The sequence below is a fragment of the Coptis chinensis genome, chromosome 2 (genome assembly GCF_015680905.1).
Source record: "Coptis chinensis isolate HL-2020 chromosome 2, ASM1568090v1, whole genome shotgun sequence".
NCBI classification, from domain to species: domain Eukaryota; kingdom Viridiplantae; phylum Streptophyta; class Magnoliopsida; order Ranunculales; family Ranunculaceae; genus Coptis; species Coptis chinensis.
In genome coordinates this window covers 13,385,727-13,529,905 of record NC_141457.1, presented here as the reverse complement: position 1 = coordinate 13,529,905, position 144,179 = coordinate 13,385,727, and the positions used below count along the sequence as shown (strand labels likewise).

Here is a 144,179-nt window from a genome sequence, read left to right as displayed (position 1 = left end):
TATTTCGGATGAGAACAAACAAAAAGAGAACTCACTTTCAGGTTCGAGAGAAAACTCGAGGAAACCATAACCCAATACCGATCTCTTATTATTCTCATTCACTATAATTTCTACAAGAGAGAACAATTGAAAGAAGACTCAGTCCTTGGTTATTTAAACTAGATCACTTATAAATTCAACACAAAAGAAGAAGAAATGGGTGAGAAATCAGTTTTGAATCAGATTTGGTGCCTATCACGAAAACAACTATACCTTTCTCCCTAGTGATCGGTTTTTGATTCCGTTTGGTTCTTTAGAACCTAGATTCAAAGAGCTTTCTAAAGGTATATGGGTTAGTGAGTAATTCTTCTAGGGTTGCTTCAGAATTTTGGTTCTTTTTTAAGTAAAAATTTGCCACCCCCATGGGATAATGAAGAGTTGGAATTTGAGGGTGTTCAATCAGGTTTTGGAGGGGTGATATCACTTGTTTCTTGTTGTTTTTCTCATAAAGCTCTGGCAAGTATCTCAACTGCCTCTTCTTTTGATCTTAAATACGTTATGTCTTTATTTCTATTGATGTTTAATATGTATGTTCAGTTTGGTTTTGGGTTCAAGGTAATTGTCGATTATTTTGTGCAAAGTTTGTGTTAGTCTTGACTACCTAAGTTATGTGAATTGGTGCATTAACTGTGTACTTGATCTTGTTACTGATTTCTTGAACAAATAATGTTTGAACTGAAATTGTGATTGGTTGAATTGGTATTCATTATTGAGTTTACGGTTTCATTTGGGTTTTGTGCGTGTAACTATGACTCAGTTAATTGATATATCTTGCGGTGTTATGTGCTAACTATTTAGAAGTGTATTAGTTGAAATATATTCCTGGTGGTATTTAAAATAAGCGATCCAGTTTTAATATTATAATAAAGTGTAATTGCTTTGAAGGAAATATGAAATATATGAACGTAATCGTTTCGGTTTAATTGCAGTATTTTCATATGTGGATTGACTGTTATTATTAAATGGGAAGTTTGATTGCTTAGTGATTTGGAGATTTTAAAGGTAGTCACCTGTTCGATGTTTTCTCCTCTTATTTAAGTAAAAATATTTGTTAGTAGATGATGCTTGCTGGGCGAGTGGTTTTTACGCCTTTATAGATTTTGTAGGTGTGATATTATATGGAGAGACGAGTAAAAGCTTGAGATATTTTTTGGTTAGAGCTTGAACTCTTTGTTTTTATTTTATATTTATTAGTTATCTATCACCTGTATTTGACTTATTGGAATGGTTTCATTTTGTAAACCGGTTACTTGAATGCTCTTGCATTTGTCGAGATGATTAAGTAGCTGGGTTCTCCAACTCATTATATCTTGGGCTGGTCAGCTAGGATATAATGGGTTTGGGGCATTACAGAGTGGTATCAGAGCTTTAGGTTCAAGTTTCCTCACAAGCAGGGTACCCCTAAAAGGTTTTCAAAACCACGCTTAGGTTTCATTTTGAGGTGTACTAGCTGAGTGAGAGGCGCTTGTTTAATGTTTATAATGTTTGTTTGAATGTTATTAGACATGTGTATGTATATGCAAATCTTTGTCGTGCTCGTGTTTTAAATTGGGTTTTGATAGGTGTTGTTACCAACTTAGGCTTGGTGAAATGAGTTTGCCTTTTTGAATTGTTATTGTCTGTAGGTTATGATAAATTCATGCCTTGTTGATTTATTATAATGAAATGGTTTGTTTTTATGCCGAGTGATTAAAATGCATTATTATTTTGTCGAGTGAATTGGAGTTTTGAAAAAGAATTTTGTCGAGTGAATTGGTGTTTTGAAAACGAATTTGGTAGTATGTATTGTAATGTGAATGATGACTGCAGTGATTGTACTGTGTTTGTGTTTTGTTGCGCATTGAATCCCAAGCTGTTCATAACAATTGTTTTTGAGATATTGATTTTCGTGTTAGTCATTTGTGTAATTGGAACTTGATTGAAAAATATATTTGTTTTTGGGTGACCGTTTTATACTTTTTGTTATTGTAGTGAATTTGATAGTAGTGGATACTTGGTGTTGGTATGATTGATGTGTTGTTGGGTGTGTAGTGGCAACCATGTGGCAGTTGTTAAATGGAAGGATTTGGGTGAACTCTTTCTTATGTATCGGTTATGTGAATATATGATAAGTTTAAGTGATGATACTTTGATTATATATGATTAGTGGTTAGTGGGAGGTATGTGTATGCGCCTTTAGGGCCCTTACCTCTCAAACTTTTAGGGGGAAGATGACCGCTTGTGAGGCCATAGGGCATAAGTGACCCTGAAAGCTTTGTAGTTGTTATATATGCATGTTTAGTAGGAGGTATGTGTGCGCATGGTGCCTCTCAACTTTCAGGGGGAAGATGACCACTTGTGGGGCCATAGGGCGCAAGTGACCCTGAAAGCTTTGTAATATTTCCAGGAGGGTGTATATTATGTTTGGCCACTTGCGAGGCGTCATAAGGTTTTACCTCATTGGAGGGTTGCAAGTGTGGTCCCTGGAAATATCTATATATATGGTTTGATATGGATGTTGACAATAGGTGACTGATTTCTGATATATATATATATATATATATATATATATATATAATTTTGTGGCTAGTTAGGAGGAAGATCTATCACTTGTGACTGAGGTCTTTGTGTTAGTCCTCCTGAACAAGAGGGAGTTTTACTGCTTGTGAGGCCTTCGTTGGAAGGTGTTTACCACAAGGGAGGTCCTACCGGGATGGTACCTTTTGTGAAAGATTATTAAGTTATTACTTTATTAATCTTTTAAAAGATTTTTAAGTGCAAAATTATTATTTCGGAATTATATTTTATTAGATACTCTCCAATTTCAGTACGTATGTTGTTTTGAAAATTTTGTAGTTAAATTTTCTTTTATTATGTACTTACGTCATTATTTATTTTTTGTGTGGGTGCACTTGCCATATAATGTTACGAACTATGTGTATATAATGTCTGTGATATCGTTGGTTATCTTCTACATAAAACCTTAACAACATGTATGATGGAACCCCATATATGGTTGATTCTTACACGGGATTAAGGGGGGAGGGAGAACTTGGAGATCAAACACTTTGGCAGTGAAAATGAGCTTACTAAAGATTTTGTGAATGTTAGTTTGTGGTTGAAATTAAACTTTACTTACAAGATTCACCTGAGAAGTTTTGTTTCATTCCATATCGCGGTAAATTATCACTTTTGGATTCAAGTTAATATAATTTCTGATTATTGATGATTATGAGATCCATTAGTGGTAAAAGCAACTATTGGGTAATCTAGTGGAGAATCGTGGAGTTGCTATGATTGGACTAATACAGGTTAATATTTTAGTTTACATATTTGGATTTGGCTTTGGATATCTAATGTGAACTTTAAAGTTGGAGACTTCAACTATTCTTATTGTCCCCTGATCCTTTTAAGATGGTGATTGCCTTGTTGATTCCTTTCTCAGTAATTTTGAGCTTTGGGAAGTGCTTGTCCATAATACATGCATCTTTTGTATATCGAGATATGATATGGTTTTCTTAGTTTGAAATTTTAAGAGTTCTTATTAATTGCAGCCGGTCTAGGGATTTGATTATGTATTATTAACTATCCATAGGAATTTGTGGTTTTATAATCTTTGAAAGTAAGTTAACTTATCTAATTGAGTAGCGTGACTCCTCACCACACCACGATGGTTTATTTGGTTTTGGGTAACAACTTTAAGATTTGTAGAACTAGATGATGTTTTTTGAATAATGAGATATTTGTTTTGTCGAAGATTATGCAATGGAATTTCGAGGACGAAATTCATTTTCGAGTGAGCAGAGCGAACGTTCTGGGCCAAGGGGGGTATGTGGACAAAATGTCACTTGGTTGGTTTCTGTCTGTCTGTCCTCATTCCTCATCTCTTCTCTTCGTCCCTCTCCCTCTCCCTAGCCTCTCAATCTCTCCTCTCCACTCCTCCCTCTCCCTCTCCGCTCACGCCCCCTCTGCATAGCAATATACTTGTTAAGGTTGGAAGTATGTGAAACCTCATATTTCTAGAAAAATAATTAGAGTTTGGGCTTACTATGGGTGATCATATTTAGTGGGTTTTTATTTTGGGGTGGGCTTTTTGGTTGGTGAACCATAGCCCATTGTTGACAATCCAACACTCATTTAGTCGGTTCTCACATATCTATTTCGGATGAGAACGAACAAAAAGAGAACTCACTTTCAGGTTCGAGAGAAAACTCGAGGAAACCATAATCTAATATCGGTCTCTTATTATTCTCATTCACTATAATTTCTACAAGAGAGAACAATTGAGAGGAGGCTCAGTCCTTGGCTGTTTAAACTATATCAATTATGAATTCAACACAAAAGAAGAAGAAATGGGTGAGAAATCAGTTTTGCATCAGATTTGGTACCTGTCATGAAAACAACTATATATTTCTCCCTAGTGATCGGTTTTTTATTCCGTTTGGTTCTTTAGAACCTAGATTCAAAGAGCTTTCTAAAGGTATATGGGTCAGCAAGTGATTCTACTAGGGTTGCTTCATAATTTTGGTTCTTTTTTAGGTAAAAATCTGTCGCCCCCATGGGATAAGGAAAAATTGGAATTTGGGGGTGTTCTATTAGGTTTTGGAGGGGTGATATCACTTGTTTCTTGTTGTTTTTCTCATATAACTCAGACAAGTATCTCTACTGCCTCTTCTTTAGATCTTACATAAGTTATGTCTTTATTTCTATTGATGTTTAATATGTATGTTCAGTTTGGTTTTGGGTTCAACGTTATTGTGGATTATTTTGTGCAAAGTTTGTGTTAGTCTTGACTGCCTAAGTTATGTGAATTGGTGCATTAACTGTGTGCTTGGTCTTGTTACTGATTTCTTGAACAACTCATGTTTGAATTGAAATTGTGATTGGTTAAATTGGTATTCATTGTTGAGTTTACGGTCTCATTTGGGTTTTGTGTGTGTAACTATGACTTAATTAATTGATTTATCTTGCGGTGTTATGTGCTAACTATTTAGAAGTGTATTAGTTGACATGTATTCGTGGTGGTATTTAAAATAAGCAATCCAGTTTTAAGATTATAATAAAGTGTAATTGCTTTGAAGGAAATATGAAATATATGAACGTAATCGTTTCGGTTTAATTGCAGTATTTTCATATGTGGATTGATTGTTATTATTAAATAGGAAGTTTGATTGTTTAGTGATTTAGATATTTTAAAGGTTTAAGTTACATGCTAGTCACTTGTTCGATACTTTCTCATCTTATTTAAATAAAAGATTTGTTAGTTGATGATGTTTGTTGGGCGCGTGGTTTTTACGCCCTTACAAATTTTGTAGGTGTGATATTATATGGAGAGATGAGTAAAGGCTTGAGAAATTTTTTGGTTAGAGTTTGAACTCTTTGTTTTTATTTTATATTTATTAGTTATCACCTGTATTTGACTTATTGTAATGGTTTCATTTTGTAAACCAGTTACTTGACTGCTCTGGCATTTGTCAAGACGGTTAAGTAGTTAGGTTCTCTAACTCATTATATCTTGGGCTGGTCAGCTAGGATATAGTGGGTTTGGGGCGTTACATATGCCCTAGATTCCAAGTATCATGGATTTTGTTAGCTTATTGCATAGCTTCTTCCTCTAGGGGAATGTATTACAAATTCATAGATTCGGAGAATCCATACAAGCCAACCCGTTAGTATTTTGCCACACGAATCTGGCGCAAGTAATTCCAAGACCGAATGGATATCTCAAGATGTCATTTTGTCTTGAAAGAGACATGAGTGTTGGGCAGAAGGTTCTATCGCTTTTTTAATAGTCTTTTGGTAGGGTGGTTAGAAATTCTCTTGTTTTATACTTTGACGTTCAGAGAGTTGCTCTTTTTTGGGTGGGGTTCTTTTGTTTGTTGTCATTTTTAACTGATTCTCAACAACTTCAATAGCATAGTTTTGGGTTGGTGTGGCATAAGGTTGTAAGCTAAGTGGAATTTGATTATCTGGGAACCAGTAATTAGTGTTGATGCTAAGAAGTGTGGTCAAAAGAATACTATATAAAGATATCTTCCCTCTGTAAAGAAAACTCCTCGCATAACAGTTCCCTTTCCATCAAACTGGATTTTTTATTTTGCTAATTTATCCTCACTACTATTTTCTATTTATGAGTTTCTATACCGCTTCTAAGATGTAAATTCCTATATTTGTTAGGGGTAATACTGTCATTCAAAATATAATTCTTTATGTAAATCTGCAAATCCTGTCGGTCTTTATGATTCCCCACTACTCTAGACTCTTCCAGCTCCAACTTCCCATCTCTAATCACACATTTTGGATATGAATTTGATTGTTATCATTGAAATCTTTCTTCTCACACAATCATTCATCATCTTATCCATTGTTATCTAATAAAACTACTGAAGAGATCAACCAATTATTGTATCTAAACAGATTTGTAGTTATGTACTTTTTGGTTAGTACTATCTTCTGCCTTCATTTCTCTGCTAAGCCTTGACGCTAAATTTGTTGGAACTGCATGAAGGGCAAACTAAACAATCTGATGATTCAACTTAGGAAGAATTGCAACCATCCAGACCTATTGGAGTCAGCTTTTGATCATGAATGCACTTTGGAACCTTCTGTTTTGTTTTAGTTAGACATTCAGCTGGCCGGTAACATTGTCTTCCTTCTTTTGTCTACAGACCTTTATCCACATGTAGAACAGTTAGTTGAACAATGTGGAAAATTTCACTTGCTAGACATACTACTAGCAAAACATTTTGCCAGAAAGCACAAAGTAAGTTAAAAATCTCAGGTTAATTTTTTATACTTAGATTTAGAGTTGTCAAGTCTTTCTTCTGAAGTTGTTTTCTATATCAGGTCCTGATATTCTCTCAGTGGACCAAGATTTTGGACTTAATTGAGTACTATTTTAGTGAGAAAGGGTTAGAGGTATGTTGAATTGACGGTAGTGTGAAGCTGGATGAAAGAAAAAGACAAGTATGTATTGCTAATTAAATTACTCTCTTAGTGGTAAATTAGTTTATGGGTATAATAATGCAAATCATGGTTAAGCTGTGTTATTGGTAAAAGATAATGACATTGTGCACCCCACTGTATTAGTAAGTCTCGACAGTTGTTTCAAAATCCAAGTAAAGTCTGTAGTGGCTACTTGAAAGTAATTTGTGCAAGTTACATGTTTGGTTCCTAATTTCCTACCAGTCAATTATTTTTGGAGCTTCTAATAGTCAGAAAGTATATTCCATCAGATGGAAATCAGTTGACTTTTGTACTTCAGAACTTAATTGGTTTTCTTGGTAGTGAGGTGAGATTTTTTACTTTAAGCTTCTCAATACAGTTTATATTTTTAACTATTTATACGAGTTTTTGACAGTTTAATTATTGTTTGGCATATAAAAAAGGAATTATGGTTTTAGCTCGCCATGTCATTCATTTTTTTAGTTTGTATCATCCGCGCAATGGAAGCTTTCATTAATGGCATTGGAAATAAACAAATGGAAAGCAAAGGTGCAAAGATGCAAAGCTTTTCTTTGAATTGAGTTCTCATCTACTCATAAATCTATTGGGTCATGGAAGCATTCAAGAAACGCACGCATGCTACAATGAGTGTGCGTCGTTTATGATGGAAAAGGTCTTCACAGGCATTGGGGTTGTAGTACTTGCCACACATAACCTTGAGTCTGGTAAAATTCAAAGACCTTCAAGGATTTTGTATCCTTTTGTATTACGTTAGATTTTTGTGTACGCTGATATATATGTGGATTATGTAGGGAAAGTTGAAGCAGCCAAGGCATAAGGTTTGTGTATAGGAAAAGGGAACCCGAAGCTCCAATTTGCTCAGCTTAAGGGAATGGTAGATAGGTTATTGTTTGGTTTGAGAAATGCAAGGTTCCAAGTGAGCAAGTAGTTCCCTTATGGTCCAGTAGAGATGGTAATGCCCATACCATCTTTGAAGGGCTGAAGAAAATAGAAGACTGTTATCTGCCTCAACCTTGGATGTAGGCATGAGGTATGTTCTATGTAGGCAATTCCGTGATATGCGTCAGTTTACATGTATATATGTACTATGTTTTAAAATTTTCAAATAAATAAAAAAAATGTAATATGTCGAAAAGTTACCTGACCCCACCATGTTTGCTACATAAAATTTCAATTAAAAACATCATGTCCGCTCTAATATTTTTTATAATGAATCTAGACACAGTAGTAAACACAATGATGTTATTTGTGCATTTGATTCCTAACTAAACGAATTTGAGGTTATTTATGTGGTTTGCTGGAAGGAATTATTGAGGAGACTCAAAGTTGCAGTTTGGTGAGGTGATCTCGACACGATCATGGGTTTGGACCTCAGGTTGCCAACGCAACAAGTCAGCGGTCAGCCATGGCTAGATCTTTTTTATCTATATTCTGTTCATAGGACTTTAGGTTGTATGTAAATATGCAAAATATTCCTTAATTCACAACTGAATACGTAAGCCTCATAGTGCACCTTCAGAGCATCAAGTTTCTTTGCTTTTTTAAGGTCCTAACCTGTTAATTATTTTCATGTTGTTAAGAACAATTCAAAAATTAATATTTTTTTCTTCTAAAAAAAGTGCCCCATTTTGTGTTGTTAAAAAAGCTCATTTGTAGTAAGAGGCGGAAATTGGGAGGTTTATTTGCTTTCTTTGTTGAACTGTTCCTCGGTAATCTTCAATTGTGATGTATGTTGCATCTACACATTTGTTAACCTCTAGCTAAACAATAAACAAATAGTGTTTAGGACTATTTTGAGGCCTTTTGTTGGTGTTTCAGTACAAGGTTTTCTCTACGCACAGGCTTGATAGTAGCTAACAGACGAAAAGGTAGCATCTTTATTTAGCAATTTAGTTAGAAAAACCTCAGGCACACACTACACCTATTTACTATTCAACTTACTATTCAAATTTCAAATTCAACTAGAATACCTATAACTCTCAGTTCTACTCTACTATCAAGACAATTTCATTTCTCTGCAGTACCAGCTCAAAGTAAATTTTTGTTGCGAGAGCCTCCTCAAGCACCACCAGGAATCACTCCACAAATGTCGTCCCAAAATAGAAAATAAAACACCATCAAATGTAATTGCGTCAGCTAATGATGCTTCATCACAGGTATGTTATTGAAGATATATTAATATACAGTTTTCATTTCTTACCTATTCCATGTCCCATTTAACAAACCATCATATTTACAACAAAACCATTTCACCTGTGAGGCAATTATTTCCAAAATACTTCATGATAAGGGATGGACTTATAATGCATGTCCACATCCAGATTGCCTATAAGCAGTTAATAACACCAGTAATGGTTACAATTGCACGAACCACGACATCGTATAATCTATTTATCAGATTGTACCAGTGAGTTCTTACTGAAAGAGTGTTTGAGTCCATGCTGTATCTTTTGCATTAATTTACCATTAACTCATTCTTTCGTTCTATTCAGTCTTATATAGTTATATGTATCTATTAAATACTTATTATTGTTTAGGTATCTAATTAGTATGAACTATTCAAAATTGTACTATAAACTTATGTGCATGAATAGTTGAATACATATTTGACAAGCTTCCAAATCTCAAGATCTTTTGTCTTGCAGGTCCTATATAGTTATGTAGTTGCACTGTTGCAGCCAAGGATCTCAACCAAGTACCCACTCTTTAAGTACGTATTTCTTATTTTGTAGAGGCTTTAGTTATTATATATATTTTATCCTATTCTCATGACTATATTTCCCAACGTTAAGTAGGGGTTTCAATTCAAACTTATAATGAACTTAGTGGGAGAGATTTGTTTTTGGCAGTTTAAAGAGATTCATGGACATATCGATGGAGTTTTGATCATCTTACATTTGCACCTGTTTGACCTACTAATATATAAATGTAAGAATACCAGCCACTACCTTCTTCGGCTTTCTCCAAATCCTCATTGCTCTTCTTTTTCCTTGAAGTTGAACATTGTCTTCCAAGGTTTGCATGTAATTCCATGAGCTTTATGATGAAATTTCAGTTGATCAAACCAGTTAAACCACCAACGATAATCAGGGGTGAGCTAAGCTTTTGAATTTCAGAGTCATTAGTTATCTCTGTCACTTTATGAATTACCTTTTTTTGGAATATGTTTGTGGTCTTTTAATTAAGTTCCTTGTTGTTGAATGACTTTTGTTGAAGCTAATTGTAAGTGAATCAAGTTGTCTCATCCTTCAATTATTTTGATAAGGTTGATATTTGTTGTAATTATTACTTTGTCACCACAGGGAGGAGTGTGGTTGTTTGTGATACCTTGACACAAATGAACGTGTAGTTGCTCAAATAAATTGTGGCGCTGGAAGAGGGGGGCCAACAAGCTAAGAAGTTGTGTTTGGGTCTTCAAGGGGTTTGATTGAGCTATGTATGCTCTTATTAACCATGCCCAATTGTATGAGAGAAGTGGTTTAATCATTCATAAGTCATAACTGTAAAGATGTACTAATGTCAAACCAGATTATATGCTCTCCATTAGATTTCATTTCTCACCAAAGTGCATAGCACGTGCATTTGGCTAGTCAAATTAAACCCTTTGGCTAAGAACGGAAAATAAAAAAGTACTTGGACTCATCCACATTCTCTTTCAGTTAAAATTATCTTTGAAAATTTTGGTAATGTAAATTTACTGTAGAGATCGATGCTTGGAACTACACCATGAAATTTTGAGTTTGGTAATGTTAATTTTCTTAGAAAAACTTGACACCATAATAAGAGGACTGAATGCAACATCCATAGCAAGAGTAGTTTTTGTTGGAATTAGTAATTTTAGATCTAGCTATTTTAGTTAAATTAGAGTTGCAGGTTAATTAATTAGAAAATGGTGTGATTAGCAAGTATGAGTTGCTATTAGGAACCAAGTTGATATTGGCAATACAAGTAAGATTAGAATTGGGTTGGTATTAGAATTTTCTAATTAGTAGTTTAGTAGAAATTAGTAGTTGGAGAAGCCATATATATGTGTGAGTGCCTATACATTAGCATAAGAAGAAGTAAGAGAATAATAAGAGAGATGCATTGTTAAAAAGAGATGCACTGGTATAAAGGGGCAAGTTCTTTTGTTTATCAAGTTTAATATAAGTGGTTGAATTGATATAATAAAGTTTATTTAGTTCAAATTTGTCTTCTACGTGTATTATTCGATTTTTTGTGTTTGAATCAAAGTATTAGATCATACATATGGTATCAGAGCTTTACGGTTAAAGATCCAAAATTAATCAATGGAAAATGATATATGGATGGTTCCAAAGTGGGAAAAGATCATGAATGTTTGGGCATTGGAGTTTTCAGATGGAGATCGTCTTTAAGTATCTGAATATATGGGAAGTCATTGATCAAGGAATTGAAGAACTTGAAGATGAAGCATTGTTGACTAAAGAAGAAAGAGGTACACTTAAAGAAAACAAAACAAAAGATGATATAACATTATGTTGTATTCACAGATGACTAGGTATATATTAATTTCTAATTATAAGAAAATCGCTTCTGCTCAAACTTCAAAAGATCCATGGGAGATTTTGCATGTTTGTTACGATGGTAATGGTAAAAGTACAAGGGTTGACAAATCAAAAGTTCGGTGTTACAAGTGTAAAGAACTTGGTCATTGCAAATATGGGTGCAAATACATAAAAGATAGGGTTGCTGAAAAACAAAACGTTATAATTGAGAATAGAGAAGGTGCTCAAAGTTTGTCATTGAATTATTGCAATATATATTGTGAAGATCAAGACAAGTTATGCCTAGAAATTGGGTGTAGTAGTCAAAAGTGTGAAGAAGAAGAGTTGGCTTCATAAAAAGAAATTTAGAAAAACACAGAAGTGTTAGACTCAGAAGTAGTGATTGTTAGTCTTGATTTTGATGTTGAAGAGCATAAAGTACGTGATAAGGTTTACTGGGAATGTGATACAAAATTGTTACTTGTTGATGATTTAGAGTTTTTTGTTGCAACTGAAAATGAAGATTTTGTGTATGCACCAATATCAGAAGAAAAAGAAAAAGAGAGCCAACGACAGAAGAAGAAGAAGAAGAAGAAACCATTGACATGAAAAAGAAAATATGATCGTAGATATGATGAAGAAAATCTATGGAGATGAGAAAATTGAGACAATGAAGTTTACTGAGTTTCTTTGTGACAAGACGGTATTTGATGTCAAACAGGTGCAAAAAGAAAAATACAAGCAAAACAGGAAGGCGAATGATTTGAAATCAAGAGTGGTAGAATAACAACACAAACAACATTATTACAAGCCAAAAAAGATGGGTAATAATGGAGTCTCAAGGATTACATGGATTGGTGATGTTCATGTGGAAACTAGTGTCGGTTATACCTTGACACTCAAGGATGTAAGACATGTCCCTAATCTTCGACTAAGCCTAATTTTCACTAGGAAGTTAGATGATGATGGTTTATAGAGCTCGTTTGATAATAGGGTATGGAAACTAAGCAGAGGTTCCTTTGTGGTAGCCAAAGGGAAAAAGTGTTGTTCATTTTATAAGACACAAGCTAGTTTGTATAAAGCTAAGTTAAATATGGCACAAGATCGAAGAAGCTTCCACTGATCTATGACATAAGAGATTGTGTTATATGGGCGAGAAAGGCATGAAAGTTCTTGCCAAGCAAAAAGGTGTTGTCAAACATCAAAGGTACGTATTTAAATAAATGTACTCATTGTTTGGTTGGAAAGCAATAGAGGGTATATTTCCAAAGATCCCCCTCTCACCGCAAGGAGAATGTTCATGAGCTAGTACACTCAGATTTATGTGGTCCCATGAAAGTGAAGTCCCACGGGAGAACTTTGTACTTTTTGACTTTCATTGATGATGCTTAAAGAAAGGTATGGGCATATGGTTTGAAGACCAAGCATGAGGTTCTCAATGTGTTCAAGACTTTCCATAGTATGGTGGAGAGAAAGACCGGGAAGCCTTTGAAGTGTATCCGTTCAGATAATGGGGAAAAGTACATTGTGCCATTTAAAGAGTAATACAAGTGTCATGTAATTTGTCATGAGCAGATAATGCCCAATACACTGCATTATAATGGTATAACTGAGATGATGGGGAAGAGTACATTGGGCCGTTTGAAGAATGTTGCAAGAGTCATGAGATTCATCATGAGCAGACAATGCCTAAGACACCACAACACAATGGTATAACCGAGATGAAGAATTGTACTATTGTAGAGAGGATGAAATGCATGTTGTCTCATTCTAAGTTACCAAAGAGTTACTGGGTAAAAGCAATGCACACATCCATACATGTGATCAAGTAATCGCCTTCAAAGCCTCTAAATAGTGATTATCCAGAGAGATTATGGTCAGGCAAAAATGTTGATTATGGATACTTGAGGGTATTTGGGTGAATAACATTTGTTCATATTCCCAAGGATGAGAGGTCCAAGCTTGATGACAAAGCCAAGCAATGCATTTTTCTTGGTTATGGGGATGAGAAGTTCAGTTACAAGCTTTATGATCCGATTAACAAGAAAGTAATCCGAAGTCAAGATGTCGTGTTCTTGGAAGATCAGACAATAGAGGACTTTGAGAATGGGGAAAACCTAGAAGCATTTGTTGATGACATCGTTAATTTAGAACTGGAAGTTCCGACAGTGAAACAAGCAACAGATGGCATTGAGAATACAGAAAACCATAGGTTTGAGGCTCATAATGATGATCTTATTGTTCATGATGGGATTGAACCTACTGAGATAGAAGATGTAGATGAAATGTACGAACCACCACCAGAACAAGAAGAACTGCATCCTCCTGAGCCACAAAAAGATAAGGTGAGGAGACCGGAGAGAGAAAGACAAGCTTCAACCAGGTACCCACTACATACGCATGTATTGCTATCCGATGGTGGAGAACCTATGTACTATCAAGAGGCTCTTGAAGGTACAAATGGAGCGAAATGGTTGAAGGCCATGCAAGATGAGATGGGTTCTTTGCATAAGAATCACACCTATGACTAAGTTGAGAAACCGAAAGGAAGAAAAGTTCTCAAAAACAAGTGGGTGTTCAAAGTTAAGCATGAAGAAAGTAATCCACATTCAAGGCACAAAGCTCATTTTATTGTGAAGGGATTCGGTCAGAGGAAATGTATTGACTTTGAAGAAATTTTCTCTCCAGTGGTTAAAATGACTTCTATTAGGGTAGTATTGGATTTGGCCGAAAGTATGAACCTAGAGGTTGAGCAACTTGATATCAAGATAACTTTTCTTCACGGTGATCTTGAGGAAGGTGTCTACATGGTATGCAAGCTGAGAAAGAGTTTGTATGGGTTGAAGCAGACACCGAGACAATGGTACATGAAGTTTGAGTCTTTTATGGTGGGCTATAAGGAGTCTACTTCCCATCATTGTGTGTTTGTTCAGAAGTTTCCAGATTGGGATTTCATAGTGCTCTTGTTGTATGTGGATGATATGTTGATAGTTAGCCAAAACATCAACAAGATATCTAAGTTGAAGAAAGACTTGAGTATGTCCTTTGAGATGAAGGATTTGGGTCAAGCAAAATAGATACTTGGTATGTGGATCACTCGTGACAGAAAAAGTGGAAAGTTGTGGCTTTCTCAAGAAAACTATATTGAGAAGGTGTTGAAGAGATTCAACATGCATCAAGTGAAGCCGGTGAGTTATCCACTTGGTAGCCAATTCCGCATGACCAAAGGTAAGTGCCCGTGAGCATGAGAAGAAAGAAATTCAAAAGATTCTTTATGCATCCGTAGTAGGTAGCTTGATGTATGCAATGGTGTGTACAAGATCGGATATTGCTTTCGCCGATGGTGTTGTAAGCCGATTTCTGTCAAATCCAGGTAAAAAATATTGGGAAGGTGTTAAGTGGATATTAAGATATCTTAAGGGCACTTCCAAGGCGTGTTTGTGTTTTGGTGAGAGTAAGACCTTACTTGAAGGCTACACAGATGTAAACATGGCAAGATGTCAACTCGATGAAGTCCACTTTCGGCTATCTGTTTACATTTGCAGGGGGGGGGGGGCAGTTTCTTGGCAATCGATGTTGCAAAAGTGTGTTGCCCTTTACACTACATAAGCCGAATATATATATTGCAACCACTGAGTGTTGCAAAGAGATGCTATGGATGAAAAGGTTCTTTAATGAACTAGGGCTAAAACATAAACAATTAAAAGTTCTTTGCGATAGTCAGAGCGCCATCCATTTGAGCAAGAATCCAAGTTTTTATTCTAGATCCAAGCATATGCATGTGTGTTATCATTGGATTAGAGAAGTTCTCGAAAAAAAAAAAGCAAATGTGTATTGAGAAGATATATACCGACAAGAATGGATCGGATATGATGACCAAAGTTTTGCTGAAAGGCAAGTTTGATGTTTGTTATGTTATCGCCGGAATGGTAGCACACTCCTCCTATTGATTTGGGAATTTGTGGATGTATCCCCCCTCATGGATCAGGAGGGGGAGATTGTTGGGTGTCCCTCACCATGTGAGAGGAAGAGCAAAGTTCCGATTTTTTGTTGTTGAACCGAGATGAACCAAAATTTCATGGCTTACCGAAATTTCAGCATAGTACATAAAAGAAGTTAAGGTTTCATACCCAAAAAAAAAAAAACACAATTTTGAGAGTCACCAAAATTGAGAGGAAACTCTTTCAAAGAGATAAGCTTGTAAGGAGAGAGACACAAGAAGAGAGATCTAATAAGTATTAGAGAGACTTGAGAGGAGTGATTGTAATCATCCTTTCCAATCTTATAAAAGATTTGCTCTTCTGGAAGTAGGTATTATTGGCTGAACCACGTTACATCTTGTGTTATGGTTTTACTCTACATTGTTATTGCTTGTTGTGGTTATTGATTCCATAGCTTAGGGTTGTGGTTGTTGGTTGTTATGAAAACTTAGATTTGATTAGAGTTTGGAGTGTCCATAGACAAGCTATCTTAGCAGGGATCGATTGGTATCATTTTCTCCAACACGCCATTGTTTGACACTTCGACAAAAGCATCAATCGTAACTCCATCATCCAGTTCATACTGTTACCAAAACCAAAAAAAAAAATATATATATCAATTAGAAGCTTTAATTTAGAGCATTCTTGTTGTACTTAAATATAATTTGAGACAAAAGATAATAAGGAGACATATATAAAAGAGATGTACGTCATCAGTATACTGGTGTCCCTGAAGTTGTTTACCATCAACAATGAAGCATAGTGACCGTTCCTTACTGTACACATCCATGAGCTTCTACGACGGAACATTACTCTTGATCGTAAAGGACACTTCAATCTGATCATATAGACAATAACAACATTGTCCAAATATTTAGCCAAGATTCAAGACTCTTTTACCACATCTACAAAAGTTTAGAAACGTATGGAATGTTTCTTTCTTTTCCTTTCCACACATGTCCACTGAGGAAGACTGCCTTTCTTATAAATATCAACAGTGGTTCCTCTTACTACAAAATTCAAAAAAAAAATAGATGCCGAATGAACAAAAAATGGAACTGAATTTCCTTCACAAATATATATTTTTTTTTCCCAAGCACATGTCATTTTGAATTAACTTAGTTGTGTTTCCACTCCTCAAGAAAATGGAGTTGTGGAATGGAAACACATCCATGTTCTGGAAGTTTCTTGGGGTTTAAGGTTTCAATCCAGTCTCCCTCTCTGTTTTTGGGGTGAATGTGTTTTCCCAACTTATTTAATTAGTCCCATGCCTACCTGTCTTATCTGGCAAGACGACTCATGAATTGTTGTTTGGTTGAAAACTATCATATATGCACCTATGGGTATAAAATAAAAGCAAATGTATAATGTGTGTCCAGTATATAGGATTTGGATTGAATGGAATGCTAGAAGTTTTAGAAGCAAATATAAGTCTGCACTTGAGGTGCAGCAGAAAATTTTGAAAAATATGAAGTACTACTTCCAATGCCAGAATAAGGAAGCACAGGACATCGTGATATAGTAGGGTGTTCTTGTACAACTTTGGTATTCATGTTGTATTCATAGGCAAGGAAGGGACTAAATGTAAATGGTTTAAGCCACCTAAAGGTTCTATAAAGTTGAACACTAGCAGGGTGGTGGATCTCTGTCTGCTGAAGGAGGTGGGTTTTGTGCCATTATAAGGGATCATGAAGGCAAAGTTCTACTAGCATATAATGTTAACATCAAACATCTCTCTATCATGTACCAGGAAGTAAGAGCTATAAAAGCTAGTCTTGAAGGATGCTTGAAGATGCTCTGATCTAGCACAAATCGAGCGTGCCCGCGCCCTCTCTCCTATCAATCTTCCACCTCAGCTAGCTCCGTCACCTGCAATTTTGGAACCCCCTCAGCCACCACAACTCAACCCTCGTACCTCACCTCGATCTACTAGAGTGCGAAACCCCCACCACTTCTCATCAAAGATTATCACTGTTCTACTCTCACCAAGGCACCTACAGTCCCTCGTTTGACCAACCTCATCTAATTGGACTCTAAGGTAACACAGTCTTCCACTCCATATCCTATGGCTTTTTATGTTTCTGACACTAATTTTTCTACTTGTCATAAAGCGTTTTTGTCTAAAGTGTCTTATTTAGTTGTTCCTACATCTTTTTCTCAAGCTGTCAAAATTCCAGAATGGAGAGTTGTTATGGCTGCTGAAATTACAGCTTTGGAACAGAATAACACATGAACTCTTGTTCAGTTATCCCCTCATCATAAGACTATTAGTTGTAAATGGGTTTTCAAGATTAAATATCATGCAGATAGCTTTATTGAACATTACCAAGCTTGTCTTGTTGCCAAGGGTTACAATCAGATTATAGAACAAGAGTATCATGAAACTTTTGCACCCGTTACTAAATTAGTCACTATTCGATTACTTCTCTCCATTGCTGCTATCAGACATTGGTCCCTTCATTAGCTGGATGTCCACAATACCTTTCTCCAAGGCGATTTGGATGAAACTGTCTACATGACCTTACCTCCTGACTTCGCCAAACACGGGGAGCATAGGATATGTCTCCTCAATAAGTCTTTATATAGACTTAAGCAGGCTTCTCGACAATGGTTTGCCAAACTATCTACCACTCTTGTCAATGCCAACTTCACTAAGTCTAAGTCTGATTATTCTCTGTTCACTAATATTCGTGGTTCTAATTCTACATTTGTTCTTGTTTATGTGGACGACATTCTAATCACAGGTAACAATCTATCTCTCATTCAGAACTTGAAGCAATTTTTAGAAGCAACATTCTATATCAAGGACTTGGGACGTCTTAAATATTTCTTGAGTATTGAGGTAGCTCGATCCAAAGAAGGATTATTTCTTACACAACGCAAATGTCTTTTGAACATTCTGTCTGATTGTGGTACCACTAGTGGTCATATTTCTGAGTTCCTTATGGAACAAAACATCAACCTCAATACCAATGATGGCACGTTACTTCAGGATCCTACTGTCTATCGTCACTTGATTGGGTGTCTCATATATCTCACAATTACACGACCAAATATCACTTATTATGTTAATTATCTCAGCCATTTCATGCAGTCCCTACGGACTCCACATCTAGATGTTGCTCATCGTATACTCCGCTACCTTAAAGGTTCGATCAATAAAGGGATTCTCTTATCCCCTACTAGTTCTCTATACATCTCAGGCTTCTGTGACTCTGATTGGGCTAGCTGCCCTATCACTTATCGTTCTACTAGTGGTTCTTGCACTTTTCTTGGTTCTAGCCCTATCTCCTGAAAAACAAAGAAACAGAGAACTGTATCCCGTTCTTCTGCTGAAGCCGAATATCGATCTATGGCTGCATGTGAACTTCAATGGTTGAAGTATCTTCTGCATGACTTAGGCAACTCTCACCCCTCTTCGATGACCATGTTCTGCGACAATCAAGCCGCCCTCTATATCTCTCAGAATCCAGTTTTCCATGAACGAACAAAGCATATTGAATTGGACTGTCATTTTTTACGCGACAAGATACAGACCAAGTTACTCTTTCCTAAGTTCGTTCCTTCCTCAGCTCAAGTTGCTGACACCTTCATTAAACCTCTCGGCAAGGACACCTTCCTCAGGTTAATTCGCAAGTTGGGTGTTCTTGACATTCACTCTCCAACTTGAGGGGGAGTATTAGAAGTAGCTTCGTGCATGTCAGAGCATAGAGCGCACACGCCCTCTATTTGAGTATAATTAGAGCGCGCCTGCGCCTTCTCTTCTAGTAAACTGCTCTCGCCACTTGTACAGTTTGTTTCCTATTTATTTTTGGATTTCTATTAACGTAGATAGCAACAATATGTACAGATTAGGAACTTGTAAACTCTATATAAACAAGTATGTAAACAATTGAAAATCAATCAAGTAAATATTCTCTCAAATCTATCTCTCTCTAATTTATCAATATGCCATGCCAACTTCATAAAGAGTGCCAAGTTTAATTCCTTCAATCTTTTGATCCCTAGACCACCCTCTTCATAAGGTTTGCAACATTTATCCCAAGCAATTGTCATGGATTTTCTGACGGTAGGGTTTCCTGACCATAAGAAATTTCTCATAATCTTCTCCACTTTTTTGACGACACTTGTAGGCCACTTGTAAACTCCCATATTATAGACAGGTATGCTAGCAAGCATAGACTTGATCAACATACATCTACCCTAAAAATTTAAAAGTTTGCCTTTCTAACCTGCTATTTTCTTCCTAATTTTATCAATAAGAGGACTAATAGATGTCTTAGTCACTCTTCCTTGGATCAATGGTACACCAAGATACTTCTCTAGGAGAGCACCTATTTGTATACCAAGGATCTACTGCAGAGCGTGTCTTCTTGTATCATTCATTCCTCCCACAAACATCCTACCTTTATCCTTGTTCATCACTTGCCCAGAAGCTTCCTGATAATTCTCGACCAAATCTGCAATTGCTCCCACACTTATACTATCTCCTTTACTAAAAATGATAATATCATCTGCATAAAGTAAATGTGTAGGGCTATCTTTACCTTTTGCTGAAGTGAGAGATTTGGTGATACCCACCTCCCTTAATCTGTTTAATCCTCTACTAAGAACATCTTCTTCAAGTGCAAAGAGTAAAGGAGATAATGGGTCTCCTTGCCTAAGCCCTCTTTCCACTGATATAAACCCTTTCGGCCCTCCATTAATGAGAATAGACAGCTTCATTGATTTGAGAAGCGAGTGCACCATGTTAATCCATTTGTCTGGAAACCCAAATTTGTGTAGCACTGCAAACAAAAACTCCCAGCTCATTGTGTCATATGCTTGAGAGATGTCCACTTTAATAGCTATGCTTCTGCCATATGTCATTTTTCCCAACTCATTTACCATCTCTGAAGCAAGACCTATATTGGTTTGTGATAAGAGCCCAAAACTGTAGTTTAAACCCTTTAATATTATTTATATTTAGCCAATTATATGTTATTAATAATATAGGTTTATCACTAAATGCGTGCTTTTGAGTATTTCAAGTTTCGGAGTTGAATAAATGTCAATTCGTTACTAATTAGGCGCTAAAAGGATTAAAAAGCCCAAGTCAACACTGTTAAGTGAAAGTCAAACTGGATTAGAGAGCTGAAGAAAAGTCAGAGGAGTTTTAATTCTAGTATAATCAGGTTTTTTTTTGTAAACGCAATACCACACGCCTATCTAGAAATTTATAGTTAGAGTTTCGTTTGCATATTAATTGTCCTAGAATATATTTAAAAAAAAACCAATATGGCATATCAATATGTAGACCAACAATCATGTGGTTATTATGCAAACCCTTCACCATGTTCATACTGTGGTAGTCCTTAGCATTGGGTTTCTCAGTGCTCATCATACCAAGAGTTTGGACCTACTATAGGATATAATAATAATTATGAGCCTCAATTTTCAAATTTTCATAGTAACCAATACAATCAAGAGTTTTCTAGTCAACTTAACCCATCACAGTACGAGATCAACCAGAGTCACTCAAACGCCAATAACTATGACTATTAAACACCATACCAACCAGAACCACACCACCAAGCTTCCCCTCCGCTAACGACATTTGACAAAATAATGGCCCAAAACAAAATCATACTTCAGAACCTAGAACGGACAAGATTGATGCTAACCTCACCTACGCCAGAACTTTCCACCATGCCAGAAATCACCCACCCATCTAGCTCGCCACCCTTTCCAGACCAAATTTCCCAACAAATAGCCAACAATAGAAAAACGGTTAGAGAACAAAATGTCAAAACCTTGCCAGAGAACTTTCAACCTTGCCAGAGATCGACACATCAGTAGAACAACCTATTCCCATTAACCATTATATTAACTCCACACACTACCTTGATGAGGAAATTTTTGAAGACGACTCTGTAGGACTTGTTTCGGATGACCATGATGCCATTGAGGAAACTTATATTGTTTTAGAGGATGAGAGTGAGGAAATAGAAATCAACAATTCTAATCTAAGGCATGAACAAGGTAATGTGCAGGAATTAAAGGAAGTAACTTCTTTATCGCAATGTGAATCTCAATTTAGTTTGGCAGCTGAGGAAATAACAATGGAAGAAATAGATGAAATTCTTAAAGATAAAGCCACGAACCATAACTTTATTGATTCAACTAAGCTAGATGAAGAATTCTATGATTTCTTAAGAACGTGTGAGGATCCCACCCCAGCCAACCACCTTCCACCTGAGTTACAACCTGCTGAAATCCAACCATCTATCATAACTAAGTCATCTATTCCTCCACCATTTCAAAGGAACCTAGAATTTGCACTTGAGCCAATTGCCTCATAGACCCTCTATAATTTTTTCAACCCTCATGAGAAAGAGTTTTTGCCTAGCACACAATCACATGAGTACACCATTCCTGTAGTTGAGAGCCAAGCTTTGACCGAGTGTAGTAAGAAACCTAGTTTGTCTTATTTTTTCTCATCTGAGCCTCATGAAAGACATTAGGATCCATACTTCATTCCTTTCTCACCTAATGTATCACTAATTCATCTTTTGGGTCATTCTAACTCTTTAAAACAGCTACAACATGATGGTTTGCATATGTTCTTTGATGGGTTGCATAAGTTTTCATTCATTCTTCTACATGTTTGCTTCCAATTATACAACTTCTTTCTGTTTGGGGGTGCTTTTAGTATCATGTTTTTATGGCTAGACCCCCAACTCTTTTGACAATTAGTTTATAGTTGACCACGCATCATCCATTTTGTGCCACCCCAGTTTCTTACTTGTTTGGAAGTGCGCATAGTCTAGGGAATCTGACTTTAAAAGACCTAAGTTTTTTGTCAAATACCACCTTAATGGAGTATATGCCACAAAAAAATTTTCAAACTTAAAAAGAGTTTTCAAATTTTGTTTGGGGGTGGCGTATTTTGGTATTTCATTTCAAATCTTTTTGCCACCCTTTGCCTGTCATGTTTACTCTAGTAGAGTCCATGTTAGTTCTTATGTAACATTTTAATTGTGTTTCATGTTATCATCTCTTCTTCACAATATTTATGTTACAGGTACTGCCAATTTTTGCCACGTTTCTATGGTAAATTCTTTCCTTATCTCTTTACACTTTGAGGACAAAGCGTTCAATTGTTTGGGGGTGGGATAGAAACATTTGCAAATATTAGGCACTTTTAGGATGTAAATTACGCAATTTTCTTTATAAAAAATTAAAAATCATAAATATTGTTTATACTAGGCACTTAGTCATAATAGTATTGTTCCCTTCTCCATGATGATATTAGTCTAGAAATATCACGTAGTACTTGAATTAGGATTTAATTTTTGAAACATAGATTAATACATAGGTAATAGTCATTCCATCTTTTCACGAACATCTTGCATTAGCATCTTTGATTGTACTTGGCAGTATTATTTTGAGACTTAGGTTAGAGTACTTAATACATATCCTATGAGCATCTACCCTAAAAGCCTCATAAGAGTGAAATATCTGAGTGATGACACAAGGGAGAATTCAAATCAGAGTAGAGAAATCACACATCCACTTGTTTGAACACCACACCATATCTTAAGCGAGAATTTAGGTCATCTTTGGATCGATATAGCTAGAAATTCATACCTATATGAAATTTATTATCCGCTAGTCGCCCCACTGAGCCTTTCATTAGCCTTTTCACAAACCACAAATCCTTTACCGAATAAAACAAAATAAAAAATAAAATCAACCTACCTATCTGGATAAGTCTGAGAAATAAGATGAGTGAAGAAAAGAGAAGAGAAAAACCTATTTAAACAAAAATTAGTTAGTTGCTTCAGAAAAGAAAAGAAAAAGAAGTTTTCATCCAAAGAAAAGAAAAGAAAAGAAAAATAAAATAAAAACTCCAAAAATAGAATAAAATGAGTCAAAACAATGTGTAGAAGAAAAATAAGAACAAGGTTTTCTCTAGTTACATAATATGAAGACCTTATTTTCTCAGACTTGTCTTTTTGAATATTCATTTCCTTCCTTTTTTAACCAACACCTACTCCCCGTATCACCTAATAAAGACCTCTAGCTCAATTAGGAATAGGTTGGTGTGATAGTAAATAGTAGATATGTTTGATCGACCTCGGCTTCTTTGGATTGTCATTGAGATTTTGAGGAAACGTGTGCCCACTACACACTGGAGTTAGCAAACTTGAGTGGAAAAATCAGAGTTTTATGTGTTTTGACACATTCCTTGTGAAAACCTACTTAGGCACACTACCCAAAAGTTTCAGAAATGGATATGCCATTACATTTCATATCATAGTTCATTGTATAGTTGTTTATCTTAAGATGATTTGATTATTATGCATGTATTAATTTAGGAGCTAGATTGATTATCTTTATTTAAATGCTAGGTAGATGTATAGATATATGAGATAAATTAGGAGACAATTACTTTTATTTCTTAGTCGTTGTAGTATAAATAAAGTTTGTGAGTACCTTCTTTAGAAAACTCTAACGAGGCTATAACTCATCCACTAGGAAATTCCTAGTGGTTTAAGGCCTTATTGTATATGGTTAATGCAGTCGCACTCAGTGAAATGAGACTAGTTAAAAATACATTTTTGGCCACTTATTTTAATTTCACATATTTGCTTGAGGACAAGTAAAATGCTGTTTGGGGGTAGTTTGATAAGAGCCAAAAACTGTAGTTTAAACCCTTTAATAGTATTTCTATTTAGTCAATTATGTTATTAATAATATAGGTTTATCACTAATTATGTGCTTTTGAGTATTTCAGGCTTCAGAGTTAAATAAATGTCAATTCGTTACTAATTAGGCGCTAAAAGGATTAAAAAACTCAAGTCAACACTGTTAAGTGAAAGTCAAACCGGATTAGAAAGTTAAAGAAAAGTCAATAAAACTTCAAAATGTCATATCTTTGGACTCAGGCCTTAGAATTAAGCCTATTTTATATCAAAATGACCGGCTCAGAAAGCTCTTTCCAATGGTCTAGGCCTTGACTCGATCAGAGTAGCATAAGTTGGTAAAATCGTGTGCGCTACAGTAACATTATCAGAATTGGAAGTCTTCGATTTAACCAATTGGGTTATGGACTTGATTTATGGGTCAATAATCTAACCTAAAATCCCATACACCAAATTGTAATCTAACCCTCTCCTATATAAAGAGGGTTAAGACTAAAACAAAGATTGGCTACTCCCACTTTAGTTTAATATAGTTTAGGGTTCTCTTTCTCTCTCTCTCCTTTTGTTGTTTAGTTTTGGTTAGAATAATTTAGTTTCTAGCCTCCATTAAATTCTTCAATAAAAACCCTTAGTTTAATATTCAATTCTTGTCTCTTTAATTTAATGTCTTCATCTTATTATTTTGATATTGTTTATCCAATAAAACAAGGCTAAAATCTCCATTAGAGGAGGTTAAAGAAGCCATGTGAGGATGATTGCTTGTTAGAATAGTTGTTATTTAGAATAGAATTTCAAGTTCATTATTATGAGTGTTTAGAGATAAACCTCATAATGATGAACTAGAGTTTAGAGCCACCATCAAAGAGATTTGTAGTGGAGCTAAACTCTCATGCTAGTAGAACCTTGATTCGAGAGGACTTGGTATTCACTAGGGATCAATATTCGATTCGATAACTAACTAATAACCAACCGAATTGCATGGTGGAATTTCCCCTCTCTAATTATTCTTCTCATCATTATAAACACTGTTTTAGCTTCTCAAAATTACTGTTTTCATATTATTATAATTACTCTCATCATTGTTCCTTTTGTTTGATTATTTGAATTCTATTTATGTCTTGATAGTTTATGAGTGGAACGAATCCATACTCTTTATATATTGCATAATGAATTGAGAGTAGGAATATTGATTAAGCACTTATTTAGTTAATTGATTATTTGTGTTTACGCATAAATAGTTAGTTAACGTAAATTTGCTTTCTTCAGTTTGTGAGGACATTCCTTTGATGAATCTGCTTTGTTCCTTGCAGACCAAATCTTCAATGAACCCATTCAACCTATTTTGAATTATCTTAGAAAAGATTTAGATCAAGAAGTTACTCATGCAAATAGGCCTATATTGGGATAATTTCAAAGCACTCGCTCTTATCTTTAGGGGTGAGAGTGATAAAGCTAGCATTAGCTCCATTCGGTATGATACCCTCCTTAAAGAAAGATTTAACTGCTGCGCGCACATCTTTCTGAACAATTTCCCAACACTTCATGTAAAAATGTCCATTATAACCATCCGGACTAGGTGAAGTCTCAGCATTCATTCCCATCACTGTTGCGGCAATTTCTTGATTTGTAGGAACTTCACAGAGCATCCTGTTATTGTCATCAATTACTTTGTATGGGATAAGTTCTAGCAGTTCCTCATCTATATCTACTTCCCTGTGCTGAAATTTAGCAGTGTAATATTGTACAATATACTGTGATATATGTTCTTTACTGTGCAAAGCCATCCCCTCCTCCATGTGTAATTCTATGATAAGGCTTTTGACTTGTCTAATCTGGCAAATTCTATGAAAAAAGGCTGAGTTTCTTTCACTATCCTTCAACCAAGAAGATTTACTTTTTTATTTTCCAGAAGATGCTTTTATTTTTCATAGCTAGCTCAAGATTATGCTCCATATTACTCATCGAATCTTGTAGGACTTGGTTTTGAGGATCTTCATCTGCAGCTGTCTGCGCTTGCTCAAATTCCACTTTTGCTAGATGAACTTGTTGCTCAATGTTGCCGAAAACTACCACATTCCAGTGCTTTAACACCTCTTTAAGCATCTTTAGCTTTTTTGACATTCTAAAAATAGGAGTTCCTTGAATATACTACGGCCAACTGCTCCTTATCAATTTCACCAAGTTCCCATGCTCATTCTATGCATTGTTAAATCTGAACGGTACATTAGTTGGTCTAGGGATGTTCACAATGGCACCAAGCAACGGTGCATGGTCTTACCATTCTCTAATGCCCACCTTGTATCTCCATCCTGCAAACTTTTGTATCCATGCTTCATTAAAAAAAGCTCTGTCCAATCTAGCTAAAATTCTTCTTTGACCAATCTGATTATTGCACCAAGAGTACCTCAAATCCACATAATCACTTTGTTGTAGCTCACACACATTGTACCAATTGAAAAAAAATCTGTAATGGCAGTTCTTCTGGGAGGATTACCACATTTCTTTTCATCCGAGTGGAGCACTATGTTGAAATCACCTAACACAAGCTAGGGGAGGCTTGGCTTTAAGGTTACTAATTCGTCTCATAGTTTCTTCCAGTTCAAAATGAGGGATGCAGCGTGCACAACTGTAACTACACAATCTTCGACTAGAACTGATACTTGTTGTGGGGAAGTATAAATAAGACTAACATCTAGACTCTTTCTCCATAGTACCCAGATATTTCCTTTCCTCAAATCAGTATCATTGTGAAAGAAATATTAATCTAAATAGGTAAGACCCAAATAGATAATAGTATTAGAGCCAGGTCTGAGCTTTGGTTCTGCTAAACATAAGATATCCGACTTAAAATAAACTAAAAAATCTTTAACTCTTGCTAGAGAAATTTCTTTCTTGAAGCCCCTCACATTCCAATAAATAATCTTCATAGAGAATGATGGGGGTTGAGTACCTAAATTCTCGCTCTTGTGCCAGGCGGTGAACCCAGTACTACAATCTTCTTTTTGTTCTTCTTTTGAGTAACCATCCATACTTGTAGCTTCAATATCTATAGTTTCTTCATCAACCAATCTCGTATGAATCTGTTCTGCCTCTCTAACTACTAGTGCGTGCATATTTGTCTCTGGTTCAGAATCTTTTTCATTAGTTAACAACTCAAAAGCATTCTGCACCACTAATCTCTACTCGAGTGCCACTCGATTCCGTTATATCCACATGATCCACTAACCCATGATACTCCACATTTTGTTCCACATCAAAGAATTGTACAGTCTCATCTGGGCTCTTTCCACCAATCAATTCAATATAAAAGTTTGCACTTGACTCAGTGCTCACTTCATTAGCTTTTGGTATAACTGTTTCATCCTCTACAACATTCACTGCTAATGTCCATGTTACTGTTGATGTAATCCTTACTTCATCTATAGCATTTGTTGTTGTTCCTACACTAGTGGTTGCTAATGTATTGGTCATTGTAGCCATATTCACCTCAAGTACTTGCAGATCAACTCCATCAACTATGCCCAGTGTAGTCTCTTGATTCGGCTGAGTACTATCTAGTAGCGTTTCTGCCCCTTGTGTATCCTCGATCACAGTAATCACCTCATTGGAAGTTCCTGCATGATCATTGTCACCACCACTTCCCATTTGCTTGTTCTTTTGCCTCCATCATTTCTTTCGGCGCTTTGACATGTCCGTTTGTTCCACAATTTCAGTTGCCATCTCTTTCCCTTTTGGGTGTTCTGCAGTAGGAATTGCGCTCAAATCCTTCTATAGCTGTCTACATTCAGTTACGAGATGGCCTACAATTTTGCAATGATTGCAAAATTTTGGCAATTTTCCCATTCGAATTTCTTGCGAGAATTTATAATTATCCCCCACTTTAACCAAGATCTTATCCGGAATTGGTTTGGAGAGATCGATATCGACTAACACACTTGTATAGTACCCATTATCTCTGACCAATGAATTTTTATCAACTCTATGTGGGTGTCCCAGAGTACGCTCCATAGCCATTAAACTCTCTACTTCCCAATACTCAAAATTGAGACCTGGAAATTTAACCCAAACAAGTGTAATAGAATATCTATGTGTTTCAGTGCAGAAATTTGGTGACCAATTAGACAATCTCAGTAACTGCTTCCCTAGGTACCAAGGGCCACCAAAGCTAACTCTTTTAAAATCACCTTCGTTTGAGAATCGAAGAATGATGTAACCTTCACCTAAAGGCGAGATTTTGACTTGTTCTTTAAAACCCCAAACGGAGTTTGCTTCTTGTCGGATGTTCTATATATCCATTCTTGCCACCAACACATGTTTACAAGCTTCTAAACCTTTCTTAACGGCTTTTGCAGGTAGTCGGATTGAAGGTGATTCACCTCGCTGAAAAATCACGTAACATGTATTATTTATATCCTTGTTGTTTGTGTTACGTATCTTTTACAAATCTTACTTAGCCTATTAAATATTGATTAGTATAGTGGCTAGCAAGGTATCAATCCTACTCTAAATAATTAGTTGATTATAATAGAAATTTCTAATCTAAATTACTCTAATAGATGCAAGTAAAAGATGTGGCTAAGTAATAATAAATATATGGTTGATTTGATTTGAGATTTAAACTATGCATAAACTAAACTAAATTAAATACATAATTCTGAACGAAGAAAGAGAATATCTTGGGAGAGATGAATCCACCAAAATCATATAATTAGTTTAATAATTAATCAATCATGCATAGTATAAATCACCAATAGAAACTCACCATACCTATAAACCTTATGCTCATAACCATGATGTTAGTATTTGGATTTCAACGTGCTTTCTACCTTACCACCAAGTACTTCTTCAATCTCCAATGATATTTTCTATCTAACCAAATTGTGCTTTAAGTGGCATTCAATATACAACTCTAGGTGTCATGGAAAATCCACATGTGGCATTAATCATACAACTAATTGAGGTGCCATAAAGAATCCAATCATCACACTAGAACACTAAAAACTAAAAGAAAAGAATCTAGGGTTTGTGGTACTTGGCTCTACATAATCTTGAATTACCCTAAGACCTCCTAACCTCCACAAGGAACATTAGATCAATGGACGAATAAGAAGAAACACAATGAGGGATTTATATTAGAACATGATAAAAGAAAAACTAAACTAAAACATAAGAAAAATGCTTCATCTCCCCTCCCAAGAAAACGGAGATTAGCTCCTCATACTATGCTATGAACACAATATGAAAATGAATAATCTTTATTGATGTAATGGTGAAAAAGGTCTGAACTTTCTTCTCTCTTAATTCTAGATCTAAGATGCAAAAACTAAATTTCCTAGATGATGTAAATTGAGGTTTTTGTGCCTTATATATATGCTTACATGTTCATCTAGATAGATATGAGAATCATATATTTATTTGGTGTCAAACTCTCTGGAATCTTTCTAAAAGCAATCTTGAAAAAGTTGGATTCATTTGCACAAAAGTTAGACGTGGCCTGATAAGAACCCAAAATTGTAGTTTTAACCACTTAATAATATTACATTTAGACCAATTATGCTTATAATAAATAAGAGTTAGTATTGTTTACGTACGTTTGTGTATTTCAGGTATTGGAGTTAAATATGTGAAAAAATAGGTCACTTTTGCAAGAGAAATAAGCAAAGGTTGGTTACTAAGAAGTTCTATGGTTAAAGCCTCGGTTTCAAGGAGAAAAAAATATTTTTAAAGCCCAGTCAAAGCTGAAAAGTCAAAGTCAACGCGGGGATAAATAGAGCAGAAAAGTCAATAGAACTTTCGTAAGCCGTATCGTTGGACTCAAAACTCATAATTTGGCTGACTATATGTCAAAACGACTGGCTCGGAAAGCGCTTTCTAATGGTCTAGACCTTGATCCAATAAGAGGAGTAAAAGTGGATGAAAAAGCTATTGCAGTAATTTCTAACAGAGAAACCCTTTTTGGACTTAAGTAATTAGGTTTTGGGCTTGATTTAATGGCCCAAAATATAGCTCCAAAGCCCATGAACAAAACTGTAAACCTAGCCCTCTCCTATATATAGAGGACTAAGGCAAAACTCTAAATATAACCCTAATTAGTTTAATTTTAATAAGCTATCTTTCTTCTCTTTAGTTTAAACCTAATTATTGTTTTCTAGCCTAACCACCATTAATAAAAGCCAAGTTATGGTTATTGCTTCTATAATGTCTTATTCTTATTCTTTTAATTATGATAGTATAATGAATCATAGCTAAACCTTTATTAGAGGGGTTTGATTAAAGCTTTGATGAAGACTTGATGTGTTAGTATAAAATAGTTGTAAATAAGATATTCCACTTTAGAGGGTAGTTAATTCACCATGAGAATGGATTTCAATTGCCTCACATGCTAATTATTAGTTTGTAGGGATGCCATGAATAATTAGGGATAAAAAGACCTAACCTTTATGTGAAAACATAAAGATTAGGGTTGCAACAAATCCATACTAGCATATTAGGAATTAATCAAGGTGGAATCAAATCCCCCTTATCTCTTCTTCTCATTCACATATTCTCGTTAAATTGCCATAGTATAATTTAGAATATCTTAATTAGTTCTTTTCGCCATATTAGTATAATTAAATTATTGCTCTCATTGATATTGTAGAATTGTTTAAGTTAGAGAAATTATTACGTCTAAGCAACTAGGAATGGAACGAATTCTGACTCCAGTTTTATTATAAGATAATCGAGAGTTAAACTTTGATAAATAGAGTTTAATCCATGTTTTTACTTCTGCAGAGTTTAATTAGTTAAGTAGGAGTAAAAGCATAGTTTTTACAATTATTAAATGGCGCCGCTGCCATCTTAGTTGTGTTTAGATTCGTTTCCCTTCGTGTTTTCAATTCTACCAATATCCAACTTCACCCATCCACCCGATTGTTTGTGTTCTCACTGTGTTTAATTTTTTTCAAAAAAAGCGGGATTTTTGCTCCTGGAAGTCAACTAGAATTTTTTTTTGAAATAGTACCTTGAGTGCCCCCACGCCCTAATAATTATATTTCTGAGCGCGTGCGCCCTCTTGTTACTGGAATTTTTTTTTTGAATCAGTACATTGAGCTCGCCCGCGCCCTTGTTTACTCTATAGTTGAGCGCACCTCCACCCCTTCTGAAGAAATCCCGATTTGCACAGGTTAGTCACAAGCTCTCTCTTTGTTCAAGTTATTTATTATTCAGTGTTCCGAACTTCTTCAATACACTGAGATTGCGTATCAAAGACGCTATTCATACGCGTAGCAAGGAGGCATTATGGTACTCCTTCCACTCCTCGCCTCTTCTGTCAGAGGAGTTTCAATTCTAGCATATCAAGGTTATTTGACTGTTGTTAGTGTTTCTTTCATATTGGACTTAGCCTTATATGAGGTTAAGGTCTGGTAAGAAAAAACTATCTAACGTGCTCTATCGTAAACATCAATGCACACGCCTATCTAGAATACCACACAATACACCTGCATCAATGGATGAAGAGACAGAGACTCGTCTCTCTGATTTTTACAAAGCCCTAAACAATAACCCTAAGTCATGCATCGTTCTTACAGACCCAGTCGGGGATTTTTGAATTCCCCCGAATATATTTAATTTGTTACCGGTTTTTCATCGGTTAGACCACGAGAAGCTTTATCAGCATATGCATAGGATAGAACAAGTTCTTAGCACATTTCATCATCCTACCGTAGGTTCGGAACAAATTAAACTGAGGGTGTTTCCTTTCACCTTAGCCGATAAGGAGACATCTTGGTTAACTGCCCAAACGCCTAATTCTGTGGACTCATGGGCCAAACTTGTTCAATTGTGCATGGAACAGTTTTGCCCACTACTGAAGACAGATGAAATTCTTCAAAAGATTCATTTCTTCCGATCTGCCAGAATCCTCATGAATCATTTTGAGAGACCTGGAATCATTTCACTGATCTTCTCATTGAATGCCCGCATCATAACCTTGAGAAAGACACGCTTGTTCGTGCCTTTTTCAAATAGCGTTTACATCATCATAAAGAGGTTCTTGATATAATGACTGGGGGTAGTTTCCTTAGTAAAGGAGCCTCAGAGGTTTTTAGGTTTTTAGAAGATCAATCTAAGCATAATAATAACTGGAGGGTAATGACATCCCCCGCTCTGCTAATTCTTCTTCCACAGCTAAGACTGCTAGTATGTTTGAGGTTAAATCTGATCCCGAGCTTAGAACTCTAATCGAATCTCTCACAAAAAAGGTAGAAACCATTTCTATTCAACAAAAGCCTACTCTTGTCATGAACGTCAACTCTATTCCATGTAATTTCTGTTTGAGTCCTGAGCATCCCGACTCTTATTGTCCTCTCGTCTATGAATAACCACCCGCACAGCCGAATAATGTTTACTCCGTAAATAGCCTTCCTATTCCTAATGCCCCTTGGAGACAAAATCCTAACTTCAGTTGGAGAAATAATCAACAAGTTACACCTCCAGGGTTTAATAATCAAAATATTAGGCCAGCGAACAACTATAACCAAGCTTTACTGAGACAAGGACAAGGACAAGGTAATTATAATAATTATAATAATATAGGTATCGTTTCGGTTAATAATAACTATCATAACCCACCCGTTAATAATTAACGTGAGATAGTTCCTATCACAGCACCTGTGACCACTACACATCCACAACCGGATCATTTCGACGCCTACATGCAAGCTCAACAATAGATTTTACAATCTATACAACAATCATTACAATAGTTAACACAAGATAAAGCTCAACCAAAAGGTGTGTTTCTAGGTCAAGCTATACCTAATCCTAAAATGCCAAACACAGTTTTTTTTTTTTTTTTTTTTTTTTTTTTTTTTTTTTTTTTTTTTAAGATAAGCTAGGGTTAGGCTGACCCTCACCTGTATTAATTAACCAAATCTTACATAGATTGTACCTATAGCATCCTCCTCTATGAGTCTATACAAATCTCTATCTAGAGGAGGAATAAACACTACTAAGTCATTATAAATAGAAGCCTTAAGCACTGCAAGTAAGTCTGCCGGCTTATTAGCTTCCCTAAAAACATGCGCAAAAGAACAATAGCTGAATTTCGCAGCTAGCTTTGATATCAAGGCCTCCAAATTCGAACAAGTCCATGGTGGTTTTGCAATTTTAGTGATGATATTCACTGCTGTAAGGGAGTAAGTTTCAACTTCCACCTTATTATATCCTAGTTCATAGCATAGCCCGAGTCCGATCGCGATTGCTTTCAGCTCCTGATAGATTACAATTTGCATTTCACCACTACCCGTATAGGCTGCTAACACCTCTCCAAGACAGTTTCTGATAATACCTCCATGGCCAGACCCCTCATCCGTCAATGCTCCATCTGCATTTAGCTTTACCTTTCCTTCCTCCGGTGGGAACCAATTGCACTCTCGCCTCTTCCTTTCTCTAAACTTGAGCTGAATTCCCAGTGACTGACAAAGCTTTCTAGCTTCCAGCGAATCTTCAATCTTAGATGCTTGCGTCTGGATATACATCTTTGTATCTCTGATGAATTTCCTCAAGACCACTATTGCTGGTCTAACCTTACTCTTAAATCGTCTCTCATTTCTTTCTTTCCATATCCCATCAACTGTTGTGCAAATGTAGACCTTGTAAATTTCTACCACTAAACTGAATCCTCTACATAATCGCAGCAGTGATGACCATTCCCTATTTGAGCTTCTGCCATCAGTCATAATTCCTAGAGCTATTTTTATACCATTGATAATCTCTCGCGAGTAAATGCAGTCGAAGTAAAGATGATTTGAAAATTCTCTACTTTGATTGCACAAGCAGCAGCAGGAGAAAGAGAGGAATTTTTTGTGCACCAGCCTATCTTGCGTTCATAAACTATTAGAGAACAGCTGGTAGGTCATAAAGGAGTGTCTTGGTATAACCAATCTGCCCCACACAAGTCTCTGCCATCTTACTTTTTCTTCTTTTCTCCTCAGAGCTTCATATGCACTTCTCGATGTGAATTTCCCACTCTGGTGAGGCCTCCACACCACTCGATCTTGAACTAGACGCTTGTTGATTCTTGTATTCAAGATATCCTTTCGTAGCCTGTTACAATGGATGTTCTGTACCACTTCATTCCAATCACCTTCTGATAAGAGTTGATCTACTGTGGCATTGATTGGAAGCTGAATTTCTGCAACTTCCTGTGCATTGAACAAGAGAGGGCTACTATTACACCATAGATCGTGCCATACAAACATGTCTCTTCCATTAGAGATCGAGTACAGAATAAGATCTCTCGCTTCTTTTCTGCTCTGTAGTATGTTCCTCCATGACCATGAGCAATCTTGCAGGATTGTCATAGTCCACAAGTATTTGTGGACCAAAAGATTCTTCCATACCCATTCAACCCAAATACTACTTTCCTTCACTGCTACTTTGAATACCAATCCGCAATAAGCTCCTTTATTCCATACTTCCATATTCATGATCCTTAGACCACCTTCTTCCTTTGTCTTGCATATGGTTCTTAGACTCGCTTGATGCACATATCTCTTTATATCAGTTCCACTCCACAGAAAAGTCGCACATATTTTTTCCACATGTTCTAGAACTATTTTTGGTAGGATGAATGTTCTAGCCCAATAAACATGTAGTGAGCTAAGCACTGATAATATGAGTTGCAATCTACCTGCATGAGATAGCAGTTTAGCTTTCCAATCCTTGATTCTGCTTGTAACCTTATCTATCAGCGGTTGACATTCTCTGATTCCAAGCCTAGCTGAGATGAGGGGAAGTCCTAGGTATCGCATTGGAGGGGTTACGAGTTCAATACCTAGAATCTAAGCCAAAACCAAACCATCTTGTTGTCCCATGGCACCAGTCATAATAGTAATCTTCTGCGAATTTATTTGTAGCCCAGTAGCTGTGCTAAATTCCACCAAACATTGTCTGAGAGCATATATAGAGTACACTTCCCCTTTACAGAAAATTAAAACATCGTCCGCAAAAGCCAGATGCGCGAGTTGATTCCTTTTGCATTTAGAATGGAATTGGATTAGTTTATTTTCCACACTCTCTGTGATTAGGTAGCCAAGAACTTCCATTATAAGCACAAACAAATATGGAGACATGGGGTCCCCCTGCCTTAAACCTCTACCTCCGGGGAAAAAAACCTTCAGGCGAGCCATTTATGACGACAGAATAAGAAGGTGAGCTAATGCATAACTGAATCCACTTTTTCAGCTTGGGCAGGAGCTGGAATCTATCCATCATGTAAAAGATGGTCTGCCAACTCACCATATCATAGGCCTTCCTTATATCCAGTTTTATTGAGCATCTTGGGGTTCCATGTCTTCTATCATATCCTCTTAGAACTTCATTGGACAAAAGGATATTATCCTGTATAGATCTCTCTGGGATGAACGTTGACTGATTGTCATGTACTAGCACCGGTAACACCATCTTCAACCTATTGGTGATGACTTTGGAAACACATTTGTAAATCGTGTTACACAAAGCAATAGGTCTGAAATCTTCAACTTTAGCTGGCGAAGCCACTTTTGGAATCAGACATAGAAATGTAGCATTTGTTCCCTGAAGCATTTTGTTTGTTCTAAAGACATTTTTTATGGAATTCACAACATCCACCCCTACTGTATCCCAGCAAAATTTGAAAAAGAACGGGTTGTACCCATCTGGTCCTGGCACCTTATTGTTTTCCATCTCAAATAAGGCTTCCCTTATTTCTATGTCAGTCACCTCAGCTTCCACCATCACACTCATTTATGAATCAACAGTATTTCTGATATTCAGCTCCATGAAAAAATTTCTATCACTCACTGGTGGTGCTGTAATACCCAACATCTGAGTGAAGTATTTCACTATGCTCTGTGTTATTTCTGCCTGTCCATACACTGTTTCATCACTATCATTCGCTATTGCCCATATACCTTTCCTGGCTGCCTTTTCCTTCAAGGAGTTGAAGAAAAAACTCGAACATCTATCCCATTATGTCATCCATTGAGCTTCAGACTTTTGGGCCAAATCTATTACTTCAGCTCTTACTAGATCAATATATTTCTGCATAGCCTGTTTTTCACATAATCCCAAACCCACATCAGATGGATTATTTTGAAGGTGAATCTATGCGTCACTTAACTGCTACCTTGCAGCTATAACTCTCTCATGTAAATTTGAGAAGTTTTTCATGGCTCAAAGTCTGATCCTCTCCTTAAGCATCTTGAGTTTTTGGATTAGAACATACATAGGATTAGCATATATCCTTGTATTCCAAACTTCTTCTAGGATGTTTTTGAACTCCGGTTGATAAACCCAAAAGTTACAAAATCTAAAAGGAATAGGGGACCGACTAAGAACATTCCATGTTAGAAGCATGGGGGAATGGTTGGAAACTCCCTAAGGTAAGAATTCAGCCCCTGAATTTGGATATTTATTCATCCACAAACTATTTACTAGGCATCTATCTATTCTTCACATAATGTTTGCAGCACCCACAGATTTATTCCACCATGTGTAAAAGAATCCACTAGAATTGATTTCCGTTAACCCAGCATTCTGAAGACAGAGTATAAAGTCATGGGCTTCTTTTGGATGCATAGGCTCACCACTTGTTCTTTCATTCGCTGTCTTGATATTATTAAAATCTCCCGCTACACACCAAGGTTTTGTGATTAAGCTATGCAGTCTTATCACATCTTTCCACAATGCTAACCTTTCTTGAAAAGAATTGCTCGCATACACCACTGTAAGAAAAAACTCTTCCGCCTTTGGTAGGTATTCAACCCTACAATGAATGAATTGCTCAATCATATCTATTTTCTTTACCTTCACCACAAAAGGATCCCAGCATACCCAAATTCTGCCTGATGAAGATTTCTCCTAATTATTTTGAAGCACAGCCTTTGAAGCAACTGGTAATACTAGTAATGAAAATTTAAACGTAGGTGAGTTAAATGCCATCACCACTATCCGTTCTGGCAAAGTGGTTGATAACGTCGTAACTATGTCTGCTGTTACACCACCAGTGGTCAATGAAAATGAAAATTTACTAGATACTGAAATAGAAACTGAAGATCCTACCCCTGTAGAGGTACCAATTAAACCACAACCCAAGAAAAAAATGACCAAGATTAGAACTCCTATTGATCCATATGTAAAATATAGAGAGAAACCACCGTTTCCCCAGAGACTAGCCATGTTAAACAAGGATAAATTTTTTGATGAGATTAGGGAAGTTTTTAAAAATCTAACAATAAACCTACCTTTTCTTGAAACTATTAAAAAATTACCACAACATGCTAAGTTTCTAAAAGAGTTGTGTACTACTAGGAGAAAAATGAATATACCAAAAGACGCCTTTTTAACTAAACAGTTACCCACCCTATCTGAACATAATGGAATCGTTAAGTACAAAGACCCTGGTCGTCCTACTGTACAATGCACCTTAGGGGATACACACACAATGGTTGTGCTATTAGACCTGGGGCTAAGTGTTAACTTACTCCCTTATTATCTATATAAACAAATAGGTCTACAAGAGATTCAACCAACTAAAATGACGTTGCAATTAGCTGATCATTCTATTAAGTATCCTAAGGGTATAGTTGAAAACGTGCTGGTTAAGGTTCAAGATTTTTACTACGCAGCTGACTTTGTTATCCTCGACACAGAAGTCGCTAACGACTTTGTTCCAAACATCTTAGGGCGTTCTTTCTTGGCGCAACTGCCAACGCGCTCATAAACTGCCGCGATGGTTCAATGTCCATGTCCTTAGGCCATCTTTCTGTTGAGGTAAATATTTTCAAAATGATGCAACAGTTACCCGATACGACTATCGATGGAGAAGTTAGCATGATCGAGAGCTTAACTCAAGATTATTTCAAGAGTTTATGACTATTTAGTACCACGAACTTTTGTTTTTTTTTCTAAATGGTACCCGAACTTTGTTTCTCGCCTATTTGTACCACGAAGTTTCAATTTGTTTCAATTTAGTACATCAGTTAATTTTCCATCTAATTCCGTCCAATTTCACTAATGGCATTAGCACTATTCACATTAGCATATTCACACAGCACTATTTACATTAGTACTATTCATGTGAACATTGTTTTTACTATTCACGTGAACAATGTTTTTTCAAAAATTCAAATTTAAAAAAACACTATTCACATGAACAATGTTTTTTTTAAGAATCTTTAATCAATCTTAAAAATTAATTCTTTAATGAAAAATAATAATAAAAAAAAAACTATTCACGTGAATAGTGTTTTTACGATTCACATGAACAGTGTATTTTTTTTTTATAATAATCTTTAATCAATCTTAAAAATTAGCTTAGTACACCATAAAAAAAACACTGTTCATGTGAATAGTGTTTTTTTATTACTTTTCATTAAAGAATTAATTTTTAAGATTGATTAAAGATTCTTTAAAAAAAAATTGTTCACGTGAATAGTGGTTTTTTGTTTTTCAAAATTTGAATTTTTGAAAAAACATTGTTCACGTGAATAGTGATGTGTGAATAGTACTAATGTGAATAGTGTTATGTGAATAGTGCTAACGCCGTTAGTTAAATTGGACGGAATTGGATGGAAAATTAATTGAGGTACTAAACTAAAACAAATTGAAACTTCGTGGTACGAATAGGCGAGAAACAAAGTTCGGGTACCATTTAGGAAAAAATGTAAAAGTTCGTGGTACTAAATAGTTATTAACTCTTATTTCAACAACACGTTTCCAGAAAATCAGATGCACCAATTCCTTTCCTTCAGAACTTCCAACTTCGACGATGACTCCTACATAGAGGAAGTCAACACCCTTTTCAAGTCTACTCATACCGTATATCCTTCTGTAGGTCCATCTTTCGAGTTTGAAGACCTCTTACCTAAACAAGTATTCACTACTCAAGACAAGGACCCTCCAGAAGCCTTTTTACCCATTCCTCCCACCCCTGTGCTTAAACCTCTTCCTACTGAGTTGAAATATATCCAGCTTGATCCGGATGGTAGTCATCCGGTGATCATATCTTCTCAGTTTTCTACTGATGAAGAGGCACATTTGATTAGGGTGATTAGGAAACATTGTTCCACGATCGGTTGGTCCCTAGACAACATTAAGGAGATTGACCCTAACGTATGCACACATCGCATACACTTAGAAGATAATGTGAAGACTTCACGCGAACCTCAGCGTCGCTTGAACCCTTCCATGAAAGAGGTGGTCAGGGAATAAGTCTTACGGTTACTCGATGTGGGTATCATATATCCCATCTCCGATAGCAAATGGGTAAGCCCCATTCACGTAGTTCCTAAAAAATTGGGGGTTACCATTGTGCGTAATGTTGTGGGTGAATATGTTTCCACACGAGTTCCTATGAAATGGAGGATTTGTATTGACTACAGACGCTTAAACACCATGACACGAAAGGATCACTTTCTTTTACCTTTTATAGATCAGATGCTCGAACATCTAGCTGCTCATGCTTATTATTGTTTTTTAGATGGTTGCTCTGGCTATTTTCAGATCATTATCGATCTTGATGACCAAGACAAGACTACCTTCACATGTCCTTTTGGAACATATGCCTATAAACGAATGTCTTTCGGCCTTTGTAATGCTCCTGGTACCTTCCAGCGGTGTATGCTTCATATCTTTAGTGACATGGTGGAGCACTTCATGGAAGTTTTCATGGATGATTTTTCTCTCTATGGAGACTGTTTCAATGAATGCCTGTCTAATATTTCCAAAGTGTTGACACGGTGTGAGGAGAAGAATATGGTTTTAAATTGGAAAAAATGTCATTTTATGGTAAAAAGAGAAATAATGCTAGGTCATATTGTATCTAGCGTCGACATAGAAGTAGATAAGGCCAAATTAGATAAAATAGCGTCTCTACCTAGACCACGGACTATCCATGATATTAGAACCTTTTTAGGCCATGTAGGATTCTATAGGCGTTTTATCAAGGATTTTTCAAAATTAGCTAGGCCTTTAACTAATCTGCTTTTAAAAGATGCCTTCTTTTATTTCAATTATGACAGCAAACAGGCTTTTGAATCTTTGAAAGCCGCTTTAACATCTGCACCAATTATACAGCCTCCCGATTGGTCTAAACCTTTTGAGCTTATGTGTGACGCTAGCGATTATGCTATTGGTGTTGTGTTAGGCCAAAAACTAGATGATAAGTCCACCGTTATTTATTATGCTAGTAAAATTTTAAATGATGCTCAACGAAATTACACTACTACGAAAAAGGAATTTTTAGCTGTGGTTATGCTTTAGATAAATTCCGTCCTTATTTGGTTGGTTCAAAGACCTTAGTATACACTGACTATGCAGCTCTTAGGTACCTTCTCACCAAGAAGGATGCTAAACAGAGATTGATCCGATGGATTCTTCACCTGCAAGAGCTTACCCTAGAAATTAAAGATAAACGAGGGGTCAAAAATGTAGTTATTGATCACTCCCTTTAGACTTGTGTTTGGAAAACCATGTCACTTGCACGTTGAATTGGAGCACCATGCTATGCCGGCTATAAAAATCCTGAACTTCAATATTGATGAGGCAGGTGTCAAGCGCAAATTACAATTAAATGAGCTTGAAGATATCCGTAGCGATTCTTATGATCTCGCAAAGGATTATAAAGCTAACATGGAACGTGTTCATAATAAATAGATTTTTCTTAAAGAGTTTGTAGTTGGTCAAAAGGTTTTGCTTTACAACTCCCATTTGTATATTTTCCTAGGAAAATTAAAAACCCGTTGTTCTGGTCCCTTTCTGGTTACTGAAGTCACCCCTTATGGGGCAATCACCTTGGTAAATCCTAAGAACAACAGTACCTTTCAAGTTAATGGCCAACGATTAAAACATTTTCACGAGTTAATGTCCCCAGATGTGGAGGATGTCCTTTTACAAAACCCTGTCTATGAGAACTGACCTTTGATGTTTGGTGTACTTCCTCTCATTTCCATATATTGGTAAGTGCACTATAAAGGTAACCGGACCCTCCCTTTGGAGTGTGTGGCTATAAGTATCAGATCCTAAGTCCACCGTTAATGTAATTCACGCTTTCCACTCTTGCATGTTTTCTCATTTTTTACTTTAAAAGACCCACATTTTTAAACAAATTTTCTAAACCCTATTTTTAAAATTTTGTTTGGGGGCTGGGGTGTTTGGTATTTCCTATTCTTGTTGGTTATGCCATTTAGTCGCACTTTGATTCGAGTTAACACTATGAATTTAGATTTCTTTTGATTATATAACTTATGTCATTCACGTGTTCCAAGGCATTTTTCATCTTCTTATATGTCAACCACGGTTAGATTTGAGTTTTTTTTTTTTTATAGATTATTGGATTGTACTTTCTCTGATGATCGTTTACATAGCTCATTCGCCAAAATCTGACCGTTAATGAATCGGGAATTTTAGTTTTAAGTTTTACGAGGCATAAGACAGGATGGGTATTATGGAATTGTTTTGGGCTTAGGCCCAAACGTTTAAGCCCTACACGGTCACGTGCCCTGCATGTGACCCCCTTTTAAAAACCCTAGCGTGTTTTTCTTCTTTATTCCTCGCCTCCATTCCTGACAAAAGAAAAACCTTGAGCACGCACGCCCCTTAGGCCAGACAAACTTGAGCGCGTCCACGCCCTAACCTCCACACAACCCACCTTCAAATTTCAATCTAGTGATTCAATCACTATCCCCCATCTTACATTAACAACAAATTTAAAATCCAAAACTCAATGGCTCCTCAAACCCCAAAGATTCTTCCGGAACAAGTGTTTAATCAAATACAATTTTCACCCTTTTTCAGCATCGAGATGTGTATTAAGAAGTGGAATATTTTGTGGTATGCTACGGAAGATGGATATCACACGGATTTAGTGTTTGCTTTTTATAAAAAGAGGGAGATTGAGGGTCGTAGGATTTTTGTAAGGGTGAATGGTAGTCAGAGGGAATTGACTACAGCAGTGTTGTTTGAGATTACTGGCATTCAGCAAAAAGACATTGTAGTCACAATGCAGGAATCTCAGTTTAGTGGAATTTTTCCTTTGATGATGGAGATTGTATTGGAAGGACAGTACAACCCTGGTCCACATTGCGTTCGTCAGACGTCTCTGCGAAGAAACTAGCTGGCTGTAGCTCAATGAGTTGGTAGGAATGTTATTGCCACCACGAAGATAAGTGACATCAATTTGAGTTGTCTACACATTCTCTGGACCCTTCAGGAAAAGAGGTATGGGTTTTGCATTCTTGACTTTTTGTTAAATAGAGCAGTTGGTAAATTAACTGCAGCCTTCCCTACATTGATTACGAAGGTTATGTTGTACTAGGGATGTGTTTCGAAGACTCGTAAGGTTAATTTGAAGTTGCATGAAAATACACGTATTTATAGGGAATGTATTCAAAGGTATTGGAATTTGCCTGAGGTTAGGGGTGCTGAGATGGTATCGGATAAGGAAGACACAACATGTTTTGATGCAGACACTTTGGAAAGGGCTACTACGGATATAGCCTGCATCTTATTACTTCATCGTGGCATGCGAACTCTCCATAACGAGTATGAGACAATTCATACAGACTAGCATTCTCTGTGTGACCTCTGTGAGGCTATTCAGACTAGGCAATGTATTATCATCTGTAGCCAAGCAAACTTCCAGGCTAACGTGGAGACTTTCGTCTAGAGTAATAATGAGCATTGGGAAGCCATGGATGTTTTTATAGAGCAACAACACATGTTTCAAGTAGAAGTTCTACGATGCCTACCACTGGATGATGGTTCTTCCTCTGTTGACTCTGGAAGGCATGAGTGTCATCGACGCAGGACGGATGACTCTGGGCCTTCCTCATCTCGTGGCTAGTTGTTTTAGTTGAATGGTTGCTTTTAGGAATATTTCACTGTTTTAGTAGAATTTTTATTCCTAGTTGTTTAGTTAAGTAGTTAATATTAGATTATGTATTTGGTTGTTATTTGAATTTCAAGTTAATTAATTTTTTTGTCCAAGCATGCTATCTATTTTTCATGAATCCCACCTTCCCGACTTTTTTGGGGGTGACATTATTTGTTTAGCATTATATTTACCCTATCCATATGTTTTTGGAAGTGAATATTGCAAAGTTGGAAGAATATAGGTTATATATGAACATGCTGCTAATGTGGTGTAGCTAGAATTAGCTACTCTTGGTTTGTGCAACCTCAAGAATTAGAAATTGGATGATTGCTATTTTTAATTCCAGCTGAAAAGCTATTGGTTTGATTTTTTACTCTACATCTCGTCTGTTTCTATTTTGGATTTAGAAATTTTTCTTTTTATATCATCTTGCCTTAACAATTTAGGGAACTTGGTTTGAGAAACTAGTGCTCTATAAATACATGGCACAACATATACTTCACACTGCACCATTATTTTTCATCACACAAACACCTCTCAATTTCACCTCACAACTCATACCACAAACAGTACTTGGAGCGCGCCCGCCCTCTCTCTTACCTTATAATAGAGCACGCCCGCTCCCAAGGTAATGGATCACATAATTTTCCTTTGTCAGAATTGAGCACGCCCACCCCCTTCCATAGGCCATTCTGAGCGCGCCTACACCTTGAACTCAACACAACTCCAATTCTATTTTATGGGTTTTCCGCACTCACTTCAAGGAGTTCAGTAGTGTATTTGTTTGCTATGAAATCTCCTCAAATCATACCGGAGCAGTCCTTTGAAAAATTGCTCGAGGGTGACATTTATGGATATTGGTTCCGCGACAGGATGGCAGACTCTATTGGTAAGTGTCGATGAGTCTTATTCTCTTAAACTTATTGCTTAATTATGGCGTGAGGCCTGGCAAATTATTATGGCTTGGCAAGATGCAAAGGAACCTCACTTCTTTATAGAAGAGGAGGACAATGCTTAATGCTGGATATGAGGTAAGTTTTACTTTTTGCTAATGTCTGCTTATGTCCCAAGCAATTTTATTTTTGTTATTCCCATAACGGGTGGAACTCATATATAAGAGTTGCGTCTATTTTTCTTTACCTATATTAGTGTGTTCTGAATTTGTTTTGCAGGGGTTAGCTAAAATTTTCACGCATTTCTATGGTATTTTCTATCCTTCTTATTTTTATACTTTGAGGACAAAGCATGTTTTTGTTTGGGGGTGGCATAGAAACACGCATAATTTAAGGCACCTATTAGGATATATATATACAATATGCACTTTGTTTTCTAGTAAAAATAATAAAATAATAAAATAATAATAAAAAGTATGTATACTATGCACTTAGGAATATTGGTATTGTTTCTTTTTCTGTGATGATAGTAGTTTAGAAATTTCACTTAATCTCTTAAATTAGAATAGTTTTTAGAAACTTAGGTTAATATGTAGGTAATAGTCATTGCATCTTTCCATAAATATATTGTATGAGCATCTATGTTTGTATTGGCAGTAAATTTCTGAAATCTAAACTAGTATACTTATTCTACAAATCCTGTGAGAATATAGCCTAAAAGCCTTATGAGTGAAATATCTGAGTAATGATACAAGGGAAAAGTAAAATTCGAATAGAGAAATCACACGTCTACTTGCTTGATCACTATACCATATCCTAAGCGAGAATTTAGGCCTTTTTGGATTGATATAGCCAGAAATTCAAACCCATATGAAATTAGTTTCCACTAGTCGCCCCTTTGAACCTTTCTTTAGCTTTTTAATAAACCACAAATCTTTTACCCTTTTATAAGAAACAAAACAAAATAAAAATCAGCCTACCCATTTTTGAATGAGTCTGAGAAGTAGGATGAAATGAAGAAAAGAAAAGAGAAAGACCTGTGGAACACCAAGAATTTGTTAGTTGCTTCAAATAAGAAAAGAAAAGAAAGTTTCCATCCAAAGAAAAGAAAAAAAAAAAAGTTAGAACTCCAAAAATATAATCAAAGGAGTCGAAAGCCAAAAGAAAAGAAAAAAAAATGGCTAAGGATGGAAACAAAGTGTAGAAGCAAAGTAAGAACAAGGTTTTCTCTAGTTACATATTTTGAAGATTCTATTATCTCAGACTTGTCCTTTTGAATATCCATTTCCTTTATTCCTAAATCATCACCTAATCTCTGCAACACCTAATAAAGACCTCTAGCTTAATTAGAAATATGTTAGTGTGATAGTAAGTGGCTTATGTGTTTGATCGATTTCAACTTCCTTGTACCTCATTGAGATTGGGAGGAAAAGTGTGCCCACTGCACACTGGAGTGAGTGAAACTTGAGTGGAAAAATCAGAGTGTTTTGGTCTTGACATATTTGTGAGGACCTACTTAAGGACGTTATTCCAAATTTTCAAAAACAGACCTGTTATTGCATTTCATAACATAGATCATTATATATATGTTTATCCATAGATGATTGATTATTATGCACGTATTAGCTTAGTTTTTGAATTGATTATTTTGTATTCATTGCTAGTGAGATGTATAGATATCTGAGAATAAATAAGGAAACAATAATTTTATTTCTTAGTCGTTGTAGTATAGATGAAGTTTGTGAGTACCTTCTCTGGAAAACTCTCACGAGGCTATAACTCGTCCACTAGGAAATTTCTAGTGGTTTAAGGCCTTATTGCATATGGTCAATGCAATCACACTTGGTGAAACGAGATTAGTTAGAACTTCATTTTTTGTCCTTGAAACTTGGGCTTTAACCATAAAACTTCTTAGCAACCAACATTTGCTCATTTCTCTTGCAAAAGTGACCTATTTCTTCACATATTTAACTCCAATACCTGAAATACAGAAACGTACATAAACAGTACTAACTCTTATTTATTATAAGTATAATTGATCTAAATGTAATACTATTAAGGGGTTAAAACTACAGTTTTAGGCTCTTATCAAACCACCCCCAAACAGCATTTTGCTTGTCCTCAAGCAAATATGAGAAATTAAAATAAGAGCGAGATACTAGCTGCAAAGCCCAACCCAGTTGAAGGAAAATAGTTTTGCATATTAATATAATTTAGAATAGTTGCATATTAGTTTAATTGCATTCAAACATAATAGGATAGTTTTTCATCATTTTTGCATAAGCATTTTCTAGTGTATTCCCCATCGTCCATATCATCGTCTGGTAAGAACACAACAGTGGATAAGGTTTAACAACCAACTCACAAGAATACTATACGAGATTGATACAATGGCTGGACGCAATGATGGAGGTGTTATGGACACTAATAATCCTGAAGCTATCCCACCCATGCAAGCACAACAGAGGAAGAAGCTGAGCGATTTCTATTCACCAATCATTGGAGACCCACCTAGTAATATTGTTTTTCCAGAGATGGAATCTAACCAGTTTGAACTTTGAGCATCAGTAATCTATATGCTTCCAAAGCTCAATAGTTCAGACAATGTTCAGCCATATGTTCACATGAACAGATTTCTATTAGTCCTCAGAACTTTCAAGAACCAGAATATCAAATATGAGAGTATCAAGTTGATTTTTTTTCCGCTCTCACTCGAAGGTAAAGCCTCTGAATGGTTAACTGCACAGCTGATCAATTCAATAGACAACTGGGAGAAGTTAAGAACAAATTTTATGAACAAGTTCTACCCACCCAAGAAGACTGAAGCCATACAGCAAGCCATCAGCAATTTCAAAGGGAAGGTGACTGAAGAATATTATCAAAGCTGGGAGAAATTCAATAATCTACTAGTCTCATGTCCACATCATGGATACGACAAGGGCACACTGCTCATTTTTTCTATCGAGGACTTTTGATGATGAATAAGAAGATGATACAGTCAATGCACAAAGGCAAGTTTACATCAATGGATGGAGAGGAAGCTTACAACTTTCTCAAAAATTTAGCTGAAGAAACACAACAATGGACTACTACCAACGAGGATGTCGCTAGCATGGAGGGGGAGCCAAAGCAATTTGGTTACCAAGCACATGAAGCAAAAGGTCAATCTAATTTTTTTATCTTATTTGCTAAGAGACTAGCAAAAGGCTAGTTGGGAGTTGTGATAAGTGATCAAAAAGTACAATTTAACCCTTGATTATGCCTCTTGTTTAGCCATCTTAGTGGACTAATAGTGTTTATAAGTTATTTTTTATGATTCTACAAGTGAAAAAGAGAGTTTTGTAGAATATTAGAGAAAAAGGGGTAAAACGGAGCAATTCGAAGCATTAAGGATCACATGGGAAGCCCGTGGACAATCATGGAGAAGGCCAAGGAATTGAAGATATTAAAGATGTGACTTGGACCTATTTTAAAGCCTATTTGAAAGCCCAAGGCCAAAGGATTTGTTGCTTAGACCAAAACCTGCAAAAGAGGAAAAAAGGATGGAGCAAAAGAGGAAAAATAGAGTCTCGCATCTGAGACGTGACTATCGTGCGTCCAGACGTGACTCTTGCATCTGAGATGCAAGGATCATGCGTCCAGACACATGAAATGACACTGTAGCCAATTCCTTCTCAGTTTTGGAGACGAAGTTGGACTCTGAAAAAAGTTGATTTGTATTAGGAAACAAATGGCGGTTTGGAATGCTTCTAGAACTCATTGTAACCCCTATAAATAGAGGAACCTAAGTGCCTCATGTAATTTGCCAATTCACTTATACTCTTTTCTCCATAACTTGAGGCAGAGAGAGATTAATAATAAAAGATTCAGTTTTAACTAGCCAAGTCTTAATAAATTAGTCTATCTAGTCTTATGTTCTTCAACTCTTCTTCTTCTCGTTCTTCGTATTCTTCTTTCTTTATGGAAGGCTAATCTTCTCCTTCAAGGGAGGAGATGAAGCTAGTGCTTAAGATTTAATGATTCTTCTGGTTCATAGTGTTCTTCAATCAAGTTAGTTCTTTATGTTTTTAGTTATTAGTTACATTGCCAGACCAGGGGATGGAAGTATAGATTAAGGTTTTTATTTATTGCAATCGAATATCATTCTAGTTTAGGGTTTTATTTATTGCAATTGAATATTTTCTAGTGACATACTTTTATTTATTACAGTTGAATATAATGCTAGAATAAGGTTTTATTTATTGTAATTGAATATTATACTATTATTCTCTACTTTTCTTCTAGTTGTGTAGTGTTTTAGAGTAAGAGAAGTATTCCTTGTGTTTGCCTTAGATGGTGATTCATTGAATAGCTGCCCAAGCTCACATAAAAAGAAAGAAGATACTAGTAATATGAACATAGGAACAACCTTAAGTAGAGTTATTTGTTAACGATGTTTCATCCAAGAGGGCATCGACACTCACTCGATTGCCTAATTGTAGTCTACTTGTGAGAACAACCATGAATTAAAAGGTCATTGAATCAAAAGTATTGCTGGATTCTAATCTCTTGAATTCCATCTCCTATAAATTCTCAATAGTTTAGTCAGTTTAGTTTAGTTTCACATTAGAATCTAAAATCTTTACAATCATAGTTTTTAATCCCTCAACCTCCCTTTCCAGTCCTGTCATTCACATAACATACACTTAAAAGTGGAACGATACCCTACTCATCCCTTACTTATTGAGGGATAATTAGGTTTTGATACACTTATATTTTGTTCAACAACCATCATCTATCTACATCATCCATATAACATCTCACACACAAAAAGAAGTGAATGTCACCTAAGATGCTTGATATTATCCTAAACGTTATCTTTAAGCAAGTTGGTATTATCCTAATTTTTTGTATTAACCATAATTCATAATGATAAAAACAAAATATGATATTATCCAAAACAAAATCTAACCTTTATCTAATAATGATAATAAACTAAGTTGTTTTTCTTTTCTTTTGTTTATTTATATTATTTTTTTATATTTTTATATTTTGAAGAACACTAAATATTGAAAAACTAACTAGTTTCAAAACATTAACAATTTAATAAACAGGGACTAAGGAGAGTGATCTACTAAACAAGTACTACAATCTGAGCCAAGGGTTTTCCAGGTGGTGCAACTCGAAGGGGCAGGTCGCGGGCGAACACAGGTCGTACAGGCAGTCGTAAGTCAAGTTAGGGGCGGTCACCTGTCTCGTTCTAGCAGCTTTTGACCGGCTTCCTTCTATGGCTTGACGAAGTTGTTTTTAACCCAGAGTGATACCTGAAATTATCACGAAACTGGATCAGTAAGATTCAAATAGAAAATAAAGCTTGAAAATAAGAAAATTAAGTTGAAAAGTATTAAGAAAAGAGAAAAGTACTCCCCTTTTCATTCACCCTTCTTCTCATATCATCAGATCCATGACGGTGGCGCCATTTGAAAGTGTATACAATGGTGGGTATTAGGTTTTGAAGTTGTTCATCTTAGATCTTTGAAGAGAGGAAGTATGATGGAGAAAAACTAAACATTTTCTTAACTTTTCATTTGTTATTAGTAAACTTTGGTGTATGAAGATGTAGACAACAACTGGTTATTAAGGTTTTCAAAGATTAAAACATGAATACTTTGTTTGGTTAAGTGTAAACATGTAGATCTTGATATGTAAAGATAGCTTGGTTAGCAAGTTATACTCATTTGATTGATTCAAATGAGTATAACTAAATTTTGGGTGTTAAATGAATGAATAAGAAGATGTTTTGAAGAACTATTTTGATGAAAGACAAGATTAAACACTTTAAATGGAAGAAAACTAACTTGATTCAATAAAGTTTGAAGCTTGAAAACAATGAAAATGGAAAACAATAATAAAACCTAAATAAAAACTATTATCTATTTTACCGTACTCCTAATTAATTTATACTATACTCCTAGGGCATAAGGCTTAGTGGGAAATCTCTACACTTATATATGTGTAGAGATGTACAAGTTTACCCATCCTATTATGCTTATTCATGAAGCAACCTAATCTAAAACCTTCTTGTGCCTTCTAGAGTTGAGTGGATAGGACCAAGTCTTTGGGCCTAAGCCCATGTCTTTGGAAGTTTGAGCCTTTGATCTTTTGAAGCTTTAGGTGCTTGGCCATTGTCTTGGAAATGGTTGAGCCATTGGTCTTTGAAACCTTGGAGTGTTTCCTGAGCTTTTGAGTTTTTGGGCCCTTGAGTTGATTTTGACCGTTGACTTTTTGGCACTTTTTCTCAGTTACTCCATGAGGTCCCTTTCAGACTCATTTAATTTGTCTCCTTTTGGCTCTAGAATATGTCTTTTAAGATAGGTCCAAAATAGGTTTGTATATCCTGAAAAGGCAATAAGAACATAAGTTTTCTACATTAATGACAATATAATTTAACAATATTAAAGCATTATAAGAGGATAAAAATACATATTTGAGGTCTGATCAGCATACATCAAGCTACCCACTGCAGATGCATAAGGAATCTTTTGCATTTTTTTCTTCTCATGCTCACCCTTCGGACACTTATCTTTGGTCATGCGGAATTGGCCACCAAGCGGACAACTCACTGGATTCGCTTAATCCATGTTGAATCTCTTTAACACCTTCTCAATATAGCTTAATTTCTTGAGAAAGTCATAACTTCCCACTCTTTCTGTCATGAGTGATCCGCATACCGAGTATCTACTTTGCTTTACCCAAATCTTTCATCTCAAAGTACTTACTCAAGTTTTTCTTCAACTTGGTAGGATATTTTATTGATGTTTTGGCCAACTATCAACATATCATCCATATACAATAACAACACTATGAAATCTCCATCTGAAAACTTCTAAACAAACACACAATGATCGGAAGTAGACTTCTTGTAGTCATGCTTCACCATAAAAGACTCAAACTTCATGTACCACTATCTCGGTGCCTGCTTCAAACCATACATACTCTTTTTTTATCAGTTTGCATACCAAATCACTACACCATAACAGCATATTTGTGACGCAAACTTTTTTTCATTTGTGATGGCAGATGGGCATCAGGAACGTTGTGACAGCTGTTTAGCGTCACCAATTGATAAAAACCATTAGAAAAAATCAAACAATTACTTGATTTTTTTTTTGGTATATACTGAAAAGCTTTGTGACGACATCTAGGCGTTTTAAAAGATGCACGTGCTAGGTTGTGCATCAAGTGTTAAATCTCTCTCCTAAATTAGTTCCAAGCTTTATCGACTTCTTCTCTCTCAATACCTGAGAATACCAACGCAATCACTAGCCCTAGCCTCAAACAGCAAGTAATTCTCTCTCTCTCTCTCTCAATTCGTCTATTTTTAGTCCACGGTTCGTTATCTTTTAGAGATTTGTGTCGGTATTGTTTTTAAAGAGATTTCTTAACTACAAATTCTTCTCTATTTTTGCGATATTTCTATTATTCTTCTTTTAGCAATTCCTTCATTCCTCTCTTTCTTATTCAATCTTCCAATTAATCGTGTATTTGTTTATCGTCAAAGTGGCATATTTGTTTTTATGAAGTAGTGGGCTTTGCTTGTTTGTGAAATTGTCTATTTTTTCTATTCTGCGAGAACTAATTAAAATTGTGGGGCTTTGTTCTTAAAAATTTATTCTTGAAATTTTCTTCTTATTTTGCAGATTCCTGGATCATCTTGTTCGCTCTCTCTACCATCTGGTTTGTATTAACTCTATTATATTTGTTGGAAATTTATCAGAAGCTCCTGATATCAAGAACTGGATTAATTTCAAGCTATGTATGTGAATCACCTGTATTGGGTACTAAAAATGATTTGGTTTTGAAGAATAGTGAAATTGACAAAGTGGGGCACCAGTTGGAAATGAAGGTACGTAGTTTTTTTGCATTAAATATGTATGAACAATTAGCTAAACCAAAATAAAGTGGAGTTTATAGAATGTAGGTGTCTAGTTTAAAGTCTTCTTTGCTTGAAAGTTATACAAAAATAAAGAGAAATATAAGTGGGCAAAATGTTTCAAAGTTTATTAGCATATACTAGATATTTGTTGGTCAAGTTTATTCTATTTTTGACATTAATTTAGTTTGTTTTTAATTTATGTATTTGGGTATTATGTATTTATGTATTTGAGAAAATGTTGCGATCTTTTTAAGTGATTTGTGTATTTCCTTTTTCCGGGTATGCAGCTCATCTTTCTAAACTATCAAATTTAGATGTGTTAGAAGCTTTTTAGTAATTGGGATTCTAATGGTTAGACTAGATCAAGTCTCCTCAACATTTTCTTCTCTCTAATCACATTGCTTTAATTTGTATGTGAGAAGTACAAGTACAAGATAACGAGATATTGACAGTACTGCGAGTGATATAGATATTTGGAACCACTAATCAAATAGTCATCTGAATAAGATTCCAGAGGTTTTTTATAAGGTTTTAGTGTTATTTATTGATATAAACTGTTATATGGTTGGTCTTGGATGAAGATCAGTTGAAGACTAAGTGCTTGAAGAGCCATTTATATAGGTTTTCTTTATGCTCAACTTGGCTTATCTCATTGATTCCTTTTAGATGTTGGTGATGGGAGGATGTCGAAACGTAGAAAGGAAAATGGAGTAATTTAGGGGCCAGAGAGAGGTGTTACACATTCTTCTTTGCCAGCCTCTCAGGGAACCGAAAGTAAACTGTTGCCATCAGTATCAAGGTGATCATTATCTGTTGAATATGTATTTTATAACTGTATTTTGAACAGCAATGTTTCTACAAAGCCATCCTTTAATTTTCTAGGATTAAACACAATATGAATTGGAAGATCTAAGTCATAGCTTATTTCTATATCATTGGAATGTATCATCTCAGATTGCGTGTTCTTCTTGTAGCTATTTATGTGGTGTGGCTACTGTTTCTTCCAAAGTCCAATTGCCTCAATAATCAAGTCCAATTGCTTATTGTTTAGTCTATTGGTTTTGGTAGGAATGTGCCTCAGTTTATGCTAAATGTGGAGCGGGCCTTCAAGGTATTTTCTAGGCTGCTCCTTTACATTTCATATTCTATTTTTTGAGTCACTGTTTATATTGTGTGAATATCTTAATTGTATCATAGATTCAGGGGATTGTGCTTTACTTAAACCAAAGGTCTCAAGCTCCCCCTATGGAATCAGTACCCTCTAAGTGAACTCACTCCTCTATTTTCATCTATTTTCTCATGTAATATATTAATTTTATAAATTGTAACTCTTGTTGTTTCCAAAGCTTCACTTTTTATTTCGAAAAAAGTAGGTCATATATGTGGGAAACTATGTGAAACAGTTGGGGTTCAATGCTTGATTATTAGCTTATGGGAAGCTTAGGGGTTGGAATAATCCAAAGGTAATAATTTCAACTCTTGTGGTTCCATTCTAGGTTAGAATTTTAGTGGATTCTAATGCCAACTTTGTCTACTAGTTTTTTAAAGTAATTCCATTCAACTAATTAATGGGTAAAAAAGAAGTGAATCCTAACACACTGACCTCTCTCTCTCCCGTTCTTTCTATCTCAAAAAATTTTGTTCCAAAGTCCCAAAATTATATAGAGTGACACTCTAGCTAATGGATCTATGGGGAAAAAATCATTATATTGGTTGTTTCTCCCTTGCTATTGTTCGTTTAAAAACAAGTATGCATTTTGGATTTTGTTTATTTCTTCAATGCAAGGTTGATGGACTGTTTTTGTCTTTGTGTTTGTGGGTTTCGACTTTCGAGAGAGTCGAAGTAGCAATGGGTTGATGAACTTGTATCAATTGTATGTGTTAAGACCACTGTTATGTAGAGTGGCTTTGGTCTGGTGTAGAGTGAAGTGACTATCTCAAGACATGAAAACTACAAATTTGAGGGTTGATGGAGTTCAATGTGTACAGGTCAATCGGTTGTGAATTTCAATTGTCCTCATAAGTTTCATTACATACTATTGCATTCTGTTTAGAATTAGTTCCCAGTTAGACATCCTAAGGACAGATTCCATTTTGAAACGCATTTAGGCATTTTTTAATTAGATTTTATTCCAAGGAATGGGAAAATCGACCTGCCTTTGTAAGGTGAGTTGTGGATATATACTTCTTGTGTAATCTTACTATTAGTCTCAGAAAGGACTAAGCTTTTTACCTTTTTTGCTTTGAGGGTTTTAAGAAGTCTGCTCAATTCTTGGCCCAATCCCTTCATACATTGGAGAAAGAATGCTAAACATCAAGAAACCTGTAAGTTTCTTTTTGTGTCTCGCTAGTTTAGGTTTCTTTGTGTTTTGCTAGTTTAGGTTTATGCTATTCTTTTTTTTTCTCTATTGTTTATTTGTTCATTGTGTATCCTTTCTATTATCTGCTAATGGATTTTGACTATATGGATTCATGTCATTCGAATGAGTGATCCATAGATGTCAAAAGAAGGGAAGTGTGTAAATAAAGTTTTGTATATTGGTAACACTAAATGTAAAGGTGCATTTGCTTCTCTAAACATCATTTTATTGGCTGCAAGAGTTTATTAAGTTTTCAGCATATCTTATGTCTTGTCCTTGGTTAGCAATTGTCATATTCAATATATATACTTAGGTGAGCTATATATTTTCTCGTTTCTATTAGTTCATTAATAAAGTTTTCTTCGTTTTCTTCTTTCTTTGTGAAGGGCAAGTTAAGAGTTAGTTCTTTTCACTTGATGGGAGCTTTGAAGGTGCAGCTTCATTTATGCTAGACCTTGAATACTTGCGAAGAAGATGTACCTTGTAGTTGTATATTGCAGAAGTGTGAAAATTATCTGATAATAATTTTGAGAGATATAGAGTAAATCGTGACTGTTCATCTTTATGTACTTTGTAGACTATTTCTGAAATGTGAAATGGATTATTTGGCAATTTTGAGTTATAGTAAAATTTTAATTGTTGAAGGTATTTTGTGGATTAATTGGATTGTTTTTAAAATAAGTTGTCTCTTGGACAGTACTACAGTGCAAAATGATTGATCATATAGCAAAATAATAATAATTATTTTTTTTAAAACTAAAACACATTTACTGACGTCAAAACGCCGTCACAAATCTAAAATGCTGTCACAAATTTGTGACGCCAAAACGCCGTCACAAAAAAAGTGACGCCAAAATGCCATCACAAATGTGAAAATGTTGTCACAAATTTGTGACGCCAAAATGCCGTCACAAAAATTACTGACGCCAAAATACCGTCACAAATTTTTGTGACACCAATTGAGACGCCAAATTTTTGACGCCAAATAGGCGTCACAAAAAAGCTGTTATGGTGTAGTGAATGCTCATTGCCTTTCACCTCAAAACCCTCTTGCTAGTCCAGACATCTTCCTCACGATCACCATGAAGAAAAGTTATCTTGACATCTAGTTGCTCAACCACTAGGTTCATACTTGCGGCCAAACCAATACCACTCTGATAGAAGTCATCGTAACCACCGGAGAGAAAATTTCATCAAAGTCAATACCTTTCCTCTGACCGAATCCCTTCACAACAAAGTGAGTTTTGTGCTTTGAATGTGGATTACTCTCTTCATGCTTGACTTTGAAAATCCACTTATTCTTGAGAACTTTTCTTCCTTTCAGTTTCTCAACTAAGTTGTAAGTGTGAATCTTATGCAAAGAACCCATCTCATCTTGCATGGCCTTCAACCACTTCTCTTTGTCTGTACCTTCAAGAGTGATGCAGGGCGTGGTGGAGAAACTATTGCTCTTCTACCAAATCAATTAAACGTCAAAAATAACGTTGCCTGGAACTCGATGAACTTCCTTCAAATCAATTGAAATTCACAAAGAACTTACTTGAAAAATCGAAAGGCATCCAAGACTTGTTGATTCCACTAATAGAATACCAAGCAGATATGGGAGATAAACAAGAGAAAACACTTCTCTAAACAAATTTTCATTAATCAATAAGCTAATTGTCGTGTTACAACTCTGAGCTACATATATAGGCTTCAGAACACTCCAAAACATAAATAGAAACATCCAGAAAACCCCTAAATTGATACTACTACCTTCAATGACTTAAAACTACTTAAAACACTTCAAAAACAACTTTGGAAACTTCTAAAAACACCCTAGAATCCTAAATAACGAAAATACATAAAATAAGTAATTTCTATGATCACATATGGGCTGAAATTTTGGAATTCCATCAATCTCATTGATTTTGGCTTGCATCATTCTCCCGGTCTTGGAAAAAATTTGTCCTTGAATTTTACTTGCGTAATTACTGATGAAGAATAGACAGATATACTGTAGTCTTCCTCGAATTTTTCCATTATACTTTCTAACATCCATAGCTTGTCGAAAGTAACTATTTTTCATAACTTGCACGATAAAAATTCTCACTAAAACAAAGCAATGATTCTTTGGCATAGCTGCATCTTCAAGGCCCTCTAGGAATAGATCTTCGAAATCGTCAAACAATACTCTTCTATCATACAAAAATAAATGTGCAAAACCTTCACAAATAGATTTATCCTCCACATAAGACAAACTCAGATCCACAAAACTTAAATCAAGAATTTCTTCATCATCAGGATATACGTCATAAACTGGTGGTAAATCCCAATTGATAAAGACCTCTTCTTTTTCTCCAATAAAAAAAATCAAATCTTTACTATCCATTTTCTTTTTCTCAATTTTTTTCTTCTTAGAAAAATTAAATCTACAGAGATAACTAGCTATAGCAACACATACTCACCAGGATTGACCAAAAGCTCTGATTACTAACTGATGCAGGGCGTGGTGGAGAAACTATTGCTCTTCTATCGAATCAGTTGAATGTCACAAATAACGTTACCTAGAACTCGATGAACTTCCTTCGAATCAATTGAAATTCACAAATAACTTCCTTGAAAAATCGAAAGGCATCAAAGACTTGTTGATTCCACTAATAGAATACCAAGATATGGGAGATAAACAAGAGAAAACACTTCTCTAAACAAATTTTCATTAATCAATAGGCCAATTTTTGTGTTACAACTCTGAGCCACATGTATAGACTTCAAAATACTCCAAAACATAAATAGAAACATTCAGAAAACCCCTAAATTGATTCTACTACCTTAAAGGACTTAAAACTACTTAAAACACTTCAACAACAACTTTGCAAACTTCTAAAAACACTCTAGAATCCTAAATAACGAAAATACATAAAATAAGTAATTTTTAAGATCATATATGGGCTGAAACGTTAGAATTCCATCAATCTCATTGATTTTGACTTGCATCAAAGAGCCTCTTGATAGTATATAGCTTCTCCACCATCGGATAGTAAAAAATACGTATGCGGTGGGTACCTGGTTGACGTTTAACTTTCTCTCTCGGATCTCCTCACCTAATCTTCTTGTGGATAAGAAGGATGCACTTCTTCTTGCTCAGGTGGTGGTTCATGCACTTCATCTGCTGGTTCATGCACTTCATCTGCATCTTCTATCTCAATAGGTTCAATCCAATCATGAATAATATAATCATCATTATGAGCCTCAAACCCATAGTTCTCTGCATTCTCAATGCGTTTTGCAACTCGTTCCACAGCAGGAATTTCTGACTCTAAATCAACAAAGATCATCAATGAAAGCTTCTAGCTTCTCACCATTCTCAAAGTCTTCCATTGTTTGGTCTTCCAAGAACACAACATCATGACTTCAGATTATCTTATTTTTTATCGGGTCATAAAGTTTATAACCAAACTTCTCATCCCCATAACCCAGAAAAAATGCATTGCTTGGCTTTGTCATCAAGCTTGGATATCTCATCTTTGGGAATATGAACAAATGCCCTACACCCAAATACCCTCAAGTATCCATAATCAACATCTCTATCTGACCATACTCTCTCTAGATAATCATTATTCAGAGGCTTCGAAGGTGATAGATTGATCACATGTATGGCTGTGTGCATTGTTTACACCCAATAAATTCTTGGTAACTTAGAGTGAGACAACATACATCTCATCCTCTCTACAATGGTATGGTTCATCCTCTCGGCTATACCATTATGTTATATTGTCTTGGGCATTGTTTGCTCATGACAAATCACATGACTCTTGCAATACTCTTCAAACGGCTCAATATACTCTCCCTCATTATCTGAACAAATACACTTCAAAGACTTCCCAGTTTCTCTTTCCACCATGCAATTGGAGCTCGAGGAAAAAGAGGACTATATAAATACCAAATGAGGAGAGAGAAATTCATTCTCATTCTTCCATAAAAATTGTAAACCAGACAGAAACTTGTAAATCAGAGAGAAAAAGAGAGAGAACTTGTGACACCATTGATAATCAATATAATTCTTTTCTTTTATTACATCTCGAATCTTTAGGATCAACATTCTTGATTATTACATAAAGTATGTGAGATCACAACCCTATAATTTCTAGACAAACGGGTCTTCTTCATATTCACGCAATCTCTTCAGATTCTTTAATCATTAGATAGGGCACACACAGTTCAAAAATGTGGCAGAACAATGCTGGCAACTCCAATCTTATTTAGGGAACCTATAGAATACTGGACATTAGAATTTGATAAAAGCTCACATTTCAAACCTAGCAACTAGAACTTTCACAACCTAACTAAAAATTTGGAATATACAAATATAAAGCCAGCCTTAGGACACAACACAATCTGATCCGCAGCAGAGGTCTAGAAACTTGCTCGAATGGAATGCTGAGACTTATCTAGGCCAAGAAAGAGTTGTGTAAATTTTTTGGACAGACATCAGTATCACAGATGTCTGTCCAAGAAGCTTACAAGATAGCTATTGTGTTCTATTTTTGATATGTTAAGAAAGTCTGAGAGTGAGAGGTGTAAATTCCATTTTCAATTAACAATTAAGTACGTCAAACAATCTGCACTTTACCCATTACTACTTAATCTATGGGTTGACCATCCACTCAAATCTAATCAAAGTATCAAACCGTTAAATTTGCTCAGCAATTGGATTTGAACAAGTCGAATGAAATAATTATTTAACATAGGGCTAATTAATCCACTCTGAATAAAGTTTCCGTGATGTGTTTAGGTGAAAGTAATAATTGACCGTGTCGTCACACGTCCATTTTATTTGTAGATTACCTCTTTTAAGCATAGTAAACTTATGTTGTGGACCTAGGAACTTAAAAAGGAACTCTTACACTAACAACTATCAATTTATACTGAGATACACACCTGTCTATTTCATTGCAAATCAGCATTTACATTCAAGGATGGAGACAGTGGGGGACTAAAGGAGTGAAGGGGGAAGTCACCCCTCCAAGGCTCCAAGGATTTGCAAAACCTCTTATGTTATATATGAATACCGGTGTCAAAATGTTATTAATCTACAAGGCTTCAATTCACGCGCCCCTCCAAAAGTTTTAGAAAAGATGCAATACTACCCCCAATCCCCCATATAATACGTCCGCCCTCTCAAACTTCGAATTCGGGCTCCGACCCTCTGTTTGCATGCCAACATAATAATGGTGTTATTGCACATACACTTTAGGTTCTCTGTAAATGTTAAGTTTGGTCTAACCTTACAGATGTATAGATTTATGGGAAATTGGGGGAAGACAGTGGATATGATTGAGTTCTGCCTACGAATCAGGTTCTCCCTGAGGAACCTAAATCAAGTTGGACGTAGTTCATGATTTGGTGTGATTAGATCTGGTGTGGTAGATAGAGAGGTCTCTTTTGGAGAGCCTAGGGGAAAGATGGAGTAGATTTGGTAATCTTTCGGAGGGAGTCGATCCAGCCCCAGTGGATGGCGTTGATTTGGGGTGAGCGGATGGAATGGATCCAGCCTCCATGGATGGAGTTCCTCCCCCTTTTGAAAGGAGAATAGAGTCTGCTTTTATAGTCTTCTTGGTGATCATTTGTCTTCTCTTCCATCAGGTTAGGTCGTATTGATGTGAGACTTTATAGAGCATTAATGGCGAAGTATTGATGAGTGTGGCTAAAGTTCTAGACTTGATGGAGACATTTGGCTCGTCCGTTACTGACTATTATGATGGTTTATCGTTATGGCAGTTCGTGAATGAGTATTCAGGCGACATGTTCAGCAATCTCATGGAGAGACTGTCAGTTCGCTATGAGTTCGTAATGAGGTCGTCAGGAGAAGTGTTCTCTGATAAGTTGTCATGGACACGTGTATAATATACATTGGTTGTGTATATTAGTCCCTCACATAGACCCTTCTCATTAGGTTGTCCTATTCAGAGGCGCGACCTGATGAGAGAGTAGTTCCACGTGGGAAGCACACGGGAGCCAAAATCAAGTCAGACGTAGTTCATGTTTTGACGTTTTAGTAGACTGAGTGGCCGTTAGACTATTGAGTCGCTCCTCGACGAGGTCGTTTAATCGACTTGAGTCACTTTGGAGTGAGCTCGTAGGGCTTGTACATGTTGAGTTCCTCCTAGCTTTAGATCATCCTGCATATAAGTGGCCGATTTGTAGGTTGGGTGGCATTTCAGTAGACTGAGTGGCCATTCCAACATTGAGTTTCTCCTGGACGAGGTCGTCCACCCAGCTTGAGTCACTTTGGAGTGAGCTCGTGAGGCGAGTACATGTGGAGTTGATCCTGGACGAGGTCGTCCACTCGGCTTGAGTCACTTTGGAGTGAGCTCTTTAGGCGAGTACATGTTTAGTTGCTCCTGGATGAGGTCATCCATTAGTATGATACCATGATAGCTCAATCCTAAACTGGTCCTAGAAGTATAGGTCCCCAGTTGGCAAGACTATTTACCCGACTGGAGCCACTTTGGAGTGAGCTCGTGAGGCGAGTACCTGTTTAAATGCTCCTAGACAAGGTCATCCATTGGTATATATGATACCATGATAGCTCAATCTTGAACTGGTCCTAGAAGTATAGGTCCTTTGTTGGCGAGACTCTTGTGAACGAGCTGTGAGTTGGGTGGCATTTTAATAGACTGAGTGGCCATTCCACAGTTGATGTGACGACTGTTGAATTTGATTAGATCTTTTGTATGTCGTCAGCATGGCGTTTTAGTTGAGCTGCAAAAATGCGAACTAGCACGTAGTTATTAATACAGGATAATGGTGGTAGATACCTCTGGATTAGTGAGGTGCTCATGTTAGAGCGACTGTTCTTTGGCGAAGCCCCAAGTGTATGATTCGCGTTGAGCGTTCTTGATTTTGAGTTGATCTCATTCGCATTCTTTGACGCTAGCCCCTAGTTCGTGTTGTCGACGGTCTGATAAGGAGCGAGCTCGGTTGTGAAAAGGGAAGCCCGATATGTTTTCAGCATCTTCTATACGATCTATGTAGCATCGCGCTTGACGGTACTCTAGTCTATTCGCTTGGACAACTCGTTGATATCGTCATCAGCGGTGATACCATTTGAACTCTAGGCTGCAACCTGGTTTTTCAGCGTCAGGTTCTCCTGCCGGAGGAAATTAATGCTCTCGTTCATTGTCCCAAGCTGGCTGACCAAGTTCTTGACTTGCTCTTGTAGGCTTTCCACGCATTGTGGGCTTGAGGGAAACTGATTTGAAGAATGTGGTTTTTCTCAAGAGATGTCCCCACAGACGGCGCCAATGTAAAGGTTAAGTTTGGTCTAACCTTACAGATGTATAGATTTGGGGGAAGTTGGGGGAAGATTGTGGATATGACTGAGTTCGTTCCGGATGAATTGCCTACGTATCAGGTTCTCCATGAAGAACCTGAATCAAGTCAAACGTAGTTCATGATTTGGTGTAATTAGATCTGGTGTGGTAGATGGAGTAGATCTGGTGATCTCTCGGAGGGAGTCGATCCAACCCCAGCGGACGGAGTCGATTTGGGGTGAGCGGATGGAATGGATCCAGCCTCCATGGATGGAATTCCTCCCCCTTTTGGAAGGAGAATGGAGTTTGCTTTTATAGTTTTCTTGGTGATCATTTGTCTTCTCTTCCGTCAGGTCAGGTCGTATTGATGTGAAACTTTATGAAGCATTGATGGCGAAGCATTGATGAACGTGGCTGAAGTTCTGGACTTGATGGAGACAGCTGGCTCACCCGTTACTAAATGTTATGATGGTGCATCGTGATGGCAGTTCGTTATGACAGTTCGTGAATGAGTATTCGAGCGACCTGCTCGGCGATCATCTCATGGAGAGACTGTCAGTTCGCTATGAGTTCGTAATGGTCGGTCGTCGAGAGAAGTGTTCTCTGATAAGCTGTGTTGGACACGTGTATAATATACATTGGTTGTGTATATTAGTCCCTCACATTCCATATGTTTCTAACCTAGCAACTAGAACTTTCACAACCTAACTAAAAATTTGGAATATACAAATATAAAGCCAGCCTTAGGACACAGCACAATCTGCAGCAGAGGTCGAGAAACTTGCTCGAATGGAATGCCGAGACTTACCTAGGCCGAGAAAGAGTTGTTTAAGCTTTTTGGACAGACATCAGTATCACAAATGTCTGTCCAAGAAGCTTACAAGATGGCTACTGTGTTCTACTTTGGATATGTTGAGAGAGTAGGTATGAGAGTGAAAGGTGTAAATTCCATTTTCAATTAACAGTTAAGTCAGGCAATCTCCACTTTGCCCATCACTACTTAATCTATTAGTTGACCATCCACTCAAATTTAATCGAAGTATCAAACCGTTAAATTTGCTCAGCAATGGATTTGAACAAGTCGAATGACATTATTTAACATAGGGCTAATTAAATCACTCTGAATAAAGTTGCCGTGATGTGTTTAGGTGAAAGTAATTGACGTTTTCGTCACACGTCCATTTTATTTGTAGATTACATCTTTTAAGTATAGTAAACTTACGTTGTGGACCTAGGAACTTAAAAAGGGACTTTTACACTGACAACTATCAATTTATATTGAGATACACACCTGTCTATTTCATTGCTAATCAACATTTACATTCAAGGACGGAGACAGTGGGGGTTGAAGGAGTGAAGTGGGCAGTCGCCCCTCCAAGGCTCCAAGGATTTGCAAAACCTCTTATGTTATATATGAATACCGGCCGGTGTCAAAATGTTATTAATCTACAAGGCTTCAATTCGCGCGCCCCACCAAAAGTGTTAGAAAAGATGCACTACTGCCCCCAATCCCCCATATAGTACATCCGCCCCCTCAAACTTCAAATCCGGGCTCCCTTTGTTTGCATGCCAACATAATCATGGTTACACATACACTTTAGGTTCCCTATGTTTCAGTAGTCATGGTTAGTTTACAAATGGTAGAGCAATATACACTCTGAAGCGGGTAAAAGAAAGTTTAGAGTATTACTCCAAGATACTTAAATTATTAACGGGTAATAATATATAACTAAATAATAAGACAAGGCCCTGGAGTTTCGCATTTGATGAACTCTATACTTATTGTTAGGTTCGTTTGCAAATTGAGAAGTATCACTGGTCACTGTAACAACTATAACATCAGACAAGTCAATTTCCTTCAACAACACAGAAATAAAAACTTGGTCGATCTTATTTTTTTTCAAGACTTGTCTTGATCTTCCATGCCAACCACTTTTTTCTATGTTCTTCTCACAACGTTTGTTGATTTTTTAGATCACGAGCTGTGTTAAAGTGCACATTCTACCTCCAGCTCGACATCCCCACTTTCACCTACAAGTGGCTACAACCGCAATCACCTTAATTGACGTATGCCTCATTTGGACATTATTTAAGAAGAATTGAAAAACAGTTTTAAGTACATAGATTTACGTACAAGTTTATGCAGCAACATTGCCATATAAAGTTCTTCGTCTTTTACATACCAAGATATACAAACTAGTAGAAGGGGAAAAAAAGAGTACAAAAAAATAAGAAAAAAACGCAATAATTCATTCTGTTCCTATTTTGTTTTCAGTTCGTTAGTTATGGGTCACTTTATTCGTCAACATTTATCCCCAACAGTCTTAATCTTGTTCTCGGTACGCGTCTGCCTTGCCCAGGTTGTTCCTGCTATTTTTGTGTTAGGCGATTCTTCGGTTGATGTCGGAAACAATAACTATCTTCTATCTCTAGCTAGAGCTAACTTTCCTCCCAATGGGATTGATTTCGGAATGCCCACAGGACGATTCACTAATGGGAGAACAGTTTTCGATATTGTAGGCAAGTCTTTTTGTAATGATCCTTATCAACTGAATACGGCTCTAGTTGGATTTGGGTTTTGCTGAAAAGTTGATCTAACTGCAGGTCAAGAACTGGGCTTGAAAGATTTCACCCCTCCATACTTGGCTCCGACTACTGTTGGAGAACGCATTCTGCATGGCGTCAACTATGCGTCTGGTGGAGGAGGAATTCTTAATCGCACTGGATACTTTTTTGTAAGTGTTTGTAGTTCAAAATGGTATTTCAATGTCTTGGATTCAGTATATACCCAACTAGTAGTATTTCCATTATTTGATTTATTTCCATCTGCATTCATGTTATACTCTGTTTGAACATTCAGTACCCATCATAAACGTACTCTTCTCTGGACCGACCTTACGTTGTGAGTATTCTCTGCTGCTATCTGATGTATGTAAGACTTGTAGGTTGGTCGACTCAGCATGGACACTCAGCTTGATTACTTTGCGCACACCAGGCAAGACATAATCTCAAGCATTGGTGCTCTGGCAACTTCAAAACTTCTTGCGAAATCCATCTTCGTTGTTAACATGGGAGCAAACGATTTCCTCAACAATTATGCGACTCAAACAACCTCAACTCCGAGACCTGAAACATTTGGGCATGCATTAATATCACTATATAGAGCTCAGCTAACAGTAAGAGTTTCACAACACTGAGACCACCAATTTCATTCTCGGTAGCTTTATAGCAATACATCACAAATTTAACTGAACAGTACATATATATAACAATATGCATGGTTTTTCTAATTGCTTGTCAGAAACTGTATGTATTGGGTGCCAGAAAAATTTTAGTCGCGAGTGTAGGACCTCTTGGGTGCATCCCTTACAAAAGGGAACAGTATCCATCTGCTGGACATGACTGTATTGCCTCTCAGAATCATTTAGCAAGTTTATTCAACACTGCACGCTTAAAGCCTCTTGTCACGGAATTGAACGCAAATCTTGAGGGGTCTGAGTTTGTTTATGCAGATGTGTACAACATTTTATTAGATATCATCGAAAACTTCAAATCGTACGGTGCGTAGTTCAACTAAAACCAGCTAAACGGTTTTTGAAACAATTTTTCATCTGAAAAACTTGTTTTTTCCTCAAGTTCTTATGCCTGTTGCTGAAGAGTGGTAGTCTGAAGCACGTTGAAGATTTTCTGCCTTTATGTCGTTGTTAACTTGAATGCTTTTGTGTTTGACAGGATTTGTGAATTTTGATTCTGCATGCTGCCACTCTGCAGGCAGGTTTGGAGGTTTGGTTGGATGCGTACCAGAATCTGAAATTTGTCCAAACCGATCAAAGTTTGTATTCTGGGATGCATACCATCCCTCTGAAGCTTCTAATTTGATAATTGCGAAGCGTTTGATGGATGGAGATCTTAATGATATTTCCCCACAAAATATTCGAAAACTCGTGCAGGGTTGACTATGCGTGGATATGGGCGATGATCACTATAATTTCTTCGTTATTGCTTTGCTACAATAAAAGGTGGTAATTATATATTTTGATTATTTTATTTCTGCACTAAACATGGAATGCTACTTCCACAGTTCCACGGCCGTCATTATCTACATAAAATGATTAGTGACAGAGGGTGGATCGTGTCAGAGGTAATAAGTGTACGGTGGAGATCTTTTCAGGTTTTACGTGTGCTTTGAGGGTTGGATTGATTTTGTTGTAATTAATTGGGCTTAAATAAATGACAATTTAATGGTCATTTAATTTTACTTATCAATTAAATAAGTTCATTCAACGATGTTTGGATTCGTCTCCTTCATTCTTCATTTTTTTCGTGCTAGTTCCAGACTTCCCGTTCTCTCTCTCAGATGACAACATGTGATGAACTTTCTACGCCAAAATTCTCATTTAGTGAAACCGTATAGAGTGGAAAATTTACACCTCAAGTGTTAAAAAACTCTATCCAATGGGGTGCTAAACTGTACGTATTGCCTATCAGTTGATAGAGGGGGTGGGGAATTCCTCATCCCGCTATTAGTTGATAAAATAGCACGGGCGACACACCAACATACGTCTCAAAGAAAACAAATTTCGGACATCACTTGAAATCACGTCTCAAGATTATTTAATAGTTTTGCCTCGGATCCGGTCCGTCGGTATGGGTTTAAGTGAAAATGGAAGTCACAGACGAGCACACGTTTCAACATTTATTAAATAGCATTGCGACGGGCCAAATATGTTGCTCTTCTTTATTTTTTAAATAAACGACAACAATTTAAGTCAGTCGTTATCTGTTTTTACACATTTTCTTCCACCTACCATTGGAAGAGCCACAAAGTATAAATATATACCTTATTTAGTGTATAATCCTAATGGCACCTATATGTGGAGGTGGATTTTTACACTCTCCATTGGAGATGCCCTTACCAAAGCAATATGACAATCAACGAGAAGAAGAGAAGGATACCAAGATTTTAATGCAATTCGGCAATGCCTACGTCCACCAACAAAAGGCCAGAGAATCAATTATCAATAGATAAAACAAATTACAATCACCAACAACCAAGAGTTCCAATAGAACTCCCAAAATTCCCCTCGCAACAATTTTGGCTCTCACTAATTTTTTACACTTTTGGTTCTCCTTGTTGGGTGTGAGTCCCTCACCCACTACAAAAGAAACGACTTTACCCGACTGACAATGATTGTCGCCAAAGTTATTACCCGACAGACCAAAACTGCCGCACGACCGTCGGAAAACACTCAGTCGGCATAGGCTACTGACAGTTATTAACAGTCAAAACAGGCCGTCGGGTTTGATAATCTTTGCCGACGGCTATGCCCACTATTGTGGACTGTCGGGTATGCCTGCTATTGTTAACCGTTGGATATACTTGCTATCACTAGCCGTCAGATAGGACAAGTGTTATAGGCCGTTGGATAGGTCAGGTGCTAGTGACCGTTGGGTATTCCAATTGTTGGCGCATGCTATTGTCCGTCGGGGTAGTTTACTACTAGACAATTAGTATCCGTCGGGTATTAGTTTTTTGTTTTTAAAAAAAATGGTTATAATAATTATTTGGTATCCTAACATTACATTTTTTCGCCTCCAATTACATTCTTGCATGTTCCCACTCAAATGCTACAAGCGCCAATGTATTCATAAAGAAACAATAAAAACAACAAAATGCTAAAATTAAAGTATTCTGCTAAAATTTAAATTTAAGACCCAACAAGAAATGTAAGACTGAACAAACAACCCTTAATGTATTGCTAAAGCTATTCCCAATAACTTACAAGGAAATGGCTAAAATTAACATTTACAAAGAAAAAAGTAGAGTGGTCAAAACTTGTCATATCATAAAGGGATTTTCAAAGTGAAGGCTTTCCCTTTTAAGCAAAGCTTGCACGACTTCTTTTGCATCTGTTCCTTCCGACAGAAATTGACAGAGAAAGCTTTTCTCTGCTTCTGATAGTTGTGTCTCCCAAACCTAAAAGAAGTTCCATGTAATGACTATATAGAGTATTGAAAAAATAAAAGGGCGCAGAATCAGTTGTACTACATATGAATGTAAAAAAAAATGTGATAAGCATTTTATTTTTATAAAAGAAATAAGCATACATGCAAACATAGTTTATCTCATAATTAAGATAACACTCCAATCAGATCCTCCAACCCAAAAACATCCTGAGGAATTGGGAAGACATCTGCTAACACATTTCGGAAAGGAGGTGGAATAGGTTTGATAAAAATGAAATTCCCAGTTTCGATTTCATAGAGTGATCTCGATGAATAATACTACATCAGGATTCACTTTAAGACTGAGATAACATACCTCGTTAAAAGCTGATTTTGATAGATCATCTTCCAGAATGTGAATATACAGATCTTTGATACCTGCAACGATATGCACATTTCCACCGTATGAGATGTAACATTAGAACGCCTTGTCATAACATCATTCTCAAGGTTCAATTGTTACAAAATCAGCTTGTAGTGACATATGACAAATAGTCTAAGATGGTTAAATCAAATACTACAATGCGAGAGATGCATGAGAGACAATATGAAGCAATCGACCATAGTCTACAATTGATTAACTTCTTGAGCCCATTTTAAAACTGATCAACCTCCGATCGAACCTAAAGCCAAAAATAAAAACTGTGATGTTTTCCATGAAAATAAGAACATACTAGATACATTCCACCCGAAGTTTGGACAATTACCAAGAACCTCTCGCAGTTCCTTTGTAGTACAAGCAGCCTGCACTGGACCGCGCCTCCCAACCAAATACACCTTCCTATAATCATATAATTGAACAACAGCTTGAGTCCTAAGAAGGTAAGTTTAAAAACCACTGTAGTTACTATTAACAGTAAGAAGAATTACCTGATAGAGCTCGTCTGCAAAGAAGCCAAAGCATGATCTGCAACATCTATTTTTGCTAGTTCTGTGGTTGGTCGTAAAAGAATGCGAGCAACATCAAGAGCTACATTACCCTAAAAGTTGAAACAATTTATACATGAATGAGGCACACATACTATATAAGTAAGTTGGTCATTTAAACTATAGCGCTTATTTAAGACCACCAAAACAGTGCCACTTTAAGCACAAGGACAAAAAAATGAATTTCGTTCATAGACTAAACTGAACAGATATAATTCATGCTAATACTTCAAAGCATGTTTAAGGTGGGAAGAAATAACAAACACATTCCTTGGGAAGGATATACTTGCATCAACATGAAAACTAAACATTACTTCAAAGTAAGGTTTGGAACTTATATAGTTATACTCCACTGCTAAAAAACATAAAGACTCACGGCTCACCAAAGGACCAACACAAAAAATGATATGGCTGCCAGAGACTAAATATTCTAACTGATTTCAACTTATACACACATCCCCAACAATAACTATAAATAGTATCTAATATAATACTACTTCTATGCTTCCTTTACTGTTTGACTAAAATTGAAAATAGAATAAAACTAGACAATACCTGACCAAGAATGACTGTTGTATCAGTGTTCTTCAAGTCAGGGTCCAAATTACTAAAGTCCGGGTGTCCATTATACCACCAAACAAACTCTCTAGCAGAGTAAATTCCCTCCAAATCATGTAACCATACACGTCGAGATAATAAGAGCAGACAGAACATATATAAGGATGTTGATATTTAGCATGTAGGGAGCATACTTCTCCAGGAATGCCCACAACCCGGTCACTCTCTGCACCATAAGCAAGCACCACCTGCTCTCAATTATGTATCATATCAGTCATACATAATGTTATCAATTTGTTATCAATATGCATCACAACAAATTATCAAAAAGATGCCCAATATATAGCTGAGAGAGTAGACAACAAACTTGTATTACTGTATTGACTGTGTACATTTCCAAAGAAGTTCAATAAAGAAAAGAGCTTACAGCTTTGCCATTGACACTATCCCCTGCAAAACAGCATCTGAAACCAAAATGCAAATAATACCTGAACAATAAGTGTCCCAATAGTGACTTTGCCATATTCTTAAAGGCTTACTGCTTACACAAGATGCTTGTGGCTCGTGAGAAGAAACTATTTCATCACTTTCTTTGGGAAAGTTGTAAGATGGAACTGCAAGATTGAGTAACAAATCAACTAATCAGGAAACATAACACAACCATCCAATAATACTTAAAAGGAAAAAGGCATATGGAATGTAACATTCTCTAACTGAGACTTAAACCGAACACGGAGGTACGGATAAATCCTCAGATCCAATTTCGTCTGGAACCATTATTACACTGGAAGAACTAGTCTCTAGTCTTCTCTGCATTCGCTCTTCTTCATCCTGAAGTTCTTATTGTTGCATCATTATTTTCACTTTTATAACTCATTGTTCTTCCTGTATATCTCAGATATATTATTAATCATAGAAACATAATACCAACAAACAGGAATCATAATCATAATATAACAATATCTTACGACTTGTTTGATGCCCTTTTCTTCTTTGGACCTCACGCCCCGATACTCCACGGCATAATTACAGGTTTTGAAAAAGGGGCACCTTACAAATGTTAAGTTATCCAAACAACAACACTAAAAAAGTAATAATATATCTTATATACAGACAAGGAAGTGAGGAACATAACGTACAACTAATTAACTGTCACATATCCTATTTACTATTTGTTGCTTGAAAAGCTAAATATAACATCACCTACAATGACAGTCATATGAGTTAGATAGTTCTAAATCGATCACAAGATTTCACAAGTTCTAATGAGTAGATAGAAGAAGTACTTATTGCATGTGATATTTTGGCAAATGCCCATACCAATATCATTGAAGCTCTCAGACTCTGGCCAAATTCCAGTGTCAATTTAGCTTCAAAACCACCAGTAGTTGAGTCAATGATCAAGACTAAGCAATCAGCTTGAGAGATTCCAGTGATCATGCTCTGGATAAAGTCACAATGTCCAGGAGCATCAATGACAACTAGTGCAGTAGTACTTCATTGTCTCGAACTTCCACAAGGCAATGTAATAGCACCAGCAGCCATAAAAAACAATATAAGGATGGAGTAAAAGATGAGTTTCTTGCCATGAATAGAAACAAGCAGAAATTATAGAAGTAAGAAAAAGAATTACTTACATCTAATAGCACCAGTAGCTTCAGTTAACATAGGTGAATCCAGCAAAACAAAACATATGTCATCCTTCTCCCTCCTCCTTTATCTGGGCTTGGGACCAGCAATGCAAACTTATCATAAGTTTGCACAGGCAAAGTTACAAAGGGGGTTAGTAGAACATAACTCAATTATTGCTTTCCTAAGAACCATATTACATAGTGATAAAAAATATATATCACAACCATGAAACTCAAAAGGAAATAGCAAAACGCCAGTAGTTTACTTAGTACTTGGCACTGGTAAAAGCCAATAAAAACATTTAAGTACATGAGCAGTGTTTCAAGAAGGTGACCCAATGATTACAACATTGGCAGTTCTTTGGGCCAGATAACACTCCCTTGAGCGACCTCGCCAAGCTTCAACCTCCAATCATCATGAGGCAATGGTAGTACAGCACCTCCATCATAAACCACATTCACATGAACTTTGAACTTCCCCTCTTCCAATCTCCTGGTACCAAACTCGGTATTAGGATCAATATCTTGCACGATACCTCTCGCCACGACTCTAAGTGGCCAACCACCACGCAGATCACATTCTTTACCAATATATTCATTGAAAACCTACAAAATTAAATTGTGTTATCAGTCTTTCATTATAAGAGTTGTTTTTTCAAAAAATCACTCGAATAATTACCGGGGAAGCGTGACTAGAACGTGGCGATTCAACATCTGCCATAAGCATTCTTTCTTGGCTCATAAATTCTCTCAACAAAGCTGAATTCTCCAACACTGTATTCTGAAGCACATCTACCCTCTTCACAAGGTCCGTGTTCATTTCTTTCAATGCTAAATTCTATTGCGCCACAACTTTCATCTTCTTCACTGATGTTTTGCATACCCCTTCACCCAAGCCTCGAAAACGACCCCTACTATCTGGCCTAAGAACATGTACTTAATGGGCAATCGATTTAGTACCCTTAAAATCATGTCAAACAACAATTAATTACAACAACTATGATTAAATATGAGACCTTTGTGAGGGCATCATTCACCGACGTCTCTCATGACTCTGGGTGCAAAGCAGTGTAGCCATTAAGCTTTTCCTAGTAAATCAGATAAACAAAAATATCTCAAATTACTATCTTAAAAATAATTTAGTATCTCAAGTCTTATTAAATCAACACACTAATAGCTAGCTCTGGGTTTTGGTGTTCCCTATTCTTTCTTGTATGATTGTGCATATATTGGTCCAATCTAGTAATAGATGACACAGGGACCCCTTTCTTCTTTGTCATTTCAACTTTAGCTACAGCTGCAGATTTTCTCCCAAGACACGAAGAGTTTTTTTGTTGCTTACGATTTTCTGTGTCCCTCAAACTAGAAGCCTGCACATGTTAAAGTTAGTAATAGTGCACTTTAATTTATATCAAAACACATACACCTAATCACCATGAAATAAAATAACAAACCCATTAACCTTGAATTTCTCGGTATTGCAATTACCCACAAATTGTCGCCAATCTTGCAGAGGAATTCCTTGTTTAGGATGTTCCCTCACAAAGGAAGGAGGTTGATCTTTGACGTATTTTTTGAACAACTCATGTTTGTACTCCTTCCGCGCTTTCTGGAATTTGCTTATTGTCCAATCCGTGTCAATAGTATCGATGTTTTCAAACACATACATTCTTCCTAAAGCTTTAATAGCTTTGGGTATGATGCTCTCATGCGAACGAACTGGTTTCCAGCTATCATAGCGAATTGGGATGTCACGGTGAGCAATGTGACCAAGCTTGGTGATGAAATGCTCAACCTCTTCTTTGGGCTCATCTAGTTGACCCCCACTCATTAAGCTTAATGATTACCTTCTCATAGCCTTCGGGCAACTCCTTCGAAACACCTATCGAAGGACCTCTTGTTTCCTTAGAAGAGGAAGTTGATGCACCAGATATGTATGTCTCACCTGTATATATCAACCAAATTTGTTAGTAAGATCAAAACAATGGTACAGAAAACTGAAAAGTAAAAGTCATCTCCATTACCTAAGTTATCACCAAGGCTGTCACTTAGTGAATGTGAGCTGCTATGTGTTTGTCCCTCGTCCATGTGCAAAGAGCTGTAATACAATACAACAAGTATGCATGGCCATGGTGTAAAGATCAAGATCAGTTAATTTTTAATTTAAATTTCTATTTAACTAAGCAAGAGAAAGCATTCGATAAAAGGCCTATTATGCACACATGAAAAATACAACCGGGAAAGAAAAAGATTCAAGTACAGACATACCCTGTTCAAACAAAAAGTTACACTTAATAAAAAAAACTACCAAAATTTCAATACCACAAAACACACAGTACTAAGTCAACACAAAATATAAATGGACTATGTTCTAGATCTCTTTCTTTTTCTGCTACTCTCAACAACTTCAAACATGTCGTCTGGGTTGTTGAATATCAGTTCATCCACCATAGAAATGATGAGGTTGTTAGGCCCTATATCTGAATCATTCACCACTCTTTCATCTGAGAGACACGGTCCAGCTTCGTCAAAATACACTTTTCTTAGAACCTCCAGCACTACATGCCATTCAAGATTCTTGGGATATTGGGAATAGAAAACCTTAGTAGCCTTCTCTGCAAGAATAAATGGTTCATCATATATATGGTCCGAACTGAGTTGATTGGATAAGTTGACCAACCTCAACTTTGCTTCCTCATCCACTTTCACACCAAGTTGTGTGCACTTAGCCCAATCACACTTAAACAAAACAGTCTTGTAGCCTTCATGATAATTTAGTTGAACAATGTTTGTTAGAATGCCATAGTAATCTGCATCTCCATCAATTGGATTTTTATCCTTAGAACTAGAACAGAAAGTTGTAAGGCAACTTGTGGTAACACTGCTATTTTGGTTCCTTTTATTTTTCTGATAGTCTTTGGTGATGAAGAGAAACTCATTGACACAATACTTATGGTACTTTGTAGCAAAGCTTGTAGGTCCCCTAACTAAATCCTTGAAGTGATCATCAGTGGATTCGAGGAACTCCTACTGTTTTGTTAACCATGTGATGAAATCATCAGAACACAATGCCACCCTAGTGTGCCCAGTCCTCCTCCTTGCACTTGTTCTATTGTCCTCAATGAAGCTAGTGTACTTCCTAAATGATTTTTGAAGTAATAAAGTGAGTTAGGATTATGTATATAATTTAGATTGTGTTAAGTTTCTAACAACTTTAATATGACGTGATATACTTACATGTACCATCTGTCATAACTGGGATGACTTCTTAGTACCCATTGTCATGCTTGTTCATACTCCACGCCTTCCAATAAATACTTTGCACTTACCCTCATTGGCAGTGTGGTTGTCGTTTACACTATCCAAAAAATTTGGTAAAACATCAGGTTTATTTTCAGCCCTCCTATCAAGTTTATCTAAAAGACCACCTCCTCCTTTATATCCAGCACAATACATTAGTGTCTCCTCCTTCAAGTAACGCTCTGCAATACACCCTTCCGAGAGCGCTTTGTTGGTAACATAATCCTTGAAATATTTCATGTACCTTAAAAAAGTATTTTAGAAGCAATAGAATCTTAAAAATGAGAAAATAAATAAATAAATTAAGTAACAAAAATCAGGCCACGTACCTTTCAAAACAATACATCCACCTAAAGAAAACAGGCCCACAAAGGCGAGCCTCATGAGCTAAGTGAATAGGAAGATGCATCGTAGTAACAAACAATGATGGTAGGCAAATTCTCTCCAGTGCGCACAATGCCTTGACCATACCCCTTTCCAGTACATCAAGTGTTTCAATCTCTACTTTCGTCGAACACAAAGCACTAAAGAAAGTACAAATGGTAGTAATAATTGTTCGAGCTTCTTTTCTATTGCCATCTCTATAAGCATGTTGTATTAATACCGACAGCAAATGTTGCATTAGAATATGATAGTCATGTGACTTCATTTGACTCAAATCCATTGAATCTCCTTTGAAAATATTAGACCAGTTACCGCTAAACTCAACAGGTACACTAAGATTGCGCAAGGTTTGGATGAACAACTTCTTCTCTTCTTTTCGAAGCCAAAAGATGCCTTGAGGCATAACCTGTTTCCCGCCAAGCTGAGTCACCCAATATTTCTTCTTTCTCTTCATGCACTTTAAATCTTTGAGTGCATTGACATCATCTTTAGTTTTCCCTTTCGTATTCAACATCAAAGCAAGAAGAATTTCACATACATTTTTTTTCAATATACATGACATCAAGGTTATGACGGACGAGAATGTGTTTCCAATACTTGAGCTTAAAGAAGATAGATCTCTTCAAAAACCACAAATTTCCTTTATTCCCTTCCTTATTCTTGTCGAGTTTCCCAAATTGATGATTTTTCAAACTTTTAGTCATTCTCTTAACTTCAGCTCTAGTCAACCTTATTGGTTCCTCACCTTGTTCCTTTGTCTTTTCATAGGTGCTTTCTCTTGTGTCATTTCTAGCCTCGGATCTCAATGGAAGCCATCGTCTACTTCTCATATACACACGCTTACTTCCATGGTGAAGTCTTATAGAAGCAGTTTTCGGACCATAAGGAGGGCAAGCGAATTTTCCCTTAGTTCTACAACTGGAGATGTTCCCATAAGCTGGAAAATCATGGATTGTCCACAATAAAATGGCACACATATGGAACTCTTCACCTTTGAATGCATCTTTAACTATCACCCCATCATGCCACAATTCTTGGAGTTCTTTAACCAGCGGCTGCAAATAAACATCAATATCATTACCCGGTTGCTTTGGACCCTCAATGAGAGTTGAAAGCATGGTGAATTGAGACTTCATGCATAGCCAAGGTGGGAGGTTATAGTTCACAAGCATTACAGGCCATGAATTGTATTGCACCCCAAAGTTGCCATAAGGAGTAAAACCATCAGTGGCTAGTCACAAGCGAACATTCCGTGGCTCTACAGAGAAGTCTAGATATTTTAAATTGACTTGCTTCCACACTGCTGAGTCAACAAGATGCCTTATCGTGCCAGGCTTTGATTCTCCAGTAGAATGCCACCGCATCTTTCTTTGCCACCCAAGGCATACTATACAATCGCTTCAACCTTTCTGTAAGTGGAAAGTATCGCAAGATCTTAGCAGGCACCTTGGTTCGCTTTCTTAAATCCTCAATAGTTGGAGTTTTGTATCTAGAAACACCACAAGTAGGACAGCTAACCTTAAATTCATTCTTTTCCCAATACAAGATGCAGTCGTTTCTACATGCATCAATCTTCTTGCATTTCAGTTTCAAGTCTTTAATCATCTTATCTGCCCTGTAGTTATTCTCTGGTATCTTGTTACCAGCAGGCAACACCATGTGGAGTAGCTGAAGCAATACGGTAAAACTCTTATCACTCCACCCATTTGTGTACTTCAGGTTAAGGAGTTTCACAACAAATCTAAGAACACTGAAGTCACATCTAGGATATAATTCAGTCATTGCTTCACGCAAGTTAGTGTTAAAAGCAACACCGTCTATGACTTCTTCCCCCTCTGTACAACCTCCTGGATCATCTCCAAGAAAAGTGTCCAAGTTGTCAAGACTAAACTCTTGAGCAATGGTGTGGAAAGCAGCATTCATGTCAACCACATGCACGTTCTCTTAGAATCCCGGCCCTCTTTCATTGTGTTGTTCTTCCACTTCTTTCTCATCGTGTAAGAACCACATTTTATATGTCTTGTCAAACCCATAGCTAAAACAGTGTAGGACAACATTATCATGACTCATTGCTGCGCCTTGGTTTCGACACTTTCGACAAGAACATGGTATGACATTCTTGTTAACGTGGTGTTCCGAGGTAAAGGTTACAAACTCTGTAACACCTCTTATAAAACGCGAATGCCGGAAATCGTCTAAATCAATCCAACTCTTATCTATCAAGCACGTTGACTCCATGATGTACTTCTAAGAGATAAGAAAGAATGAATGAAACTCAAAACAAGAAAAATAGCTAAATAGTTATGTAGAGGCATACACTAACTAGGCCAAGGAGTTACAATGCTAACTCTAGGCATACACTGACTTCAAGCTAACTCTACGCGTACATACAGTGACCTAATATTCAGTACCAAAGTGAGTACAAAATTAGATAAAACTAGAGTCAAACACATATATTCATGCATCTTATAATCACCAATTCATGGTATAGTATTGTGACCGTTTCTGCTAAAGACAAAGCTACAAGAAAAGAACATCATATTACAATTAAGTCATTAGGAGGACTGTCTGAGGATGAAATTGAGAAAATGGTCAAGGAGGCCGAATTGCATGCTCAAAAGGACCAAGAAAAGAAAGAACTTATAGAGTTGAGGAATATTGTTGACACAACCAACTATAGCATAGAGAAGAGTTTGAATGAGTACAGGGACAAGATTCCTGGTGAGGTTGCAACATAAATTGAAACTGTAGTTTCATAACTTAGGAACGCACTCGGTGCAAATGACTTAGAGGCCAACAAGGCAAAGCCTTATGCTTCCAACAAGGTTGTTTCAAAGATTTGACAACACATGTCATTAAATTTCATTCACATGTCATTAAATTCCTACGTAGTAATTAAATTTTATTTTTGACAACTTTGAGAAGCACAATGACATTAGATTCAACTTGCTCACCAGTCACTACTATATAAATGTACAAGAGCGTATGAATCAAAGATTGGCCTACCTTTACATGAATTTTAAATAAAAATGTTGGTTGGGTCATATTTATTAATTAACAATGATGTTATTATTTGTAGGAAGGGCATGCACCTATAATCAATATTATTCTCGTTATTCATTTCGACTTTTAACATCAAAACAGAGATTATAAAGTTAGATATTATGTCAGAGTTCTTTTGGAAATGAGATTATTGGTCAATTTATAATATCGGTTTTGGGAACTCTATTATCTCGGTAGATGTTACCTCAGTTTTTTGTGTACTGAAAACCCGAGATAACATTTAGAAGACATATATATCCGCATGAAAAAAATGGTGACAAATGAGAGCACTATGGAACAAAACAACAACAAACAAACAAATAACAAATAACGAATAACAATAACAAACCAAACTATTAACCACCACCACCACAACAACAACAACAACAATTCATGATTCATGACTAGGACACTAATTAAAACATAGAATACACACTTACATACTAAGCAACAGTATAACTGAACTTTCACCAACACAACGCAGGAAGAACAGAAGAGGAACCAGGGAACCTACAGCTTCTCATTCAAATCAACTTAAACAAATCAATCAACCACAATGAGAAACACAAATTCCAGACTAAACTAAATTTGTACATTAAATTCACTCTCCACTAATATTAATCTCTTATATAAAGCTAAGAAGTGATTTTATAAGTACCAATAGGGATATGACCAAGTGATCAAGAACATCAACACCATCTCTCGTCTGAACAGTGATAGTTGAAATCAACTACAAAAAAATTCATATTTATTAGAAAATAATTTTGTTAAACTATAATCACCAACAAAAAATATAGTCACCCTTACCCTAACGCGTGCTAAGTTCCGTCCTTTTCAACTCTAAAGATTTAAACTTAATGAAACAACCTAAAAAATCACCAAAACAAACGAAATCAAAATTTTATTTGGGAGAGAGAGAGTGCACGTTACTTTTTTGGAGTGGGAAGGAGAGTTGAAGCGGCAGCAAGTGTGAGGGAGAGAGGAAAAATAGATTTTAAGTTTTCTTTTTTTTTTTTCTTATTTTATTTTTCCAAATAAATTTAGTGGGAATGAAACAAAATTTGTTTGCCACCTGATAATTGGGGAAAGGTATGCCGACAGTTGAAATTGGTTGGAAGATACCCCGCTGCCCTAGCAAATATTGCAAAATATTAAACAACAGTTGGGAAATTTATTAAGTCCGTCGGAACTCACCAACAAATGAAAACGGTCGCCCTATCTGAGGGTTAGTAACTCTCGTGACACCGTTAGTCACATCTAAAACCCATAGAATACCCAGAGAGTTGACCCGACAGACTTTCAGATTTTACCCGACAGAAGAAATACGTAGGTAATTTCCCACAGACAAAAACCGTCGGCTATTCTTTATAGCGTCTGTCGGGTAAACTCGTTTTTTTGGTAGTGACCATGTGGCATGAAGGATTATTGTTCATGTGAAAAAGTCAGAGCGCGTGCGCACTCAGATTGGCCTTGCGTAAGGCGCGCACGCGCCCTTACCTGAAAAAATAATATAGTTTTTTTTTAGTCTCTCGCGAAACATGTCTACTAGAAGTTTGGGAAAATTGGAAATATAAGAGGGTGCACACGTGCTCGAGTTAGCCTTGCCCAGAGCGCGCTCGCGCTCATGCCTATTCATACCAGGTTTTGATATTTCGCAAGAATATCAAGAACGTGTTTTTACACTGATATTTCACCCCCAATATAAATAGAAGAGTTTCGGATTTTGGAAAACGAAGTCTTGAATAGAAACCCAATTTTGTGAGCAACCAAAATTGATAGGAAACCCTTGCAAAGAGAAAAAGCTTGTATGGAGAGAAGAATGATCTAGTAAGTTTGGAGAGACTTGAGATGAGTGATTGTAATCTTTCTTCCCACACTTATAAAATGATTTGCTCTTGGGGAAGTAGGCATCATTAGCCAAACCACATTACATCTTGTCTTTTCATTGTGGTAAGTTACTATATATTACTATTGCTTGTTTGTGATAGTTATATCCATAGTTTAGGTTATGGTTGTTGGTTGTAGTTAATGTTTAGATTTTTGGGTTAGTTAGACTTACCCCCCTATTAATAGTTGCAATTACTGTTACTACCCCCAATTTGTAAGATCCAACAGTCATATTTCTTCATCCGAAAAAAAAAATCTCATAGCCGTTGGATATTGCAATTGGGGGGGTATCACTAATATTTTTGAAAATGGGGGGAAGGGGGGGTAAGTCTAACTAACCCTAGATTTTTTATTGGAGTAGTAGATTGTCTAAGTACAAACTATCTTAGTGGGGATCGATTGGTATCGTTTTTCCCAATAAGTGGTATCAGAGTCGTGGTTAGATTAATCACAAAGGAGATTATCCAAATCTTCCATGGAAAGTGTTTGATAAAATTCCTGAAATGAGGTTTGAGTTGAAATAGTTTGTTAAGGTAGAACATTCTATAAACACTCGCATGACTAGTCTAAATAGAGGTAACTACACTATTTGGAAAGCCAAGATGGAAAACTTGATTTATTACAAGGACTTCGCACAACCCATTGAGAATGGAGGAGTAAAACCAGATGCAATAGTCGCATATTGGAGTAAGCTTGACAGAAAAGCAATTGGTTTGATAGTGGAGTGACGATAGTGTCTTCCACCATGTATCCCAAGAGACTACCGCTTTTGGCTTGTGGAAGAAACTCGAAGACCTCTATGAGAGGAAATCAGCCGGAAACAAGGTATGTACTACTCATTAAGAAGTTTGCTAACATGAGGTACAAAGAAGGTTCTTCAATGTCTGAGCATCTTAATGAAGTACAGAATATCATCAATCAATTACATTTTATGAAGATTGATATGGGTGATGATAAACATAAAAATATAAAGTTTACCTACGAAATGAACGATGAAACTCAAAACGTAAGTAAACTAAAACTTATTACGAGTCTATATTTATCAAAGTTTCTACTCTCTTTCTATTGAACAGATATAGTGGAGTAGGAAGTTCATTCCACTCTTAGTTCTCTAGCATGAAATGATTTCATAGTTAACTAATCGGTCTTAAGTCTAATGAGAGGTTTACGAGGGGAATTCTATACTACGAGGTGAATTAAATTAACAAGTTACGAATAACGAAATGCTACAGAATACTGAATGTTAATCTAGATAAAAAATTAGAGGGGAATTGATTCCACCTCGAATCCAACTTAATCACCTAGCATAGACTGTTGTAATCCAATTCTTACGGTAAGAATTGCTCGTTCTAATCCCTAATTAACATGGCATTTCTACCAATTATAACTAGCATGTGAGGTCGTCCACCCATTCTCATGGCGAAACACGACCTTCTAGAATGGAATAGACTCTACAACGATTCTACACTTATACAACTAAGCTTTCATCAAGGCTTCATCAACCCCTCTAATGGAGGTTTAGCCTTGATTCATCAAACCATCATTTCCCATATTATTATAACTAAACATCATATCAAAATTCTAACTTGACTAATTTAACTAACAATACTTCAATCTAATTTAACAACTCAGAAATGATAATCAACAAGAGTTAAAACTAGATCTATAATTTGAAATGACAAAATCAAAATTAACAAAATAGCTATTTTATTTATCAAACTAATTAAAAATAATGATTCTAATAGTTTAATCTAAAACAAGAATTTAATTGAAGATAAACTAAATTAAAAACAATTAAATCTAGATTTAGAATTATCTATATTTTTAGGTCTAATTAGCTACCATTAACAAAGAGCTAAGCTTTGGTTTTTATATGTTCAGATCCAAAAAATCGTGCATGGGCTTGGATCCATGCTTTGGGCAAGAGAATCAGGCCCAAAACCCAATTCTTTTAGTCCAAAAAGGCCTCTTCAACTGCAGTTGGCTTTAACAAACTTTTCGTCCACTTCTGCTCCTTTGATTGGGTCAAGGCTTAGACCATTGGAAATCTCTTTCCGACCCGGTCGTTTTGACATAAGGTAGGCCCAATTCCGAGGTCTGAGTCCAAAGATCTGACGCCGAAGTTCTGGCGACTTTGAGTGTTGTTTCTGCCCGCGTCGACTTTTCAGCTTTTGACCGGGCTTTAGAAAGGCTTTGTCTTCTTGAATCTTGGCCTTTAATCACAGAACTCCTTAGCAACCGACCTTTGCTCCTTTATCTCACTAAAGTGTACATTTCTGCACATAATGGACTTTGAAGCCTGAAATGCATAAAAACACGTAATCAGTATTAACTCTTAATTATTACTCACATAATTGGTCTAAAAGTATGGCTATTCTGAGGGTTAAAACTACAGTTTTGGGCTCTTATCAAACCACCCCAAACAGCATTTTGCTTGTCCTCAAGCAAAGATGAGAAATTAGAATAAGTGACAAAAATGGAGTTCTATCTACTCGTTTATTTGAGTCGCGATTGCATTGACCATATGCAACAAGGCCTTAAACCACTAGGAATTCCCTAGTGGACGAGTTATAGCCTCGTGAGAGTTTTCCAGGGAAGGTACTCACAAACTTCATCTATACTACAACGGCTAAGAAATAAAACTATTGTTTCCTCATTCATGTCTCAACTATCTATACATCTTACTAGCAAATGAATAAGAATAACCAAGTCAAAAACCTAAGCTAATATATGCATAATAATCAATCATCTATGATACAAATATATATACTATGAGAAATACCATGAAATGCATAGCAGGTTCGTTTCTGAAAACTCGGAATAGCGTTCTTAAGTAGGTCCTCACATAAATGTCAAGACGAAAACCACTCGATTTTTCGGCTCAAGTTTTCTACTTTATTAATGCGCAAGTGGGCACACTTTACCTTACAATCTCAATGACAACAAGGAAGCCGGAGTCGATCAAACACATCTGCCACTTACTATCACACTAACCTATTCCTAATTGAGCTAGAGGTCTTTATTAGGTGTTGCGGGGATTAGGAGATGGTTTAAGAAAGAAGGAAATGGATATTCAAAAGGACAAGTCTGAGATAATAGAGTCTTCATATTATGTAACTTAGAGAAAACCTTATTATTTTCTTTTGCTTCTATACTTTGTTTCCATCCTTAGCCATATTTTTCTTTTTCTTTTCTTTGGCTTTTGACTCCCTTTTATTATATTTTTGGAGTTTTTATTTATTTCTATTTATTTTTATTTTTTTCTTTTCCTTGGATGGAAACTTCTTTTCTTTTTCTTTTTTTCGGAAGCAACTAACTAATTTTTGTTTACACAGGTTTTTCTCTTCTTCTTTCTTCACTCATTCTATTCTCAGGCTTATTCTAGATTGGGTAACTTAAATTTTTTATTTTGTTTTGTTTTTGTAGCAGGGTAAAGGAATTGTGGTTTATAGAAGGCTAAAGAAAGGCTCAGAGGGGCGACTAGCGGAAAATAATTCATAGGTTTGAATTTCTGGCTATATCGATCCAAAGAGGGCCTAAATTCTCGCTTAGGATATGGCATAGTGATCAAGCAAGTGGGCGTGTGATTTCTCTATCCGGATTTTACTTCTCCCTTGTGTCATTTCTCAATTGTTTATTTCATATAAGGCTTTTAGGCTATATTCTCACAGGATTTGTAGAATAAGTACTCTAGCCTAGATTTGAGAAACTTCTTCATGCTAACAATCATAGATACTCATGTAATATATTTATAGATAGATGCAAAGATTATTACCTACATATTAACCTAAGTTTCTAACAATTATTCGATGCAAAAGCTCATTGAGACTTCTAAATTGTTAAGAGCGTAGAGAAAGAAAACAATACCAATATTCCTAAGTGTATAGCATAAACTTATTTATTTATATTTTTGAAATTTTTAACTTGAAAACAAATGCATGTTATACATATCTATATCCTAACAGATGCCTTAATTGCACGTGTTTCTATGCCCCCAAACAAGAAGCATGCTTTGTCCTCAAAGCATTTAAATAAAGAGGGTAGAAAAATACCATGGAAACGCGTGAAATTCTGGAACATCTGCAAAACAAGGTTAGAACATACTAATATAGGAAATAAAAATACTAACGCAACTCTATAAGAGTTCCACCCATTATGGGGTTAACAGAATTAAATTGCTTGGGACATAAGCAGACACTAACTGAAACTAAAACTTACCGTATCTCCCGCTTAAGCATCCTCCTCCTCATTAAAGAGATGAGGTTCCTTCGCATCCTGCCAATCCATTATAACTTGCCAAGCTTGCCGCCATTTATCATCTACTAATGCTAACATGTTAAGTGTTATTATGTCTGATGGGATGTACGAGGCGACCAAATGAGGCTGCACCTGCCATCCCGGCCAAGTCATTATTCGCAATGAGCGAACCACCCAATTGGTGGGTCTCATGACTTCAACCCTTTTCCAATCTGTGAATTGTGCACAGAATATAGGTAAACAACTACGCATGATGCGGCTTACCAAAATAGGCATAAGAAGATACTTACGCCTCATGCTTTGGGCTCTCTTAAGACTAGTGACTAAAACTCGGGGAATGTCATATCGGCGACGTCCCTCAGCTAAAGCGAGGAAAATGTCACCAGCAGTACTGTTTGCAGAAATGAACTGCCATTCCCCCAAAATATTCATCAGGATGAATAACATAGTGGTGCCTACGTTTAGGGACAGGCTACCAAGGGCAATGCTATATCGCCCCTGCTCCATTACTCGAAATACCCCTCCCCCATAATACTCATGGAAATATGTATAATCATAAAGGTATGCATTATCGGTCATATATGCCCATGTGTGAACAGGATCAGGTATTGGTAATCCTGAAACTAAAGCGACCACATTTTTATTGAATTTTAGTGTCGTGTCATCGACTACGATGGAAAATTCTTGTTCTCCATCCTGATTACAATAGAATCTAACGTGGTCGTAGAAATAAGCAGTAAGCTGTGCTGAATATGAATCGTCATCACTTACCAGTAGATGGCGCCATCCTAACTGCAGGATCCTGTGTCGGAACCAATGTCCATAGGTCTCGGATCCCAACACGTCTTCGAAAGACTGTTCAGGTATGACTATAGGAGATATCATCTCAACTACTCTTGTGAACCGCACCAAAAATCCTGGAACATCCCTCAGAAAATTGGAAATTTCGTGTGTACGGAGGGCAGGGCGCGGGTGCGCTCCACTTGGGCGCGGGTCTCGCTCAAGTGTTTTTGGAGTTACAGTGTTTGGGCGCGAGTCACGCTCAACTGGGCTTTAGAAAGGCTTTGTCTTCTTGAATCTTGGCCTTTAATCACAGAACTCCTTAGCAACCGACCTTTGCTCCTTTATCTCGCTAAAGTGGCACATTTCTGCACATAATGGACTTTGAAGCCTGAAATGCATAAAAACACGTAATCAGTATTAACTCTTAATTATTACTCACATAATTGGTCTAAAAGTATGACTGTTACAGGGTTAAAACTACAGTTTTGGGCTTTTATCAGGTGACGAAGTTGAGGCTTTGTTAATATTAAACTCTTTACCTAACAGTTGGGAGACTTTGGCAGTTTCTCTTGGCAGAGCCACTAAGGATGGAATCATTTCCATAGAGATGGCTACTGGGGCATTATTGAATGAGGAGACAAGAAGGGATTCACAAAGCAGCTCATCTCACTTAGAGATCCTTGTCACAAAGAAGCGGGGGAGAGGTAAGAATAGAAAACCATCTCATTCTATAGGTGATGACATAAGCAAATCTAGGGGTGAAGCTAGAACTCCTAAGGCAGAAAGACAATGTTACTATTATGTCACCAAGGGTCACTTCAGATATGAGTGTAGAACACTTAAGAGGGATGAGAAAAATAACTGTGTACATAAAGACATGGTAAAGAGGAATGGAAGCACATGTCGAGATATTACCGCACTAGTAGACGATGGTCTAGTAGGAATTATGTTACATTATGGTGAGTGCTGTGTTAGTACCCCATGCTAGGATACAAAGTGGGTGGTAGATACCGGAGCGTCTTATCACGTCACACCGCATAGGAGTTTCTTCACTACCTACAGCTGTGGTGAATTTGGTGAAGTAAATATGGGTAACAGTGGAGTCTCAAAGATTATAAGCAATAGTGATGTTCATGTAGAAACTAATGTCGGCTACACCTTGACACTCAAGGATGTAAGACCTGTCCTTGACATTCAGCTAAGCCTAATTTCTACTGGGAAATTAGATGATGATAGTTTCTAGAGCTCGTTTGGTAATGGGGAATGAAAACTAAGCAAAGGTTCCTTTGTGGTAGCTAAAGGAAAGAAGAGTTGCTCGCTTTACAAGACACAAGCTAGTTTGTGTAGAGCAGAGTTGAATGCGGCACAAGAAGAAGCTTCCACCGAACTATAGCATAATAGACTGTGTCATATGGGAGAAAAAGGCATAGAAGTTTTTGCCAAGCAAAAGGCCTTGCCAAATATCAAAGGTACGCATTTAAATAGATGCACTCATTGTTTGGTTGGAAAGCAACATAGGGTGTCTTTCCAAAGATTCCCCTCTCACATAAAGAAGAATATCCTTGAGCTAGTACACACAGATTTATGTGGTCCTATTAAAGTGAAGTCCCACAAAGGAGTTTTGTACTTTTTGACTTTCATTGATGATGTGTCAAGAAAGATATGAGCATATAGTCTGAAGACCAAAGATGAAGTTCTTAGTGTGTTCAAGACTTTTTCATAGCATGGCGAAAAGAGTGACAGGGAAGCCTTTGAAGTGTATTCGTTCAGATAATGGGGGAGAGTACATTAGGCCATTTGAAGAGTATTGCAAAAGTCATGGGATTCATCATGAGCAGACAGTTCCCATGACTCTGCAACACAATGGTATAGCCGAGAGGATGAACCGTACCATTGTAGAGAGGATGAGATGCATATTGTCTCACTCTAAGTTACCAAGGAGTTACTGGGTAGAAGCAATGCGCACAACCGTACATGTGATCAATTTATCGCCTTCGAAGCCTCTAAATAGTGATTATCTAGATAGAGTATAGTCAGACAGAGATGTTAATTATGGATACTTTAGGGTATTCGGGTGCAGAGTATTTGTTCATATTCCCAAGAATGATAGATCTAAGCTTGATGACAAAGCCAAGCAGTGCATTTTTCTGGGTTATAGGGATGAGAAGTTTGGTTACAAACTTTATGATTTGATCAACAATAAGGTAATCCGAAGTTGAGATGTTGTGTTCTTGGAAGACCAAATAATAGCAGACTTTGAGAATGGTGAGAAGCTAGAAGCTTTAGAACCTTTCATTGATGATCTTATTGATTTAGAATCAGAAGTTCCTACTGTGGAATGTGCAGAAGGCATTAAGAATGCAGAGAACCATGGGTTTGAAGCTCATGATGATAATCCTATTGCTCATGATGGGATAGAACCTATTGAGATAGAAGATACAGATGAAGTGCATGAACCACCACCTAAGCAAGCAAAATTGCATTCTCTTGAGCCACAAGAAGATGTGGTAAGAAGATCCAAAAGATAAAGACAAGTTTCAACCAGGTATCCACCACATACGTATGTTTTACTATCTGATGGTGGAGAACCTATGTACTATCAAGAGGCTCTTGAAGGTACAGACAAGGAGAAGTGGTTGAAGGCCATGCAAGATAAGATGGGTTCTTTGCATAAGAATCACACTTATGACTTAGTTGAAAATTGAAAGGAAGAAAAGTTCTCAAGAATAAGTGGATCTTCAAAGTCATGCATTAGGAGAATAATCCACATCCAAGGCATAAAGTTTGTCTTGTTGTGAAGGGATTCAGTAAAAGGAAAGATATTGACTTTGATGAAATTTTCTCTCCTGTAGTTAAGATGACTTCTATCAGGGTGGTATTGGGCTTGGCCGCAAGTATGAACCTAGAGGTTGATCAACTAGATATGATGTCAAGACAACTTTTCTTCATGGAGATCTTGAAGAAGATGTCTACATAGACCAGCCAGAGAGGTTTAAGGTCAAAGGCAAGGAGCACCTGGTATGCAAGCTAAGGCTGAGTCCAATGGCTCTTCACTCTACATCTATATCCCTATAAAAAACAGTGTTATACGAATAGAGAGTAGGCTTTGTTGAATCAATGGTCTGAACAATCCTACGCCACTTGAACTGGCATGGTTTGAAACCCAAGTTTTTTCAATGCCACTTCAACCAGCGCAAAATGAAAACAAGAAAAAAAAAATTAAACCATTCGGCACCTCTTCAAATGGCGTAGAATAGATGCCCAAATTTTGCAAAAGACAAAACTGCCCCTGCACCCTCTTAAACATAACCCACCTTTTTCCTCAACCAATTTTGCCCCAAAAACCTTCCAATTCAACTACCCCTGTGCCACTTCCCCTCCACTCAACAATTGGTGAACACCACCACTGAAAAGAAAAACCTTCCAATTCAAAAACTCTCTCGCTCTCATCTAAACTCGATGCAGCTTATAAAAGAAAAAAATCAATAACAAGTCGAAGAAAGAAGACTGAAAAGTGAAAACAGTGCCTCTTAGATTTCGATCGATTTTCTCACTGGGTAAGTCTTCCTCCCCTTGCAAATTCAATTAATCCTTGTAAATTTGTTATTATAGACAAAAGTTTAAGTTTGATTAATTAGGGGGGAATCTGAATGAAATGAGATAGACTGAAGTATTTTCACTTACATTTTGCGGCGAAACCAGTGAAATGGTCGTTGTTTATTTTTAACTTCAGAAATATAAAGGGGATCTTCATGCAGACTCCCTGTTCATTCATGGAGCTTGACTGATGCATGTAGGGCATATGCTGGTGTAGTTGTATAGAAAGCTAATATTTATGAACCAATGTACATGTTTGTTCAATGAAATCCTACATGCAGTTGTTGGGGGTGTCATTAACTCTTTGTAGAAGCTCTTTTGTGTAGTGAATAATTGGCGAACCAAAAATGTTAGTTTGGATTTATAACGTGATGAAGGGCACCATGTCCTAAAGTAGTTGCACTTACTGGTTTCAAAAGTTGTTTTTGTTTAGTTAGTCGCACCTCATCTAATAGTACTTTTAAATTCATAAGTGGGATTGACTTGAGGTCTGCAAAATGAAAAGTGGTGAAGAAAGCAACATATTTTTTTATGGGAGTAGATAATGTTGGTTGTTGGCAATTGTATGGAATGTACACGCCCTTTCTTTTCAAGTAATATTTCACTCTCAATTAAGCTTAGTGCACTCATATTTAGCAATCTGACTTTCGTATTAAGCGAAAGTACGTGTACCTGTAGACATTTTCACGTGTGTCAAATTCTATTTCTACTGGTTGCATTTGCCTTGAATCTTTGTACCTTGTACCTTGTTACTTGATACTAGTGTTTATGAATGAAATAAATGATAGAGAGAAATTTTGGATAGGATGTAGCAGTATGGGTTTTGGGAATTGTATTTGGCGTTGCTTCATTTATGGTTGTTCACTTTGTCTTTTCATGTGGTATTGTGTATGAGAACTATTTTTCAAGTGGTATTGTTTATCGTTTGTGTATGAGAATTATTTTTTCAAGTGGTATTGTCTATGAGAACTTTGTTTAATAAGGTTAGCTTAGTGTAGTTTGTTTCGTATTTGACTCATGAAACATGTTAGTTTAGTGGAATTATTGTTAAATTATATCTTCATGTACATTGTTTAATTCGAGTTGATTTCCAGTCAAATGTCTAGATTTGGGCGTGTACTTTAGAGTTCAAGGAGTAAAAAAAAGGCCGTGAAACAAATATCTTCTCGTTCAGAGGATACAAATCTTACTATTACATCGGATGATCCCACGTCGTATGAACGTGTTGTTCCAAATGAAAAGACACATATATCTTACAGTCTTCGAAATGGTGGGACAGTTGCAAAAATTGGTCTCAAAGGGACTTGGACTCCTGTGTTGAAGTTGATCAAATTAATAGACACCGTCGAATTTAGGCAATTCATTAATGACATTGGGTTCGACATTTTTGCATGAATAGATGATGAGCAGGCCGACCATGCTTTAACAGAGGCCATTGTGGAGAGATGGTGGGATTCTACCCATACGTTTCACTTACCGTGTGGAGAGCTAGGAATCACGCCACTTGATTTTGCTATGTTGACTGGTTTGCGTATTGGAGTTAGGAAGCCGCTAGCTTATGATAAGAGCTTTGAGTCATTTGAGTTGGCTGAAGAATATCTCACATTGTTTAATGAAAATGACATTCAGTATGATAACATCAAGTTGGTTCATTTGGAGCAATATACGTGCTATGCCTATTCCGATGAAAAGGTGGAAAGGGATATGTTTTTACGAGCTTTTATGTTGTATGTTATTGGTCATATTTTGTGTCCAAAAAGCAATAACACGGTGCATTTGGGGCATTTGGCGAGTCTTATTACTATAGACAATTTTTGTGGTTATGATTGGGGAGGAGCTGCATATGTGTACCTAATTCGATCTTTGGATAAAGTATGTCACTATGGCACTGAACCTGGGACTAAAACTATGTCGGCGATATGGCAAGTGCTTGAGGTAATGAAAATTAATTACATGTTATTTATTAAATTAAGTACTTAGTTATTTTAATTTGTGAGTTAATCTAAATTAATTGTGTTCAGTACTGGTATTACTCTTATTGCCAAAATGGCATGCACGTTCACAAAGTACCTGAACCTAACCAGTTTCCAACTATAAATAATTGGGGTCCAAGTTTTCGTCAGCATGCCTCAGGTGAAGGTCGTCATATTATAGACCTAGCTCGATAGCAATTAGAGTTTCATAGTCGGGCTTCTATTATATGGCAGCCATGGAAGGGTTACTTAGAACATCATTACGTTAAAAGGGCTAAAGAGTTAACCGACCTACGATGCATTGTGTTTGGAGCTCATGTACATACATGGTATTTGGGAGAGCGTTGCTAGCGCCAAGTGACGGGTGAAACTTCAATTCCTTGTGTTCTACCTTCCCCTGCGGATCTTAGTCAGGCCTCTCTTGCGATATTATATTACAGTGGTGGTCATAAAATGTTGGTGTTCCTGCTGCTAGTTTGGTCCGGCTTGTTAGTGAGGACCAGTACAAAGTTTATTGGGGTCACATGTCAGTAGGTATACTTCTTCCCTCCTTGCGTAGAGCTATAAACGTGGACTACATTGGTCCATCTGGTCTCCAGGATGATGTGCACATCTCACAACCGATAGATGCAACCTTGTCTTACACACCTTACCCGCAAAGAGAGCGTGAGGTCGATGCACCTAACACTGCAAGCAACTGGACTGTCCCTATCACTTTACAGAATGGGCAAATCATTCATCACCATATTGAACCAGTAGGTCAAGAATTAGTGCCCCAACTTGATGCAGAGCATTAGTTCGCCTGTCAAGTGTTATACGTGTGTGCCCCTTAGCTGAGTCCAAGCCCATGGGTCGTGAGCCCACTAGTTTAAGTTATTCTATTTTAGTTGTTGACACATGTCGTGTTCCTATTGGTTTATAGTTTTTAAGATTAGTATAAATAATGGGCTTGTAATTAGGGTTCAGGGAGAGTTGTGTTATTGAGAATATTTCAGAGAGAAATAAAGATTTGTTTTAGTTTTAGTTGTTTTGTTTAGTCCAAGAGTAGATTTGATCAACTGAAGCTTCCGTCAGTTTAATCTACATCATTTGGTATCGGAGCACGAATCGTTCCAATTTCCTTTTTTCTTATTCATTTTAATTTTTCGTGTACTGTTCATAGGTACTGTTCATGAAACATTGTTCATCGGAAACACTATTCATGTTGTACTGTTCATCGCATTACTATTCACCCAAAATTAAATTTCAATCTTTTGCTTCTTTTCTCATCGGAGATTTAATTTTTCTTCTTTCAAGATTAAAAAAAACGATTATCTTTACTTCTAAAGATTAAAGTTTCAATCTTTACAAAGCTATGTCAATAGATCTGACTGGCATGATAGAATCAGAGTTAAATCAGTTTGATGAAGACGACTGGGATGTAGGATAGGGTACTGGCGCTAAAATTGACTAGGATGCGCCTAATCCCAATCTAGGTGAGCCTTTATAGGAAGCACCAAGTACTGAGGACCCCGTGTTAAGAACAGCGCTGACTTCAATTGTTCAAGCAAAACCGTCAGCTCAGAGTTCCCCAAAACAGCATCTACAAGACCCAGTAATGTCATCAACACACTTCTCCTTAGTTGCAACACCAGCAATGATCATTGGGGAGGGTGATAAGGAGACATGGAAGCACCATTCTATTTTCAGAACCAGATGTATCAGTAAAGGTAAGTTGTGTACTGTTGTTATTGATGGTGGTTCTACTGATAACCTAGTTTCCCAAGAGATGGTCGATAAACTAGGACTACAGACCACTAAACATCCTAAACCATTTTCTATCCAATGGTTTAAAAAGGGAGATCCAGTGGCAATCAATCATCAATGTTTAGTTCCACTGACTATAGGACCTTACGAAGATACAATAATGTGCACTATTGTTCCAATGGACGTTTGTCATCTCCTACTAGGGTGTCCTTGGCAGTTTGACCACAGGAGTATTCATGATGGCGCCAAGAACACTCACTCATTCTTGCATAACGGCAGGAAATTAATCTTGGAACCTCTCAAACCACCAGATATAGAAACCACTATGTGTACGACATTCTTGGCTGAAGCACGGGAATCTGATATGTTTTTCTCTCTTACATCACACGAGAAAAATAAGTATGCTAAAAAACCAGAAATCAAGACAGCAAGCCCTGTTCAAGCTGCACCAAGCACTACCGTGGACAGCCATGATGCATACACTTTTATGCCCGTTATGGCTTATTCTACTTCTTCTTCTACTGAGGATTTATTTGTTGGTGATGGTTGTAATATGGAGTTAAACTGTGTTGATTGGGATTCCCCTCCTATTTTTTATGTTTGTCCAGAGAAGGACCATGATAGTTTTTTAGATACTCCACTAATATTTGATGAAGACGGAGCAGATGAATCTGAATTTTGTGTCACTACTCCCTCTTTGTATGGGAATCTTTTTGTTGAGTATGCCGATTCGGTTTGGGAGGATTTTGATATTAATTATACAAGGCTTTTTAGTTCTGTGCATCTAAAGTTACAATTGGATACGTATTTGCTGTTTTAGGATGTTGTAGTATTCCCATAGAGCAGAAAAATCATGATGGTGATTTTGCAAACTTGCATACATTATGGTGCATTCTTATTCTTGTGAGTAATTATCTGGGCAAAATTCGAGGTCGAATTCATTTGAACAGCAAAAGAGTGATGGGCATCAACTACATCGAATTTCATCAGTCAATTGCGTATACAAACTCGAGACGAGTTCTTTTCAAACTGGGGAGAATGATACAGAGCATTAGTTCATCTATCAAGTGTTATACATGTGCGCCCCTTAGCTGAGTCCAAGCCCATGGGTCTTGAGCCCACTAGTTTAAGTTATTCTATTTTAGTTGTTGACACATGTCGTGTGTCTATTAGTTTATAGTTTTTAGGATTAGTATAAATAATGGGCTTGTAATTAGGGTTCAGGGAGAGTTGTGTTATTGAGAATATTTCAGAGAGAAATAAAGATTTGTTTTAGTTTTAGTTGTTTTGTTTAATTCAATAGTAGATTTGATAAACTGAAGCTTCCACCAGTTTAATCTACATCACAACTTTCTATTTCTGATAAGATGTCTCGTGTAAGTAGCTTAATTTGTTTTATTGTTTTATTTGTATTTATTACCGTACTTGTTAGTGTTGCTTATGATAAGTAATTGTTATCTTTGAATATATGCAGGCTAAGATGAAGGCAATGTTAGAGGATGTTCTACATGCAAATGCTTCAAAGGTCAGTGTTATATCTCATATCTCAAATGGGATGTATAGTATTTTAGGTGATGTCATTCGAGCTTTTAACGACACTGTTGGTCATAGTAGTCCAGAGGATCAACATACTCATTCCCAAGTATTTGAGACTCATACCCACCGGGAGGTGTATACTATCCTCAGTTTGAGCCTCCACATACATCTAGGTGCCACTCCAACTTTGATGGTGACTCCGGCTTGGATGGTGTTATAAGTACTTTTTAGGGGGATAGTAGTGGCAATGGAGGGTGGTGGTAGCACGGTACTTTAATAGCTCCCTTGCTGGCTTGATAGTATAACATCCTCAAAGTTTTAACCTTAGATTATTTTAGCTATTTTTATAAATATATTTTTGTGATGCTTGTACCATTTATTTTATTTCTAATTATTTAGATGATTAATCAGTGTTAGTGTTTTGACCTTTGGGCTTAGAGTAACTTCTGTCCATGTTAAGTAATGGGTTTATATATGTATGGTGGCCCAATAGCTTTAGTATTAGTCCTCGCACACATATGCCACCCAACCTACTGTTTTTCTTTTCTCACAAAATGAGAGAGAGCTAGGGATTAAGAGAGAAAGAGAGACTTGGTGGGATATTGGAGAACTCAAAGTTGGTGATTAGAGTATAAACTTGGTGTAGTCTTGTACATGTTGCTCTGGGCTTAAGGCAAGTAAATTCTATCTTCTTTTTCCTTAATAATAGGTGGGGTTAGTAATTGATTGGAGTAGGCATGAAAGGTATGTATCCCCTGATTCTACAAGGCATGAAAGGGTTTGTTTTATATACAGGATAATGTAGTATTGTTCTCGGGCTTATATTAAGCAAAGTCTTGGTTGCTATTATTCCCTCTCTTCAATTCTTATTCTAATTGTTATTGAGGATTTGTTGGTAGATTTTTCTTGCTTGGTGCATTGACGTCTTTATATAAATTATTTTTCAGGCGATCCACGTAGTTAACGGAGTGCCACTTAGATAAGAATAATGGGTTACATATGGTGCATGGTAGTATGGTATTGCCTTCTTATTATTTTTAATTCTGATTCATTGTGAGTCATCCTCTACATCTAGCAAAGCGAGTTTAATATGTGACTGGATGTTTTTTTTAGTATGTTTAGTATGTTGCAGGCTAATATGGAGTGACGACTTAATATGGAGTGACGAGTAGCGTATCAGTTAGGTAGTTCTTAAAATCTTTTTCCTTTCAAGTTGTAATAAATGGAGGACTTGTTAAGTCTTAAACCTTATTTATTCTGTTTGTAAGAAATATTTAATTTCCTCCAATGGTGTATCTATTTGATCTCATGTTGATTATGGCGAAAGTATTGAAAATACAAGGAGATTGTCGGGTTTTTTTTTGTTACTTTGTAGTTACAATAATGTGAAGAATTATACATTGCATGTATGACAGGATTAATATTATGGAAAAGTATTGAAAATACAAGGACGCTCTGTTCATTTTTTTTTTATTTCTTTTTTTTTACACTTTAAATTAATTCAAAAGATAGTTTATAATATGTAACTTCGAACACATAACATTTGACATATAAAACTTAAAACTTACATGCAACACAACATACCACATTGAAATGTGAAGACTGGAACTTGGAAATAATAAGACAACAAACAACTTTATTTATTGGTTTGAACTTGGAAATAATAAGACACCAAACAACTTTATTTATTGGTTTGCACGCCATTCCCTCAAGAGGTTAATTATGCATTGTTCTAATTCTCTATGCTCAGCTCGATTGTGTATGTGAGCTAAACGTTGCAAGACTCTTATAAATTCAACATTACTAGTGTCTCGTTCAACAAAAATATGTGGGACAATAGCCTCTTCATAATTATAGTTCCTAGTAAGTGGTAAATATCCAAACTCTTCTGCATGCACATATGTATGTCTTTCTTCTTCCACAATCATGTTATGCATAATTATGCATGCTTATATAACATCATGCAACACATTTTTCTCCCATAGGCGAGCTCGACCTCTAACAATGGAAAATCTTTTTTGATGAACTCCAAATGCTCGTTCAACATCTTTCCTGTAACACTCTTGCATCTGTGTAAAAAATTGTTCTCTTTCACCTCTAGGTTTTTTTATCGCTTTCACTAGTGTAGACCATTTAGAATATATATCATCCATCAGATAGTAACCAATGGTGTAGTTTCTACCCATGAGATTGTAGTTTGCAGGAGGGGTAAGACCAAACATGAGATTATTGAAAATAGTAGAGTACGTGCCACAAAACATTAACGTCATTATTAGTACCTGGTAGGGCGAAGTAAGCATGTCATATCCACATGTCGTAAGAAGCAACTGCCTTGAGTACGATGGTTGCAGCTCCATGTCTTCCAGTGTACTATCATGCCCACTTTGTTGGACATGCTTCCCAAGTCCAATGCATACAATCGAGACTACCAAGCTTTCCTGGAAACCCCCTTAGCTCAGCAACGTTAAGCAACCTTGCAATGTCCTCCTGGTTTGGTTCTCTCAAATATTCGGGACCAAATGCCTCCACTATATGTTGGCAGAACAATTTTACATATGAGAGTATGGTTGATTTAGCAATGCAGAAATACTGATCCAGAAAATCAGCTGTGGTTCCGTAAGCTACCATTTGTAACGCACACAACATTTTTCCCCGAGACGACAATCTGACTTTACCAACTGCATCATATTTCTTCTTCCAAACATCACTATGTTGCTTTAGGTGACTCCTAATCCTCAAGAATAGCTAACTACTCATTCGGTTGCGACTATTGAAAATGCCTTCATCATATGTGGGATTTGGACCAAAGTAATCAGCTTTTAGACGAGCATTGCCCATGGCTCTATTACAGTTACGATACTTGCGTCCTACAATAGACCCTAGACGGGGCCTTTCAGGTTGAATGGCATTATTATAGATAGCAACCGCTGCAGCAAGATTTGCTTGGATGCCATTAGCTACGGTATCCAAAAAATCTTGATCTTGTTGGTAGAATTGAAGAAAACGATTTCTTCGATTAATAGCATCATTGTCTTCATTATCAAAAGAGCTGGAAGAATGATGATGAGAAGGACCAGCTCCAGAGGCCATTTTTCTTAAGGTTATACAAGAAAGAGAAAATAATGAACGAAGTAAGAACGTACATTGGAATGGTATATGCTTAGGTTTGTTTATATAGACAAATAAAATCTAAAATTGAGGTCCAAATTTTTTGAGGTTAAGATTTTCATAAATCATGAGATTTTTTTAGGATAAGATAGTTGATATTATTATGTTGTGAATATGATTTTTTTTACCATTAGAAAGTTACCGTTACAAATTTACCATTAGAAAGTTACTATTAAAAATTTACAGTTGGAAAATAATTTTACCAATTTTACTGTAACAGTTTTACCATTGGATTGTAACAGTTAGAATTTTTCATAAATTCGTATATTTGAAATTTACCATTGGAAAGTTACCGTTTCAAATTTACCTCAAGAAATTTACTGTACCAATTTTACTGTAACAATTTTAATAATGGAAAGTTACAGTTTGAACTTTAATAATGGGTATTAGAGATTGGATAATAATTAATAATAATTGATCATGGAGATTGGAGATTGGAGTGAGTGCCACATTTATTTCTTGACTTGACCACTGCCAAAAGATTGAAATGACTTGACTTCCTGGAAATCTGTAAAGATAACCTATCTAATAATATTTCTAATAATTACTTTTATGATTTTTTAGTTATAAATACGTATCCATTCTTATCATACAATTCACACATTTCTCATTTTGTTTTGAACCAACAAAAAACAAAATCTCATTCTCTCAGTTTTTTTTCTCATTTAGTACTAAGCTTGTTTTATAGCAATGTCTTCTAAAAAATCGTCATTTAATCCAATGGAATTCACAATTTTGATTGAAGCATGGTTACATTTCTCTATTGATCCAATTACCAAGATCAACCAATCCTACAACATGCTATGGGATAATATTGCAAATCACTACAAGACAGAGAGATTGAAGTTCTGTTATATTCATCAAACCAATAAAAGCTTGGAAGGTTGTTGGGGAATTATCAACAAAGCTATAACTTTGTTTCGTGGTTGTGTCCATCAAGCTGAATCTTTTAACATTTATGGACCAAACGATGCACATATTGTAAGTATTGATTGTAAGTTTACTAGTATTGTTAAATTTAATTTGTATTTCATTTTGTGTTACTATTTGTATAATTTTTCTTAACAGATGGCACAAGCAAAATAGATGTATGTCGAAAGGTCAAAGGGTCACAAGAATTTCACCATGGATCACGCATGGGAACTATTGAAAGACAACCAGAAATGGGCACCATATGAAGTCCCACCGACACCTGGCATCTCCATTAACAATATGAATTTCACATCACCTGCGTCGATAAACATTGGTGTCGAGACTGGGGCAACACCTGATTCTGATATGCCAGGAAATTCTTCGTCAACAAGGGTACGTGGGCGAGACAAAGCAAAACAAGTGAAAAGAGCTGAATCACAAAATGCACCCAGTTTGAAGAATATTCTCGATGAACGATGGAGGCTATTGAAGACTCGCATGACCGTGGGAAAAAAGCCTATGAAGTTTACGAATCCAATGAAAAAAATTCTTTACATGGTAAAAATAAAGAGAATGAGCCAACCCTCGCGAGATTGGAGTGGGAGTCAAAAATCATGAGCACAAATACTTCAGATATGACACCAAAAGGGAAAATGTATTATAAGGGGATGAAACGTCAAATTAATCTGGACATGCAAGCACGTATGTCTGGTGTATCAAGGAACCTAGACTTCACCGAATGCGACGAAGATTCCAATTGAAATTGTATATCTTTTGGAAGTGTTGTGTTTATTTAATGCAATTTTAATTTGTGTGTGTTGTAATAATAGAATATTTTTTTATGTTATGCAACTTGTTTTATTTTATGATTGTCAATTAATTTGGAAAACTTTGTTTTAATTACGCAAAAACACGGCAAAATTAAATTAAATTGAGTAATAGGATACATCCGTAATAAAATAGAAGTAGTGGGGGTAGTGTACTATTTTGTTGTTCTCATAATTACCATGTGATTTGATGGGGACACTTCACAAACCACTCCACTTCAAATGGCGTAGTATGAAATTGTATTTTACATTCCACGCCACTTTAAGTGGCGCCATTTGGGTTTTTACAAACCATGCCATTTCAACTCATGTGGAATGCACTCTCTATTCCTCAATAATACTCTCTATATATGGAGAGTTATATAGAGATAGGAGAAAAAACCACCGCCACTCCCTTCGCTTTTGAGGGAATGGGGAGCCATTGCACCCAACCTAAGAAAGAGTTTGTATGGGTTGAAGCAGGCACCGAGACAGTGGTACATGAAGTTTGAGTCCTTTATGGTGAAGTATGGCTACAAAATGTCCGCTTCCGATCATTGTGTGTTTGTTCAAAAAAATTCAAATGGGGATTTCATAGTGCTCTTGTTGTATATGGATGATATGTTGATAGTTGGCCAAAACATCAACAAGATATCCAAGCTGAAAAAAGACTTGAGTAAGTTCTTTGAGATGAAGGATTTGGGTCAAGTAAAGCAGATACTTGGTATGTGGATCACTCGTGACAGAAAGAGTGGGAAGTTGTGACTTTCTCAAGAAAGCAGCATTAAGAAGGTGTTGAAGAGATTCAACATGGATCAAGCGAAACCAGTCAGTTGTTCGCTTGGTGGCCAGTTCCACATGACCAAAGATAAGTATCCAAAGGGTGAGCATGAGCAAAATAAAATGCAAAGGATTCCTTATGCATCCACAGTGGGCAGCTTGATGCATGTGATGGTGTGTACAATACCAGATATTGCTTTCACCGTTGGTGTTGTAAGCCTATTTCTGTCAAATCTGAGTAAAGAGCATTAGGAAGGTGTTAAGTGAATATTGAGATATCTCAAAGGCACTTCCAAAGTGTGTTTGTGTTTTGGTAGAATTAAGACCTTACTTGAAGGTTACACAGATACAGACATGGCAGGTGATATGATGTTGACTCTATGAAGTCCACTTCCAGTTATCTGTTTACTTTTGTAGGGGGCAGTTTCTTGGCAATCTAAGTTGCAAAAATGTGTTGCCCTCTCCACTACAGAAGCCGAGTATATTGCAGCCACTGAGTGTTGTAAAGATATTCTATGGATGAAGAGGTTCTTTGATGAACTAGGGCTAAAGCATAAACAATTTGTAGTTCTATGTGACAGTCAGAGCGCCATCCATTTGAGCAAGAATCCGAGTTTTCATTCTAGATCCAAGCACATACATGTGCATTATCATTGGATTAGAGAAGTTCTTGAAGAGAAGCAATTGTGCATTGAGAAGATCCATACTGACAAGAACGGGTCGGATATGATAACCAAAGTTTTACCAAAAGATAAGTTTGATGTTTGTTGTGCTACCACCAGAATAGTAACACACTCCTCCTGTTGATTCGGGAATATTTAGAGTACCCCCCTCATGGCTCGAGAGGGGGAGATTGTTGGGTGTGAGCCCCTCACCATGTGGCATGAAGGATTATTGTTTGTGTGAAGAAGTTAGAGCGCACAGGAGCTCATATTGGCCTTGCCCAAGGCGCACCCGTGCCCTTGCCTGAAAAAAGAAGATAGTTTTTTTTTCAGTCTCTCGCGAAACATGTCTATTGGAAGTTTGGAAAAATTGGAAATATAAAAGGGCGTGCACACGCTCGAGTTGGCCTTGCCCAGAGCGCGCCCGCGCTCATGCCTATTCATACCAGGTTTCGATATTTCGCCAAAATATCGAGAATGTGTTTTTACACTGATATTTCACCCCAATATAAATAGAAGAGTTTCGGTTTTTGGAAAACGAAGTTGAGAGGAAACCCAATTTTCTGAGCAACCAAAATTGAGAGGAAACCCTTACAAAGAGAAAAAGCTTGTAAGGAGAGAAAAATGATCTAGTAAGTTTGGAGAGACTTGAGAGGAGTGATTGTAATCTTCTTTTATTTTCACACTTATAAAAGGATTTGCTCTTGTGGAAGTAGATATCATTACCCGAAATTCATAGTTTAGGTTGTGGTTGTTGGTTGTAGTTAAAATTTAGATTTTTAATTGGAGTAGTATATTGTCCAAGTACAAGTTATCTTAGTGGGGATTGATTGGTATCGTTTTCCCCAACATTCATCCCTTGCTTTTAATTTTTCAAGTCTAATAAAAGTAGAGTCCAAGTTCCAATTCGGATTCCTAATTGAAAACCAACTCCAAAATCGTATTAGTAACAACTCGACTTTACAATTCGAAGTTGGCAACAATCTGAAACCGCGTGGGTGCTTTCCAATTTGGTAACAAAATAAATATTCTGAAAACATGGACTATTTTTCAAACATTTTTATTTTTCTCTAAAAGATGGGCCCCCAATAACCCAACGTGCACAATATTAAGAGCATCTCTAGGTGGTGGTAGTATTTCCTTCAAATTTGAAGGTGAAATTTGGAGAAATTGAACGCAAATTTTGATCAACTCTAAGTGGTCGCAAATATCATTCGCAAATTTGGAATAGGGGTACGTACCTTGCGCGACATTGATACTGTCGCGCGACATTACCACTGTCGCCCCCAAGTAGAAAAAAAAAAACTCATGCGATATTCCCACTGTCGCACCAAATTGAAAAAGTAAAAATAATAACTCGCGCGACATTAGCAATGGCGTGCGATAGTACCACCTGGCGCGTGGTGCTGGTCAAAGTCAAAAAAAAAAATTTGTGACGACATTTGCAATGGCGCGCGACATTACTACTTGTTTCAAGATTCGCGATTCCGAAATGCCAAATTTGCGTAACAAGAATGTGGTCGGACAGTGATTTAATCAATTTGCTTCTACCTGGAGTTGGAATTCCAGAAAATTCTGAATTTTGGAAGCAAATTTGAAGAATTTGGGAGGTGATACTACCACCTAGAGATGCTCTAATGACAATGTGCTTAAGTCGTTCCTACATGTTATTCGGACAAACCAATTTTACCCTGGCCTTGTGGCTTTAAATCAGATTTTAGATTTAATTTCCCTTATCCAAAATTCGAATTATAAGTAAATCTCTCCACTAGCGAGCAAACCCACTATAACTCCCTATTTTTTAAAACGAATGAATAAAACATATTCTAACCAAAATACGCCTATAATCTCTATCTTCTTCTTTTCTCCCTTTTTTGAACTGAAACATCCACTTTCTATATCTGAAATCTTATTTTCTTCTTAAAAACAAACATAGTTCTTAAAAGAATAACGAATCTAAACTATAACACAGAAAAATCTAGGATTTTATAAGAAAAAAAAATGTTTTGAAAAGCAAAAGAAAAAAAAAAAAAAACTATATTTAAGATTTGCAATGTTTTTCTATGAATAAATAATAGTGTAATTTTTGTCTTGCACTAAATTTAGGGGCGCGGTATTGGCACCCCGATAAATGGGACTAGCACCCCTTTGACAAAAAGTAAAACAATAATGGTTATTTCTTATATGTCCTTTTACACCCCACATGCCCATAGTTCTATTAAAAAAAGCAGTTGCATGAGATCTCATATCCCACGGCAAAAGTAACCGCATGAGATCGCACAATCCACGGCATCGGGTTGCTGCGAGATCGCATATCCCACGACAGGCAGTTGCCGCGACATTTTTTTTTTGTGTTTTTTGTTTTCTTTCACTTCAAATTTTGCGACACACGACATATGAATACCTCATTTTCTTCTTTAAAGTTTATTTATATACTCTAAGAACAACACCAAAACCATGACAAAAAAAATATACAATCGAGCCATAACTTTACTATCTCGCGGCAAATATTTTCATATGTTATAAGAAAATTTTGTGATCAAATTAATGAAGAAGAGTTTTGATAATTAATACAAGCAAAAACTCTATTTTAGTAAACAAAATCATCTTACGGCAACTAACTTTTTTTTTATGGTGGCTATTAAAAATATATATATATATATATATATATATATATATATATATATATATATATATATATATATATATATATATATATTTAAACCCACGCCAGCCACTTTCCGTGGGATATGGAATCTCGCGGCAACCCGATGTTGTGGATTGTGTGATCCCGCGGTAGGTACTTGCTGTTAGCGTTTTTTGTGTATTTAATGGAGGGGTGCTAGTACTGTTGAATTGGTCAAAGGGGTGCTAGTCCCATTTATAGGGGTGCCAATACCGCGGCCCTAAATTTATATGAAAAAATAATTTTGCATAGATAAATCGCTATGGAAAATTGAAAATTTGTATGAAAAGATTGATTTACATAGTAAAATTTCTATGTGAGAATAATTTTGTACACTGAAATTTGCACTTGTTTTTGCACAATTTTTTTTTTTTTGCACTTGTTTTTGCACATTTTGCAAATAGATTCGATTGTTCATTATTGCATGTGATTGTTTACCCATTAAACTCATTGTATAATTCTCTTTTAAAAACAAATGTGACTCCTATATGTGGATGTGTAAATTCACACAATCCATTGTTAATGCTCTCAAAGAAGAGTGAAAGGTGATTGACGGCGAAGGACATATTTGGAAAGTAAAAAAAATACGGAAAATAGACTCTATTCTCTTAGGGCGGTGGGCTATAATCGGGACAAAAAAGGGAGTTTATATGTAACCGGATATGAACTAGGGGCACAGGCCCATTTCCAAAGAACCCTGGAACCATCGGATTGAGCTTGAACTTAGTTTTTGCAAGTCCCGAATTGAATTTGGGTGGTTGGTCTACCTTATTTAAACTTTTTAAGTCTAAACAGTCAAAATCATTATTAGCTTTTATTAGAGTTTAGATTGACTGATTGAGTTGGGTGAAAAAACCAAAGAGAAGAAAAATGTCCGAGGAAAGCGAGAGGAAACCGAGTTTAACTGGCCAGTCTCGTAAAGTCCATCTGACTCTGAAGGCTCAGGTATACTCTTTCATCTTTTGTCTCTTAGTTTTAACTACGTTACTGCATTGTGTTGTAGTTGCTTGCATATAAATGTGGGTGGAGTGCAAACTGTAGTTTAACCTCCTTTTTTCTTTTTTTGAGTTTAGATCCTTTTGTACATTAATACAATTTGCCTTTAGGGAAGTAAAACTGGAGTGTGCAGTAAGCTTGTTTCTTTCATTGTTCTGTTCTTACATTGATCTATCCTATGGTGTATTGGTTGAGCATGCTTGTGCATGAGAGAATGTTTGAAGGAGTGATTACTGATCAGCAAGTGGAGGTGAGGGTAAGCAATTGAATAATAGACCCTCAACTATGTTAATTTCACAGGAGTGCAGTAGTGATCATTTGTTCTCTCAATCTTACAATTTAATGTTTAACACTTGAATCATTTACTCTGCTACTTTGATTCAAGGCCCAAAATATCGAATTCGGTGAATATTTCGGTGTACCCAAAAACCGATTATATCAGATATATCCATTTTTTTTGTGACCAGGCCAAACTATTTAAAATATTGGAAATATCGGTAAAAAAATATTGTAAAATATCGGAAATATCAAATATTTATATTAAAAAATGGTAAAAAAAGTCAAATGATATATATTGTAAATATCGCATATATCGGTTATATTGGCGATATAAAGTTTTATATCGGAAATTTTGATATATATCGGAAAAAAAAGATTCAATATTCGGTGGATATATATCGGATATATTGATGTCAGTGTACCAAAAAAATAATATATATCAGCGATATTTTGGGCTTTGCTTTGATTTACCATATTTTATGACAAGTAATAACATTAAAATTGTGATATATATATTTTAGATAAATTGTGCATGGGGAAGGTGCAAACTGCTAATAAACCTCATTTTCTTATATTAAATTTTGTTATACCTTTTTCTATACAACTGCGTTGGGGGGAGCCAGAGATTTATTCCAGGGTGAGCCAGTGAGCAGCACAAACAATTTTCTTTTTTTTTTGCAAACAAACAATTGTTAGTTCCTTTTGTCTATTTTTGAATATTGATTATTAGTTTGGGTAACAAATATTTCATATTCTTAAAGTGTTGGACCACAACTCGGGGGTACTAGTTTCTATGACCAAAAAATATTCTATTACCAAATTAGATCATTAATTGTGTAGGTTAGTTTAATATATTGTTTGTTTTATTAATTAACGTTATTTTTATTTACAGATAAGGTGTTTAATTGTATGTACTTTTTTTTTTCTCTCTTTTATATTCTTTTATAATAAACAGGTAAATGTGGAATGCCAAATATTCTTAATAAATGCCATATGGCTTATAATAATTAGAGGAGTATGCAAAGCATGTAACTTGACAAGCTTACAATAGAGTTATTTTTCTTTTCAGATAGATCCATGTTGTCTTCACCACAAATTAGAGGCCTTTACACTATAGGCAAAATTGACAATTCCGGGAATAGTGGGTATGCTCAAACCCTTGAAATATAGGGGAAATTTCAGTTTTGCCAAAACTACTAGTGTACTACTACTTTTTGTGCAAGAATGCAGGGTGAGCCAGGGCGTACCCTGCCTCTGCCACCTTGGGAGGGGGGATGTAGTAGCTAATCCTTTACCCCCTGCCAGTTTTATTTTATAACAAGAAGGAACTTCAAAATTCTGATAATTTAGTGGGAGAGGGTGTGTGTGTGTGTGGGGGGGGGGGGGGAGGATAGTTTCTACCCCCTTACCTTGTGTTGCAAACTGATGTGGGTGGAAAATAAGTTTCGAGGATAATTGATGCAATCTGGACAAATCATATCTGATTCTGGGTGAAACGTAAGTTTAGAGAACTTAACTCAAAATCTTTCTTGTACGTGTTTGTTTTCTTCGTCTGTTAGTGTTTGTGTTTGCAACGTTTTCCAAGTAAACTTGACCTAGAACATCGTAGTTTTGAACTAAGTAGTCAGTATTTTTGAGCTTGAGCTAGACGTTTTCCATTGTTTGCCAACTTCGAATCAATTCAACAACCAGAAAGGAGAATGTAATTAATTAGCTATTGTTTCACTGTATACTTGGATTTTGTGGTTATTGTTTATAGGATCAGATTGAAGTGAAGTTTTCAGTCAAGAGAACTGTTCCACTGCAGAAGCTCATGGATGCTTACTGTCTTGAACGGTCAGTGGAAGCCAACTCATTTCGCTTCTTGGTTGATGGTCAACGTCTTAAGGGACACCGGACTGCTGATGATGTACTTCTCTTTATACACATCTACTTTCTGTTGTCTCACGTTTCATTTTATTATGACAGGAGTGTTCTCAACCCTTAATTGATTTTTTTTTTTTTTTTTGGTTGTGGTAATAGTATTCATTTGAAGATGGAGACATGATTGATGTCTTTAACGCACAAATGGGTGGCACGCAGCAGCCCAGCAGGAGCTACTCTCCCATATCTTGAAGCAAAAGCATTAGCGTTGGCGTTGGCAAGTTCTGCTTTTGATTAAGATATTTTTATCGTTTCTAAGGGTGAAAATGAACCTTTAACATGATCTTATTTTCAGAAAAAAATGTTTTATTTAGTTTTGTTGGAATGTTTTTGATCGTATTTTCTGTCGTCTAAGTATCCACTGAATCATTTGAATCTCAAATAGGATTGTTTTATGAGATGGAGGATGAACGAATTTGTTTCTTTGACTGTATATTGTTAACATGTTTTATGAGATGAAGGATGAACTTCTTTGGACAGTTTTAGTACACAAGATTGTTCTTGGTGTGGTCTAAACAGAATTTATTTTGGTATATCTTCTATGATTACAATCGTGTACATTTGTGTGGAGTGAAGTCCTCCAGTGGTGTGGTATAAACAGAACTCTTACGAACAGCTGCCGAAGTGTTCATTTATACGAATTTCAATATTAAGTGGCCCTGGGTGTAACCATCTACAATTAACCATTAATGTAGAGGGAGAAACAACATAATACGAAACACCGAGTAGGGAACAGAATCAGTTTGTGCAATGTGTAGGACAAGAAGAGAACTAAACGTGATACACAGCATTAGAGAACAAGTCTGCTAGCTCAATTCTAAATGTACACAAGAATTTAGATGGAAATGCTTTACTCACGTGGCAAAGGCAACTAGTGACACAAGAAGTCAAGAAGAGAACTGCGCATACTCAAAAAACGACAAAAAGTGTTTCGAACGTCAATAGTTGTGGGCATCCATTGGGGATTTGGGGTATTGCACTTGAGCTATGTTTTTTTGTTTAAGAAAATTTATAACTGCGGGCTTTTTTGGGCGCTCCGTCTAACTTCAAAAATGGGTAGAGACTGAACTTGGGTGGGCCCTTCCTCTAATCCTCTCCCTTAAATATGCCCTAGTGAAACAGTTAATGTCACTTATTAACTTCATCAACTTTTTATTTGAGAGTGAAAACCAAAGCAAGTAAAGAAGAAAAATGTCTGAGGAAAAAGATGTTAAACCCATTGTAAATACACCAATATTTGCGAAGGTATTATATTCTTTCTTCCTTTTGTCTTTTCTTCTGTTTAAATAAAGTTTCCGCTGCATTGTTTAGGATAGGATATTCACTTTTACTAATTACCAAAAAACGATATCCACTTTTACTTCTTTCAAAAAAAAAAAAAAAATTAAAAACAAACATTTACTTCAATGTATTTGGGTATCTCTCAAAATCTAATTAACTAGAGATTAAAATTAAATTAGAAATGGGTTGAGTGGCTTGTAGTCTTGTACTAATTAGTAATTACTATTCCATTGTTTTCATTTCACATATTCACACCCAGATATTCTTTCTTTTTTACGTTAATATATATATACATTCTTGTAGCGTCCATAACTGGTATTCTGGAAAGTGGAAATGATAAATGAGGTAATGAGATCGGAATGATACATGTAGAGTTTTCTAGTACACGACTTGGTCTAGTGTCATATTTTTTTTTTCCCGATAAATAGAAGTGGTCATATTTCTCATTTTACTCTGATGCAGGTGGCTACTAGCAAAGTCGGTCAAATTTTTGGGTGATAATACCATAGATTTCATTGCTGGGCAAGCGGTTGGATTATTTATGACACTAAGTTAAAAATGAAGCATAGATTAGTTGATCCCGAGAATCTGCTATCCAAGATTTTCTCCAATGCACGTATAGTAATCCCATAATTCCCGTCACCAATTTGCCTTTATTAGACTACATTCTGTGAATTTCTTTCCCCATTTAGGAACGACCAGCTTCAGTGCCGAGTAAATATCTAAGATACCTTAAATCCTTGATATGTGCAAATATTTCTTGAGACTAGAAATGGATGTATTATCAATCAACGAGATGTAACAATGATATCATCCGCATAACATAAAGTCGTAACTCGTAAATAAGCACTTCAGGGTATGAAGAAGTGAAGAACTACAAGTACATATTAAAAGTTAATAGCCAGCCTTAAGACCTAGCAACTGGAATAGCCTTAGGGAATTTGGTAATTCAATTTCGCAATGCTTAATTTAACTTGTACTTTTCAGCCCTTAATAGAACCATCATATGGTTACCTTACTGTACTAAATCTTGTTTTCTTTCATTGCCTCACACCATCTTGGATCTTTTACAGAGACGCAGAATAGTGTCCGAGGAGACCCAGAAGAAATGCAATATCAACGCACATCCTGTCAATCTGATTGTTATCTACTAGGTAGTTTTCTTTCTTTTCTTTTCTTTCTTTGTTTTTTGGAAAAGGGTTCTGGAGTTAGGCAGACCTCAACCTATATTCAGTTAAGTTCTATGCCTTCTGTATACCTTGTAACTTTCTGTCCAAGGGAGGAGAAAAGAAACATTGTAGCATCATGATCTCTTAAATTAAGGCTCATAATTAACAAGTTTGCAGTGCGATTTGTGTCTCTGTAACCATGGTGCACAGTACAAGAGTTCAAGAGAAGCATCTTACGTCTGATTGATTCTCACATATTACGGAATTACCAAGGAAGTCCTTCCATTCACTATGTTAACAATTATGATAGAGTCAGAACTCATCTCCACTTTTGAAAAGTGCATCTTCAAGCATTCTTCAAGACCAGCTTCTATAGCTCTTACTTCCTGGTACAGGACAGAGAGCTGTTTGATGTTAACATTATATGCTAGTAGAACCTTGCCTTCATGATCCCTTATAATGGCACCAAACCCAGCTCCTTCAGCAGACAGAGATCCACCACCCTGCCAGTGTTCAACTTTACAGAACCTTCAGGTGGCTTGAACCATTTACATTTAGTCCCTTCCTTGCCTTTGAATACAGCATGAATACCAAAGTTGTGCAAGAACACCCTACTATTCACGATGTCCTGTGCTTCCTTAATCTGACATTGGAAGTAGTACTTCATATTTTTCAAAATTTTCTGCTGCACCTCAAGTGCAGACTTATATCTGCTTCTAAATCTTCTAGCATTCCATTCAATCCAAATCCTGTATACTGGGCACACATTATACATTTGCTTTCATTTTATACCCATAGGTGCATATATGATTTTCAACCAAACAGCAATTCACGAGGCGTCTTGCCAGATAAGACAGGTAGGCATGGGACTAATTAAATAAGTGGTCAAGAGACAGTCACCCCCAAAACAGAGAGGAAGACTGGATTGAAACCTTAAACCCCAAGCAACTTCCAGAACATCGCGGAGTTTCCATTCCACAACTCCATTATAACACCCCGTCTTTTATTTTATTTTTCCTAATAATAATAAAGATAATAATAATAATAATAATAATGTAATAGATAAAATAGAGATAGGATATCCAGTAGTTACGGATAAAAGCCCGTAAATAACTAGATAAGAGTTATCCTTATTTTTTGAGAAGTTAAATAAAAACTAGAAAATAGGGGTTTCTCACGTAGAGTTTTTAGGGAAAAAGAAAACGAGAGTTTGAGAAAAAAAAAGGAGAGTTTTACTGAGATAAAAAAAAGGGGAGAGTTTTACTGAAAAAGTTTTGAACTAGGAAAATTATCTTTTCGCGTGACAGTAGACGTCGGGCTTTCGGGGTTTCGATTTCGGGGAGCTGTTCGGGCTGTTCGGTTTTAAAACGGTGAGCAGTTTAGTTTTCATTTTAGACGTTGGGCTTTCGGGGTTTCGATTATCTTTACTGTATTACAGTGTTGCCGTCCGTTTTCTGCTCATTCCACTGTTGTTATTCTGCGTATTATCTGTCGTAGGGTAAAGAAAACTTAGAGTATTGTTAAAACCTGTCTGTTATAGATTGTTTGTTCTTAATTACTAAATTTATTGAACTGTTGGAGCTCTAAAGAGGTCGTTAATGGCGACCAAAGCTATAACCAAGAAATCGTCAGTTTATACCTTGAACTATTTTGATTGAAACTCGATAATGTGTATTATGATGTGATGTTGGTGGGATGATGTTTGGTTGTTGAGGGTTGATTGGGGGCTGGACAGTAGGGCGGATTGAAGCTTGGAGAAGAAGCGTTAATGGCGGCTCAAATAAAATCGTAGTCTATGATTTGGAAATGTATTAGTTGGATCTTGATGTTGTATGATGGGTTTTGCTTTTTGATTGGGTGATTGAATGTTTCGATGGGTGGTAAGGTGCTGTTGAAGCTTGGAGGTCCATTAATGGCGTCGGTTTGAGATTTTCGCAGTATAAGGAAATCTAAATTTTTGGATATCGGCAGATTGGGTTTTTGAAGGGGAGTGGAACCGCTGGGTTCTTTTTGTTTATAGGTGGCCGGTGGTGGCTGTTGTGGTGGTCGGTGGTGGCTGGAAGTTGAATGAGGGAAGGAGATGAACAGTAGCAAAAACGAATTTGGGCTTGGGCCAAAATCGTGTGGGCTAATATCTTTTTACTTTTGGATTTTTATTTTTGGGCCTTTGGGTTAGAAGAGTTTATGGACTCTGACTTTGACTGTTGACCAGAGTGGATTCTGACTTTGACTGTTGACTAGAGTGGACTTTGACTTTGACTTTGACCAGTTGACCCGAAAATTTGACTTTTTCCTAAAATTATGATTCGGTCTAATAGGATAAGTCTAGGACTATTAACGTGTTTGACCTTAGGCTAGGACCTTTATAAATATACTTGTGTACGTGTATTTATCGCTTTGTGATTTTTCGGTCTTTTTGATATAACAACGCTATGACACTTATACATTCATAAAATTAATAACGCGCGTAAAACCAAAAATAATTGAATCAAGATATTCTTACGTTCTCAAATAATCTATGCAATAAAATACAATAATGCGTAAACAAAACTTACCGCGACTTTTTAGAACTCTCCACGCTTCAAGTTTTGGTGGCGAAGCTCTCACCCCTAGTCCGACACTAGAACTTTGACTTGGGAAGACTTCAAGATTAGATTTGAGAGTAAGTTCATTCCCGAGGCAAGAAAAAGAGCAGTTGGCTCAACAGTTCTTCTCGAGTTGACTCAAGACGGGAAGTCCGTGGATCGGGTATGTGACCAAGTTTAATGAGTTATCGAGGTTTGCTCCCTATCTTGTGGATACTGACAAGAAGAAAAACCAAAAGTTCATACGTGGGTTAGAGAGTCACTTGTCCAGCAAGTTGATTCCTTTTGATGGGGACATTTTTGTTCGTGTGTTGGACTTGGCCTTGAGATATGAGGAGCAGAATGCAGCCCTAAGATAGTCGAGGGGGAAGAGGAAGTTTGGTGAGATACCAGTTGTTGGTCCTAGGCCTTTTGAGAGAGCAAAAGCCGAATAGGTTTAGGCCTTATGATATACCCTCGAGGGTCCGTTTCGAGACCACCATCCGTGGGTTTCGTGGAGGATTTCATCGCCAGGTGGTTATAGGCCACCGGGCGACCGAGGCTATAGACCCTCGGGGAATCGATGGTCGAAGGTGGTGGTCAGCCTTCGTGGTCGAAGCCCCGCTCTTCCCAGATCGACCAAAGATCATTACTTTTACCGCACGGCAGACCAATGCTCGAGCCATAGTTCCCGCTGAAAGGCTTTTGCGGGAGTGTAAGCAGTGTGGGGCATTTATCTCGTTATTGCCCTACCGCTGTGGTAATCATCAATGAGTAACGATTGCACCGGCATCACACCACTCGTGCTAGAGCCTATGCAACTATGGAAATATGGAACAAGCGGCGAGCGATTGTGGGTGTTGTTCAAGATCGCAAGTAAAGAGAGTAAGCGCCGGGTCGAGTGGATTTGGAGAAATCAGTTGGAGAATAAATTCTTGTGGACTATGCCGATTCCCGAGATTGTTCTTGGTCATGGCTAATATCTTGAAGTGCGAAAGGAAGCAAGAGAGCTAATCTGTTATTCAATCTCAAATGGGGAAGACACACTCTTATGGCACGACATTTGGTGCAAAGAAATTGGAAAGATCCTCTCTTACACAATTCACAAGCGGTAGCTGAAATCATGCTTCCCCTCAATGCAACAATGAAGGAGCTATTGACCAATGGAAGTCGGAATGACATTGTAAATAATATACGATCGCGGTACCGTGAGAAGATATCTTGAGTACCAAAGTGAATCGACATATAGAGAGATCGAGTAGTATGGACACCACATCATAGTGGATCATTCACGACGGTCGTACCACGCCCGAGAAGACATGGGGTAAGGTTAGATGGCAACGTATGGTATGGGGCCGATCGGGTTATCCCTAGTCATTCCTTTTATCGCCGGGCAATTATTCTCGAACGATCTCTCCACTCAAGACAAAGTTAGTTTACAAGAAGATTCTAACACATTCATCTTGTTGCCAGGTCGAAAAAGTCGGGAATTCTCAAATCACCTTTTCTTTGAATGCTCCTTCTCTCGAGAGGTGATCAATGGCATTAAGATAGTCTTGGGTATTGAACCGATTGCGTAAGCTCAAATAGAGAATGGTCTTCACCGCTGAAACTTTGCGAGGTCGAGCCGTGGTGTGGAAATCTATAAAGAGTTACATATGTGCAATAGTTAATGGGATTTGGAAGGAGCCGAAATGCACGAGGTTCTCCAATCATAGTAGCCAAAGATCGCCAGTGTTGAAATGCATTCGAGAAAGATGAGAAGGTATCTACGGTGAAGGTATCGGAAATGGAGGACACGGACGTCGCCCGAAGGCTAACTCGTGATATCGGAATCCGGTGAAGTTTAAAAGCGCGGCACAACAGTTTTGTACACGGGAACCACCGAACAGGATAGATTCAAATTGAATCTGAGATGGGGTCATTTGCAGATAATGGTACGGGTCATGGGGAGCAATCGAAATAGTAAGGGTGAGTTATTGAGAGCATTCATCGGTAGTGGAGGAGAGAGGTCGAGACTCTTCCAAGAATTGAAGGCCATCGAGATTGGATTGAGTATATGTTTGGAAATAGGTCAGGTACAAGTGGATGTGGCATCGGACTCTCTACAAGCAAAGACAAATGAGTAACAAGCTTGAGCCAAGCCGCCATGGAACCGTCAAGATGTGCTAAACCATATTTTAGATATAGCGTCCACAGTTGTTAAGTTGTACTTTCTCGATGTTTTAGGGAGTCTAACAGAGTGGCCGACCACCTAGTCGGGCCTATCTATTGACCATGGCTGTAATATTGTGTATGTTGGTCCTCCAATAGTAGGGGAGTTGTATAATTTCATTGAGGAGGATGCAAGAGGAACCATATATGTAACGAAGTTGGATGATGAATACAGGTGAGGGTCAGCCTAACCCTAGCTTAAAGTTTAAAAAAAAAAACTATGCCAGGACCTGGGAATGTTGAAGGTACCTTTAGTTCATCTCAGTTTACATTCAGAGTTTTGTTTGATTCGGGTGCTTCACATTCCTTTATATCTCGTCAAGATGTTGAGAAAGAAAGTTTTAAAACTACCCTTTATCTAAGCCCTTGTGTGTTGAGACAATTAGGAGGTTCTCGTTACCTTATATGACGAAAGTGCAAAGGTTTTAAGTTGTGTTTCTTAGACCGTGTCTTTATGGTAGACTTGATCGTGTTGGGGTTTGAGGGTTTCCATTTCATACTTGGTATGGACTGGTTGACGTGTTATCATGTTACCTTGGATTGTGCGAGGAGGGAGGTTATAGTGAATACACCGCATGCCGAGGTTGATTCACACCTGTGTTAGTAAGGAGGACTCGGTGATGTCTAGTTTCCTCATGGTTTCATATGAGATACCCACGAGGGATATCGCTGATGTGGAAGTAGTGAGAGACTTCAAGATGTTTTTCAGGAGATTCCGTGGTTGCCACCCAAGAGGGAGGTGGAGTTTCGTGATAGACTTGTTATGGGGACCGCACCGGTTTCAAAGTCGGCTTCTGAGGTTGGCACCTAAGCTATTGGATCTAAAATGAAAGTGCAAGTCGAGGAATTACTCAAGAAGGGGTAAGAGTTTAATGTTTAGTGTTTTTGTTTTGGCATAACCATATCTTTTGAGTATATGGGTTTGAATCTTTTAAGGTGTGTATGACCAGTGTTCATACTTAACCGAAAGCAACTCACCATGGGGTGCGCCTGCTATTTTTGTTTCCAAGAAGGATGGTACTTTGAGGATGTGTATTGACTTCAGGGATTTGAACCAGGTAACTATAAAAAATAAGTATCCACTTCCTAGGATTGATGACTTGTTGGATCAGTTGAAAGGGGCTAAGATATTTTCGAAGTTTGATTTAAGGACTGGTTATTATCAGATAGGAGTTGAAGAGAAGAGTATTCCTTTGACTGCATTTAGAACTCGGTATGGGTTGTATGAGTTTTTAAGGATGCCTTTTGGGTTGTGAATGCACCGCATTCTTTATGGACCTAATGAATCGTCTTTTCAGGCCCTTTTTTGATAAATTTGTGATTGTTTTCATTGATGACATTTTAGTGTATTCACAAAACACAGAAGAACATAAGATGCATTTGAAGATAGTGATGCAGACGTTCCAGGAACAGAAGTTGTATGCTAAGTTTAGCAAGTGCCATTTTTGGGAAGAAGAAATTCGTTTCTTGGGACACGTGGTATCTAGTGAAGGGATTCTTTGTAGACCACGAGAAGGTTCTTTAGTAGTGAAAGAATGAAAACAACCAACCACCGCTATTCGAGATTAGAAGTTTCTTGGGGTTAATTTGGATATTATCGGAGATTTATTGAGAAGTTCTCACTTATTGCAGCTCCGCCACCAAGTTAACTAGGAAAGATGTGAAGTTTATGTGGACTAATGATTGTGAGAAAGCTTTCCTAGAATTGAAACAGAGGTTGACTCACGACCAATTCTAGTAATCCCGACTAGAGGCGGAAAGCTAGTGGTTTTTACAGATGCTAGTGGAACTGGTTTGGGTTGTGTGTTAATGCAAGACCAGAAGGTGGTGTCGTATGCTTCACGACAGTTGAAGATACACGAGAGACGTTATCCTACTCATGATCTAGAGTTAGCGGCAGTGGTTTTTGCTTTGAAGGTGTGGAGACATTATTTATATGGTGAGAAGTTCGAGTTTTACACAGATCACAAGAGTTTGAAGTATCTTTATTCACAGAAAGAGTTGAATATGAGACAGCAGAGATGGATGGAGTTCATAAGTAGTTATGACTTCGAGATTCAGTATCACCCAGGCAAGGGCAATGTAGTTGCGGATGCCCTTAGTCGATTGCCTGGTGTTTTGACCACTCTTATGGTGCAAGAGTGGAAGAGTTTAGAGACCATAGCAGCTTATGACGTCCGGACTACACCAGATACAGATGAGGGGTATATATGCAGTTTGGAGGTTAGGCCGGTGATTTTCAGTAGAGTGATTACCATGCAACACAGAGACCGATTTCTTTTGAGGCGGTTGGATGATCTGGTCATTGATATTTTAGATGATTGTCCGTCTGATTGGGCGTAAAGGATTCCGATGGAGGATTGAGATTTCATGAGAGATTATGTGTACCAGATGATGCAGAGTTAAAGAAGGAAATATTATATGAAGCTCATCGTTCTCGGTTTACAATTCATCCTGGAGGAATGAAGATGTACCAAGACTTGAAGAGGACCTTTTGGTGGGAAGGAATGAAAAGAGATGTCGGAGAATATTTTTCTCAGTGTTTAACTTGTCAGCAGGTTAAGGCAGAGCATCAGAGGCCTTCTGGATTATTGCAGCCAATAGAGATACCGATGTGGAAATGGGAGCACATTTCTATGGATTTCATTGATGGCTTGCCTAAGTCTCGGAGAGGTAATGAATCTATTTGGGTTATTGTTGATCGTCTAACTAAGTCCGCTCATTTCATTCCTATTGACGCACGTAGAGAAATACGATAAGTTGGTTTCCTTGTACATCCGGAAGTGGTCGTTTACATGGGATTCCAGTGAGTATTGTTTCAGATCGAGATCCTTTGTTCACTTCCCGAAGTTTTGGAAGAGTTTTCAGATGCTATGGGCACTAGTTTGGTGATGAGTAACGCTTATCATCCTCGCACGAGATGGACGATCGGAGAGGGTGAATCGATATTATAAGATATGTTACGGTCTTGTGTAATGGATTTTGGTGGAGGATGGGAGGAACATTTACCTTTGGTGGAGTTTGCATATAATAACAGCTTTCAAATGAGCATTGGTATGGCACCCTTTGAGGCTTTGTATGGGCGTCCATGTCGATCATCTGCTTGTTGGGCAGATGTGGGAGACCGAGTATTGCTTGGGCCTGAGATAGTGAGAGAGACATCTGAACAGATTAAAGTCATTAGAGAAAGGATTAAGACAAACCGCAGTAGGCGAGAAAAGTTATGCAGATTTGAAGAGGAAACGGGTAGAGTTTTTTCAGAAGCGATTTTGTGTTTTTGAAGGTTTCCCCTATGAGAGAAGTTATGAGGTTTGGCATGAAAGGAAAGTTGAGTCCACGATATATTGGACCATACGAGATAGTAGCCTCCGTTGGTAGTTTGGCGTATCGTCTTGCTTTGTCGCCTAACTTAGCGATGATTCATGATGTCTTCCACGTGTCTATGCTACGGAAATGTGTGAAAGATCCTACTGAGGTTGTCCAGCCAGCAGAGCTAGAGTTGAACGATGATGTAACTTTTACAGTGGGGCCTATCACGATAGTAGATAGGGATGTGAAACACCTTAGGAGGAGGATTGTAAACTTAGTAAAAGTGCAGTGGAGTGAAAGGGAAAATGACGTGACCTGGGAACTTGAAGATAAGATAAGGCAGATGCACCCTGAGCTTTTCTTTGACACTCTACCTTGAATCTCGGGACGAGATCCTTTTAAGGTGTGTATATTATAACACCCCGTCTTTTATTTTATTTTTCCTAATAATAATAAAGATAATAATAATAATAATAATAATAATGCAATAGATAAAATAGAGATAGGATATCCAGTAGTTACGGATAAAAGCCCGTAAATAACTAGATAAGAGTTATCCTTATTTTTTGAGAAGTTAAATAAAAACTAGAAAATAGGGGTTTCTCACGTAGAGTTTTTAGGGAAAAACAAAACGAGAGTTTGAGAAAAAAAAAGGAGAGTTTTACTGAGATAAAAAAAAGGGAGAGTTTTACTGAAAAAGTTTTGAACGAGGAAGATTATCTTTTCGCGTGACAGTAGACGTCGGGCTTTTGGGGTTTCGATTTCGGGGAGCTGTTCGGGCTGTTCGGTTTTAAAACGGTGAGTAGTTTAGTTTTCATTTTTAGTCGATACCCGGGGATAACTTTAGCTTTACTGTATTACAGTGTTGCCGTCCGTTTTCTGCTCATTCCACTGTTGTTATTCTGCGTATTGTCTGTCGTAGGGTAAAGAAAACTTAGAGTATTGTTAAAACCTGTCTGTTATAGATTGTTTGTTCTTAATTACTAAATTTATTGAACTGTTGGAGCTCTAAAGAGGTCGCTAATGGCGACCAAAGCTATAACCAAGAAATCGTCAGTTTATACCTTGAACTATTTTGATTGAAACTCGATAATGTGTATTATGATGTGATGTTGGTGGGATGATGTTTGGTTGTTGAGGGTTGATTGGGGGCTGGACAGTAGGGCGGATTGAAGCTTGGAGAAGAAGCGTTAATGGTGGCCCAAATAAAATCGCAGTCTATGATTTGGAAATGTATTAGTTGGATTTTGATGTTGTATGATGGGTTTTGCTTTTTGATTGGGTGATTGAATGTTTCGATGGGTGGTAAGGTGTTGTTGAAGCTTGGAGGTCCATTAATGGCGTCGGTTTGAGATTTTCGCAGTATAAGGAAATCTAAATTTTTGGATATCGACAGATTGGGTTTTTGAAGGGGAGTGGAACCGCTGGGTTCTTTTTGTTTATAGGTGGCCTGTGGTGGCTGTTGTGGTGGTCGGTGGTGGCTGGAAGTTGAATGAGGGAAGGAGATGAACAGTAGCAAAAACGAATTTGGGCTTGGGCCAAAATCGTGTGGGCTAATATCTTTTTACTTTTGGATTTTTATTTTTGGGCCTTAGACTCTGGGCCTTTGGGTTAGAAGAGTTTATGGACTCTGACTTTGACTGTTGACCAGAGTGGACTTTGACTTTGACTGTTGACCAGAGTGGACTTTGACTTTGACTTTGACTAGGGTTGACTTTGACCAGTTGACCCAAAAATTTGACTTTTTCCTAAAATTATGATTCGGTCTAATAGGATAAGTCTAGGACTATTAACGTGTTTGACCTTAGGCTAGGACCTTTATAAATATACTTGTGTATGTGTATTTACTGCTTTGTGATTTTTCAGTCTTTTGCGATACACAACGTTATGACACTTATACATTCATGAAATTAATAACGCGTAAACCAAAAATAATTGAATCAAGATATTCCACGTTCTCTGAAATAATCTATGCAATAAAAATACAATAATCGTAAACAAAACTTACCGCGACCCTTTTAGAACTCTCTACTTCAAGTTTTGGAATTGAATTTATGACCGATGAAGTCATATGTTAGGTGGGCATTTATTGAATGTGTCATAAATGGCCCGTTAGTGTTATATAAGGGTATTCATTGAATGTGCCATGAATGACCGGGTATTCATTGAATGTGCCATGAATGACCGGGGATTGATGAGGGACGCCTTTAAAGAGGAACTAAGGTATTCGGGCCAAGGGTTAGTTGTATTCCTTGAGGTGTACGGGAATGTAGGATTGGGTATTTCTTAAATGTGGCGGGAATGACCCGGGCATTCATTGAATGTGCCATGAATGGCCCGTTAGTGATATGATAGGTATTCCTTGAATGCGGGGAATGACCTAAGGTATTCATTGAATGTGCCATGAATGACCGAAGTTTTTGTGCCCAAAGAGGTGTGAAATATGTGTATGAAAGCCCGGAGATGGCTATGATATTGTGGTATTCAAATTGGGAGAGGCACACAGGAATATGTGATTTGGCAAATGTGTGGAGTGCAAATCGTGGAGTAGGTACTAAAGGGTGGGTGTATCAGAAAAGTAATTGATTAATTGATAAGAGAAATGAATTTGTTTATACGAGTGTGCTTGGGTTTACTTTTGAATCCATATAGGATATCTACATATGTTATATACAAGTTCTAACTTTCTTTTGCAGGAGGGTAGGACTTAATAATATTTTTGCAGGGACGCGGTCCTACCCTTATACAGCGGCGGACATCGGTAAGTGTAATTCAATTATTTAGATATTAAAAGGAGTTATTAGAATGAGTTAATAAAATAGAAGTTAATAAAATGGAAGTTTTACTTGGGAAGAAACTATGCCGGTTGAGATGAGGGAACTACCTGTCTTCCAAGCTGAGAATGATTAGGTTATGATAGATTTAAAGTGTTAGTTGGATAAGTAAAGTTTGAAATGTTTATATGTATTTAGTCTACTCATACCAGCAAATTCAATTTGTCAACCCATGTTTGCTTTGTTTTGGCAACGTGGGTGTGTTCTTGGGAACATAGGTGGAAGGCAGTGGAACCGCGGTGTGTGATTGGGATTCTTACCTGGAGCAGTCCGTTAGTTTTCTTTTAGGTCTGATTCCTATTGGAATGATGTAATAACGTAGTTTACCTTTTTCATGGCATGAGAACATGGTAGTGAGGAATTTTATTCTGAGAGTTTGTTTGATATTTTATTTGGAAGGATGTTATCTTAATAAAGAAGTTGCGGATAATTATCGAGATTATTTTATTTTAAGTTGTTTCTTTTATGACATGGCTATTAGGGTTTGTATGTGTAGTATCCTCCGTCATAGTCTGGGTTTTTAAACAAGTGAACCTAGTGATGTTTGAGATATTTATATTTCAAATATTCACTTTGTTATTGTTTAGAAATTCAGGCTGTGACATCCATTTTCTTGAGGAGTGGAAACACAACTGAGTTAATTCAAAATCTCATGTTCTTGGGAAAAAAAGATATTTGTGAAGCAAATTCAGTTCCATTTTTTGTTCATTCGGCATCTATATTTGTTTTGAATTTTGTAGGAGGAACAACTGTTGATATTTGTAAGAGAGGCAATCTTCCTCTGTGGACATGTGTGGAAAGGAAAAGAAAGAAACATTCCATACATTTCTAAACTTTCGTAGATGTGGTAAAAGAGTCTTGAATCTTGGCTGAATATTTGGACAATGTTGTGATTGTCTATAGGATCAGACTGAAGTGTCCTTTACGATCAAGAGTAATGTTCCGCAGCAGAAGCTCATGGATGTTTACTGTAAGGAACGGTCAGTAGAAGTCAACTCACTGCGTTTCATGATTGATGGTAAACGACTTCGGGGACACCAGTATACTGATGACGTACATCTCTTTACATATGTCTCCTTATTATCTTTTGTCTCAAATTTTATTTAATTACAACACGAGTGTTCTAAAGCTTCTAATTGATTTTTCTTTTTTCTTTTTTTTTTCGGTTGTGGTAACAGTTGATGGAGATACGATTGATGCTTTTGTCGAACAATGGGGTGGCAGCAGGAGCTACTCTCCCATATTTTGAAACAAAAACACCATTAGCTTTGTATGGAATTGGCAAGTTCTGCTTTTGAATAAGATATGTTTTTTGTTTTATATCTAAAAGCCTTAAGACGATCTTAATTCAAAAGCAAGTGTTTTAATTCGCTTTGTAGCCGGGGAGACTCATGTTGACTCTGTTTTCTGTCTTTTCAGTATCTAATCAATCTCAAACGTAAATGTTTGCTAAAATTGGATGGATGAATGATGAATATCTAACCTTGGATTTGAGTACAACAAAAAAAAAAGAATCAATAATAACAACAAAATGGAGTTTTTTTTTCTGGTGTGATATATGTACACAGTTTCTTTTGGACATTGACGTACGCAAGATTGTTCTTGAAATGGTCTAAACAGATTTTCTTTTGGCATCCGCTTCTCTTCTTAATAACTTGTCTTTGATATTTGTGTCCAATGTGAATATGTGATCTTCCAATGGTGGGGTTATAAACAGAACTATTTCAAACGGCTGTCAAAGTATTACTCTTACGGACATGTTATATAGTGTCTTGACGCAGTTTATTTAGTGTCTTGAACAACTCTTTAAGACACTAAATAAGTTGTCCAATCCGTTTAAGAGAGGCCTGATTACGAGGGCTTTTCAAGGTGAATCACTACGAACTTCAATATGTAAAGTGACTATGGGTGGACCGTAGGGTTTATTGCTTATCCAAGAGGAGAAACAATTGCTTATCCAAGAGGAGAAACAACATAATATTAACACAGTATGGATAGTATCAGCTCGTGCACGTACTAGGTAATAGACAGCATAGACAATAAATCTGCTAGTAATTTCAGAGCATAAGAATTACCTTTAAAGGTATCCCCAAAATCTTGTGTGCACTTAGGATCCACCTGCCTTAGGATGGAAATGATTTTCACAGGGGGTCTGTCAAACGCAACAGTGACACAAGAGGAAGAGCGAACATGACAGCCAATTTCCATCTATCTGCAACAGGCATATCGATAGGCAAGTGGTAAGTCATAACTCCCTGTTATGTCCTACAAGACTATTAGCTCTGCATATCAAGAGCATCCCTCTGTACGGCTGCACCTATTCTTTGATTGTGCATACTCTTCTAGTGTTTAGCATGATGTACTAAGCTGGTGTGGTATCAACATTACGTTAAAGAATGCTAATAAGGAATGGTTTCTAAAATCTGGGATCTCAAGCATCCGAAAAGCTGGGAATCGCAGAGCAAACTAGAGATTGGCTGGCAGAGAAATAAAGCATGGGTATATGCAGGCTTTCTCTTAAACGGACTGTCCGTTAACGGACATATGTCTAAAAAAGAATTTAACTTTAGAGATGAATGTGCTTCTGTATATAACTCACAAAGTCAATAGTCAGAACTCACAAGTGAGCAGTTGTTTCTCGTACTAGAGGAAGCTCGAAGAGTAGTGTAACAGAATGCGAGTATTGTTTGGGGCTGTATTGTGCATGACCTAAATATTTCCATGCTATAAATAGGCGGCACTACATTTACATAATCAGGGAATTACATATAAAAATGTGTTGCAACTTGCAAGTCAGTGGCGGACTGGCGGACTGGCGGGCATAGCCATATCTAAAATTTCAAAGGGCATGTATGAGCCATATTGATAGATGGATCATATAGGTATTGGACAAGAGATAGGTCCAAGACCATACTATAGTCCTGAGGTAAACCTAAAGAGAGGAAAGGGAGAAAAGGAGGGGGGGCTGATAATAGGGGGAGGAGAAAATAGTGAACTACAGCGGCTTGATCCTGAAACGGGTACGTAGGCAACCTAAGATGTTGGTGCAGCCGATAAAACATAGAGCTCTAATACTAGTCGCGTAATTGGGTGCGACAAATGGCGCCGTCTGTGGGGAGTTCTAGGCATGACAGATCGGTGGAGAAGATGGAGTGAAGAAGGTGGTTGTCGTTGATACTCTACATTGTCGGTGCAAATTACAACGAAAAGGCTCCACATTTCGACGGCTAACTGCTCGGTGCACCACAAGCTTATATCTTGACGTCTTTACTTCACTGAAATCAGTAAGTGCGAATTGATTGTGGGAACGAGAGGTGAAATTATGCAGATTCACGGGGTTCAAGAATAGCCGCAACCGAATGAGATTCTTCCACTTCCGTAGTCAATTCATCATTATATATTAAGACATTGAGTAAAATTCTTATTGAACTTTTGTTTGTAGTGTGCTTGTTTGTTTAGAGTGAGGGACCAAATTGAATGAATTGATACAAAGCTTCTCTAAGATCTGAAAGAGACAATCTGTTCGCAGTTAATAACAAAAAGGAAAGGGAGCTTGGTCGTCGGGAAAAAGAGTATGGATAGCCTTGATCCGATGACAGAAGAAAACACTACTTCCAAGTTCCAAGTAACAAGCTAAGTTCTCATATCCCTTTTAAAATTCCGATGATATAGCTTGGTATGATTGGGATGAGTAGGCATATACATGTTTTTAGCATATAATGCCTAGATTAATGATTAGAGTGTGAGCCTGGAATCCAAGTAGATTAACAATTAGTATTGTGCTATGGAGCCAGATAGACATACCTTGTTAAGTTGGTTCAAGGGCTACAGCTTGAGGAAAGAAAACAAGGCGTATAGGTCTGCTATAATGCCCATATTACACTGTCACGGCGTTTACCAGTATGTATATAAAGAGGCTGATTATATAACTTACTATTCACTTTGTGGATGCGACATTGGGGCTAATGTAGTACAAAAAAGTGTGTAACTTGAAAGTTTGCCCATGAGAACAGGATGCTTTAATTATTGACTCCTTATTGATCATTTCCGCAGCACAAAACCAGTTAATTTGTTTGTGGTACAGGCGCTACTTGTTAGGGACAACTAGACCCTCATTCTCTTGAGATGTTTTGTTGGGTATCTTAAGGTTCAAATGTCTTTCCTTAGATTGATGTTTTTGGACAGAAAAATATCTAACGATGTGTGTGATCTGTGTTTGACCAGTGCCTTACTTCTTACTTATACCACTATGCTTGTTGGTAGTTTAAAGAAACTCCGCCTTTTGTCTCGGTCAAGGTTGGGTTCTCCAGATCGAGTAGATGTAACGAATTTTAGTTTGTCATGAAGAGAACGGTTGCCTATTTATGCCTGCACTAACTATTTTGCTTCTAGGGAGGAAGAGCACTTATGTTTTTGGTTTGCATGGGGAAACCAGGAGCTTTAGCTGTCATATGGTAGGAGTTTATAACTACATGTTGATGATTTTGCGCATGTTGCACATGCTGATCAAACCCAAGATCTTGGTTACATCTGGTCACTCAATTTGTGTGGGTTAGAAATGCTAATGTTATATTTTGTATCTTGAGTTACTTGTATGTATTGGAGATTGAACCTTGGATTCCACATAAAGTCTAGAGAAATCATAATTTGTTTCACAGCCAAAGTAAGTACATAAAGAATGTTTGGCGAAACGCGTATAAAGATGTTTGTTCTGTGTACAGGTGAAAAAGGGAGTCATTCATGAAGGTAATATAGTGATATGAAGGTGAAATGCATGCAACGAATAACTCGGAAATCCGGAGGAACCCAAGACAAGAGGTGGTACTCAGAATAGTCTGATCCGTACTGGTAGAAGCTTCTAACATTCTTCTTAGACTAAAGTACAACAACCATAGAAGGCAGAAGAGGCATTAGTAGACATCTACGACTATGAAGTTTCGAGACAAAGGAACAAGGAAATCCAGAGTTTGGGACTGAGATTGACGGATTAGCGCGTCCAAATACAAATGGTAAGATGATTACAAAAGAGGTGCAGAGACATACCACGGCAGGTAACTCCTTTAATTTGTCGTCATGTACATAATAGTCGGACGAGTAGTGGCTTAGTCGCCAACCAGAGTTACACTGGGGGCAGATAAGTCTTGTCCCCATCTTTGGTAGAGATATATGTAGGGATAAAGCAGGGTTGTCCCCAAACCTCGTGATATTTCGTGGACCTATTAGCTCTAAGTTATCTAGGTGTCCGCAGACCCGGATGGGTAACATGGTCGTACACCTCAGGGTAAGACGGATTGTACATAGTATTAAGCATGTGATCACTGTTATTTCTTGTATACATACACTTCTGCTGAATGTTCTTCATTATAACTCACGCGTTATTTGTACAACACTCAAACATGAAAGTTTCAGGTTATAGAGAAAGAGAAAGACTTGCAGTACCATGGAACCGAGCAGAGTTTGAGCTGGTATGGGGAGATGGATCCATCTCACTTCATTTACTACCTTGTTTGCATACATTATATTACCATCAAAGAGCTTACTTTATGCATTAAATGTTTATTGCATGATATAGCATTGAGTAAGACCGGGGTCGGGCCCCGTACTAGCTATACGAGGAACCTCGAAGTCTACTGGTATCTCTATGTAGTTGTGACTTACAGTTCACATTAATAGCATGATATATTTGCACTAAGTTACATACATGTACACTGTAGGAGATTTTTCGAGTATCTCCTGATCTTCCTCTGTGCCTTGTGATCTAAAAGTTGTTACTTGGTAGAGAAGGGATGAGATGATTTTGAGTTCAGGGTTGAACCACCTATAGCTGCCTACGTATCTCCTTATTTATTTTGGAGAATCAAACCCTATTTTGCGCAGTTCCTAAGAGCGAATCCCTATGGTTTATATAGAAAGAGCTTTAAGAGTCCTAGGATTAAGGCTGTCCTCACCGCTTGTGAGTTCCCTTCCATCTTTGGACTCTACCTTCCTATTAGGAATCCTCCCCTTATGGAAGTCTAAATCTAGACCATATCTTACTAGATGCAGGTTTCCTTGTTGATCATAATGTCCCGTCGTACATGGAAAGATTATATCTAAAAGGTAACTCTTAAAGATATGTCATCATAATTCCTTCCTTATCATCAAAGATCGCCCTCTTCATTTTCCTTCAGTTCAGGAATTGTCCATTTCAGTTCCTAATGACTTGGAGAGCTGTTATGTTTAGAGGCGGCCAGTCACATGCCTGGCATATGCCTACTAAACACTCGTGCTAAACACGAGATCACTTATTCGCATAACTGATCTGATGGTCCTCGTCTCATTTTGGACATCTATAGTCCAGGGTTACTTCCCATACACGTGTCATCTATCCAATGACGGGAAATCCCCCTTACATACACTATTATCCCTTAATGCCTTGAGAATTTGTCCTCACATATTTAGTAGAGGATACTTGGTCTACTCTTGTGTGGGTAGAGATAAAGTTGAGTTACTCCTAAGCCAGAAAGCAGGGGGGATGAGCCCTTCGTGGACCGCCGTGTCCAAATCAAGCTTGAGGCAAAATGAGCTTCCTCTAAGCTAGAAAGCGAGAGGGATGAGCCCTTCGTGAACCACAGCGTCCAAATTAAGCTTGAGGCAAAATGAGTTGCCTCTAAGCCAGAAAGCAGGGGGGGTGGGTGTAAGCCCTTCGTGGACTGCAGTGTCCGAATCAAGCTTAGGCCAAAATAAGTTGCCTCTAAGCCAAAGAGCAGGGTGGGGGGGGTGAGACCCATCGCGGACATGATGTGGAGTTTTACATGGCGCCAAAGAGAAGAGGTTGAGACCCTTCACGGATATACCGTTAAGTTCTACAAATGAGAACGGAGGGGATGGGACCCTTCACGGATACAATGATGAGGTCTGCGAAAGAGGAACGGATGAGATGAGATCCTTAGCGAACATGATGGTGAGTTTTACAAATAAGAGCGAGGGGCTTGAGACATTTCATGGACATGATCTAGAGTTCTAGGAGTAAGTGCGAAGGGGATGAGACCCTTCACGGACAAGATGTTGAGTTGGAAGAGTGAAAGTGAAGGGGATGAGACCCTTCGCGGATACATTAATGAGTTTTGTGAATGAGAGCTGATGGGTTGAGACATTTTGTTGGTATGGTGCGGAGTAAAAAGAGTGAGAATGAAGGAGATGAGATCTTTCATGGAGATGGCAGTGAGTTCTATGAAAGAGAGATGGTGGCTGAGGTTAGACACTCCATAGACATGGGGGCAAGTTGAGCTATCCTTGGATATGCTTTGCGCTTTCCGAATGAGAGCGGAGGGGTGATAAGTGCTCAAAAAGTGCAATTTAACCCTCGATTATGCCTCTTCTTTAGCCATCTTAGTAGACTAATAGCATTTGTAAGTTATGTTTTATGATTTTACAGGTAAAAAAGAGAGTTTTGTGGAATATTAGAGAAAAAGGGGTAAAATGGAGCAATTCGGAGCATTAAAGATCACATGGGAAGCCCGTGGACGATCATAGAGAAGGCCAAGGAATTAAAGCTATTAAAGATGCGACTTGGACCAATTTGGAAGCTCAAGGCCAAAGGATTCATTGCTTGGACCAAAACCCGCAAAAGAGGAAAGAATGATGGAGCAAAAGAGGAAAATTAGAGTCTCGCGTTTGAGACGCGACTATCATGCGTCCAGATGCGACTATTGCGTCTGAGACTCAAGGATCATGCGTCCAGACGCATGAAACGACACTGTAACCAATTCCTTCTCAGTTTTGGAGACGAAGTTGGACTCTGAAAGAAGTCGATTTGTATTAGGAAACAAATGGCGGTTTGGAATGCTTTTAGAGCTTATTGTAACCCCTATAAATAGAGGACCTAAGTGCCTCATGTAATTTGCCAATTCAGTTATACTCTTGTCTCCAAAACTTGAGGCAGAGAGAGATTAATAATAAAATATTCGGTTTTAACTAGCCGAGTCTTAATAAGTTAGTCTTTCTAATCTTATGTTCTTCGACTCTTCTTCTTCTTGTTCTTCGTGTTCTTCCTTCTTTATGGAAGGCTAATCTTCTCCTTCAAGGGAGGAGATGAAGCTGGTGCTTAGGGTTTGATGATTTTTATGGTTCATGGTGTTCTTCAATCAGGTTAGTTCTTTATGTTTTTAGCTATTAGTTCCATTGCACAGACCAAGGGATGGAAGTATAGATTAAGATTTTTATTTATTACAATCGAATATCATACTAGTTTAGGGTTTTATTTATTGCAATTGAATATTTGCTAGTGACATGTTTTTATTTATTGCAGTTGAATATACTGCTAGAATAGGGTTTTATTTATTGTAATTGAATATTATACTCTTATTCTCTACTTTTCTTCTAGTTATGTAGTGTTTTAGAGTAAGAAAAGTATTCATTGTGTTTGCATTATATGGTGATTCATTGAATAGCTGCCCAAGCTCACATAAAAGGAAAGAAGATATTAATAGCATAAACATAGGAATAACCTTAAGTAGAGTTATTTGTTAATGATGTTTCGTCCAAGAGAGCATCGACACTTGCTCGATTGCCTAATTGTAGTTTACTTGTAAGAACAACCATGAAGCAAAAGGTCATAGATCAAAGGTATTGGTGGATTCTAATCTCTTGAATTCCCTCTCCTATAAATTTTCAATAGTTTAGTTAGTTTAGTTTAGTATTAGAATCTAAAATTTCTACAATCATAGTTTTTAATCCCGGCCTCAAACCCCCTTTTCAGTCCTGTCCTTCACATAACATATACTTAAAAGTGGAACGATACCCTACTCATCCTTTACTTATTGAGGGATAATTAGGTTTTGATACGCTTCTATTTTGTTCAACGACTATCATCTATCTACATCATCCATATCTCATCTACACACACAAAAAGGAACGCGGGCCAAATGGCGACGCTGCCGTTTTAAGTTGTTTATATTTAATGTTTTCTTTCAAGATTAGAACTTTAGATCTTCAGGTAATTTTAGCCGCATCATCAATCCTTTTAAGAAAGAAAGAAGCTTGAAGAACATCTCGAAGACAAAATCTACAATCCAGGTTAGTCGAATCTTCATTCTTTTTATTTCATTTTTAGTATAGTTGCATCGTAGTTTAGTTTTATTGCTTTCTTAGTATAGTTGCATCGTAGTTTAGTTTTATTGATTTCTATTATAATTGCATTTAAGACCTTTTCAACAATTGAAGTTGTAAGCCAACACAGCGAAACATTAAACTCTAGTGTTTCTTGCTTGAATCTTGACAAACGGACTATCGTCTGTGGGTCGTGGTATTTAAGCAATCCAAGTGATTTACCATAACCCTAGAAGAGACAGTTTTAGACAACGGGAGAAATACTAGCTGCGAAGCCCAACCCAGTTGAAGGAAAGTAGTTTTGCATTTTAGTATAATTTAGAATAGTTGCATATTAGTTTAATTGCATTCAAGCATAGTATGATAGTTTTTCGTCATTTGGGCATAGCATTTTCTAGTGTATGCCCCATTGTCCATATCATCGTCCGGTAAGAATATAATAGCAGACAAGGTTTAACAACCGACTCACAAGAATACTAGACAAGATTGATACAATGGCCACACGCAATGATGGAAGTGTTGTGGACCTGAATAATCCTGAAGCTATCCCACCCATGCAAGCACAACAGAGGAAGAAGCTGAGCGATTTCTATTCGCCAATCATTGGAGACCCACCCAACAGTATTGTTTTTCGAGAGAGAATCTAACCAGTTTGAACTTAGAGCATCAGTAATCTCTATGCTTCCAAATTCAATGGTTCAGACAATGTTCAGCCATATGTTCACATGAACAAATTTCTATCAGTCTTCAGAACTTTCAAGAACCAGAATATCAAATATGAGAGTATCAAGTTGATTCTTTTTCTGCTCTCACTCGAAGGTAAAGCCTTCGAATGGTTAACTGCATAGCCGATCAATTCAATAGACAACAAGGAGAAGTTGAGAACGAAGTTTATGAACAAGTTCTACCCACCCCAGAAGACTGATGCCATGCAGCAAGCTATCAGCAATTTCGAAGGAAAGGTGACTGAAGAATATCATCAAAGCTGGGAGAAATTCAATAATCTGCTAGTCTCATGTCCACATCATGGATACGACAAGAGCACACTGGCTCATTTTTTCTATCGAGGACTCTCGATGATGAACAAGTAGATGATACAGTCAATGCACAAAGACAAGTTTACATCAATGGATGGAGAGGAAGCTTACAACTTTCTCGAGAATTTAGCTGAAGAAACACAACAATGGACTACTAGCAACGAGGATGTCGCTAGCATGGAGGGGGAGCCAAAGCAATTTGGTTACCAAGCACATGAACAAGAAGATCAAGAATTGAAGTCTACATTGGCAAGCCTGGCCACCAGCATTGAAACTCTAAGTAAGAAATTCAACCAGTTCTCCATGAATCCCTCCAAGATCAACAAGTCTCAAGCAAAATCTCTCCCAGTCATGAAAGCTAGCCGATACTGCGAAGTTTGTTCGGACACTTCCCATGCAACTCTAGAATGTCCTGGTTACTATCAACATGCATCAGTTGGAGAGTACAATATAAACTCATTTCAGAGACCCAACCAAGGTTGTAATAACTTTCAAGGCAATTATTGGAGCGAGCGGCTGGACCCCGTGTTCTCAAGATCAAAGTTATATTCCACAGACAAGTCAAGCTTCACAGTTGGTTCCTCAACAACAATTATACTCTCAGCAGAATTCCAATACAAGTGGAGAGTTAGTGCCTGATCCTAGGAGAAATTATGCTGCACCTGCCAACCAAGAGAATGTTATTACTTTGCTATCACAAAAAAATCAGAAGTTTGAAAGTGTTCTAGAGCTTATTACACAGTCTCAACTCAATCTCCAACAATCTCAGGTAAGTCAATGTTCTAGAATGGAATCTCTAGAGGCCAAGGTCGACCAACTCACCACTACTTTGTCTGTAAAGACACAAGCCACTCAACCTAGCTTATTGGAACCAATATTGAGGAGTGAAGATGTATGCCACATTGGGACAACTTCTAGTACTAATCACCTCCATGATCATGTCAGCTCAGTTACTACTCTCAGATCAGGATTGAAGATAGACAACAAGGTTGACTCACCTTCTCATGATGACATTGCTACAGAGTAATCGGTCAAGATTTCAAATGAAGTTCGAAAGGAAGTGGGAGAAATCCTTTCAACTCCCATTTGTCAAGATAACCAAGACAAGATATGCAAGAATGCCAAAGAGAAAGAAGAGCAGACACATGCTGATGTGTTTGTACCAAAGGTACCTTTTCCTATGTTTTTGCTCAAAGCAAAAGGACAAGCAATTTTTAGAGATGAAGGAGGCATTTGAGAAAGATAACATCAATATCCCCTTTTTCAAAGCGATCAAGCAGTTGCCATCATATGCCAAATTCTTGAAGGATGCATGCAACATAAAGAGAAATACTCATGTTCCAAAGCGAGCGTTTCTAGCTAGACAAACAACATCTATTATCCATCAGCAAGCTCCAGTCAAGCTCAAAGATCCAGGAAGTCCTACAATATCATGCAAGATAGGAGAAAAATTCACGGGTAATGCTCTTTTAGACCTTGGTGCTAGTGTTAATCTCTTGCCATATCATGTGTACCAAGCGTTGGGCCTGGAGAACCTAAAGCCTACAAAAGTCAAATTGAAGTTAGCTGACCATTCTACCAAGATTCTCAGAGGCATAGTTGAGGATGTTCTTGTTCAAGTAGCCAATTTCTACCATCCAGTGGATTTCATTGTGATAGACACCAAGGAGGCCTTTGATAAAATTCCAATTATTCTAGGCCGACTTTTCCTCGCTATCGCAAAAGCCTTTATAAATTGTCACAACGGTGAAATGAAGATCAACTTTGGTAAGATGTCCATGGACATAAATATCTTTCACCTGTTGCATAAGGATTGTGATGACACCGAAGGTGGAAAAGAGTACTTCCTTGATAGCATGATACAAGAATTCGTCCCATCGAAGATACAATTGAAATTGCTCAATCTACAGAAAACTATGATGAACCTGAGAACCCCACCACAGAGGCTTTGCTAGTCATGTTCTTGGAATCTCTGCAAAAAATGCAAGATTTAATTGAGCATAATGGAAAATTAGCATAGATAGTATCATACCTTGAGAAGATGAACTATACATTTCAGGATGAACAACAGACTTCTGCCCAGAAAAATCAGTTACTAGAGAATTAGCTTAAAGAAGTTTTGGAAAAACAACAGAATCTAGAAACTGAAATGAGTCTTCTGAAGTAGAAAGTGGACCATATTGATAAGAAGCATTGCACTGTTGAAGCCTCTTCTACACCATCATTGTCTAAACGAGAGAAATATGTGAACCAGTCTACCACCCACCTTGAGCATAGTCAGGCAGATATCTATTATCATTACTGTGGTGGTAAAGGACACATCAAATACTATTGTCCTGTTAGAAAGAAAGATTTTTGTCAATCTTCAACACAGAGGAACCACAAGGCCTATCACATAATCATCAGACCTGAAATAGTTTAAGGTAGAGAAGCAACTTCACCAACAATCTTTCCAGCATATCAAGGAGTATTTTTGACAACCCACAAGGTGAGATCTCCTCGTCCTCCAAACATTCGTCAGATTTGGGTAAGAAAATCTGATCTCTTCACTCCAAATTGATAATGCATGATATATAGTCTTAAGGATCTGACTTAAAAAGACCTAACTAAAAATAAATAAATAAATAAAAATAAAAATAAATCTTGGTAAAAGGAAATATTCTTAATTTTGGAATTAATTTTGATATTTGGCATCAATGGTAACATCTTCCCTTTTTCTCATTCATTTCATTTACTTAATTTCTATGCATTGAGGACAATGCATATGTTAAGTTGGGGGAGGGTGTACTTGAGAAATGAATTTCAAAAATTAGTTTTCAAAAATAAAAATATTTTTGTTTTTTCTATATCAGTAGCATGAGAAAAATGAATTTTAATTATGAGTCTAGGATATATATTCTATACTACTTAGTGTTGAGTTTAATGAATAATTGATATTGTTGATTTCATTACAGCTTAGACTATTTATTATGCTCAGACATAGTTCTTGTTGCTAGAATTTTTTTTTTTTTTTTTTTTTTTGTTAAAGGTAATTGATTAATTATAAAGAATAAGGCTTACATGATATCAAAGGTAGCAGAATAGAGAAAAAAAATAAAATACAAGCCTGCACTAGAAATGAAAATCTAGTGAACAGGCCTGCTAGAATTCTTTATCAAGGCACCACCATAGTACTTGGTCAGTTTTGTGCACGTTTGTTAGAAGAGAGATTTAATCCCTAGTAAACTGGAAGCAGATTTTTTTTTACTTATCCCGTAAGACTTGAGCTTTATACCCATTCTTTGGAGAGTTCTTACGAAAAATCCGAGTCTTAGTGACTCAACATTTTTCAGTTCTTTATGTCGTTGTAATATAGTCTCATTATTCGTTGATTTGGTTAATCACGAAGTGACATCAACTGGAGAGATAGCCATTAGGTCTTGTAGTCTATTTGAAACATATTATCATACTGATAAGTCAAGTAGTGAACCTATTCAGCCTTTATCCCACCTAGTAGGACCATCATGTTAAACCCTTTTGAGCCTTACAATAAGCCATTTTCTTTCATAAAACACTTTACCCTTTACCCAACTCTAGACAATGAGTTTAGCCAAAAATTTTATCAGCCATACCCATATGTTTTTGAGAATACGAGGGGCATAAGGAGGAAGAAAGAGCACAAAAGGAATATTACAAGGAAATATCAGAGAGATACAATGAAGACCATCATTCAGTTCTAAGTGAAAGAAGCTAGTGAAAAACAAACATATCCAGTACTAATCAAGGATATACCACTGAGCTTAAAAAAAAAAGTTGAACAGAATGGATGGAAAAGCTAAGACAAAGGAAGAATTTTCTCTGCAATACAGAATTTGAAGAAATCTTCCAAAGAATGAAGTAAAACCTTTAGTGTTTCAGAAACAATCTTTGAATCCTTTTTACCTTTCCTTTATAAACCAATACCCAAGCCAAGTTACAACCTTTGACTTATCACTACAGTATGGTACGAAGTCTAGAATAGGTGAGAGGATGCTAAAGTGAAGGACCCGATACTTCATATGTGATTGACATTCTTTCCATGAGACTACTTTCATTCAAAAGTCCGTTTTTCAAGGTAATATGTGGGATGTTTGTATTCATTATTCTTTTCCCAACATACATGAGGTAAAATAATACACCATCTTCTGAGATATTCTTTTCTGAGAGTATGACCGGTAAGGATTGAAAGTCAAAATTATCTGTCTAAAGGTAAATTAGGGATTCTGTTTCTTGGATAGGAGAGTATAGGAGATTGACTAAGTACACACATAAGCTTTGATTGAGAATTTTGTTAATTTTTACTATCTCCCATCATAATCTATGAGTCTTTGCAGCAATATAGTTAGCAATGGAGACCATCTGTTAAAGTAAGCATTAAGTGGGTAAGAAATTTCTCTCTCTGAAAAATACTATCATTCTTGAACATGTTATTGATTGATTTTGTGGGTACATCACCTGAAAACTCTTACGAGACTATAACTCGTCATTTTTGGAGAACTTAAAGGTTTAAAGCCTTGTTGTATATGGTAAATGCAATCTCGATGCTTGTGAAAGTGAGTTAGGATTTTATTTTTGTTATTAGGATGTGATTTTGATCACTTATCTATTTTTTTTTTATCTTATTTGTTTAGAGACTAGCAAAATGCTAGTTGGGAGTTGTGATAAGTGCTCAAAAAGTGCAATTTAACCCTCGATTATGCCTCTTGTTTAGCCATCTTAGTAGACTAATAGTGTTTGTAAGTTATGTTTTATGATTCTATAGGTGAAAAAGAGAGTTTTGTGGAATATTAGAGAAAAATGGGTAAAACGGAGCAATTCGGAGCATTAAAGATCACATGGGAAGCCTGTGGACAATCATGGAGAATGCCAAGGAATTGAAGCTATTAAAGATGCGACTTGGACCTATTTTAAAGCCTATTTGGAAGCCCAAGGCCAAAGGATTTGTTGCTTGGACCTAAACCTGCAAAAGAAGAAAGAATGATGGAACAAAAGAGGAAAAATAGAGTCTCGCGTATGAGGCGCGACTATCGTCGCGCCCGAGAGCGACTCTTAAGGCGTCGAGCCGTAAGGATCGTCGCGCCCGCGCATGAAACGATTAATTGTAGCCAATTCAATTCCTTCTCAGTTTTGGAGACGAAGTTGGACTCTGAAAGAAGTTGATTTGTATTAGGAAACAAATGGCGGTTTGGAATGCTTCTAGAACTCATTGTAACCCCTATAAATAGAGGACCTAAGTGCCTCATGTAATTTGCCAATTCACTTATACTCTTATCTCCAAAACTTGAGGTAGAGAGAGATTAATAATAAAATATTCGGTTTTAACTAGCCGAGTCTTAATAAGTCAGTCTTTCTAGTCTTATATTCTTCGACTCTTCTTCTTCTCGTTCTTCGTGTTCTTCCTTCTTTATGGAAGGCTAATCTTCTCCTTCAAGGGAGGAGATGAAGCTGATGCTTAGGGTTTGATGATTTTTATGGTTCATGGTATTCTTCAATCAGGTTAGTTCTTTATGTTTTTAGATATTAGTTCCATTGCCCAGACCAGAAGATGGAAGTATAGATTAAGATTTTTATCTATTACAATCAAATATCATGCTAGTTTAGGGTTTTATTTATTGCAATTGAATATTTGCTAGTGACATGCTTTTATTTATTGCAATTGAATATAATGCTAGAATAGGGTTTTATTTATTGTAATTGAATATTATACTCTTATTCTCTACTTTTCTTCTAATTGTGTAGTGTTTTAGAGTAAGGGAAGTATTCCTTGTGTTTGCCTTAGATGGTGATTCATTGAATAGTTGCCCAAGCTCACATAAAAGGAAAGAAAATATTAATAGCATAAACATAAGAACAACCTTAAGTAGAGTTATTTGTTAATGATGTTTCGTCCAAGAGAGCATCAGCACTCGCTCAATTACCTAATTGTAATCTACTTGTGAGAACAACCATGAAGCAAAAGGTCACAGTTCAAAGCTATCGGTGGATTCTAATCTCTTGAATTCCCTCTCCTATAAATTCTCAATAGTTTAGTTAGTTTAGTTTAGTTTAGTATTAGAATCTAAAATTTCTACAATCATAGTTTTTAATCCCTCAAACCCCCTTTTCAGTCCTGTCCTTCACATAACATACACTTAAAAGTGGAACGATGCCCTACTCATCCTTTACTTATTAAGGGATAATTAGGTTTTGATACGCTTCTATTTTGTTCAACGACCATCATCTATCTACATCATCCATATCTCATCTACACACACAAAAAAGGAGCGCGTGTCAAGGGGATGAGACCCTTCCTGGATACAATGCTGAGTTCTACAAAAGAGAAACGAATGGGACGAGACACTCCGCGGACATGGTAGTGAGTTCTATGAAAGAGAGATGGTGGCTGAGGTTAGACACTCCATGGACATGGGGGCAAGCTGAGCTGTCCCTGGATATGCTTTGCGCTTTCCGAATGAGAGCGGAGGGGATAAGACCCTTCGCGGATACAATGTTGAGTTCTACAAAAGAGAAACGAAGGGGACGAGACACTCCACGGACATGGTAGTGAGTTCTATGAAAGAGAGATGGTGGATAAGGTTAGACACTCCGCGGACATGGGGGCAAGCAGAGCTGTCCCTGGATATGCTTCACGCTTTCCGAATGAGAGCGGAGGGGATGAGACCTTTTGCGGATACAATGCTGAGTTCTACGAAAGAGAAACGAAGGGGACGAGACACTCCACGGATATGGTAGTGAGTTCTATGAAAGAGAGATGGTGGCTGAGGTGAGACACTCCGCGGACATGGCAGTGAGTTTTGTAAAGGAGAGTTGATAGCTGGGTTAAGACATTTCGCGGGCATGAGGAGAAGAGTGAGAGCGAGGGGAAGAAACCATTCGCGGATATGTGAGCAAAAAGATTTAGACAAATAAGGATACGTCGATCAAGATTCGTCCACAAAAGTAAAAGGGGAATCCATATAAAGTATATTCCAAATCACGAAAGAGATGAGCACAGTCGATAATAATATGGTGGCAAATTAACTATGTAGAAGGCGCATTGAGTCCGTTGAAGTTAGATATGTGATGCAAAACACCAAGGACAAGTTGAATAAGAGTAGAGGTCATGGAATTTGAGATACAGACAGTTGATAGACTGAGGATGTTGCAGACAAGGAAGGTCGTGGAATTCGAGATACAGACAGTTGGCAGACGGAGGATTTTTTTATCCTTCGCGGATACAATAATGAGTTCTACGAAAGAGAAACGGAGGGGATGAGACCATTCACGGACAAGATGTTGAGTTTGAAGAGTGAGAGTGAAGGGGATGAGACCCTTCGTGGATACGCTAATGAGTTCTATGAATGAGAGCCGATGGATTGAGATACTTCGTGGACATGATGATTGATTGTGAAGAGTGAGTGCCAAGGGAAAGAGACCCTTCGCGAAATGGTAGTGAATTCTATGAAGGAGAGTTAATAGCAGAGAGAGAATGAGGATTTCGGGTCACGCGACCAAGGACGGTTAGCAAGGAAAACACCGCAGAAGTAGAGAATGTGTAATCAAGGAAAGAGGTTAGAAGGGTGTAGTGCACATACATATAACGGAAACCTACGGAGATCTGATATACACATAGTTTATTGGCTGAGGTTGGAGAACTCGGGTAAGTAGTGATGAAGGAAGAGCGAGATGAGTGGAGGATTATAATACAATTCGCGGCCAATAAAGTCACAGGGTCAAGAAAGATGAGAGCACAAAGTTCAAGAGTTCACGGACAAAGAGAGTAGGGATTGAGTACTTCACAGACATACGGTCCAGTAGCAGAGTACATGTATATGAAACGTCCTGAGGAGAAGAAGACTGCATACAATCTTAGGATACTACGGATATCTAGAGTTCAAAGAGAGAATCAAGGAAGTTCAAGGACTTCTCGGGTCCGCCGTCGTCATCGCCGCCGAACCCGAGAGGGGGCAAATGTATTAGCCATATTGATAGATGGATCATATAGGTATTGGCCGGGCCAAGCGCTAGGCCCAAGACCATACTATAGCCCATGAGGTAAACCTAAAGAGAGGATAGGGAGAAAAAGGAGGGAGGGGGGGAAGGGAGGCAGCTGATAAGAGAGGGAGGAGGGGGAGGAGAAAATCGTGAACTACGGCGGCTTGATCCCAAAACGGGTACGTAGGCAACCTAAGATGTTGGTGCAACTGATAAAACATAGAGCTCTAATACTAGTCGCGTAATTGGGTGCGACAGTGCACTAGATCATCAATTTGTTTATGTATCTCTAGAATTGTAAAATCCTTCCGATCCGTTCATTCCCAGTCCATTGTCCACAATCCAAAATAACCTATATTCTTGGAAGTTTAAAATTTTCTTAAATGCACCATCCTTTTCCCAAGACAATAGCTTGAAACATGAGTTATTAAACTTATTATCCCTTGAGTACTTCTCATCTATAAATGCAGTTGGGAGACAGAAAAGCCAAAGAGAAGAGAAGCAAAACAATGTCAGAGAAGACGAGAAGAAGCCCAATATCACTGGTCAAATCCAGGTGGCCTTGTGGAATCATCAGGTACATTTTTTTTTTTATCCTTTCTTCATCTTCTATTCAAACTTTCTACTGCCATTAGTGAATGTTACATCATTGTATAACTGGAAGTCTTGAATTCTGCCTGAATGGATATTGTGGTTATGGTTTATAGGATGAAAGTCGAGTGTTCTTTTTTATCAAGAAAACTGTGCCGCTGAAAAGCTCCTGGATGCATACTGTAGTTCATGGTCAGTGGAAATGAAGTCAATCTGATTCTTGTTTAATGAGAAACGTATCCGGGGACACCAGACTCCTGATGATATATAGATTTCTCTTTCTATCTCCTTTCTATTGACTCACGCTTTCTTTAATGATTATGAACTGCATGCAGATGCCCTAATCGATCTTTAAATTTATTTTGGTTTACAGCATGAAATGGAAGATGAAGATGTCATTGATGTCTTTGGTAATCAGTTAGGTGGCAGGAGCTAGTCACCCATATTATGAAGCACAATAAGCATCATTGGTAATAGCAATAATAATGAGAATCCGCAAACTTCTCTGTTCAATTAATTTAAAAGATGTTTTTGGTATCGAGTTTGAAAGTAAATGTTGGGATGGTCTTATTGTAAGAAGCAAGTGTTTTGAATGGTTTTGTAGCAACAGATGCTCACCATTGTTTATCCTGATTTTTGCATTTTAAGTACACCTTTTAACTCGAATAGGAATTTAAAGACTCATTTCTTTTCTTTTCGTTTTTTTACATTAAGCAGAACAAATATGCAGCTCTGGAACTGCAAATGCAAATGCGCGCAAAGAAGACTAACAATGTTGTAATGCAAGTAGACTGATGTGCAAGCAAAAAACTCGATGCAAAGATGGTTGGGCATTGCAAATTTGTATCTTTGACATAAATATATATAAAAAAAATTATTTCTGACATTATTATACTTCAATCGTACTTAGCAAAAATAAATAAAAAATAATGAATGTACAACACTTGATTGAGCACGCACAAACAAACATCTGGGCCATGCCCATCTTTCTTTATTAGTTCAAAATCAACTATTTGACTTCTTTTTTTATGTCTTTTTTATTGTTATTTATGTTTATTACATGGAGCAGAACAGGGATCTAATTTCTTTCTTTCTTTTTGGTGAAGCTAAAGGGCCATTTGTTTTTGCCTCTTATAAGACCTTGAGGTATTATAACCTCTTATAAGATGTGGCCCAGTGATTTTGGACATTTTTTTTGTTTGTTTTTTGCCTCTTATAAGAGGCATTTTACTAGAAATGTCTTAAAAGAGGCTTCAATTCTATAAGTACCAAAATTAGATCTACTTCAATTCTATAAGTCTTATAACTTAAAAAATGACTCAAACACCCCCGTCCATATACCCCTAGTCTCATTTATCTCTTCTTCCATTTTCATTATCTTATTTTCCAAATAACTCCATTACCCTAACCACCACCACCACTACCGCCACTGCCACCACCACCATCACCACCACCACTACCATCGAACTATTAAGACTATCACCACCACCACTGTGCTATTAAAACGACCACCACCACCACTACCACCATACTATTAAGACCAATATCATCACCTCTACTACCACCACCACCGTACTATTAAAACTATCACCACCACCACCACCGTGCTATTAAGACATCCACCACTTCTACTACCACCACCATCACCATGCTATTAAAACCAATATCATCACCTCCACTACCACCACCACCGTGCTATTAAGACCACTACCACTACCACCGCCAATTAAGGTAGTTTCCTAAAATTGATATTCTAATTATCAAAATTGATTTGAAATCGAAAATTAAACTATACGTTTATTTCAAATTAATATATTCAAGTTAAATGTGATGCAAAGTATGGTTATATTTGTCAAATAATCATCTATAAGATGTCATGTATTTGTTTTTTCTATTTTTACAAGTGCTTGTAAGAGGAACTTAAAATTAAAAACAAACCACTTTATAAGACCATCTTATAAGACCCTCTTATAACACATGGTCTTATAAGACCCTCTTATAACTTAACCCAAAAAAACAAATAGCCCCTAAATTTTTATTTATATAATCCGAACTTTACATATTCCAGTGGCATCATAGAAGACATCCATACTTACAAACATTAGGGTTTTATCCCACCAAACAAAAGAGAAAACAGGAAGGAAAGACAAGTCACCAAAAGGCCAGGTTGATTGCTCAATATTTTGACCTTGCCATCTAAAGTTCTTCACCTGAGACGCAACATATGAAGCAAAAATATCCACACAACTGTTTCCTTCCCTATAGCACCAACAGAACTTGACCTCATCAAAATGTCGCAGTAATATCTTGATTTGGTTTGTTATTCTTGACAATATCCAATTGCAACTGGCTGTCCCATCTGTCATGACCTTAAAGAGCAGTTGAGAATCAGTTTCAAATGCTATTTTCCTATAATTTGTTCTTGACAGAAGTTGAACACCATGTAACAGAGCAAGGAATTCTGTTTCGTTATTTGTTGCATAGAAAATAGGTATTGCTGCTGTTGGGATTACTTTAATCATACATCTTTAACATGCTAATCTATTATTGATAAAAAAAATATAAAAATAAAAATACCTTCAAAGCCGCCGGAATTGGAGATTGACAGCAAATAGAAACTTTCCAAAGCTGAATCCAAATCACTTAGTCTTCAGCCTTCTAGTAATATTCACCACACAACACACCATAAAACACTTTTGTTTTACTCCTACTTTTAGTTGTACTTTTTCTGAAAAGACTAATGGTCCCTTTCTCCAAAAAGTCATTCTCTCTCCTACTTTTAGTTGTACTTTTCCTGAAAAGACTAATGGTCCCTTTCTCCAAAAAGTCATTATCTTATATAGAGAAACTTTGAGAATACGTAAGTGTGTGTGTAGTGGGATCCACTTAGGATTCCAAGTCTCATCTTAAGAGGACAAGTCCTTGTTATACAAGTACTTGTACTTGATATATTAAAATACTTTTAATATATATCTCTTTAATATAGAAAGTGCCCATTAACAAATCTATATTTACAATAAGGCCCCTAGAACTTTTAAGAAAGTCATTTCCTATCATTAATTATATCTAAGTCCCTCCATCTTTTTTGTATTCACAATTAGACCATTGGGAATTTGTTCTTCACTGCCACACCCATGTCTAATTGACCCAATTTGACATTTAACATCAATTGAGCATTAAGAAATTATTTCTTATACCGGCCGGGTTTGAGCTCAATTAATTATGTCACAATTTCCTAATACATAACTCCGTAGAGTGGTAGATCCTTTATTAGAATTCGTGATTCAAGACGTCCTACATTTATTACCCAAAACGTTAAATCTAGTCTATGAATAGACATTACTTTTTAACGTTTCAAAGTAATAAATTTGAGACAGTGAATTTTTACAATTCCTCAAGTCTAGGGATTAATTGGTAGAGTGAGATTTGCACACTAACCTTAACAATGAATTTATAGTGTGTTCTCACTTTGATCCCCTCAGTGTCAGTCATGTGACTACACCAATATACAAACTTAGAGTCATACTCAAATGATTGAGATATCATCATCCTATCATATAGTAGTTATGTATATTACAGTCTTATAAGTGAAGCGTCCGACTTCACCCCTAACTGTGAGCATTCTAGGTAAATAGATACAATCAAATCTCCTGCACATGACTCTTCATATGCTTGATTGTTCTCATTTTATTACCTATGGAACTTATGGTTTCATCATATGATATTAGTTCACCCATATGCATAATAATAAGATTCGTGTATTTAATTAAACATCATCATGTAGAATCAATAAATGTTCATTGGCTTTGTAAAGGCCAAATATCCCAACAGCTGCACCCATTAAAAAAGTCCCTTCTGAATTCCTTAGGATACATCCAACACCCGCATATCCTGGATTCCCAAGTGAAGCACCATCGCTATATTCATTTTCACCCATCCTGCATTAGGTGGGAACCATTTAATATACACTAAGAATTTCTCTTTTTGAACTCTTTGTGTCCCAACTAGACCATCTGTATATTCTTTAGAGCTTTGTTGATGTACTTAACTAGATATTGTTTCTTTCCTTTAAACCTTGTATCATTTCTTGCTGCCCATATACTCCACAGAATTCCAATAAAATAGCAGCATTGTACATCACCATCTTGCATTCTCTTGATATGTCCCACCAGAGTTCGAACCCGATCCTTAAAGTAACTACCAAAATTGCTTCCATTAATAATACCACCGAAATTTGTTCCACACCAAATAGCTCTAGAGAAAGCGCATTGGAAGAAAATATGAATTTGCGATTCTAGAGAGCTCTCGCAAAGGGTGCATATATCTTGGACTTGAAAATGATGAGATGCCAAAAATTTCACAGTAGGGGCGACACCTTGCAAACATTGCCATAGAAAAAAATTTTGTTTAAATGATACTTTCATCTTCCAAACATAACTGAAAAGAGAGTATTCATGTACCAGTGTATCATTACTATTGATCAACTGAATGCAACCATTATACGCAGATTTGACAGTATAATCTCTAGAAGAAGCCCAGCTCCAAAATAAAGAATCATCATTATTTGGTGTGATCGGTATCGATACTATTCTTTCAACATATTCCAACAGCCAAAATTCATTCAACCTATTCCAATCTCAACTATTTGTTTCCGGATCTATAAAATCATAAACAAACTCAAATGGATAGTCCTGAGGTTTACCAGAAAGTACCGGAAGATCATTAGAATGAGTAATCCATTTATCCTCCCACGCTTAGATTGAAGTGCCATCTCCCAGATTCCAATAATGATCCTTCGTGTCACACAAATCTTTTTCCACATTATTGAAGAACTAGCTTTAACTTCAGCCTTCATGAAAGTGGTATTGTGAAAATACCGTCGTTGCATTTGTTGAGCCCATAATGATGTTGGATTAAGTAAATCCCATGTATTCTTTGTTAGTAAGGCATAATTCTGTAGCTGAAGGTCCTTGATACCCAGTCCCTCATCCTTTTTAGACGTGCAAGCTAATCTCCATGAAAAATAATGGAGCTTATGAGTGGAAGGTGTGTGTCCCCAAAGAAAAGATCTTCATATAATGTCCATTCTATCAATAATCTGTGCTGGTAAAATAGTGCAAGATATGGAATAGGTTGGTAATGCATATAAAACTGCATTCACTAATGTAAGCCGACTGGCTTTGAATAAACATCTTGCTTTCCATCCAGCAAGCTTCTTCAGAAATCTCTCGAGCAAAGGACTAAACTGCTGAATTCTACCTTTAGCAGTTAGATTAGCAACACCCAAATATGTGGCCATAGCAGTCGTAGAAGGCATACTAAAACTCCTCATAAGAAAGTAAACTAACCTCCTATGCAACTTTGGATAATGTATAATCTGAGACTTGGCTCTATTAATAGTCTGAGTTGAGACACGACAATACTCCCTTAACAGCTTATTCAAGTGATTTTGCTCCTCAAACCCACATTTACCAAGCACCAGAAGATCATCGACATACATTAAATGAGACACTAGCTGACAATATCTACCCAATTTACACCCGTGAATCAGTCCATCTCTTTGAAGCTTCAAGAAGTTTAATGACAAAAGCTCAGTACATAATATAAACAAATAGGAAGATAGTAGGTCATCCTATTGTAATCCTCGAGTAGGCTTATAAAAACCATGAGCAGCACCATTAAGGAGTACACAATAAGATACATTTTGCACACAGAACATCAACTTGTTTATCCAAGGCACTGGAAAATCAAACTTGGTGACCATCTGTCATAGAAAACTCCATTCCAATTTGTCATAAGCCTTTTGCATATCAATCTTTAGAGCAAAAACTTCGATTTCCGGTTTCCATGTCCTCTTATCTTGTGATAGAATTCATAGGCAAGCAGAACATTATCATGAATATTTCGTTTGGGCAAGAAAGCAGTCTGAAAAGGACCCACAATTCTCTGAATGATAGAGCGCAGTCTATTGACAATAATCTTCGAGATGATTTTGTAAACAACATTTGTGAGATTGATTGGTCGAAAATGCTCAGGTAAGGATGGATTCATGATTTTTGGAATGAGTGTAATGAATGAATGATAAAGCTGGAGTGAGAAAGTACCATTTGAGAAAAAATATTTAACTGCCACACATACTTGATCACCAACCAAATGCCAGAAATGTTGAAAAATGAAAGCCTGGTAGCCATTCGGGCTTGGAGCCTTAAATGGTTTCATATGTTTAAGGGCATCAACAATTTCTTCATTTTGAACATCTTTCAGTAGAGTCTGTTTTTCTTCCTCAGATAGGCAAGGCACTTCAACATTGAAAATGTGGGACTCAAGATCAGGCACTAAAGTTGTCATAGTATCCTCAAAGAAATCCATTAGTCGATCACCAATTTGCTTCCGCTCTATTAAGATTCCACCATTTCAATCTCTGATAGATTGTATGAAATTCCTCTCCCTTCGACACTTCACCATGGTATGGTAAAAACTAGTGTTTTGATCCCCAAACTGAAACCAATCAATATAAGCCTTCTGTCCCCAGTGATTTGCTTGTTGCACAAGTATATCATTATGTTCCAGTATTAAGTTACTTTCTTCAATAAACTACTGCTCCTCTATGTCAATAGCACTCTCTATTAAATTTTGAATTTCAACTAATTTATGTTTAATCACATTTAACTTTTGTTCAACCTCCCCAAACACATTTTTATTCCACCATCTTAACTTCTTCTGGCACAGTCGCAGTTTTGTA

The 144,179-nt window shown here is 37.0% G+C and overlaps 5 protein-coding genes and 2 long non-coding RNA genes across 15 annotated transcripts; 4 read left to right on the top strand and 3 right to left on the bottom strand.

Moving 5' to 3' along the window:
- Window positions 1-33,062: 33,062 nt before the first annotated feature.
- Window positions 33,063-33,878, bottom strand: LOC147514989 (uncharacterized). Its single transcript, XM_086592762.1, has one exon. The coding sequence runs from the start codon at window positions 33,876-33,878 to the stop codon at window positions 33,063-33,065; it is 816 nt and encodes a 271-aa protein (XP_086448888.1).
- Window positions 33,879-34,025: 147 nt separating this feature from the next.
- LOC147514988 (uncharacterized) lies at window positions 34,026-34,622 on the bottom strand. Its single transcript, XM_086592761.1, has one exon. The coding sequence runs from the start codon at window positions 34,620-34,622 to the stop codon at window positions 34,026-34,028; it is 597 nt and encodes a 198-aa protein (XP_086448887.1).
- Window positions 34,623-51,066: 16,444 nt separating this feature from the next.
- Window positions 51,067-53,952, top strand: LOC147514987 (uncharacterized). Of its 7 annotated transcripts, none has more exons than XR_015213330.1 (6): window positions 51,067-51,271; window positions 51,627-51,832; window positions 52,529-52,661; window positions 52,837-52,973; window positions 53,060-53,163; window positions 53,266-53,952. It is a non-coding gene; the product is annotated as an uncharacterized LOC147514987 (long non-coding RNA). The 7 variants fall into 7 exon arrangements; XR_015213331.1 differs by having other exon boundaries at window positions 51,069-51,271; window positions 53,060-53,127; window positions 53,236-53,952; XR_015213333.1 differs by having other exon boundaries at window positions 51,070-51,271; window positions 53,060-53,091; window positions 53,236-53,952.
- Window positions 53,953-63,756: 9,804 nt separating this feature from the next.
- Window positions 63,757-65,730, top strand: LOC147514986 (GDSL esterase/lipase At4g16230-like). The gene is made up of 5 exons (XM_086592759.1): window positions 63,757-64,079; window positions 64,122-64,252; window positions 64,463-64,693; window positions 64,819-65,077; window positions 65,250-65,730. Exons 1-5 carry the CDS (start codon window positions 63,803-63,805, stop codon window positions 65,471-65,473), a joined length of 1,122 nt encoding a protein of 373 aa, XP_086448885.1. The 5' UTR covers window positions 63,757-63,802; the 3' UTR covers window positions 65,474-65,730.
- Window positions 65,731-67,776: 2,046 nt separating this feature from the next.
- On the bottom strand, window positions 67,777-69,212 carry LOC147514985 (NADPH:adrenodoxin oxidoreductase, mitochondrial-like). Its single transcript, XM_086592758.1, has 4 exons — window positions 69,006-69,212; window positions 68,394-68,503; window positions 68,198-68,304; window positions 67,777-67,901 (listed from the first exon to the last, which is right to left on the bottom strand). Exons 1-4 carry the CDS (start codon window positions 69,162-69,164, stop codon window positions 67,777-67,779), a joined length of 501 nt encoding a protein of 166 aa, XP_086448884.1. The 5' UTR covers window positions 69,165-69,212.
- A 33,600-nt stretch (window positions 69,213-102,812) lies between these two features.
- LOC147514984 (small ubiquitin-related modifier 1-like) lies at window positions 102,813-105,835 on the top strand. The gene is made up of 3 exons (XM_086594428.1): window positions 102,813-103,103; window positions 105,193-105,342; window positions 105,456-105,835. The coding sequence occupies exons 1-3, from the start codon at window positions 103,029-103,031 to the stop codon at window positions 105,546-105,548; spliced, it is 318 nt and encodes a 105-aa protein (XP_086450554.1). The 5' UTR covers window positions 102,813-103,028; the 3' UTR covers window positions 105,549-105,835.
- Window positions 105,836-106,357: 522 nt separating this feature from the next.
- On the top strand, window positions 106,358-120,107 carry LOC147514983 (uncharacterized). 3 transcript variants are annotated; one of them, XR_015213326.1, is made up of 4 exons: window positions 106,358-106,601; window positions 107,711-107,791; window positions 119,468-119,780; window positions 119,906-120,107. It is a non-coding gene; the product is annotated as an uncharacterized LOC147514983 (long non-coding RNA). The 3 variants fall into 3 exon arrangements; XR_015213327.1 differs by lacking the exons at window positions 119,468-119,780; window positions 119,906-120,107 and adding an exon at window positions 118,946-119,169 and having other exon boundaries at window positions 106,372-106,601; XR_015213325.1 differs by lacking the exon at window positions 106,358-106,601 and having other exon boundaries at window positions 107,657-107,791.
- The last annotated feature ends 24,072 nt before the right edge of the window (window positions 120,108-144,179 follow it).

What these genes read in the sequence shown, in the direction of transcription:
- LOC147514989 (XM_086592762.1), bottom strand. Translation starts at nt 33,878, where the DNA reads ATGACTGATGGCAGAAGCTCAAATAGGGAATGGTCATCACTGCTGCGA.
- LOC147514988 (XM_086592761.1), bottom strand. Translation starts at nt 34,622, where the DNA reads ATGGAAGTATGGAATAAAGGAGCTTATTGCGGATTGGTATTCAAAGTA.
- LOC147514986 (XM_086592759.1), top strand. Translation starts at nt 63,803, where the DNA reads ATGGGTCACTTTATTCGTCAACATTTATCCCCAACAGTCTTAATCTTG. An exon ending in TTATCAACTGAATACGGCTC is followed by an intron (nt 64,080 to 64,121) that starts TAGTTGGATTTG and finishes ATCTAACTGCAG; the next exon opens with GTCAAGAACTGGGCTTGAAA. An exon ending in CGAAAACTTCAAATCGTACG is followed by an intron (nt 65,078 to 65,249) that starts GTGCGTAGTTCA and finishes TGTGTTTGACAG; the next exon opens with GATTTGTGAATTTTGATTCT.
- LOC147514985 (XM_086592758.1), bottom strand. Translation starts at nt 69,164, where the DNA reads ATGTTCTGTCTGCTCTTATTATCTCGACGTGTATGGTTACATGATTTG. An exon ending in CAACAGTCATTCTTGGTCAG is followed by an intron (nt 68,504 to 69,005) that starts GTATTGTCTAGT and finishes TTCAACTTTTAG; the next exon opens with GGTAATGTAGCTCTTGATGT. An exon ending in CTTCGGGTGGAATGTATCTA is followed by an intron (nt 67,902 to 68,197) that starts GTATGTTCTTAT and finishes ATATCGTTGCAG; the next exon opens with GTATCAAAGATCTGTATATT.
- LOC147514984 (XM_086594428.1), top strand. Translation starts at nt 103,029, where the DNA reads ATGTCCGAGGAAAGCGAGAGGAAACCGAGTTTAACTGGCCAGTCTCGT. An exon ending in ATCTGACTCTGAAGGCTCAG is followed by an intron (nt 103,104 to 105,192) that starts GTATACTCTTTC and finishes TATTGTTTATAG; the next exon opens with GATCAGATTGAAGTGAAGTT. An exon ending in GACACCGGACTGCTGATGAT is followed by an intron (nt 105,343 to 105,455) that starts GTACTTCTCTTT and finishes TTGTGGTAATAG; the next exon opens with TATTCATTTGAAGATGGAGA.